The sequence below is a fragment of the Triticum aestivum genome, chromosome 5B (assembly GCF_018294505.1).
Source record: "Triticum aestivum cultivar Chinese Spring chromosome 5B, IWGSC CS RefSeq v2.1, whole genome shotgun sequence".
NCBI classification, from domain to species: Eukaryota; Viridiplantae; Streptophyta; class Magnoliopsida; order Poales; family Poaceae; genus Triticum; species Triticum aestivum.
The window spans coordinates 3795312-3939490 of NC_057807.1; positions in this window are offsets into that span (position 1 = coordinate 3795312).

Consider the following 144179-nt stretch of genomic DNA (forward strand, 5'->3'; position numbering starts at 1 on the left):
GCATGTAAGCACACCTCGGGCTTCAACAATCATACAAACCGCTCTGGGACCCCAAAATGGTGAGTTATAGTCCACGAGACGGGCCAAAATCGGCCAAAATAGCGAGTGTTAATAACCTACACGTAAGAGCACCTCGGGGTTCAGTAATCATGGAAATTGCTCCTTACCCCAAAATGATAAGTAACAGTCTATGTAACGGGTCAGAATCGTCAAAACAGTGAGTGTCGTGGAATTGTCACGTCAGATGTCCCATCGCAACTAGGAAGCTTAAAGGGGTTAAACGGGACAAAGGACACGAGGTTTATATTGGTTCGGCCCCTTGCAGTGAAGGTAAAAGCCTACGTTCCAGTGTTGAGTGGGATTGCTTATGACTCCTTAACCAGGAAGCGAATCGCTTGACCTAGCACTCGAGTTGATGTTACTTGCCCTGAACTGCCGTCGGGTCGTCCCTTTATATATAGAGGTCAACGCCCAGTGGCTCACGGAGTCCCGGTCGGCTCATAAATAGTGTTTGACTCGGTCTCTTAACTATTCTTACTTTACAATACAAGTCGCATACATATGGCGGTTTATTACTATGGGCCTTAAGTCGCCTCTGTGCTTTGGGCCCTTTCTTGAACCGCCATATCCATCCTAGGTATTGGGCTTCAAGAATACCTACAAGTATAACCCGACCCCTCCTGGGCGGGTTATACCAATAATTATATCCCCAACAGTGAGTGTTGATGAACGATACGTAAGCGAACCTTGGGGTTTAGCAACCATAAAAATCGCTCTGGGACCCCAAAATGGTGAGTAATAGTCCACGAAACGGAACAGAATCGGCCAAAATGGGGAGTTTTAATGTCATGCACGTAAGCGCACCTTGGGGGTCCATAAACCAAGAAAATCGCTTCGGGACCCTAAAACGGTGAGTAATATTCCATGAAATGGGCCAGAATCGGTGAAACCTGTGAGTGTTGATGAACGATAGGTAAATGCACCCCGAGGTTCATTAATTGTCGAAATCGCTCCAAGACATCAAAATGGTGAGTAATAGTCCACGAAATGCGCCAAAATTGGCCAAAACTACTAGTGTTGATGACCTACACGTAAACGCACCTCGGGGATCATTAATCGTGGAAACCTCTCCTAGACCTCAAAAATGTGAGCAATAGCCCATGAGATGGGCCGAATCAGCCGAAACGGCGAGAGTCGATGACCTGCACATAATAGCACCTTGGAGTCCAACAACCAAGGAAATCGCACAGGGACACCAAAACGGTGAGTAATAGCCCATGAAACAAGCTAGAATCGAGCAAAACGGAGAGTGTTGAGGAACGACACATAAGCACATCTTGGCGTGATGACCTGCAAGTATACGGGATAATTGTAGTCTCTTTCGATAAGTAAGGGTGTCAAACCCAACGAGGAGCTAAAGGTAGAACAAATACTATCTCAAGCCCTATCTGCCACTCATACGACTCTACGCACGCTTAGTGTTTGCTTTACCTAGAACAAGATGAAACTAGAAGTACTTTGTAGGTGTGATAGGATAGGTTTGCAAGATAATAAAGAACACGTAAATATAAACTAGGGGTTGTTTAGATAAAGAAGCGATAAAGTAAATATAGCGAGTGTGGAAAAGTGGTGGTAGGAGTTGTGGAATTGTCCCTCATCATTTGGCTATCTTACTAGACAGGTAATCACTATTGCAGTTCTATTTGAGGGAGAGGCATAAGCTAACATACTTTTTCTTCTGGGATCATATGCACTTATGATTGGAACTCTACCAAGCATCCGCAACTACTAATGATAATTAATGTAAAACTTAACCATAGCATTAAAGTATCAACTCCCCTTTATCCCATACGCAAACAACCTACTTACTCGGGTCTGTGCTTCTGTCACTCACGCCACCCACCATAAGCAAATCATGAACATATTGCAAACCCTATAGTAGGGATCCCTCACGCTTGCGCGACATGGAGAGCACTATAGGATAGCACCAATAATAAAACATGCAACTCAAACCAATCATAGCAATTCATCAATCACGGATAGGACAACGAAAATCTACTCAGACATCATAGGATGGCAACACATCATTGCTTAATAATATGAATCATAAAGCACCATGTTCAAGTAGAGGGTACAACGGGATGCGGGAGAGGTGACCGCTGAATATACATAGGGGAAGGTGATGGACATGTTGGTGAAGACGGTGGAGGTGTTGGTGTAGATCGCGGTGATGATGATCTACGCCAACACCTCCACCAGAAGCAAGGAGGCTCCACCAGAAGCCCCCCTTCTTCTTCTTCTTCCTTGACCTTCTCCCTAGACGGGAGAAGTGTTTCCCCTTTGGTCCTTGGCTCCCATGGCGTGGGAGGGGCGAGAGCCCCTCCGAGATTGGATCTATCTCTCTATCTCTCTCTGTTTCTGCGTTCTGGAATTCTGCCCTGGCACCATTTCTTTTAGATCCGGAGATCTGTAACTCTGATTGGATTGAAACCTTCACCCAGATCTTTTTCCAAAAAATAGCTTTCTTGCGGCCAAAGAAGGGCATCGACCGCCTTACGAGGGGCCCAGGAGGGTGGGGGGCGCGCCCACCTGGAGTGGGTGTGGGCCCCTGTCTCGTGGCCACCTCGGGCACCGTCTCTTGTTGATTTTACTTCCCAAAAATCACAAATATTCGAAAATAATTCTCCGTCCGTTTTTATACCGTTTGGACTCCGTTTGATATGGGGTTTCTGCGAAACATAAAACATGCAACAGACATGAACTGACATTGGGCACTGGATCAATATGTTAGTCCAAAAAAATTGCCAAAAGTATATGAAAGTTGTAGAATATTGTCATGGAACAATAAAAAATTATAGATACGACGGAGACGTATTAGCATCCCCAAGCTTAATTCCAGCTCGTCCTCGAGTAGGCAAATGATAAAAAAGGTAATTTTTGATGTGGAATGCCACCTAGCATAATCTTGATGATATATCTAATCATGGCATGAATATTAAGACACGAGTGATTCAAAGCAACAGTCTATCATTTGACATAAAAAAATAGTACTTAGGGCATCCCAACAAACAATCATGTCTTTCAAAATATCAATGCTTCCAGAATGTTATCCCTACAAAATCATATAGTCTTGTATGCCCTTTTCTTAAAACAAGGTACCCCTCATGCCTATCCTGGTGTCAGCCAAGCAATTGTTTCATACTTTAGTATTCTCAAACTTTTTCAACCTTCATGCAATACATGAGCGTGAGCCATGGATATAACACTATGGCTGGAATAGAATATGATGATGGAGGTTATGTGGAGAAGACAAAAAGGGAGAAAGTCTCACATCGACACGGCTAATCAACGGGCTATGGAGATGCCCATCAATTGATGTCAGTGCGAGGAGTAGGGATTGCCATGCAAAAGATGCACTAGAGCTATAAGTGTATGAAAGCTCAAACTGAAAACTAAGTGGGTGTGCATCCAACTTGCTTGCTCATGAAGACCTACGACATTTGAGGAAGCCCATCGTTGGAATATACAAGCCAAGTTCTATAATGAAAATTCCCACTAGTATATGAAAGTGACAATATAGGAGACTCTCTATATGAAGAACATGGTGCTACTTTGAAGCACAAGTGTGGAAAAAGGATAGTAACATTGCCCCTTTTGTTTTCTTCTTTTTTTCTTCTTTTTTTCCTTTTTTTGGGTGGGCTTCTTTGGCCCCCTTTTTTATTTAGGCTTCTTTGGCCTCTCTTTTTTTTCTTTTTTTTCATAGGGCAGTGCTCTATAATGATGATCATCACATTTTTATTTACTTACAACTCAATATTACAACTCGATACTAGAACAAAGATATGACTGTATACGAATGCTTCCAGTGGTGTACCGGGATGTGCAATGATCTAGCGTAGCAATGACATCATGAAAACATCATGCTAGCTATCTTATGATCATGCAAAGCAATATGACAATGAATTCTCAAGTCATCTATATGATGATGATGGAAGTTGCATGGCAATATATCTCAGAATGGCTATGGAAATGCAATGATAAGTAGGTATGGTGGATGTTTTGAGGAAGATATATGGAGGCGTATGTGTGATAGAGCGTATCGTATCACGGGGTTTGGATGCACCGCGGAAGTTTTCACCAACTCTCGAGGTGAGAAAGGGCAATGCACGGTACCGAAGAGGCTAGCAACGATAGAAGGGTGAGAGTGCGTATAATCCATGGACTCAACATTAGTCATAAAGAACTCACATACTTATTGCAAAAATTTATTAGTCCTTGAAACAAAGTACTACGTGCATGCTCCTAGAGGGAGGTTGGTAGGAGTTAACCATCCCCACCCCCCGACCTTCACTGAAAGATAAACAATCAAAAAACAATGCGCGCCAATTTGGTTACATAGTTAGTAGACCATACGTGCATGCTTCGGGAATCACAAACCTTAACACCAACATCCTTACTAAACACAACCATCTACTAGTACCTCCCACATATTATCACCTCTATATTGCAAAACTATTGCAAGGAATCAGACATATCATATTCAGTGATCCACAAGTTTATGTAGGATTTTATGACTAACCATGTGAATGACCAATTGCTGTCATCTCTCTAAATAGATATAAGTGAAGCAAGAAAGTTCAATTCTTTCTACAAAAGATATTCCCATGCTCTAACAAATATAAGTGAAGCAAAAGAGCATTCTACAAATGGTGGTTTCTATGTGAAGAGAAACAGGCAATCCAAACTTCAAATGATATATAAATGAAGCACACGAAGCATTCTATAAAGCCATACTCAAAAGATTTAAGTGAAGTGCAATGAGCATTATATAAATCAACCAAGGACTATCTCATACCAGCATGGTGCATAAAATAAAAGTGAAAACTAAATGCAAAAGACGCTCCAAGACTTGCACATATCGCATGAACGAAACGAATACGAAAACATACCGATACTTGTTGAAGAAATAGGGGATGCCTTCCGGGGCATCCCCAAGATTAGACGCTTGAGTCTCCTTGAATATTTAGTTGGGGTGCCTCGGGCATGCCCAAGCTTGAGCTCTTTCCTCTCTTCCTTTTCCTCATATCGAGACCTTCTCGATCAAACACTTCATCCACACAAAACTTCAACAGAAAACTCGGTAAGATCTGTTAGTATAATAAAGAAAATCACTACCCTAAGTACTGTTGAAAACCAATTCATATTTTGGTTTTGCATTGTGTCTACTTTAATATAACTTCTCCATGGCTTAATCCACTCATAGGAATTGATAGTTTCATCTAAACAAGCAAACTATGCATCAAAAACAGAATCTGCCAAAAACAGAACAGTCTGTAACAATCTAAACATTCACCTTACTTCTGTTACCGCAAAACTTCTACAAAAATTAGGAAAAATAAACAATTTGTACATAAAGACAGTGCAAAAAGAATCTGAACCGTTTGACGTTCCAGTTAAAAATGTAAAATCGCGCACTACAGCCAAAGTTTCTGTCCTGCACCGTACAAACCAACAAGCATTGTAAACATCCTAAAGGCAAACCTTGGCACATTTTTTTTATAATACAATGGAATTATACAAGGGGATAATTATTTTTGATGAAAAGTTTCTGTAATCAAGATTCACAAAGATTCCATGAGAATGAACAAAGTTCAAGGCTAGCTCCCACTTCAACAATGCTTGTCTTTCTCACTTTCACTTTCCTTTTTGAAAAGTTTTTAGGTTCCCCTCTTTATTTTATTTTGTTTTTAGACTATATAAAAGCACTCAACAGAAATAAATGACTCTCTAAAACTTCTGGGTTGTCTCCCTGGCAGCGCTTTTTTTAAAGCCATTAATCTAGGCATATAGTGCTCAAGTAATGGATCCATCCGGATCCCAAGGTATACCAAAGAAAATTTTAATTAACAATGATTCGTAATTTAGTAGTGACCACAAAGTAACATATATCATGCAGCAACGAAGTCTAACTCTCTTCCTATGCATCGGCATGTCATAAAAGAACAATTTATGCACACCAAGTAAAGGCCAATGCATAGTATAAGCAGTTTCTGGCAATTCTATCGCGTTGGAAACATAAAGAGGCGGAGATGTAGTTCCTCTCTCATAATAATTGCAAGTAGGAGCAGCAAGCACATGCATATTATTTTCATCAAAATCATCATGTGCAACGGTAAAAGGCAACCCATCAATATAATCCTTGGTAAGCACAAACTTCTCCGATATAGTGTAGTTGGGAGAATTCAAAAAGATAATAGAACTATCATGCATGGGTGCAATAGCAACAATTTCATGTTTAACATAAGGAACTATAGAAAGTTCATCTCCATAAGCATAATTCATATTGGCATCTTGGCCACAAGCATAGCAAGCATCATCAAAAAGGGGTAATTCAAGGGAATCAACAAGATCATAATAATCATCATAGCAATCATCCTTCGGTAAGCACGAAGGGAAACTAAACAATGTATGAGTTGAAGAGTTACTCTCATTAGAAGGTGGGCACAGGTAGCTAATCAGCTCTTCCTCCTTTTGTTCTTCGCTCTCCTCATCATTTTTTTCATCCAATGAGCTCACAGTTTCATCAATTTCTTCTTCCATAGACTGCTGCAAAATATTAGTCTCTTCTTGGACAACAAAGACTTTCTTAATAAATACATAAATATTGTAATTGTATTCATAATTATTATAACAATATTTAAGTATATCAAAATTTTCAGGTCTATAAACTGAATCATTAAAATCATCAAACTCTTTAAACATAGATTCAATCTCATAAGCACCCATAAGAGAAAAAAATTCTTCTATTTGTTGCACATCATAGTAATCATATACACCATTAGCATAATAAGCTAAGGTTTTATTATCATTGAATTTGCATGAAAAGGGAAGGTGTGGAGCCTTCATCCTAGAGCAACAAGTATAATCATGTATCAAGGATAGTTGACGAGCATACCAACGTAATATATGAATTTGGTCCCATAATAGTTTCCCTTTTTATGTCAAGTGATAATCCCTAAAGTATTCACGTTGATCCAACGTATCTCCCATAACATAATTGAATGGGGTTTTCTCAGGATTATCAAAGTAGTACATAATATCTTGAACATAATGAGCATCGAGGGTTTTAGGAGGTTCACCATCTCCATGAGTAGCAAGTACACCAAATTCTTTTGGTATTTCATGTTCCTTATCCATAACCAAAGATAAAAAACAACTTAGAACAACAAATAAAAATTACTTAGTGATAAAGCAAACAAGCACACACGAGAATATTCACCCGACACTATGACTCCCCGGCAACAGCGCCAGAAAAAGGTCTTGATGACCTACAAGTATATGGGATAATTGTAGCCACTTTCGATAAGTAAGAGTGTCGAACCCAACGAGGAGCTAAAGGTAGAAAAAAATACTCTCTCAAGCCCTGTCTACCACTTATACGACTCTATGCATGCTTAGTGTTTGCTTTAGCTAGAACAAGTATGAAACTAGAAGTACTTTGTAGGTGTGATAGGATAGGTTTGCAAGATAATAAAGAACACGTAAATATAAACTAGGGGCTGTTTAGATAAAGAAGCAATAAAGTAAATATAGCGAGTGTGGAAAAGTGGTGGTAGGAGTTGTGGAATTGTCCCTAAGCTATGGACTATGTTACTAGACCGGTAATCACTATTGCAATTCTATTTGAGGGAGAGGCATAAGCTAACATACTTTCTCTTCTTGGATCATATGCACTTGTGATTGGCACTCTAGCAAGCATCCGCAACTGCTAAAGATCATTAAGGTAAAACCCAACCATAGCATTAAAGTATCAAGTCCCCTTTATCCCATACGCAAACAACCAACTTACTCAAGTCTGTGCTTCTATCAATCAGGCCACCCACCATAAGCAAATCATGAACATATTGCAAACCCTACAGCGGGGATCCCTCACGCTAGCGCGACACGGAGAGCACTATAGGACAACAACAATAATAAAACATGCAACTCAAACCAATCATAGCAATTCATCAATCACCAATAGGACAACGAAAATCTACTCACACATCATAGGAGGGCAACACATCATTGGATAATAATATGAAGAATAAAGCACCATGTTCAACTAGAGGGTACAGCGGGATGCGGGAGAGTGGACCGCTGAATATAGATGGGGGAAGGTGATGGAGATGTTGGTGAAGACGGCGGAGGTGTTGGTGTATATCGCGGTGATGATGATGGCCCCCGGCGGTGTTCCGGCTCCACCGGAAGCAAGGGGGAGAGAGCCCACCTTCTTCTTCTTCTTCCTTGACCTTCTCCCTAGACGGGAGAAGAGTTTTCCCTCTTGTCCTTGGCTCCCATGGCGTGGGAGGGGCGAGAGCCCCTTTGAGATTGGAGCTATCTCTCTGTCTCTCTCTGTTTCTGCGTTCTGGAATTCTACCCTGGCAGCGTTTCTTTTATATCCGGAGATCCGTAACTCTGATTGGATTGAAACCTTCGCCCAGATCTTTTTCCAAAAAATAGCTTTCTTGCGGACAAAGAAGGGCATCACCTGCCTTTCGAGGGGATTAGGAGGGTGGGGGCGCGCCCACCTGGAGTGGGCGTGGGCCCCTGTCTCGTGGCCACCTCGGGCACTGTTGGGGATATAACTATTGGTATAACCCGCGCAGGAGGGGCCGGGTTATACTTGTAGGTATTCTTGAAGCCCAAGACCCATGATTGATATGGCCATTCAAGAAAGGGCCGAAAGCCCAGAGGCGACTTAAGGCCCATAGTAATAAACTGCCATATGTATGAGACTTGTATTGTAAAGTAAGAATAGTTAAGAGACCGAGCCGGACACTATTTATGAGCCGGTCGGGACTCCGTGAGCCGCTGGGCGTCGACCTCTGTATATAAAGGGACGACCCGGCGTCGGTTTAGGGCAAGTAACATCAACTCGAGAGCTAGGTCAAGCGATTCGCTTCCTAGTTAACGAGTCATAAGCAATCCCACTCAAAACTAGACCGTAGGCTTTTACCTTCACCGTAAGGGGCCGAACCAGTATAAACCTCGTGTCCTTTGTCCCGTTTAACCCCTTTAAGCTTCCTAGCTGCGATGACTCCACGACTAAGTCCTTAAGCTAGGACACCTGACGTGACAATTCCACGACAATTGGCGGCCACCCTGGGGCCAGTGCACGGTGGATTTGAGTTCTTAAAGGACAGCTTCGAAGGGCTCAAGGGATATGTTGTGGGCCTGATGACCAAGGGTCGTTGCGGCAAGCTCTACATCGACAACGCATGCTAGGGCTCGATGCTGGCTCAATTGAGTATGGGTACCGGGTCCCCTTCGGCGGAATCCACGTCTTCATCGGCAAGATCGGAGAGCCGGGCCATGAGCTGGACATCTGCACTGACATCATCGAGACGGCTCAGCGTGCGAGACCCGCCCGGGCTCAACCCGCCATAAGGCGTGCCTACGTGGGATGCATCAATGGAGGAGACATTTCTGAAGGATCTGACTCCGGCGGTGAGACGGCCATCTACTCCGATGGTGAGTCATCCATAGGTGAGACGGATTCGTTGTATCAATTGCAAGACGGCGGGCTTTGGGGCTATTCTGATGGCGTTAGTATTTCGGACACCATTGAGCCGCCAAGGAGAGTCGAAATCTTCATGGCAGGTACTCAACATGTGCTAACTTCATCAACTGCGGCGGCCATGACCTCCGGGACAGCAACAGTCGGGGCTGGAGGCCCTGTGTGCTCGTCGGCTCAGGTCTTGATGGATCTCAATAATAAATTAATGACCCTATTAATCGCCATGGTCAACCCAGTGGATCAAGCTCAGCACGATGCAGAAGTGGCACAGTTGAAGCTTGATATAGCACAGGCTAAGGAAAACTTGGCGGCTGAGGATGTCAGGATGACTGCTGAGCGGGCGGCTCTGGATGTCCAAGCACAGCAGATTCAAACATAGGCTTTTCAGCTCACGATGGAGAAGAACACGTCCAATGAGGTTATGAGGAGGAGGTATCAGAAGGCTTAATCTCGTCTGCCTCCGGTTTATGATCCTAGGAACCTTTTCCAGACACCCGGAGCAGGACCCAGTAACCCGCCAGGAGCAAATCAGGTCATAACAACCGAGATCAACGCGTCGATTCAACCACAGGTTATGGGACCCCCACGTCTAAACACTGCTCCGCCCCCTTATGTTCCGACACCATCGGGTCATTACTCTAACCCGCTGGAGAACATGATCGCAGCGGCAGCACGGCTGGTGGCTCTCCCAGCTGATGGCGACTCACCGGCGGCGGTTGAAACACGAAGAGTCAAGGATCTTCTTCAGACAGCCTTGGCACAACAAGAGGCATACTCGTACAGTAGAGACATGATTCATTCTACCCCATGTTCGAGCCGGAGTAAGAGTTGTAGCAGGCATTTGGATTCGCCAGCCGTGTCAAGCAATGCCCAGCGCCATAACCAGCCACGTGGGTACGGCCCGGCTCAGGGTGGGGCTCCTAATGTGCGTGATCAGGATATAGTGCGTCAGCAGATTGAGCAGGCGGCTCAATAGGCAGCGGAAATAGCAGGTCAACAAGCGGCTCAACAGGCGGCTTATTAGCCCCTATCAGTTTATCCAGCAGTATCAGTTGGAGCAGGAATAGTCACCAGAAGCGGAGGTGTGCCTTGTTTGGTGCCGACTCTACGTAATGAGCGCTTGCCCAAGGATTTGAAGGGGCCTCGTAAGGTGCCGAATTATACGACCGATTTGCAGCCTGGAGCGTGGATTGAAAGTTATGAAATGTCCATGGAGCTGCTAGAGGTGATCGATGCTGTGATGGCCAAGTACTTCACCATGATGTTGGATGGAACGGCCCGTAATTGGTTGAAGGCGTTGCCATCTAATTCCATTAGTTCATGGGCAGAGTTAAATGAGAAGTTTATCCAGAACTTTAAAGATACGTGCAAGCATCCCATGTCGATTGTGGATCTGACTGGTTGCAAGCAACAGGAGGGTGAGTCCATGACCCATTGGGTGCACCGAGTGAAGGAAATAATACACTTTTATGATAAGATGGATGCGGAATATCTACCGCACGAGATTTATGCTATTGTTGGATCAAAAGAAGCCATAGAAGGGGAACACGAAGAACAAGGATGAACTATGCACTGTACAGAAGAACTCGCCAAACCCTAAACATCAATCTAAGATGCAAAAAGGAGAAGCTTACAGCGCTGGATCTGTTGCGGAAGGGCGCCGCTGTTCTCTGGTTGGATTGAGGTTGATGCAGCGGCCAAGGTTGACGGAGACGAGGTGCGCTACGACGGCGGCGGAGCTCGAGCAATAGTGGGGGTGCGAGAGGAAGAAGAAGACGAAGGGAGAACGAAGGGAGAGAATGAAGAAAGACCTGGTCTGGTCCATTTCTAAGGAAAGACCACCAAAAGAGCACGAAAAACGAGGAGCCAAAAAACATAAGTTATCCAACTAGAAGGACGCCTCGATTTTTGGGATGATCATTAAGATAAAGATCCGTTGGATACATTGAACAAAACATGCATTTATGGCAGGTGACGTCATGGCGGGTTACCCCTTATCCAGAGGATGACGTCATGGCGGGTTACGAAGATTTTAGGGCAAAACATTTTCTCAAGTGTCAATGATTGACATGAACCAGTTGAAATCAATCTGGGGCCTAATGTTGGGGATATAACTATTGGTATAACCCGCCCAGGAGGAGCCGGGGTATACTTGCAGGTATTCATGAAACCCATGACCTAGGATGGAGATGGCGGTTCAAGAAAGGGCCCAAAGCCCAGAGGAGACTTAAGGCCCGTAGTAATAAACCGCCATATGTATGAGACTTGTATTGTAAAGTAAGAATAGTTAAGAGACTGAGCCGGACACTGCTTATGAGCCGGCCGGGACTCCGTCAGCCACTGGGCGTCGACCTCTATATATAAAGGGACGACCCGGTAGTGGTTCAGGGCAAGTAACAACAACTCGAGTGCTAGGTAAAGCGATTCGCTTCATGGTTAACGAGTCATAAGCAATCCCACTTGAAACTAGATTGTAGGATTTTACCTTCACCGCAAGGGGCCGAACCAGTATAAACCGTGTGTCCTTTGTCCCGTTTAACCCCTTTAAGCTTCCTAGTTGCGATGGCTCCACGACTAAGTCCTTACACTATGACATCTGACGTGACAATTCCACGACAAGCACCGTCCCGCGTTGATTTTACTTCCCAAAAATCACAAATATTCCAAAATAATTCTCCGTCCGTTTTTATCCCGTTTGGACTCCGTTTGATATGGGGTTTCTGCGAAACATAAAACAAGCAACAGACAGGAACTGGCACTGGCACTGGATCAATATGTTAGTCCTGAAAAACAGTATAAAAAATTGCCAAAAGTATATGAAAGTTGTAGAATATTGGCATGGAACAATCAAAAATTATAGATACTATGGAGACGTATCATGGGGTTCAACAACCATTAAAATAGCTTCGGGACCCCAAAACGTGGAGTAATAGTCCACGAAACGGGCCAGAATCAGCCAAAACTGCGCGTGTTAATGAGCTACACCAAAGCGCACATTGGGGTTCACTAACCATAAAAATCGCTCCAGAACAACAAATCAATGAGTAATAGCCCATGAAACATGCCAGAATCGGCCAAAAAAGCAAGTGTTGATGAACGGCACGTAAGCGCACCTCGGGGTTTAGTAACCATGGAAATTGCTCTGGGACCGCAAAATGGTGAGTAATAGTCCATGAAATGGGCCAGAACCGACCACAACAACGAGTGTTAATGACCTGCAAGTAAGCGCACCTCGGAGTTCAGTAATAATGGAAATTGCTCCTTACCCCAAAATGGTGAGCAATAGTCCATGAAACGGGGCAAAATCGACCAAAACGGTGGGCGTTGATGAATGATACGTAAGCGCACCTTGGGGTTCAACAACCATAAAAAAATCGCTCCGGGACCCCAAACCGGTGAGTGCTGATGACCGAGAGTTAAATGCACCCCGAGGTTCATCAATCATAAAAATCGCCCCGAGACCCCAAAATGGTGAGTAATAGTCCACGAAACGTGCCAAAATCGGTCAAAACTGCTAGTGTTGATGACCTACACGTAAACGCACCTTGGGGATCATTAATCGTGGAAACTCTCTAGGACCTCAAAAGGTGAGCAATAGCTCATGAGACGGGCCGAATCAGCCAAAATGGCGAGTGTTGATGACCTGCACGTCATAGCACCTTGGAGTTCTACAACCATGGAAATCGCACAGGGACCCCAAAACGGTGAGTAATAGCCCAGGAAACAGGCTATAATCGGCCAAAACGGCGAGTGTTGATGAACGACGCGTAAGCACACATTGGGGTTTAGCAATCATAAAAATCACTCCAGGACTGCAAAATGGTCCACGAAACGGGCCAGAATCAGCCAAAACGGTGAGTGCTTATGACCTGCACGTAATCGCACCTTGGAGTTCAAAAACCATGGAAATCGCACAGGGACCCCAAAACGGAGAGTAATAGCCCATGAAACAGGCTAGAATCGGCCAAAATGACGAGTGTTGATGAACGATACGTAAGCACACCTTGGGGTTTAGCAATCATAAAAAATCGCTCTGAGTCTGCAAAATGGTGAGTAATAGTCCACGAAACAGGCCAAAATCTGCCAAAACGGCGAGTGTTTATGTCCTGCACGTAATTGCACCTTGGAGTTTAAAAACAATGGAAATGGCACCAGGACCCCAAAACGGTGAGTAATAGCCCATGAAACGGGCCAGAATCGGCAAAACATCGAGTGTTGATGAATGACATATAAGCGCATCTTGTGGTTCAGCAACCATTAAAATTGCTTCGGGACCCCAAAACGGTGAGTAATAGTCCCAAAAACGGGCCTGAATCTGCCAAAACAGCGAGTGTTAATGACCTGCACGTAAGCGCTAATTGGGGTTCAGTAAACATGAAAATCGCCCCGGAACCCCAAATCGACGAGTAATAGCCCATGAAACGCGCCAGAATCGGCCAAAATGGCGAGTGTTGATGAATGACATGTAAGCGCACCTCGGGCTTCAGCAATCATAAAAACCGCTCTAGGACCCTAAAATGCTGAGTTATAGTCCATGAGACGGGCCAAAATCGGCCAAAATAGCGAGTGTTAATAACCTACACGTAAGCGCACCTCGGGGTTCAGTAACCATGGAAATTGCTCCTTACCCCAAAACGGTGAGTAACAGTCTATGAAACGGTCAGAATCGTCAAAACGGTGAGTGTTGATGAACGATACATAAGCGCACCTTGGGGTTCATCAACCATAAAAATCGCTTTGGGACCCCAAAACGATGAGTAAAATAGTCCATGTAACGGGTCAGAATCGGCCAAAACGGTGGGTGTTGATGAACGATATGTAAGCGCACCTTGGGGTTCAACATCCATAAAAATCGCTCCGGGATCCCAAAACGGCAAGTGTTAATTGATAACCCACAAGTATAGGGGACCGCAACAGTTTACGAGGGTAGAGTATTCAACCCAAATTTGTTGATTTGACAGAAGGGGAGGCAAAGAATATTCTCAAGTATTAGCAATTGAGTTGTCAATTCAACCACACCTGGAAACTTAGTATCTGCAGCAAAGTGTTTAGTAGCAAAGTAATATGATAGTGGTGGTAACGGTAACAAAAGTAAAGACAACAAAAGTAATGTTTTTGGTATTTTGTAGTGATTGTAACAGTAACGACAGCAAAGTAAATAAGCGAGAACCAGTATATGGAAAACTCGTAGGCACCGGATCAATGATGGATAATTATGCCGGATGTGGTTCATCATGTAACAGTCATAACATAGGGTGACACAGAACTAGCTCCAGTTCATCAATGTAATGTAGGCATGTATTCCGAATATAGTCATACGTGCTTATGGAAAAGAACTTGCATGACATCTTTTGTCCTACCCTCCCGTGGCAGCGGGGTCATATTGGAAACTAAGGGATATTAAGGCCTCCTTTTAATAGAGAACCGGAACAAAGCATTAGCGCATAGTGAATACATGAACTCCTCAAACTATGCTCATCATCGGGAGTGGTACCGATTATTGTCACTTCGGGGTTGCCGGATCATAACACATAGTAGGTGACTATAGACTTGCAAGATAGGATCAAGAACTCACATATATTTATGAAAACATAATAGGTTCAGATCTGAAATCATGGCACTCGGGCCCTAGTGACAAGCATTAAGCATAGAAAAGTCATAGCAACATCAATCTCTGAACATAGTGGATACTAGGGATCAAACCCTAACAAAACTAGCTCGATTACATGATAAATCTCATCCAACCCATCACCGTCCAGCAAGCCTACGATGGAATTACTCACGCACGGTGGTGAGCATCATGAAATTGCTGATGGAGGATGGTTGATGATGACGACGGCAATGAATTCCCCTCTCCGGAGCCCCGAACGGACTCCAGATCAGCCCTCCCGAGAGAGATTAGGGCTTGGCAACGGCTCCGTATCGTAAAACGTGATGATTTCTTCTCTATGGTTATTTTCTCCCTGAAGGCCAATATATGGAGTTGGAGTTGGCGTTGGAGGGCCACCAGGGGGCCCACGAGGTAGGGGGGCGCGCCTAGGGGGGTCGCCCCCACCCTCGTGAGCAGGGTGTGGGCCCCCCTGGTCTTCATCTTTTGCGAGGATTTTTTTTATTTTTTCTAAGGTGTTCTGTGGAGTTTCAGGACATTCCGAGAATCTTTATTTTCTGCACAAAAACATCACCATGGCAGTTTTGCTAAAAACAACATCAGTCCGGGTTAGTTCCATTCAAATCATACAAGTTAGAGTCCAAAACAAGGGCAAAAGTGTTTGGAAAAGTAGATACGACGGAGACGTATCAACTCCCCAAGCTTAAGCCCTTGCTTGTCCTCAAGCAATTCAGTTGACAAACTAAAAGAGAAAAAGAAAAACTTTTACAAACTCTATTTGCTCTTGTTGTTGTTGTAAACATGAAAAGCCAGCATTCAAGTTTCAGCAAATATTATGAACTAACCATTCTCACAATAACACAAAGGTCTCACAATTACTCATATCAATAGCATAATCAGCTAGCAAGCTATAATAACAAAACTCGGACGAAAACACTTTCTCAAAATAATCATAGCATGATATAACAGAATGGTATCTCGCTAGCCCTTTCTGAGAGCGCAAAACATAAATGCAGAGCACCTTCAAGGATCAAGGACTGACTAAACATTGTAATTCATTGTAAAAGAGATCCAATCAAGTCATACCCAATATAAACCAATAATAATGAATGCAAACGACAATGTGCTCTCCAGCGGGTGCTTTTTAATAAGAAGGATGATGACTCAACATAAAAGCAAATAGATAGGCCCTTCGCAGAGGGAAGCAGGGATTTGTAGAGGTGCCAGAGCTCAGTTTTAAAATAGAGATTGAATAACATTTTGAGCGGCATACTTTTGCTGTCAACGCAAGAACTATGAGATGACTATATCTTCCATGCTAAACAAATTATAGGCGGTTCCGAAATAAAATGGTAAAGTTTATACTCCCCTTCCTCCACAAGCATCAATCCATGGCTTGCTCGAAACAATGAGTGCCTCCAACATTCAACGGGTCCCAAGGGAAGTTTTGTTTGCAATTATTTTGATTTAGTTTGCATAAAGCATGGGACTGGGCATCCCGGTGACCAACCATTTTCTCATGAATGAGGAGCGGAGTCCACTCCTCTTGATAATAACCACCTAACATGGAAGATAAGGGCAGCCCTAGTTGAAACATGAGCTGCTCGAGTATACAAAATAGAATTTCATTTGAAGGTTTGGAGTTTGGCACATACACATTTACTTGGAGCGGCAGGTAAATACCGTATATAGGAAGGTATAGTGGACTCATATGGAGCAACTTTGGGGTTTTAAGGAGTTTGGATGCACAAGGAGTATTCCCGCTTAGTACAAGCAAAGGCTAGCAAAAGACTGGGAAGCGACCAACTGGGAGAGCGACAACAGTCGTAAACATGCATCAAAATTAATTTACACCGAATACAGGCATGAGTAGGATATAATCTACCATGAACATAAATATCATGACGGCTATGTTGATTTGATTCAACTACATGCGTGAACATGTGCCAAGTCTAGTCACTCAATTCATAATCATTTAATCATTTAATACCATCCCCTCATACCACATCATAATCATTTAATAGCATGTTGGCATGCAAGGCAAACCATTATAACTCATAGCTAATCAAGCATGGCACAAGCAACTATAATCTCTAAATGTCATTGCAAATATGCTTACTTCATAATAGCTAACCCGGGAACGATGAATCATCATATTTACAAAAACAAGAGAGGTCAAGTTCATACCATCTTTTCTCATCCCAATAAGTCCATCATATATCATCATTATTGCCTTTCACTTGCACGACCGAATGATGTGAATAATAATAAGAGTGCACGTGCATTGGACTAAGCTGAAATCTGCAAGCATTCAACTCAAGAGAGAAGACAAGTAATATGGCTCTAAGTTAAATAATCATTCATGCATATATGAGCCACTAAGCATTTTCAATATGGTCTTCTCGACCCCCAAAGAAAGGAAAAGAAAAAACTATTTACACGGGAAAGCTCCCAACAAACAAAAGAAGAACGGGAAATATTTTTGGGTTTTCCGTTTTACTTACTACAGCAAAGAAATAAAGTACTACTAACTTTTTTGTTTTTCTTAAGGTTTATTAAACACACAAGAGGAAAGCAGGAAAAAGAAAATAAACTAGCATGGATATTAAAGTGAAAGAGTATGAACGCCGACGTCTAGCAATGAGTGTGTGAATGTAATGTCGGTGGGAAATACGTACTCCCGCAAGCTTAGGCTTTTAGCCTAAGTCGGTCTATTGCCAGGGATGGCCTGGCTGATACCCATAAGTGAAGCTGGGGTCATACTGTGACGCAGCGGCTATCGCCTCCTGAGCTGCAGTGTAGCATCTAGTTGCCTCCACTCTCCTCTCATATTCATCTGCCTCCTCTCTGGTAATAAAATATCTACCTTTTGTTTGAAAATGAAAGGAGGCAGGAGCAGGAAGAGCAATATGGACTACATGACATTTGTTAAAGGTTAGTCGATACTGGAGAGGTGGCTCTGTCCTATCAACAAACTGGTGAGAAACCATAGAATCAAAATCTAAATAAGAAGGGGGTGACTCCAAATCACCCTCACGAATGTCTATCTCAAGAAAATTAGCTAAGCGGGTTGCATAAATTCCTCCAAAGAAATCCCCGTTATGTCTGTTCTGATGCAACCTACGAGCTACGATGGCTAAGGATGGCAATGGGTCGGGTTTGGATCGGGTTGAACAATACCAAATCCATATCCATATCCATGAAGGCAGTCCCAGCCCATCCATGAAAAAATCCATGGGCGAAATTTTTTGACCATGTCCAAATAGGATGGATATCCATACCCATTGGATATCCATCGGGTCCTCTCAAGACTTATACATAAGACATAACTCATTGCATAATGTGCACTCTACATTGGTGTGCTCACTCCCTATCGTGCAGTCATAGCCCTTGCATTGTCCCACTGCTGCGGCCATGCATCAATGCGTGTATGGAAAAGCAAAGATGGAGCTGGGTTGTCGCAGGCCAGTAGTGGCTGCTGCAGCGATCCACCTTACGTGGGGGTAGCGGCTGGCAGTGGTGGCATCCTCTAGGGCTATGAGAGGAGTAACTCAAGGAGATGGCACCGATTCTCAACGACAAGTCATTTAATTAGTGTAGATAATAGGATGAGAAGGTGCGTTGGAGTATGATACTGTGGGGATTGTGTAATTTCTTTTGGATGTTTTAGATACAGGATAAAATTATATTGGAACATGTGACTATGGGGTAGGGGTAGCAGAATATTGCTCATTAAGTCAGACGATCGGGTCGGGTTTGGATATATCCATGGGTACAAGATTATGTCCATGCCCTATCCACGAGTAATTGGATCGGTTTTGGATGCTACCCATGGGCGCAAAAGCATATCCAAACCCTATCCATTCGGGTTGGATATCCATGGGTATTCATGTCCATGGATAAAATTGCCATGCTTAACGATGGCTCCCATATGATAAGATTGGTCTCCTAACACAGCACTTCTGAGAATGCTGAGATCAGGAGCACACAAGTGACATACTTCATCCTTAGCATCAATACATCTACCTATAAAGAGAACAAAATAATGTATAGCAAGAAAATGAATGCTCCCTAAAGTGGCTTGTGTTATGTCTCTAGATTCCCCCACAGTTATTTTAGCAAGAAAGTCTCTATATTCAGATTTAGGGGGATCCCTGACATTACCCCATGATGGAAGCTTGCAAGCAGAGGTGAAATCGTCTAAGTCCATGGTATAAGATTTATCATAAAGGTCAAACATGGCTGAAGGAGAATTACGCGAAGATGAAAACTCAAACCTCCTCACAAATGAACTTGTGAGATCATGATACTGGGGGCATTTGTCAGCTTCAAAGTCCTCAAGACTAGCGTTGCGCAAATATGCGCTAAATTCTTTTTTGATCCCTACTTGATTCATAAAATTTTCCGAAGGCCATTCATAGGGCCTCACAGGAGCATCTCTTGGTGGTTCCTGGTCCGCATCACGTATTGCAAGCCTGGGACCTTGCTTCCTTGAAGGGCCACCTTGGAACATCCTCCTAAACATATTGCTTCCTCTGAGAAATTTCTGAAATATTTAGTAACTTCAAATAAAAGTGAACCAACTTCAATAAAATTGATAGCAACAACTCCTGCAAGTGCCTAGAGCCTACATAAAGCATTGGTACTAATTGGAACCATATAAATTTGACATGCAAGCTCAAGAACATGGTCACCTACACAGCACAAATTTGCAATGAATAAAGCACTAGAACAAAAACTAATTGGACCAATGGAGGAGTCACATACCAAGGAACAATCTCCCTAAGCAGTTTTGCGAGAGGTGCTTTGAGCAAGGAGATCGAAAATCACAGCTACGGGGGATGGAACTCGTGCATGAGTTGGTTTTTCATGTTTGTGTGAGGCAGAGGAAGAAGATGGGTGCAGGATTAAGTGGAGGTGGGCCACCATGGGCCCATGAGGCAGCGGGGCGCGCCCAGGGGGGTAGGGCGCGCCCTCCACCCTCGTGGTCAGGTGCCAGCTCCCCCCGCGGTGATTTTTGCACAGTAATTTCGTAAATATTCCCGAAAAATCATATAAAATTGGCATGGCATTCTGAGGACTTCTATTTTCGGGATATTTTTATATTGAGCGGATAAGTCAGGAGAAAGACAGAAAAATATAAAGAGGGTACAGAAGGTTGTGCTTCTAGTTTCATCCATCTCGTGATCATCAAAATGAATCCACTAACAAGGTTGATCAAGTCTTGTTAACGAGCTCATTCCAATTAACACGGAACCGGAGAAATTTCGAATAGCACTAAGTTACCTCAACGGGGATATGAAAATCCCCAACAATAAGTATATCATACTTCTTCTTGACAGTAGGGAGAGGAAATTCAAAACCTCCAAATATAATCGATGGATTTTTTCCAATAGTGATGATACTATAAACTTGAGGTTGTTTCAAATGTATCGTGTGCTCATTGCCATTAATATGAAAAGTGACATTGCCTTTGGTGCAATACATAACGGCCCCTGCAGTATTAAGGAAAGGTCTTCCAAGGATAATAGACATACTATCATCCTCAGGAATATCAAGAATAACAAAGTCTGTTAAAATAGTAGCGTTTGCAACTAGAACAGGCACATCCTCACAAATACCGACAGGTATAGCAGTTGATTTATCAGCCATTTGCAGAGATATTTCAGTAGGTGTCAACTTATTGAAGTCAAGTTTGCGATATAAAGAGATAGGCATAACACTAACTCCGGCTCCAAGATCACACAAAGCGGTTTAAACATAATTTCTCTTAATGGAGCATGGTATAGTAGGTACTCCGGGATCTCCAAGTTTCTTTGGTATTCCACCCTTAAAAGTATAATTAGCAAGCATAGTGGAAATTTCAGCTTCAGGTATCTTTCTTTTATTAGTAATAATATCCTTCATATACTTAGAATAAGGATTTGTTTTGAGCACATCAGTTAATCGCATACGCAAAAAGATGGGTCTAATCATTTCAGCAAAGCAAAGCGCTCAAAATCCTCATCATCCTTTTTCTTGGATGGTTTCGGAGGAAAAGGCATGGGTTTCTGAACCCATGGTTCCCATTCTTTACCATGTTTCCTAGCAACAAAATCTCTTTTATCATAATGTTGATTCTTTGATTGTGGGTTATCAAGATCAACAGCAGGTTCAACTTCTACATCATTATCATTACTAGGTTGAGTATCAACATGAACATTATCATTAACATTATCACTAGGTTCATGTTCATCACCTGATTGACTGTCAGCATCAGAAATAGAAATATGATTTGGATTCTCAGGTGGCTCAGCAATAGGTTCACTAGAAGTTTGCAAAGTCCTATCATTTTTCTTTTTCTTCTTTTTAGAAGAACTAGGTACATCAATATCATTTCTCTGAGAATCTTGTTCGATTCTCTTAGGGTGGCCTTCAGGATACAAAGGTTCCTGAGTCATTATACCGGTTCTAGTAGCCACTCTAACAGCATAATCATTTTTCTTACTATTCATTTCATCAAGCGCTTCTTTTTGAGCTTTAAGTACTTGTTCTACTTGAGTGGTAACCATAGAAGCATGTTTGCTAACAAGTTTAAGTTCACCTCTAATGTCAGCCATATAATCACGCAAGCGTTTAATCATATAGGCATCTTGTTTTAATTGTCTACCAAAATAAGAATTAAAGTCATCTTGCTTAAACATAAAGTTATAAAACTCATTCAAGCACTGACTAGCAATTTTATTAGGAGGGACTTCAGCTTTATCATATCTATAGAGAGAATTTACCTTTACTACCTGTGTCGGGATATCGGGAGGTTCTTCGGTAAATAAGTAATTGAGATCATATACTTCTTCAACAGGAGGAAAATTAAGACCGTGTATTTCTTCAATAGGAGGTAAATTCTTAACATCTTCGGCTTTAATACCTTTTTCTTTCATAGATTTCTTTGCCTCTTGCATATCTTCGGGACTAAGAAATAGAACACCTCTCTTCTTCGGAGTTGGTTTAGGAATAGGATCAGTAATTGGCTCAGGAACTGGCTCAGGAGGTAGCTCGGGAGGTAACTCGGGAGGTGCCCAATTATTTTCATTAGCCAACATATTATTCAATAGAATTTCAGCATCATCCGGTGCTCTTTCCCTAAAAAGAGAACCAGCACAACTATCCAGGTAATCTCTGGAAGCATCAGTTAGTCCATTATAGAAGATATCAAATATTTCAGGTTTCTTAAAAGGATGATCAGGCAAAGCATTAAGTAACTTGAGAAGCCTCCCCCAAGCTTGTGGGAAACTTTCTTCTTCAATTTGCACAAAATTGTATATTTCCCTCAAAGCAGCTTGTTTCTTATGAGCAGTTAAATATTTAGCAGAGAAGTAATAAATCATATCCTCGGGACTTTGCACACAACCAGGATCAAGAGAATTATACCATATCTTAGCATCACCCTTTAACGAGAAAGGGAATATTTTGAGTAAATAAAGATAGCGCGATCTCTCATTATTAGTAAACAGGGCAGCTATATCATTCAACTTAGTAAGATGTGCCACAACAGTTTCCGATTCATAGCCATAAAAAGGATCAGATTCAACTAAAGTAATTATATCTGGATCAACAGAAAAATCATAATAATCCTTATCGGGAACACAAATAGGTGAAGTGGCAAAAGCAGGTTCGGGTCTCATTCTATCTCTAAGAGATTCTTTACCCCATTTAATTAGCAACCTCTTAAGTTCATATCTATCCTGGCAAGCAAAAATAGCGGCAGAAGATTCTGCATCAAAAAGATAACCTTCAGGAATAGGAGGCATATTTTCATCATCACTCTCATCATTGTATTCAGGTGCAATAATTTCTCTTTCTTTAGACCTAGCAATTTGCTCATCAAGAAATTCACCAAGAGGCACAGTAGTATCAAGCATAGAAGTGGCATCATACATAACATGCGACATATCAGAATTCAGAGCGGTAGCAGGTTTAGGCGTCGCAAGCTTACTTATAACAGAAGGAGAATCTAGTGCAGAGCTAGATGGCAGTTCCTTACCTCCCCTCGTAGTCTTAGCGTCTTTGAAGTGCAGAGCTAGAGGGGAAAATCTTGGTCTTAGCGTCTTTCAAGTTCTTCATAGTGTCCAGCAGATATAAATCCCAAGTGACTCAAAGAATAGAGCTATGCTCCCCGGCAACGGCGCTAGAAAAATGTCTTGATAACCCACAAGTATAGGGGATCGCAACAGTTTTCGAGGGTAGAGTATTCAATCCAAATTTGTTGATTCGACACAAGGGGAGCCAAAGAATATTCTCAAGTATTAGCAGCTGAGTTGTCAATTCAACCACACTTGGAAACTTAGTATCTGCAGCAAAGTGTTTAGTAGCAAAGTACTATGATAGTGGTGGTAACGGTAACAAAAGTAAAGACATCAAAAGTAATGTTTTTGGTATTTTGTAGTGATTGTAAGAGTAACAGCGCAAAAGTAAATAAGCGAGAACCAGTATATGGAAAACTTGTAGCACCGGATCAATGATGGATAATTATGCCGGATGTGGTTCATCATGTAACAGTCATAACATAGGGTGACACAGAACTAGCTCCAGTTCATCAATGTAATGTAGGCATGTATTCCGAATATAGTCATATGTGCTTATGGAAAAGAACTTGCATGACATCTTTTGTCCTACCCTCCCGTGGCAGCGGGGTCCTATTGGAAACTAAGGGATATTAAGGCCTCCTTTTAATAGAGAACCGGAACAAAGCATTAGCACATAGTGAATACATGAACTCCTCAAACTATGGTCAGCACCGGGAGTGGTCCCGATTATTGTCACTTCGGGGTTCCCGGATCATAACACATAGTAGGTGACTATAGACTTGCAAGATAGGATCAAGAACTCACATATATTTATGAAAACATAATAGGTTCAGATCTGAAATCATGGCACATGGGCCCTAGTGACAAGCATTAAGCATAGCAAAGTCATAGCAACATCAATCTCAGAACATAGTGGATACTAGGGATCAAACGCTAACAAAACTAACTCGATTACATGATAAATCTCATCCAACCCATCACCGTCTAGCAAGCCTACGATGGAATTACTCACGCACGGCGGTGAGCATCATAAAATTGGTGATGGAGGATGGTTTATGATGACGATGTCGACGAATTCCCCTCACCGGAGCCCCGAACGGACTCCAGATCAGCCCTCCCGAGAGAGATTAGGGCTTGGCGGCGGCTCCATATCGTAAAACGCGATGATTTCTTCTCTCTGGTTTTTTTCTCCCCTGAGGCCAATATATGGAGTTGGAGTTGGCGTCGGAGGGCCACCAGGGGGCCCAAGAGGTAGGGGGGCGCGCCTAGGGGGGTCGCCCCCACCCTCGTGAGCAGGGTGTGGGCCCCCCTGGTCTTCATCTTTTGCGAGGATTTTTCTTTATTTTTTCTAAGGTGTTCCGTGGAGTTTCACGACATTCCGAGAATCTTTATTTTCTGCACAAAAACAACACCATGGCAGTTCTGCTGAAAACAGTGTCAGTCCGGGTTAGTTCCATTCAAATCATACAAGTTAGAGTCCAAGACAAGGGCAAAAGTGTTTGGAAAAGTAGATACGACGGAGACGTATCATTAATGTCATGCACGTAAGTGCACCTTGGGGTTCATAAACCAAGAAAATCATTTTGGGACCACAAAACGATGAGTAATAGTCCATGAAACGGGCCAGAATCGGCCAAAACAGCGAGTCTCAATGACCTGCAAGTAAGCGCACATTGGGGTTCAGTAACCATGAAAATCGCTCCGGAACTCCAAATCGACGAGTAATAGCCCATGAAACGCGCCAGAATCGGCCAAAATGACGAGTGTTGATGAACGACATGTAAGCGCACCTCAGGCTTCAGCAATCATAAAAACTGTTCCGGGACCCCAAAATGGTGGTAATAGTCCACGAAACAGGCCAAAATCGGCTGAAATAGCGAGTGTTAATAACCTGCACGTAAGCGTACCTCGGGGTTCAGTAACCAATGAAATTGCTCCTTACCCCAAAACGGTGAGTAATAATCTATGAAACGGGTCAGAATCTTCCAAACGGTGAGTGTTGATGAACTGCACGTAATAGCACCTTGGGGTTCAGCAGCCATGAAATCGCTCCGGGACCCCAAAACGATGAGTAATAGTCCATGCAACGGCTCAGAATCGGCCAAAACTGTGGGTGTTGATGAACGATACGTAAGCGCACCTTGGGGTTCAGCATCCATAAAAATCCCTCCGCGACCCCAAAACGGCAAGTGTTAATGTCATGCACGTAAGTGCACCTTGGGGTTCAAAACCAAGAAAATCGTTTCGGGACCCCAAAACGGTGAGTAATAGTCCATGAAACGGGCCAGAATCGGCCAAAATAGCGAGTGTTAATGACCTGCAAGTAAGCGCACATTGGGGTTCAGTAACCATGAAAATCGCTCCGGAACCCCAAATCGACGAGTAATAGCCCATGATACGCGCCAGAATCGGCCAAAATGACGAGTGTTGATGAACGACATGTAAGCGCACCTCGGGCTTCAGTAATCATAAAAACTGCTCCAGGATCCCAAAATGGTGGTAATAGTCCACGAAACGGGCCAAAATCGGCCAAAATAGCGAGTGTTAATAACCTGCACGTAAGCGCACCTCGGGGTTCAGTAAGCATGGAAATTGCTCCTTACCCCAAAACGGTGAGTAATAGTCTATGAAATAGGTCAGAATCGTCCAAACGGTGAGTGTTGATGAACTGCACGTAATAGCACCTTGGGGTTCAGCAACCATAAAATTGCTCCGGGACACCAAAACGATGAGTAATAGTCCATGCAACGGGTCAGAATCGGCCAAAACTATGGGTGTTGATGAACGATATGTAAGCGCACCTTGGGGTTCAGCAACCATAAAAATCGCTCCGCGACCCCAAAACAGCAAGTGTTAATGTCATGCACGTAAGCGCACCTTGGGGTTCATAAACCAAGAAAATTGTTTCGGGACCCCAAAACGGTGAGTAATAGTCCATGAAACGGGCCAGAAACGGCCAAAACAGCGAGTGTTAATGACCTGCCCGTAAGCGCACATTGGGGTTCAGTAACCATGAAAATCGCTCCAGAACCCCAAATTGACGAGTAATAGCCCATGAAATGCGCCAGAACTGGCCAAAATGGCGAGTGTTGATGAACGACATGTAAGCGCATCTCGCGCTTCAGCAATCATAAAAACCGCTCTGGGACCCAAAAATGGTGAGTTATAGTCCACGAGACGGGCCAAAATCGGCCAAAATAGCGAGTGTTAATAACCTACACGTAAGCGCACCTCGGGTTTCAGTAACAATGGAAATTGCTCCTTACCCCAAAATGGGGAGTAACAGTCTATGAAACGGGTCAGAATTGTCAAAACGGTGAGTGTTGATGAACGATACGTAAGCGCACCTTGGGGTTCAGCAACCATAAAAATCGCTCTGGGACCCCAAAATGGTGAGTAATAGTCCATGAAACGGGCCATAATCGGCGAAAATAGCTAGTGTTAATGTCATGCACGTAAGTGCACCTGGGGGTCCATAAACCAAGAAAATCGCTTCGGGACCCCAAAACGGTGAGTAATAATCCATGAAACGGGCCATAATCGGTCAAAATGTGAGTGTTGATGACTGATAGGTAAATCCACCCCGAGGTTCAATAATCGCGGAAATCGCTCCAAGACCTCAAAATTGTGAGTAATAGTCCACGAAATGCACCAAAATCGGCCAAAACTGCTAGTGTTGATGACCTACATGTAAACGCACCTCGCGGATCATTAATCGTGGAAATCACTCCAGGACCTCAAAAAGGGGAGCAATAGCCCATGAGACGGGCCGAATCAGCCAAAACGGCGAGTGTCGATGACCTGTGCGTAATAGCACCTTGGAGCTCAACAACCAAGGAAATCGCACAGGGACCCCAAAACGGTGAGTAATAGCCCATGAAATGGGCTAGAATCTGGAAAACGGAGAGTGTTGATGAATGACACGTAAGCGCATCTTGGGGTCCAGCAACCATTAAAATCGCTTCGGGACCCCAAAACGGTGAGTAATAGGCCATGAAACGGGCCAGAATCGGCCAAAACAACGAGTGTTAATAACCTGCTCGTAAGCACACATTGGGGTTCAGTAACCATAAAAATCGCTCTGGAACCCCAAATCAATTAGTGTTGAGGAACGACACGTAAGCGCACATTGGGCTTCGGCAACCATAAAAATCGCTCCGGGACCCCAAAATGGTGAGTAATAGTCCATGAAACGGGCCAGAATCGGCCAAAACAGCGAGTGTTAGTGACCTGCACATAAGCACACCTCGGGGTTCAATAACCATGGAAATTGCTCCTTACCCCAAAACGATGAGTAATAGTCCATGAAACTGGTCAGAATCGACCAAAACGGTGGGCATTGATGAATGATACGTACGCGCACCTTGGGGTTCAGCAACCATAAAAAATCGCTCCAGCACTCCAAACCTGCGAGTGTTGATGACCGAGAGTTAAATGCACCCGAGGTTCATCAATCATAAAAATCGCTCCAAGACCCCAAAATGGTGAGTAATAGTCCATGAAACGCGCCAAAATCGGCCAAAACTGCTAGTGTTGATGACCTACACGTAAACGCACCTCGGGGATCATTAATCGTGGAAATCGCTTTAGGGCTTCAAAAGGTGAGCAATAGCCCATGAGACGGCCCGAATCAGCCAAAATAGCGAGTGTTGATGACCTGCACGTTCTAGTACCTTGGAGTTCTACAACCATGGAAATCACACAGGGACCCCAAAATGGTGAGTAATAGCCCATGAAACGGGATAGAATCGGCCAGAAGGGCGAGTGTTAATGAACGATACGTAAGCACACCTTGGGTTTAGCAATCATAAAAATCGCTCTGGGACCTCAAAATGGTCCATGAAATGGGCCAGAATCAGCCAAAACGGCGAGTGCTGATGACCTACATGTAATCGCACCTTGGAGTTCAAAAACCATGGAAATCACATAGGGACCCTAAAACGGAGAGTAATAGCCAGTCAAACGGGCTAGAATCGACCAAAATGACGAGTGTTGATGAACGATATGTAAGCACACCTTGGGGTTTAGCAATCATAAAAATCGCTCCGAGACCGCAAAATGGTGAGTAATAGTCGACGAAACGGGCCAAAATCAGCCAAAACGGTGAGTGTTGATGTCATGCACGTAATCGCACCTTGGAGTTTAAAAACCATGGAAATGGCATCGGGACCCCAAAATGGTGAGTAATAGCCCATGAAACGGGCCAGAATTGGCAAAACTGCGAGTGTTGATGAATGACATGTAAGCGCATCTTGGGGTTCAGCAACCATTAAAATCGCTTCGGGACCCCAAAACGGTGAGTAATAGTCCAAGAAATGGGCCAGAATCAGCCAAAACATCAAGTGTTAATGACCTGCACGTAAGCGCACATTGGGGTTCGATAACCATGAAAATCGCTCCGGAACACCAAATTGACGAGTAATAGCCCATGAAACGCGCCAGAATTGGCCAAAATGGCGAGTGTTGATGAACGACACGTCAGCGCACCTCAGGATTCAGCAATCACAAAAACTGCTCTGGGACCCCAAAATGGTGAGTAATAGTCCACGAAACGGGCCAAAATCGGCCAAAATAGCGAGTGTTAATAACCTGCACGTAAGCGCACGTCGGGGTTCAGTAACCACGGAAATTGCTCCTTACCCCAAAACAATGAGTAATAGTCTACGAAACGGGTCAGAATCGTCAAAACGGTGAGTGTCGATGACCTACACGTAATAGCACCTTGGGGTTTAACAACCATAAAAATCGCTCTGGGACCCAAAACGATGAGTAATAGTCCATGAAACGGGTCAGAATCAGCCAAAACTATGGGTGTTGATGAACGATACGTTAGCGCACCTTGGGGTTTAGCAACCGTAAAAATTGCTCCGGCACACCAAAACGGCAAGTGTTAATGTCATGCACGTAAGCGCACCATGGGGTTCATAAACCAAGAAAATCGCTTCAGGACCTGTCGGGGATATACCCCGCGATATGACCCGGCCGAAAGTATGACCCGGACGGACTTGGCGCTTCACAATTAACCCGCCGGAGGACTGGCGACTCACGGGTTTGGCGGCTCACTGGTCAGACGACTCACGAGCCTGACGACTCACGGATGGCCCCGACGGGTCAGATAGAAGACTGGGCCCAAGGCCCAGAAGGCCGACTTGTGTTATGGTGGGCCGTCTTAAGAGGAAAGCGTAAGGAATATTCCCTTACAAAGGAAGCAAGACTAGGACTCTACTTGTAATTGAGTAATCCTAATCCTACTATGACTAGCCATGTAACCCGCCCCTTCAACTTATATAAGGAGGGGCGGGGCACCCCAAAGAGGGACAAGCAACAAGAAACAATCTTTAGGGCTAGACACAACTAGAGGAGAGCCGGTTTACGGCGACTCCCTTGTGATCATAATGAGACCTAGCCACAAACAACATGTAGGGCTATTAACGAATGATGTTTCCTGGGGCCGAAAGCTGTCTAAACCCTTGTCTTGTGTTGCGTCTCTCAATTCCGCTCAACCCCCCTCAAGCTACCACATAGATGCGCTGGCCTCACGACTAAGTCCTCACACTAGGACATTTGTCGTGACAATTCCACGACAGTTTGTGCCACCATGGGGCCAGTGCATGGTGGATTCGAGTTTTTGAAGGGCAGCTTCGAAGGGCTCAAGGGATATGCTGTGGGCCGGATGACCAAGGGTCATCGCGGCAAGCTCTACATCAACGATGCAGTCTGGGGCCCCGACGCCGGCTCGATTGAGTACGGGTACCGGGTCCCCTTCGTCGGAATCCACGTCTTCATTGGCAAGATTGGTGAGCCGGGCCCTGAGCCAGACATCTGCACCGACCTCATCGAGACGGCTCAGCATGCAAGACCCGCCCGGGCTCCGCCGGCTGTGAATCATGCCTTCGTGGGATGCGTCCATGGAGGACCTTCTGAAGGATCTGCCTCTGGTGGTGAGACGGTCATCTACTCTGATGGTGAGTCGTCCACAGGTGAGACGGATTTGTTGTATCAACTGCAGGACGGAGGGCTTGGGGGCTATTCCAATGGCAGCAGTATTCCGAACTGCCTTGAGCCGCCGAGCAGGGTTGGGATCTTCATGGCCGGCACACAACCTGTCCAAGATTCCACAGCTGCGGCAGCCAAAACCTCCAGGTCAACAGCAGCCGAGGCAGGAGGCCATGTGCGCTCGCCGGCTCAGGTGTTGATGGATCTCACAAACAAGGTGACCACCCTGTTAACCGTCGTCGTTAACCCGACGGATCAGGCTTGTCATGATGCAGAAGTGGCACAGTTAAAATTGGATATGGCAGATGCTAAAGAAGATCTAGCAGCGCAAGATGTCAGGATCAACGTAGAGAGGGTGGGTCTGGATCTCCAGGCTCAGCAGATCCAGACACATACCTTCCGGCTCACGTAGGACCAGAACACGGCTAATGAGGTCATGAGGAGGAGGCACCAGAAGACTCAGTCTAGACTCCCCCGGTTTATGATCCTCGGAATCTTTTTCACACGCCAGTGGTAGGGCCTAGTAACCCGCCGTGGCCTTCTCCGCGTACAGGAAACCCGCCGTGGCTCTCTCCACGCGCAGGGGCAGACCATGTTGCGACACCCGGAGACGGTGCGCCAGTTCAACCACAGGTGATGGGACCCCCTCGCATAAACATGGCACCGCCTCAGTATGTACCCACACCCCCGGGTCATTTTTCTAACTCGTTGGAGAACATGATAGCGACAGCTGCAGGATTAGCGGCTCTCCCAATTGATGATGACTCTTCGGCGGCGTTTGAAACCCGTCGGGTCAGAGAACTTCTTCAGACAGCTTTGGCACAGTAGGAGGCATACTCATACAATCGGGACAGGATCCACTCGACCCCTCGTCCAAGCCGAAGCCTGACCCCTCGTCCAAGCAGACGCCGTGACCAGCCAGGTGAGCTTAACCCGGTGTGTCATGAGGCTGTTAACTTGGTGGATCAAGACAGAATACGACATGAGGCCGAGCGGGCGGCTCAGCAGGCGGTTAAACAGGCAGCTGAGCAGGCGGCCCAGGTAACAGCTTACAAGCCATATCCGAGGTATCCGACGACTTCCCTTGAGGCAGTCATAGCCACCAAGACCGGAGGAGTCCCCTGTCTGGTGCCGGCTCTACGTAACGAGCGTCTGCCCAAGGATTTTAAGGGACCTAGGAAGGTGCCGAACTACACGGCCGACTTACAGCCTGGGGCGTGGATTGAGAGTTATGAGTTGGCCATAGAGTTGTTGGAGGTTAGTGATGCTGCAATGGCTAAATACTTCACCATGATGTTGGATGGAACTGCCCGCACCTGGTTGAAAGGCCCGCCACCTAATTCAATCATCTCTTGGGTGGAGTTAAAGTCCCGGTTCATCCAGAACTTCAAAGACACGTGCAAGTAGCCCATGTCGATCATGGATCGGACGAATTGCAAGCAAGAGGAGGGCGAGTCTACAACCCTTTTGGTGCGCCGAGTTAAAGCCATAATACATTCGTCTGATAAGATAGATGTCGGCTCTGCAGTCTTAATGTTGGAGAAAAATTGTCGTTTCTTGCCTCTGAAACAAAAGCTGGGCCGGCTCAAACACGAGTGTAATGACATGGGCACGCTGATGGAGGCTCTAGTTAAGTACGTTGATTCTGATAGTACCAAAGATCCTGGGTCTGATGATGACAAGGCAGGGAAGGGAAAGAAGAACGGCAACAGCAAGGGCCCTCAGCACAACCCGGCAAATCAAGGAGGTAATAAACGTAAGGCTGACGGTAGCCTGGATTTCGGGGCTAACACCAGCACGCAGGGTAATAACCAGCGGCGCAAAGGGAGGCCACCTCCCCGATCTGGTGGGTCAGGCCCCACACTCGAGCAATTGTTGAATGAGCCCTGTCCGAGACACGGCACTCAGCAAAAGCCGGCTACCCATTTGTGGAAGGACTGTACGATCATGAAGGCATTTAAAAATTCCAACATGTTTGATGGTAACAATGGGCAGGGCGGCGGTTCAGGTGGGGGCGGGTTTCATGGCCCGGGCAGCGGGTCAAATCCCAATTTTCAAGGTTCCTAGGGCAACCAAGGTGGATATAACCAACAGTCTAGCCAGGGCGGTCAGCAACAGCAGCCAGGTGGATACCAGAGCCATCCAAGGCAGCTGAACAGTGGGCAGTATCATGTGTTTACCACCAATTTATGTAAACGGGACCAGAAGCTTCATAATAGGGCTGTGAATACAGTTGAGCTAACAATTCCTCGATATTTGAGGTGGTCTGAGCAGCCTATTATATGGAGTAGAGAGGATCACCCTCCCCGGGTTGACAATCCGGGTCAATTAGCCCTGGTGGTGTCCCTTCAAGTGGGTGGATACAAATTCACTAAAGTACTCATGGATGGAGGCAGCAACATCAATATCCTCTACAATAGACCTTTCGTCGCATGGGGTTAACTGATAAGAACCTTAAGCAGTCCAACACTGATTTCCATGGAGTTGTACCCGGTTAGTCGGTGTATCCAGTCGGCAAGACCGAATTGGATGTAGCCTTGGGGATGAATATGACTCCAAAGCTGAGAAATTGACGTTTGAAGTTGTCAAGATCAAAAGCCCGTATCATGCTCTGTTTCGGGCGGCCGGCTTACGCCAAATTCATGGCTCGGCCGTGTTATGTGTACTTGCAGCTCAGGATGCCGGGTCATAAGGGAACCATTACGGTTCATGGAAGCCAGAAGGTGGTCTTGGAGTGTGAAGAAGGTGATGCGGCTTATGCAGAGTCGGTCTGTGCAGCAGAAGAGTTAAAATACTACAAGGACAATGTCGACCCGGCAGACATGACGTCTTTGAAGAAGCCAACCACAGAGCATGAGCCGGTCATGAATTTTAAGTCGGCAGATGATACCAAGCTCGTTGATTTTGTGCCTGGTGACTCTTCCAGACAGTTCAGTATCAGTGCTAATTTGGATCCCAAATAGGAAAGCGTGCTCATCGAGTTCATCCGTGAGAACCGGGACATCTTTGCATGGAAACCTTCTGACATGCCGGGTGTACCGAGAGAACTCGTTGAGCACACTCTTAACATTGATCCTAAGTTTAAGCCGGTCAAGCAGTTTCTTCGGCGGTTTAATGAAGAGAGGCGGAAGTCCATTGGTGAAGAAGTAGCCCGGCCCTTGGCAGCAGGGTTCATCGTCGAGGTGTTTCATCCAGAGTGGTTGGCTAACCCAGTGCTTGTGCTTAAGAAAAACGGCACTTGGCGTATGTGTGTGGATTACACGAACTTAAACAAGGCTTGTCCAGCTGATCCTTTTGCTCTCCCTCGTATTGATCAAATCAGTGATGCTACCGCGCGTTGTGAGCATTTGAGTTTTTTGGATGCTTACTCTGGTTATCATCAGATTATGATGGCGGTTAAGGACTAGGAGAAGACCACATTCATTACTCCATTTGGAGCCTTCTGCTATGTTTCAATGCCTTTCGGGCTTAAGAGTGCCCATGCGACTTACCAGCGGTGTGTGCAGAATTGTCTTCATAACCAAATTGGGTGCAATGTTCATGCTTGTGTGGATGACATAGTGGTTAAATCTAAATAGAAGGAGACCTTGATTGACGAACTCAAGGAAACCTTTGACAATCTTCAGGTTTACAAGATGATGCTTAACCCGACCAAGTGTGTTTTTGGTGTGCCTGCAGGCAAGCTTTTGGGCTTTCTAGTCTCTAATAGGGGCATCGAGGCTAACCCGGAGAAGATTAAAGCCATCACTTCTCTAAGCAAACCAGCATGTATCAATGACATTCAATGTTTGGCGGGTCGTATCGCTGCCCTAAGCCGGTTCATAAGCCAGTTAGGAGAGAAGGCACTGCCATTATATCAGATGATGAAGAAAACAGATAGCTTTGTCTGGAGCAATGCTGCGAATGCTTCTTTTGAAGATCTGAAGAGGCAGTTAGCTGAGCCGCCTGTTCTTGCTCCTCCCATTGACAAGGAGACCTTATTATTACACGTAGCTGCTAACACACGTGCGGTCATCATGGCCATTGTGGTGGAGTTCAAGGAGGCTGGCAAGGAACATCCGGTTCAACGACCGGTTTACTATATCAGCGAGGTTCTGATTGAGTCCAAGCAGCGTTATCTGCATTGGCATAAGCTCGTCCATGGGGTGTTCATGGAAAGTCGGAAGCTTAAGCAATACTTCCTGGGCCACCCCATCACTATGGTTAGTTCTGCCCCTTTAGGGGATATCATTCAAAATAGGCAGGCTATAGGGCAAGTCGCCAAGTGGGCCACTGAGCTTGGGCCTCACGGCTTAAAATATGTGCCACGCACAGCTATCAAGTCCCAAGCGCTGGTTGATTTCATCAACGATTGGATAGAGCTACAGATGCCTGAAGACAAGCCGGACAACACATATTGGACAATTCATTTTGACGGGTCCAGGCAATTGGAAGGCTTGGGAGCTGGAGTTGTTTTGACTTCCCCTCGAGGTGATAGATTTCGCTATGTGCTCTGGTTGATGTTTCCTTGTACTAACAATGCAACCGAGTATGAATCCTTACTCCGTGGTCTTCGGATGGCTAAGGAGATGAATCTCAGCCGGGTATAGTGCTTCAGCGACTCAGATCTGGTGGCTCAGCAGGTATCAGGCAAGTGGTATTCTAAGGATCCTCTCATGGCGTCTTATCGCTGTGAAGTTGATGCAATTGCGGGACACTTCAAGGGTTATCAGGTGGAGCACATTGACCGACGAAAGAACGAGGCGGCTGATGCCTTAAGCCGGCTAGGCTCTCAGCGTAAACCGGTGCCGCCCAATACCTTTTTGGACGTTTTGCATAACCCTTCTGTTAAGTTACCTACAAAGGAGGACTTGGCGATTCCCGACCCGGAAGCACAATTGGAGGCGGCTCTTCATGTCATACCAGACTGGACGGTGCCATACCTGGCTTATATGACCCAGGGCGAGTTACCTGAGGATGAAACATTGGCCAGGCAGATAACCCGGCGGTCTAAGTCCATGATAATTGTCAATGTTGAGTTGCATCATTGCAGTGTTACAGGGGCGTTTCAGCGTTGCGTTTCCCCTGAAGAAGGCCAAGAAATCCTATGTGAGATCCATGAAGGGGATTGTGGTCATCACGCTGGGTCAAAATCCCTTGTGGCCAAGGCCTTTCGTCATGGGTTTTATTGGTTGACGGCTCACGCTGATGCAGAGGATCTGGTCAGTAAATGTGACGGTTGTCAGAAGTTCTCAAGATGGGCTCATATGCCAGCTCAAGAATTGAGGATGATTCCAATTACTTGGCCATTCACAGTCTGGGGGCTGGATATTGTTGGGCTTTCAAACGGTCCAAAGATAAAAAGACCCACCTCTTGGTGGCGGTTGATAAGTTCACAAAGTGGGTTGAGGCAGAGCCTGTTAGTAAGTGTGATGCATCCACGGCGGTTCAATTTATGAAGAAGGTGATATTTCACTTTGGTTTTCCACACAGCATCATAACAGACAATGGCACTAATCTGTCTAAAGGCACCATGGAGGAATTCTATCAACGTGAGCATATCCGACTTGATATTTCCTCACTGGCTCACCCTCAGTCCAATGGTCAAGCCGAAAGAGCCTATCAGGAGATCTTGAAAGGCATAAAGCCCCGGCTTTTGGTCCCACTGCAGCGGACGCCGGGGTTTCGGTTGACGAGTTACCTTCCATGTTAAGGCGCATCAACACTACTCCTAATAGGTCTATGGGTTATACACCTTTCTTCATGTTCTATGGAGCCGAGGCGGTTCTCCCTTCTGACATCCGTCATGACTCGCCTCGTGTGGCGGCTTATGTTCAAGCAGACAATGAGCAGGCACGTCAGAATGGTCTCGACCTGTTAGATAAGTAGAGAGACTTGGCAGCAGCTCGCTCGGTGATTTACCAGAAAGACTTGCGCCGCTATCACATCCGCTGTGTTAAATCCAGAACCTTTCAGGAGGGTGATTTGGTGCTACGGCTCATTCAGGATCAAACTGATGCACGCAAGTTATCACCACCTTGGGAGGGACCCTTCGTGGTTAGCAAGAACCTGAATAACGGGTCATATTACCTTATCAATGTTCGAGAGCACAAAGATTCACGTAAGTCGGAGGAGGAGACCCGGTGGCCGTGGAATATTGCTCATCTTCGGCCCTACTACACTTGAGCCGTAGGCTCCCCTGATGTACATATTTTTTCCAATGTATATATTATGATAAATAATAAATCAGGACCTTTGTCCTTATTTTTCCCTCACACCAAGGTAAATTTGTCATTATCATTTTCATTATTTCTTTCATATGATCACTTGGGGGCTGATCATGTTTGATCCGGCTTAACCCGTTTGATCCGGCTTATGATCGTATTCAAATCTAGCCGTTAAAAATTATGGTCACTAGGGGGCTTCCTATTCAAACGTAGGTCGTATTCGAACCAAAGAGAACATAATTGTCGGTACCTTTTTGATTGGCACACTACCAAGCTCACTTGGTGGATTCTTGATCGTATTCGAATCATAGCTTAACCCCTTTGAGAACTGACTTTGATCGTATTCGGATCAGAGTCGTTAACAAACTCTCAAGGTCATTAGGGGGCTTCCTGTTCAAACATAGGTCGTATTCGAACCAAAGAGAACACAGCTGTCGGTACCCTATTGATCTGCGCAATGCCAAAGCCATTGGGGGCAACATGATCGTATTCGAATCTTAGCTTAAACCCCTCTGGAACGGTTCACTGAACGTATTCGAATTAGTAGCCTTGACATTTTTTACTTCTTTTTGATTTAAGTTGTCTTTGGAAACCCCCTTGTTTGACTTGAGATCTTTGCTGAGGTTTGGAACTTTTATGTGTGATTGCTGTAGCCCGGATCAACATTAATTGATGAGTCGCTGATTCATAAAGCATCACTATACCTTTGAAATTATCAGGTATCCAAACATTTGGGTTATTACCCTTGCTCACCGGGTCACATAAACCGGTGGTGCAAATTCCAGAAGTGTGAAGCATAAGTGTGTTGAAGGCTAGCTTTCAACACATGATTAAGCATATGGTCGGCAGATGATAAGTAACACAGATAGATATAGCCTGGCGGCTTAACAACATTAAGTGTCAAAACGTGCATGATGGCACGGTCATAACAAAGTTATATCTATACTATTACAGGACTCATCGAGTCCAAATATTTCACATTGTTTTTTCCGCCCCATGTATGAGCCGCCATGACAGGTTCAGCTTCAGGATTGCTCGGAAGCGTCCTGGTTAGCCCTCTCCGCGTCTGCGGCCTGCTCCTTTTCCTGGAAGGTTGATGATGACCAGTCAATGTTGTTCAAGGCTTCAAATTCGGCTTCATCATCAACAAGACCAGCCGGGTCAACTTCAGGAGCAAAGGTATGGTTACGAGGTGGAGGAATCAGACTATTCACGTCGTATTGAGGTTTTGGAATTCTTTGATTTGCTTCATCATAGCCCGCCTGATACTTGGTAAGATCTACTTCACTTGCTACCAGAGTGGCCACGGGGCTTATCTCTTTGACACAGGTGAGAAAATCTGCATCTTCAAACGGCGTGTCATCTTCCTTCAGGCTAGGATAACCAATGGCAATGTCCACCGGGTCTAGTTCCGGCAGCCAGGCTTTAGCCCGGCTTAGAGCATTTATCGCTCCGGCTCTTGCAGCTGACCGTCTCAGTTCATTGATCCGTTGTGGAAGAACTGAAAGCTTCTTCAAGACGTGTGCTAGGAGGGTTGGCACTTCATTGGACAAAGCCACCGAAGCAAGGGTACGTTGAGACCGGGTGTACAATTGTTCCACCAAGGAATACACTGCCTTGAGCTTGGTCAGCATGTTCTGGTCTAAGTTTGAACTCCTGGGGCCTTTATAAGCATAATCAGGAGAGTTAAATTCCAGGCATATGATCTATTGCACGGCCTAGATATTTACACAATGGTAAGGCGACTTACCAAAGATGGAGGAGACCATTTCAGAAATATGGCGCTTTAAACCGGATAATTCACCAGTGATTTCCTCCAAAACCGCCTCTGCTTTCTCATCTCGGTCTATCAGCGCAGTCTTTTCATCTGCCCAGGCTTTCTTTTCAACCTCAAATTCTTTCTTCAGTTTTTCTTGTTCAGAAACACTGAATTCGAATTTGGTGTTTGCCTTTTCAAGTTCCATCTCTTGGACATTAAGGCGGCTCTTCAGATTAGACACCTCGGACTCAAGTTGACTCGTGGCGGCCTATACAAGTGCAATAATTCAAGTCAAGCAAATTGTTGAAGTAATCTTACAAGTCCCAAGCATTTTGCAAGCAATAATACTTGGCACTTGGGGGCTAATGTCCCAAAGACGTTTTCTATGGTGGTTCATCAGATGGCGGTTCATAAGAGTAAGTCTCAAGCATTTTGCGAGCAATAATATTTGGCACTTGGGGGCTAATGTGTACTGCTCTTCACAGAACCATAAAAATTTCTTTATATAGAACCGTCTCAACCATATTGGTTAAGCCGCCCCCCCCTGGGGACTACATGGTAAGCCGGAAACTTTTTCTTTTCCTTATGTTGCTAAGTTTGTTTCTAAGTCTAGCATAAGCATCATAAGCAACAGATTTAGGGGACTAATATGCTAAAGGATAATGACCAAGAGAGGAAGAGTTATACCTTGAACTTATGGTGCATATTCTTCACCATGTCAATCTCGAGGTTCCGACTGCTATGTACTAGGCTCATATAGCCATAGAAGATATCTCCAATACTCATATGAGCATAATTGGTGACATCCATCTTGACCCGGCGCTGGTCCAGAAGTTCTCCCTTGGCGAAGCATTTTGCCAGTACAGTTGGCCTACCCGGCTCAGCATAGCCGGTTCTGGTAATTTCCACATCAGCAGTGCAAGGATCGTCTGTCCGGACTGGGCTAGGAGCCTCTGGATTCTCTGATTCATCAACATCTTAATCAGTGGGCAGGTCGGCGGCAGGAGGAGTTAAGTCTTGAGCTGGTTCAGGCAGCGGCTCATGAGTGGTTGATTCTGGCACGACCGTCTCAAGACCCGGTTCAGTTGCAACTCTATCATCAGTTGACTTGTTTTTTCTAACCCTTTTGTTGGGTTTGGCTTGACCACTATTCCAGGAAAAAGATTAACACAGGTGCAAGAGAATTAAACAAATGCAAGATGAGCGGGTTAATATACCCTGGAGCCGTTTTGATGGCTGGCAGATTGAATTGCAATGACTCGCCGGAGGAAGGGGAAGTATCCTAATAATCCGAGTCAGAGGGATTAAGTGGTTGACGAAAGTGACCCACCAAGGGGTAAAACTTATTTAAAGTAGGGGTAACCTCATTTCGGCGTTTCCTTGGAGTATTTGGTAAGCCGGAGGATAGCTCCACGTCTTTGCTGGTCCGGGTCTGGCTCCGGCTTTCATGAATTTGTTGCTTCAAAAGGAATTGAGGATCGTGATGAGCTAGAGGATGAGAAAATCTTACTTTCCGGGTCACTCTACGGAGTTTCTGTCTTGGCAAAGGCTCGGAGTTGGAGGAAAGGATAGTTACCTCATCAGCCTTGCTCCGGCTTGTCCCAGTGTCCTCCTGTTGGTGATCAGTGTCAATAAGGTGATTATAAAATAAGCTAAGAGATTCAAGGGCTACCTCCAACTCAGAAGAGTCCGATAGCCGAAGCATTTCAGAAGCGGAGGCTTTCTTGCCCCTCTTTCTTACAGCTTCTTTTCTGGCGGCTTTATTTTCCTTCCTTGCTCTCTTGGCAGCTTCATGATCATATTGAACTTTCCAAAATTTATCACCCGCCTGCAAGGATCAAGCATATTTTTAAGCATGAGAGAAACTTTAAGAAAATAAGATAAACATTTCATATGGACAGTTTACCTTTGGATCCGGGTTATCCTTGCAGAAAGGGGCCAAACCCACTTTGCCACAATCCACCAGACTCTCATTGAGGAGAGATTTGGTTATGTCATCAACAACATGAGTGGGTAAGTCGACAGGGCTATGGCGCAAAGGATCATTCTTGGCACTGGTGTATTCGCACATTAAGGTGGGGCGGCGGCTCAATGGAATAACTCGCCAGGCAAGCCATACACGAACCAGGTCAATACCAGTCAACCCGTTCCCTAGTAGAGCTTTGATCTTGGCCATGGTAGGAGCAAGGGACTTGCGCTCTGCGGGAGTAATTTTGTCAGGCAGAGGGTGATTGGTGGCAAGACGGAGGGCACGGAAGCCAGGTAGAGGGTTCTCGTCAGCCAGACAAGTGTCCTTGCAGTAAAACCATGTCATGTTCCAGTCTTTGGGATGGCTTGGCGGGTTAGCATAGGGAAAAATCACATCTCTGCGGCGCTGGATTGAAACTCAGCCAAGCTCCAAGCTCTGGCCGCTGGCGCACTCCGTCTAGCGGTTCAAGTAAAACAGTTCTCTGAAGAGCAGTAAGCTGGGCTCTTCACCAAGATAGACTTCGCTGAACACTTGGAAGTTGCAGATATTAGACACGGAATTGGGTCCAATGTCTTGTGGGTGAAGGTCAAAAAACTTCAGCACGTCTCTGAAGAACTTTCAACCAGGAGGAGTAAAGCCTCGGTTCATATGATCTGTGAAAACAATGACCTCCCCTTCTTTGGGTTGAGGCACTTCTTCGTTCGGGTTAAGCGCATGATAATGCATGATTTCTTTCTTCGGCAGATAGCCAGTTGTCACGAAGTCATTCGAGGTGCTGTCAGTGACAATGGATTTCACCCAGTTGCAAGAGGTGGCTGCCTTGGGCGCCATTCTGTTTGAAAGCCTAAGATAAAACAATAAGGCCGGTTCAAATTTAAGCCGGGCAGGAAAACAGTCTTACTATGAATAGCAATATGGCGACTTATGAAGGGGCCTAATGGTATAAGGATAATTATGTCCTAGATACTTAAGCTGCCATAGGTTTTATAAGCCGTCAGCATGTTTCTATCAACAGAGGTGGTCCAGAGGATTAATTGAGTATTACTTCGTTATAAGCCGGCGATCAGAGTCGCTATGACTGGATAAATCTAACAGAGTATGGATTTTGCCAAAGTGTTGTACAAACAAGTTTCACAGTTTGCAACAGTTATTTTGGATCGAAAAAAGGTTCAGAAAAGATAAATTACTAGTCCTAACAATAGGGTGCAGAGAAGTTCATAAGCTATGATGTGGTTTTCTTACAAAGAAAGGAGATCTATTGACACTACAAAAAAAATACACTTCCGTGATGATACGTGTTTGTCACAGTAGGTCACGTTTTCTGTCATGCATGTACATCCATGACAAATTTATGACAGAATAAAGATAGTCATACCTGTGCTGTTGTAGAAGTGTTCCATGACATTACCAAAATTATCATCACGGAAGTGTCCACTTCCATGACGATAAATCGCGCGTCACAGAAGTGCTTTCGTCAAGGGTGACCGACACGTGGCATCCACCGTAACGGAACGCCGTTAAGCTATCAGGTCGGGTTTTGGATCCGATAACCCGTTAACAGCCCTGACCAATGGGGATTTTCCACGTGTAAAATTTTGATTGGCCGAAGGGAACACATGTCAGCTCGTCAGTGGGCCAGATGTCACCCGTCCATTGGAGGAGACATGCCTATGATACGTCGACACGTGGCGGGGCCCAACAGAGGTCGATATAGGTTAAAAAGGCCGGCCCAGTCAAAGGCCCGTAGTACTTAATCAGGTACTAGTGGGCCAGCCCAATAACGACCTGCTTAATAAAGGCCCATTTACGGCCCGAAGCCAGATCTGGCCGGTTAATTGTTCGGCCAAAATTTGGGCCCATTTACAGCCCGAAGCCAGATCTGGCCCGTTAATTTTTTGCCCAATGATTGGGCCCATTTGCGGCTCGAAGCCAGATCTGCCCCATTAATTGTTCGCTGAATATTTGGGCCCAACTACGGCCCATTGACTTTCCGCCTGTTAGAGGCCTGATGTAGACATGGGCCCATTTCAGCCCGGTGTGCCTTTCGGCCTGTTAGAGGCCTGATGTAGACATGGGCCCATTTCAGCCCGGTGAGACTTTCGGCCTGGGAATGTCCCGTGCTTCCCATGGGCCATATATGATCCGACGGGACATCGGGCCCACTAACGGCCCGTGCTAAAGGTGGCAACAGTTAAGCCGAACGTGACTTTGGGCCTGTTAAAGGCCTGTCGCGTAATTCGGCCCGTTGATGCATGTACTAAGCTTTCGGACTCTTAAAGGCCCATGATATCAGTGGGCCAACTAAGGCCCAAGATATGTTTCGGCCTGGTAATGGCCCGTGAGCTAAATGGGCCCAAAAAGGCCCGGTCTACATTTCAGCCTGCTGAAAGCCCGTGAACGACTAGTGAAAGTTGAGGCCCAACATGCATTTTGGCCTGCTAAAGGCGCGTGGTTTCATCTCGGCCGTAACAGGCCAGTATAATATTCAGCCTGTTAGTGGCCCAACGCTACCTGGGCCAAACTAAGCGCTGGGTCGACAAAAGGCCCAACTAAAATATAGGTTGGTGTAAGTTTTGGCCTGGCGCAATGTGTGAAGGCCCCAATCATTCGGGCCCAAGAAAGACACAGGCCGGCCCAATTGTTGCCCGCTAAAAACAAGGCCCGTTAGAGTCAAATGTTTTGGCCCGGTCGACTACATCTGATTTTTTTCAGATAGCGAATGATGGCAGCAACTAGTAGGAATTAAGAACAAACCTACCCTATACAACAAAGAAATTACGTCATAGTAACTAAGAATAAACCTACACAATACAATAAAGGATTTAAGGTATATTACATCCACTGGGCATTGAAGTTCGCCACCAATGATCGTAAAGCGCAACGAAGAAGCAGATTACAAAAACTGGGCACCATTGCAGCGTAACAAAATAATACTGAACCGAGACCACTTCCAAGACAGTTCAAGAAAGGTTAGCCTTGCCGGTGAACTGCTGCGCAAGCTGCTGAGCAAGTTTGTGAGACCGCCTAGCATGTCGGTCATAGCTTCCAGGTGTAGCTATTTAGCAATGAGGTTCTCATTGGTGTTCTCCGCAATCTTTCTTAGAGATAGGACTTCAAGTCGAAGTTGAGTTGCAGAATGCCTTTCTGCTAGAACTTGGGACTGAAGAAGTCGAACTGATTCAGACAAAGAATTCTGTTAGCATGTCTGACTGCTAGTCTCAAGTAACTTGAACACTGCATCAAGACAAGACTTTGGGGTTGTCTCGCTATCTTCAAGATGTTTTGCCTTATTTGCTGCAATATATGTTGGGTTTGTCTCACAGCCTTCAGCAGACTTGTGCATGCCATCAGGCATATCACCCTGAAACAAAGCAGAGAGATGACATGTTTTGCATGTGTATAAACAAAGATGATAACTGTGTTGTCAATTCCATCCAATTTCAAATTAGAAAATAAAGAGTAAGTTCAAAATATTAATAGCATAATTTGGCATTGTTCATAATGCGGGGAGCTTCACCACACTACTGGATTACCATGTCAACATAACAAGCATAGATGAAGGGCAAAGAAAATCATTGTATCTATTTTGGATAATGTGCATGGCATGTTGTTCATATCATCAGCTACATCAATAAGATAAAACAGGAGATGACAAGGTGCAAAGGTGGGCTGCTTCACCACACACTGGATTATAGATCCACAAAAAAGCATACATATAGGGAGTATTAAGTAATGTGCATGGTATGAATAAGGAATTTGGTTTTACAAGTAAAACTTAGAACTTACGGTTCTTGCAAACATGCATTTTGGTAGAAACAACAAACTAAACAGCAATAACGATAGGGAGTATGAGCAAATTAAACAGCAGTTGAGGATAAAGGCTTTAGAAGGACTGACTTACATTAACAGTTAACACCGGCTTTATAATGCCCTTCTCCATGTCAAAGGAAGGATAACTCAAGAATTTCAGCACAGAATCTTCTTCATAAGCATTGCCTGTACTCTACATTTTGTAGAGAGTAATTTAGATATGATAATACTAGAAGGGATAGAGGATAATGAAGATAAGATGCAGATTGATGCTACATAATCAACTACCAATCCCTGGAAGTACAAGCATTACAAGACAAAATGTACTGACAAGAGCAATGGGCTACACTTCTGCACTGGGATTGTCTGTATTCTACTTGTTGGTAAGATTAAATATAGATCTGATCTTTTTTAGTAAATGGTGGGCGGGTGAGATAAGATGCAGAATGCTACACAATGAACCAATCCCTCTTCCCATAATACAAGAGTGTTTTGAACACTGGTGTACTATACAAAACGTTCTTATATTATAGGATGGAGGGAGTAGCTGTCAATGTAACTACAGTGATAGACCACGGTCAGTCCTTACAAGAGGATTGCAGAGCTAAACCTCTTCAAAAGCATTGGGTTAATTCTAAATTTATGTAAGAGTCCATATAGATCTTATAATGTCAACTAAATGGACGATTACAAGGCTAACATGTGAAGTGATGCTACATAATCAAACAACTATGAAAGTAAGTATGGTCATACAGGGCAAGAGGTACTCACAAGAGCAATGCAGTGTGCAGTATAGTTGCGAGATTCTATGGTCCCTTGAGAACGAATGTTCTTCTTCTAACGGTTTTCGTACAAGTGAGACATTAAGGCAAATGCAGAAATGTAGTTCAAATTGTGATGTGATAGCACAGACAGTACCTTACGCTGCAGCCAAGACCAATGTGTAACAAGATTATTCCAGTCACCGTCGGATAAATGTAGCACCGGAGACTTTATAGAAATTTCGTTCAGAGGCTTGCCATGGAAGTGCGCTTGCCTCAGGTAGGAACGATACTTCATCAACGTGTGCTTGAAAAGCGCAACCAACCCTTGCTCATCTTCACAATCTAGTTTGCTCCTCACCTATTTAAAATAATGAAGTCTTGTGTCTTCTGCCAGCAGAAACATATGCAGTAATGACCATGAATAACATTAGTACATTACTTACGCGTAAGTGGCGGAGGAAGACTGTAAATTGTTCTGTGTCTGCGGTATAATCTTTCCATGAAGGAAAGATGCGCACAAAGTTCCTGACAACAACATAAGCTTCATCTTCTAAACTGGGAAGAAATGGAACAGGGGTCCTATTTGCTGCAATTGGGGCTCTCTCTGGTTCGAAAAGGGATTTGGCAACTGGATTTGGTGTACTCTTTGCTGGAATGGGGGTTTTGCGTCGTAGAGCTGGTTCTATGTCAACTGACATAATCATATTGTTTGCTGCAGTTGGGGTCTGCTGAGTTGGTGCATCAGAACTGACAAGTGTAGTAGGGCTAGAGTCTGATAGAGTTGGGGTGTTTTGTGGGTCAAGTGATATTGCAACTACACCTAATGGGCTATTTGATTTATCAGGTGCCACTACCTTTTACAAATACTTTGCTTGTGCTCCTCCACGATCAGCAATCGCCCTCTTCCTTTTGAATGTCTGATACACAATAACGTCATTTGAATGGATAAATATGGTATGATGACAGATGGAATATGTACTGACAATGGATAGGTAGGGCATATTCACATACACGATGTGTAAACTAAGCTAATGGCAGTTCAACAAAGTAGAAGCAATGCAAAGCATCAGTTGCAAGATATGTGCGAGCAATGTAACCTTGGAAAGTTAGAGCAAGTACCTTGATGGGTGAATAAGATAGGGCATCTTTCTCTGACTCCTCCACTAGGGAGCTACATTAACTTAGGTCTCCCTCTAGCTCAGAATCACTGTTAGGATCATAATCTGAGCATGAATCTGTAGGTGGAGAGCGTTTGCATTGCATTGCATCCAAACTTGATTTCAGTCCATTAATGCCAAGTTTGACAGCCATGTCATTGTTCTGCTTTATTCTTTTCATGCGCGCAAGCTCATAATCATTATGATGCTGTTCAGAATCTGAAATTCATGAAAACATAAAAAGTAGTCAGATTATCTATGGAATCCATTGCGGATTCAACTTGAAGAGTGTCTCCCGATAAACCCCTACATATGCAAAGTTTACCCCCCCAACCATGCTGACCAGACCACACACAGAAATACAAACCCCTTATGTCTCTATAACAGGCAGGCACACATTTCAAACTGAAGTAGGAACATTAGAATCATATGAAATTCGTATTTGAAGAAATAAACTAAGCAAGTATGAGTGGCATAATGTTTAGCTTCAAGGGTGGAGTGTCGGTAGTGCGACACAAAGCAAGTAGGCAGATTGTATTCCATGTAAAAGATCGAAATCTATGTAAAAGCGGGAAATGACACTTTCTTTCTATACAATGCAGTGTTCGTTGCCCACACATGATGGAAGAGATCACATAGATAAATACTATTCACTCATGTCTACGGTTCCAGTATTTACAAACAGGGTGGTCCACCCTAAAAGAATATTGACAACAAATATGACAAGGCAAGCATAAATGTAGTGAATCAATCATTTACTTGTGAGCTTACTAGGACAAGTATGCATAATTGTAACTGAAGTAAGAGACCGTCCAAAATCTGAATGAAGAAGTTTGTCTAGCACTTATTGTTTACAACTAATCGACGTGAATAATTGGATATTATATCAAATGAGTAAGAAAGAAAAGTAAAATTGTCAACAAACCTGTCTTGCAGTAGTAATCTGGGTCAATGTCACTACGACCAACAATCCGAAATGACTTGTGTCTATTCCGAGGGCGGGAATTTTGAAAACCCTGTGAACTTTAGAGGTACTAAAGATTACCGAAATACATCTGAACCACTAAGTGTAGGTAGCACTGAGCACACAACAAACCCTAATGACAGTCTTGCCTAATGAGTAATGAATCACTTAGAAAATGGGTGATGAGGAGTGGCTGCTGAGTGTTGAGTAAGTATCTCAGGATAAATTGGGTGGACAACTAAGCTTGTTTAACTTGATGGGTGGAGCAGTGTTATTATGACACAAAGCACGTATTCTGATCGTATAGTGATCATAAAAGGGGGAAACTCTAAGCATATTTTTTTAGCAAAATAGGGTTTCCCCTCCAATTTCTATTAAAGAAACCACCACGGAACCAACATGATCAATTAAACCCTAAGCATGATCAATTAAACCGTATTATGGTTGTGCCATGGCAGATTTGAAGCTGCAAACCGAAGAAATGATATTTAGCATCCATTGTTTGCTTCGAACTAAGAACTAAATTCTAAGAGCTGAAAAGAAAAGTAGAGTAACCAAGTTAATATCTATTTTCTGGTTGAGATCAAAAAGTTGAGGAGATATGAAGTACCACCTCTCTTGCGGCGCCGTGTAGGCATCCGGGGTGCGATGGCTGTCGGTGGCGTTGAAGCAGATCTGCGATGGTAGACGGGTGCATCGGGGGATAAGTCCCGTTATGGTGGAAGAGAAGGTCGTGTGAGCGGCCCCGGCAAAGAGGACGACAACGCCGATGAAGCGAGAGGACACGATGCAAGGCTATTGGTCCGTCGCCGTGGATGAGAAACGTCCATCTCTACAAGTGGATGATGCGGTCTTGGTAGGCGCTCTGGCATGGTGGAGGATGGTGGTGATGGATGTGGTGGAGGACGGCGACGCTGGATGGGGTGGCGGACGGAGGCTCGTGTGGGGATGGGGTGTTCTAGCGCGGACGGTGTATGAATCAGAAAATGGAGGGAGAGGTGCGAGGAACCATGTTTTTGGGAAGCGCCTGTCTGAAATATGGGAAAGTTACGAACTTAGCCCCCATTTAAAATTTGCACGTCTCGTCGGTTGGGGATAGGACGGTAATCTCGCATCTCGCCAATATTTGCCCAGAGCAATTTTGGGCGAGGAGAGGGTGATTGGCGCCCATGGTTGGTGAGGGAGTCCTGGATAAGGGGGTATCCAGACAGCTGGACTATGTACTTTGGCCGGACTGTTGGACTATGAAGATACAAGATATAAGACTTCGTCTCGTGTCCGGATGGGACTCTCCTTGGCGTGGAAGTCAAGCTTGGCGATCTAGATGTAGATCTCCTCCTTTGTAAACCGACCCTGTGTAACCCTAGCCCCCTCTGGTGTCTATATAAACCAGAGGGTTTAGTTCGTACGACTCATCATACAACAACCATACCATAGGCTAGCTTCTAGGGTTTAGCACTCTGATTTCGTGGTAGATCAACTCTTGTAATACTCATATCATCAAGATCAATCAAGCAGGAAGTAGGGTATTACCTCCATCGAGAGGGCCCGAACCTGGGTAAACATCGTGTCCCCAGCCTCCTATTACCATTAGCCTTAGACGCACAGTTCGGGACCCCCTACCCGAGATCCGCCGGTTTTGGCACCCACATTGGTGCTCTCATTGAGATTTCCACTGTGTCGTCGCGATAAGGCTTCATGGCTCGTCTCGTTGTCAAAGACAACATCACCTCCGGGGGAGCCCTAGTTCTAGGCCAAACTCTCCGCCTGGGCGGCTTCGTCATGACCGCCCGATCGGCTGTTGCGCCGACGATGACTTGTCAGGTCATTAAAAATAGCCTCCACGTTGATTCGGAATTTGCCGAACAGATGGACCCAATGGAGCTCTTCTCCCTCAATGAGATCTTGGATCACATCGCCGCCCTGGGCGTCGCTACGTACTATGACCAAATCGGGCTTAAACCCGACCAAAGGGAGATTCACTCTCCACCGGTCACCCATGAGATAGCCGTAGTGGAAGAGCATCATTCTAATTCTCCCTCCACGTTGAGGACGAACTATGTCCAGATTTCCGAGCTCTCCGAGCCGGACACCCGCTCCCGGGAGGACAAGACTCAGGCCCCAGAACCTGAGCCATTAAGCTCGGAAGTCTCTTTGCCCCCGGGTCCCAGATCAGGTCGGGATCTGGATTCAAATCCACCCACCCACCCAGATTTATCCAATCTTTCTGATATCAGACAAGAGCCCCAAGAAACAGTACATCACTACTGGGCCAGATTCCTCCTTGTGATAAACAGGGTCAAGGACTGTCGCGAGGCAGATGCAATCTCCCTCTTTTTGCAAAAATTGCACGGACAAAGGGATTCTCAATGCTATAAGTCGCCGTGACATAGTACACTTTGCCGACTTAGCGGCCATAGTGCAAAAGTACTACGCGATGGAAAGCTCCTGGAAAACCCAAACAAGTTTCTCGGACAATCCGGCTCTAGCCAAATCCCCTGTCCGAACTAAAAGGGTAAACTCTCGTAAGTCAACCGATTCAAGTACCAAAAAAATAAAGCCCGCCGCAAGGCGCGGAACCGTATTGGAAGAATGGCTAAACGGGCCGTGCAAGATTCACAACACACCGGATACTCCGGCAGGTAGAAAAAAGCGGCGAGGATCTCCTCGTAAAACATCCGCCGGAGACAACAATACGGTATTTACAGTCTTCGAGACTTTCGCCTCAAATAATAGGCGCAAGAGAGCTCAGCACAGCCTCGCAGAAGTTTGCCACGTGGCAACAATGAACCCATGGAACCACACGGCTATAACCTACAATGCCAGTGACGAACCCCAATTCCAGACAGTCCGAGCACCAGCCGCTTTGGTCCTTAGCCCAATCGTGTATGGCTTCAGGCTTACTAAAGTGCTCATGGATGGCGGAAGCGGACTAAACCTCATCTATGAGGAAACCCTTAACAAGATGGAAATTGACAAGAGCCACATTGAACAAAGCAGCACGACCTTCAGGGGAATCATCCCTAGTCAAGAGGCACAATGTGCGGGAAAAATCACACTGGATGTGGTATTCGGCACGCTGGAGAATTACAGGTCTGGAGAAATTACATTCCAAGTAGCCCCGTTCAGCAGCAGATACCACGCCCTCCTAGGGCGGGACACATTCACGAGTTTTCAGGCTATACCCCATTACGGGTATATGAAGCTCAAGATGCCCGGGCCCAACAGAATCATCACTCTAGCTAGTGATCCAGACGTCGCACTCTGCGCCGAAAATAAAATCGCCACCCTCGCCCTGGAGGCATTATCAGAAGCCCTCGCGGCCGAAGAACTGACAACACTGCGAGCAAAAGTGCACAGAGAGGACGTGATACTTGACAAGCGACCTAAATCCACCTCCTTCAAGCCAGCGGATGAGATAGTCAAATTCTAGGTCCACCCAATGGATACTTCGAACACAGCTTCCGTAGGGACACAGCTGAACCCCGGAATAGACGCTGCACTGCGAGACATCCTGCGTGAAAATTGGGATATTTTCGCCTGGCATCCTTCAGACATGCCGGGCATCCCAAGAAGGCTGGCCGAACATAGCCTCAATATACTGAAAGGATACAAGCCTGTCAAGCAGACTCTTAGGTGCTTCTCAGAGCCTAAGCGGCAAGCAATGGGAGAAGAGCTAGCCAAGCTACTCAATGCCGGATTCATCAGAGACATCAAACATCCGGATTGGCTAGCAAACTTGGTAATGGTACCAAAAAAGGACAAATCCTGGCGCTTGTGTGTCAATTTCAAAGACCTCAATAAAGCTTGGCCTAAGGAACCCTTCCCCCTCCCCCGCATTGATCAGATAATCGATGCCACCGCAGGACACGACTCATCATGTTTCCGCGACGCATACTCCAGATACCATCAAATAAAGATGGCGGAGTCCGACCAGGCTGCAACAGCCTTCATCACTCCGTACGGCCCCTTCTATTTCAACACCATGCCCTTTGGGCTCAAAAACGCCGGCGCAACCTATCAACGCATGATTCAGACATGCCTGGAGAAACAAATCGGCAAGACAGTAGAGGCCTACATAGATGACCTGGTCATCAAAACAAGATACGTTGAAACTTTAATAGATGACTTGAGGCTTACGTTCGATAATCTCCGAACATACGACATCAAGCTCAACCCGGAGAAGTGTGTCTTTGGAGTACCCTCCGGAAAATTGCTTGTCTTCATCATTTCCAATAGAGGAATTGAAGCCAATCCGGCAAAAATCCGAGCTCTGTCACAGTTTGCTATCCCAACAGACCTCAAGCAGATCCAGAAATTAACTGGATGCGTGGCTTCCTTAAGCCGCTTTTTCTCCCGCTTAGGAGAAAAGGCACTACCCCTGTATCGCCTTCTTCGATGCACCGAACACTTCGAGTGGAGGGATGCGGCCACGGTCGTACTGGAAGAAATAAAGGCACTCTTGGCCACACACCCAGTCCTGACCGCGCCAAACATTAGCGAACCCATGTTGTTATACATAGCCGCAACAAACCAAGTTGTGAGCGCAGTGCTCGTCATCGAATGAGAGGCAGACGAACACAAGTTCCCGTTCCAAAAAGCCGGTATATTACGTGTCCACTGTCCTCACTCAATGCAAATCTCGGTACCCACACTATCAGAAGATAGCGTACGCAGTCTTCATGGCATCCCAGAAACTACGACACTACTTTCAAGAGTGTTCGATCACGGTGGCCTCCGAAGTACCACTAAATGACATAATAAATAACCGTGACGCAACAGGCCAAATTGCTAAATGGGCTATAGAGCTCCTTCCGTTCGACATAACATACAAACCACGGCGGGCCATTAAGTCGCAAGTACTGGCTGATTTCGTCGCCGAATGGGCAGAAGCCGAACTCCCTAAAGAGTACGGCGCGTACTCAAATTGGATCATGCATTTCGACTGCTCCAAAATGCTGGCCGGATTGGGAGCGGATGTCGTCCTGACATCCCCCACCGGAGACATGGTGCAGTACGTCCTCCAAATATTATACACAGACTCGAACAATGCAGCCGAATACGAGGCTCTGTTGCATGGTCTTCGGATGGCAGTCTCCATGGGCATTCAACCCCTCGAAGTGCGCGGGGACTCGAACCTTGCAATATCTCGGGTAAATGGAAACTTTGACGCCAAGGACCTGAAAATGGCGGCCTATCGCAATGATGTCCTAAAAATGTCAGCCCAGTTCGAGGGGCTCGAATTCCACCATGTGGTGAGAGAAAATAACCAAGCGGCCGATATCCTCGCCTGCATCGGTGCTAAACGCGACCTCGTCCCACCTAATATCTTCCTAGAAAGGCTATTCAAGCCGTCCGTGACATGGGAAGGGGAGTCCGGCACTATTAGTCCAGCTCCAAACACAACCCCAGATTCTGAACCTTCTGACGTAATCGGAGGCTCTGCCACCGAAATAACATCTTCGGCCCACGAAATAACGGTTGTCATCGCCCCGTGGACTGAGCCCTTCTTTGCCTACCTTAATAGGCAAGAGCTCCCCGAGGACCAAAATGAGGCACGTTGCATTGTGCGACGCTCTAAAGCCTACAAAGTCCATGAAGGAGAGCTCTACAAGAAGAGCGCCACAGGAGTGCTCCAACGATGCATCTCCGAAGAGGAAGGGAGGCAACTCTTAGCCGAAATCCATTCCGGACTAGGCGGGCACCACACGGCAGCCCGAGCTCTCGTAAGCAAGGCCTTTCGGATAGGATTTTACTGGCCGACAGCCCGGGCGGACGCACGGGACCTTGTCCAACATTGCGTTGGTTGTCAACTATTTGCCAATCAGAGCCATATGCCCCCTACCGCTCTACAAACAATCCCCATGACTTGGCCCTTCGCAGTCTGGGGGCTGGATATGGTAGGACCCCTTAAATTGGGAAGCCATAAGAAAAACAATTTAGTGGTCATGGTGGACAAGTTCACCAAATGGATAGAAGCCAAACCAGTTAAAACGGCCGAATCCGGACCAGTGATAGACTTCATATCAGAGGTTGTACACCATTACGGTGTCCCCATAGTATCATCACTGACAATGGCTCGAATTTTATAGCCGAGGAGGTGAAAGCCTGGTGCGGCAAAATGGGCATTAAGCTCGACTACGCCTCTGTCTATCACCCCCAAACATACGGTCAGGTCGAACGTGCAAATGGTCTTATTATGAGCGGCATCAAACCCAGACTAGTGTGATCCTTGAAGGAATCAGATACGCATTGGGTCGAAGAACTCGACTCCGTACTCTGGGGGCTGCGGACCACGCCGAATCGCACAACCGGATACACACCATTTTTCATGGTGTACGGGGCAGAAGCAGTACTGCCCTGCGATATAATCCATGACTCACCTCGCGTGCGCATGTACAAAGAGAAGGAAACCGAGCTAGACCGGCATGACAACTTAGATGCTTTGGAGAAGGAGCATGATGTCACTAAAGCTCGTTCCACATTCTATCAGCAATAGGCTCGAAGGTATCAAAGCAGAGACGTAAGGGCAAAAACTTATAACATTGGCGAACTCATTCTACGCCTACTTGAGAAGAAGGACAAGCTCAAACCCAAGTGGGAGGGTCCCTTCATCATTGATAAAGTTCTCACCGGAGGAGCGTACGGTCTACACAGTGCATCTGATAACAGACTCGAGCCGAACCCATGGAACGCGGCCAGACTCCGGAGATTCTACGCCTAGCGCCGAACCCAGTGTTCGTCTCCTTCACTCCCCTCTTCAATTATGTCCTCTTTCCTCCTTTCTTGCCCCCTTTCCTTTTCTTATACAGCCTGAAAACTGTACGGATGCCCTGAGCACTCCGACCGCATTATGCGTGCACACTATACCTGGGGGCTTCCTATTTGGAAGCTAAATATAACTACTTTAATGGCTCCTTGCTAGCCATATATGCATTTTTCTTTCCATATGTGCCTTTTCTTCACCATTATATGCATCGATATGACTTAAGTTTTGGCCATGCTGGGTCGCCTGGCTCTTGTATTTATGCCCTACGTTCCCGTTTCTTCGGCAAGGGCATAAGGGGAGCACCTCTACGACTGTTACTGCCGGTTGAGCCGGATGTGTACCTCAGACTGGGTGAAGCCGAAAGCTAGCGTTCTTAAGGGAATATTCGGTCGGTGAACAAAAGATGTTCTCGTTCCTAACAACGAAAATACCCAGAAGCTTTGTTTCCTGCGCTTTTGTTCGCAGTTCGGACATGCACATCGATGCATGCGTACCTAGAGAAAGCAACCCCTAACGGAACTATTCTCTCTGGAAGATGTTTCTTACTATCCATGTAATACAACATAACTAGTTGGGTACTTTTGTGTCCAAGCACTTATGACCCCTACGCCTGGTTTCCATGCATACCCCGGTTTTTCATTACTGTGTGGGTGTTCAGACACACCCCGAACTATCGGATCCGGGGGCTGAAGCGAAAAGGTCCGCCATGACAAATGATTTTCAATCCGGCTAGGGAGTACATGAGCCCATTCAAAATTACATAATCATATAGACTGGCTGTACTCTTCCTCTATACCAGGCTGTCTAGCTTACAATCTTGCTAGGAATACCTTGGAGCTAATGCTACCTGATCATATACTAAACTAACGGATATCTCTTGTCCATTTGGCCCAGCCGGTCCGACTTCGGCCATATGGTTCGGCTCAGCCTTGGCGTATCGCGTCTTCACCATGGCCCACGCTTCTCTCGCACCTTGGCGGCAAGCTGATATCTACCATAATCAGAAGCATCGTCGTGCTCCTTTGAGCATCTCTGCATGTTTGCTCATGCCTCCTGGCAGGGAAGCGGACGGCCACAAAGCTTGGGCAATACCCAGCATCACCTTCCGAGCTTGTTCGTGTAGTTGTGAAAGCTCTTGCAGCATATAGCCTGCAGACCCGGGCATCTCCTCTTCAGGGCGTCCCGTTAACATACCTGCAGACATAACTCCGTCAATACCCCTCCTCTCCGAACTATACCACAGTTCGTTCAAAGCACTTACTATAAATGTCACGTCGAGGCCTCCGGTTCTCCTTCATGGAGTCCGCAAGATGAGCCCGAACATCTTGCAATTCGATGCTCAGTTGGAGATTCACAATGGTAGCTTATTCTTCTCCTGAATAGACTACTTCAGCACGCGTTCGCCCGCCTTCAGCTGACTCCGCAGATGCAACTCACTATTTCCCACAGTCTCCAGATTTCCTCCGAGATTGTCTGTAGAATCTTTCGTCAGATTTATAAACCATGCCGAACATACAAACTGGTAGAAGGAAATTATTACCAGAAGTAGCCTTCTTGGACTCCTCATGTTCGGCTACATTGGCCTTCATGTGGGCCTTACACTCCTCCAGCTCCTGAGACAACTGGGCATTCTTCTCTACAAGAATGTATGCATTTAATGATCCTTAAATCAGTTGTGCCAACTGTTTCAAGTCTCAGGTGCTACTACTATACATACTTATGAAATTTTCTTACCCGTATGTCCTTCACATATTGGTCCGTTGCTCTGGCAAGTCCATCTTGAGCAGCGTGGATATAAGCGTGTCCAGAATTGAAGGCATTGAACGCCTCTTCGGAAAAAATACCACCGCGAAGTACGGCCCGTCGGTGCCGGTGATTCATGGCGCTCTCCACTTCTGAATTTTTGGAGGAAAGCATATCCGTATCCTCCGCAGGCGGACAGTTTGGCACTGTCCCCATGTCCGCCTCCACCCGTGAATCCGGTCCAGGAAGCCGGCTGCTGGAGGCGTGGCCAGTAGGGTCCCCGGATATAGTCGGGCGTTTCCTGTCCGGACATAATTAAAGCCATCACGCCTCGACAAAAAAGACCAAATAAACCATGGGGCAAGTCTGATGAATACCTCTGCGCCTGCGTATCACTCCTAACTGCCTTCCGTCTAAGCCTACCTTGCCTAGGCGCCTCTTGCTGAGAGTCCCCCGCGGGTTCCGCACGACCTCCCGACTACCGTTTCTATAGAAGTACGACATGTGAGCTTAAGGTACGGCAAAACAAAGGAACTCTTCCGGAAGGTTGGAACCCCGACATTACTTATGTGCGACACGCTAAGAAGTCTGGGGTAATCCGCGATGATGGCCACTTAAGAGCCGCCACTGCTTGCTTGATAGAAGGTCCCGTCGACGAATTCCACGGATATGTCCGGATCTTCTTCAAGTCCAGGGTCGAGAGCCCGGCCGGGATCCTCTGGCTGCGGAGAGGGGTTGTTCAACTCTTTCACAGCCCTCCTTAGTTCCTGTTTTGAAATGGCAAGGTAAATAATTGTGACAAAGAAGGTGAGAATGAATAGAGTCGAGTAAAAGATGACAACTTACCTAGCTTCGGGGGTTATACATGGAAAATCCATCCCGCAGTTTGATGCGGAGGAACTCCTCTTCTTCTCCTTTCTACAATAGGGACAGTATCCTCGCCAAAGATGTGGCGGAGTCCGGACCTTTGCGACCGCAGCGGGAGGCATCGTCTTCCCCATTGAAGTGCCACATGGGTTTTCCCCTATATTGAAGTGGCTGCACTCCCCTTATTATGCATATTGACATAACTTCGGTTATTAGCAATCCTGATTTGGCCAAGGTTTGTATCCGGCTCATCACATAGAAGACTTCCCTGTTTTCTTCCTCCTGGGGGCTCCGATGGCGCCAGCTTTGGCACTTCTTCAGCGGAGTATTGGTGAACTCAGGAAGGCCCATCTGGACTGGGTCCGGAAGGGGAACGTCATCAACATAAAACCACTCTGAGGGCGAGTCTTCAGACGCCTGCTTTGGAGTACCGGATAGATATGCGGTCTGGGCGATGCGCCATATTTCGGCTCCGCCCACTTGATATATGGATCCCTCCTGGTTGCGGGGGACGAGGCAAAATAACCTCTTCCATAGCTCAAAATGAGCTTTGCAGCCCAGGAACAGCTCGCAGAGGGCGACGTAGCCCGTGATCTGCAATATGGAGGCGGGGGTAAGATTATGCAACTGGAGACTGTAGAACTCCAGGAGCCCGCGGAGGAATGGGTGTATTGTAAACCCGACACCTCATAGCAGATATGGGACAAGGCATACCCGCCCTCGCCGAGATGGGTTAGGGAATCTCTCCGCTTGTTCCCCACCATTATAGGTGGCTAGTCCGGATCGGACGGGGACCATGTATGCGGGCGGAAGGAACCCTTTGGTCTGCAGCTCTATTAGGCGGCTGTGAGAGATGGAACACTTTTTCCAATCCCCTGGCTTCAAGCTGGGGGAGCGGCAAGCAGGGCTGCGGCGACCTGTCATGATGGGATGGCCTCTCTTTGGCACGCTCTGCGGAATGCTTGCTTGGGGGAAGATGGTGTGATTGGGATCTGAAGATCCCTGTCTCCTCAAATAGACGGCTCACCTACCGGATGAGGGTGTCAAATGCAAAAACACCCCGGCCCCTCGTCTTTGGTCGACACGTGGAGGTAGCCATTATTGAAGCATAGAAGCCGAGGAGTATAACCTTACGGGGATGTCAGACACTATTCGCCACGACGGGTGCACCGGATTTGGAGAAGAACCCGCCTTGCAATGCCGAAGACAATCTGCACATCGGACTTGGCTATCTGGACACCCCCTAATCCGGAACTCCCTCAGTAGCCCCCGAACCAGGCTTCAATGACGATAAGTCCAGCATGTGTGTAGTCTTCGGCGTTGCAAGGCGGGTTCTCCTTCAAGTTCTACGTACCTGCCGAATAGTGTCCGGCTTCCTCATCAATGTTGCGCGTGTTGGCTTCCACGCCCAATAATGGCCTTCTTCCACGCACCGCGCGAATGTGAAAAGCCAGGGTGTCTTTTATGTTTTACCCCGTAGTTGTGCGAATAATCTGCCTATAAGGGAGGCAAGAATCCAGATCCAAATCACCATCTTCCTCCCGCAAATACTCATCGGAGCGCTTTCGACCAAGAATCCATTCCATCATGGACCGTCAACGCGGCTCCTCTTCTCGCGCTCCCAGCCCTTTGCCAGGAGATTGGAGGAGATGCTCTGTTCCGCACAACGAGCTGGTGATGCTCCAAGCGGGGGGATATCTCCCTCCGGCCTTTATGGTTCCGGTTCGAGCCGGGCTGGCCACCTACAAAGGTGGGAAGCAAGCGGAGGTTACCCCAAGTCCCAACAAAGGGGAGCGGGTATGCTTCGTCCCCTATCTAATAAGGGGGCTCGGATTTCCTGTACATCCATTCCTCCGCGGGCTCCTGGAGTTCTACGGACTCCAGCTTCATCACCTCACGCCCGCCTCAATCCTGCATATTGCGGGTTATGTTGCTCTTTGCGAGCTATTCCTGGGCGTCGAGCCCCATTTCGCGATGTGGAAGAGGTTGTTCTGCCTTGTACCCCGCTCTCACGAGGGGTCCATATATCAAGTGGGCGGCGGCGAAATATGGCGCATTGCCGGGACCGGATATCCATCCGGAACCCCTAAGAAGGCGTCCGAAGACTGGCCTTCGGGATGGTTTTATATAGAAGATGCTCTGCTGCCGGACCCTGTTCAGATTGGCCTCCCGGAGTTCGGCAATGCTCCTCTGAAGAAACGCCTTAGTTGGCATCCGCGGAGCCCCCAACTGGAGGAAGACAAGAGCGTCCATTATTTGATGGGCCGAATAAGGTTACTGGCCCATTCTGGGTTGACCATGATTGGAGTCATGGCAACATGCATTATGCGGGGGGTGCATCCACTACAATACAGGGGCCACCCCATGTGGGATTTCAACGGGGAGGACGATGCCACCCGTCATGGCCGCAAAGGTGTAGCTCACAATTCATTATTTAGAGCAACGTTCCTAGGAAGCGTTTGAGTGCTCATGACTTTTGTAGGGAAAAAAGCGCCCGCCGGACTGCGGGCGTGGAGGTTGCCAATCCAACCTCTACCAGCCAGGCTCCAGCACCTGGTCTGGAGGAGGAGACGAGCGCAAGGCGCGAGCCGGACGTTCCTCCGATGGAGGATGCCGACAGACTGTCCGCCACCAAGTCTGAGGTGGAGAGTGCCATGAATCACAGGCGCCGCCGGACAGTATTTTGTGACGCGTGCTTCTCCCCCGAGGCGTTGAATGCCTTTAACGCGGGGGACGCGCACCTTCGTGCTGCTCAAGATGGTTTTACCAGAGCCACGGAGCAGTATGTAAAAGACATACGGGTAAGAGAATTTAATAGTTGTATATGCCAGTAGACCCTGAGACTTAAAGTAGTTATATTAACTGATTTAAGGATCATATGAAACGTAGGATCTTACCGAGAAGAATACCCAACTGTCTCAGGAGCTGCAAGAGTGCAAGGCCCAACTTGAGGCCGCACTCTCTGGCGCAGGAGGAAACACAGGGACCTCTCCTGGTAACGCATTATTTTAGAAACATAAGTAGCATTTGGCCTTTGCGCAAGTCTAAAAAATGATGTTGCAGGTGCTGCCGGACAAGATCCGGACAGGCAAGAACTTCTGCGCCAACTAAAGGCCAGCGAGAGGGTGCTACATAAGGTGCAGCATGAAAGGAACAAGCTCCAGGATGCCCATGCCCAGCTTGGAGAAGAGCTGAAAGGCGTTCGGGCCGAGCTGTCGGGCTCCGTTAAGGAGAATCAGCGGCTTCGTCGTGGCATCTATAGTAAGTGCTTGAGCGAACTGCTTTGAAAAGAAGAGTCCGGCGAGGAAGTCAATTTGACAGAATATGTCTGCAGGTATGCTCACAGGTCACCCTGTGGAGGAGATGCCCGTATCAACGGGTGATCAACTTCCCGAATTGATGCAACTGATCGAACGAGTTCTGCAGGCAATGAGCGGCGTCATCCAGGCTTTATGGCCAGCCTTCTCCTTACCCGAGGGTCTTGGGGAGCTTGCGGAGAAGCTTCAGGGAGTGCAGCAGCGCTTCCATTTATGGAAGATTTCGGCCTGCCGCCAAGGTGCCAGGGAGGCCTGGGCCATGGTAAAGACGCGGTACTAGAAGGCGGATCCCAACCACATGGCCGAAGTTGGACCTGTGGGGACCGATGGGAAGGAGATCCCTGTGAGTTTAGTATACGGCCAAGTAGAGTTGGCCGCTAAATTTTCCCAACAGGACTGTAAATTAGACAACCTGTTAGACGGGATTGAGGAAGAATACAATCAGTCGATTTGACAATGTATTATAAAATGACATATAAAATGCCTTCTAGCCGAATTGTAGATCGTTTGTCTTTGCCGACCTTTTCGCTTCGACCTCGGGACCCTAGAGTCCGGAGTGTGTCCGAATACCTTCTCGGTTATGAAACAACTGGGGTATGCATGGAGACCAGGCGTAGGGGTCATTAGTGTTTTATCAGACAAGTGCCCAACTAGTTATGTTATATTACATGGGTAGTAAGAAACATCTTCCAGGGAGAATAGTTCCGTTAAGGGTTCCTTTCCTCTGGGGGTGGCATGCCCTAAAGTGCATGTCCGGACTGCGAAAAAAGCATAAAAACATCTGGGGGCAGATAAATAAGTGGATAAAAAATCATCTTTTAAGTCACCGACCGAATATTCCCTTAAGAACGCTAGCTTTCGGCTTCACCCAGTCCGAGGTACACATCCGGCTGACCCGGCAGTAACAATCGCAGAGGTGCTCCCTTTACCTCCTAGCCGAAAAATCGGGAACGTAGGGGTAAGCACAGGAGCCAGGCAACCTAGCTTGGCCAAAACTTAAGTCATATCAATGCATATAATGGTGAATAAAAGGTACATGTGGAGGCTTGACACATGTGCTGGGCATGAAGCCCTTATAATTAAGCTTCTCGTAAAGAAGCCCCCAGGTATAATGAGTGTGGATAGCACATCAATTGCGCGCGAACGATGCGCAAGTAGGACTTTTAAGGCTTTGATGAATAGGGTTGAGAAGAAAAAGATAAACAAAAGGCAGTTGAAGTAAAAAAAATTTGGACGGGGGGAAAGGGACGAACTCTTAGTTCGGCGCTAGGCATAGAATCTTCGGAGGCGGGCTGCGTTCCATGGGTTCGGCTCGAGTCGGTTATCCGACGTATTTTGTAGACGGTATGCTCCGCTGGTCAAGACTTTATCGATGATGAAGGGGCCTTCCCATTTGGGCTTGAGCTTGTCCTTTTTCTTATCCGGCAGGCGTAGGACCAGTTCGCCAACGTTGTAAGTCTTGGCCCGTACTTCTCTGCTTTGGTATCTTCGAGCCTGCTGCTGATAGAATGCGGAACGAGCCTTGGCGACGTCGCGTTCTTCCTCGAATGCGTCCAAGCTGTCTTGCCAATCCAACTCAGCTTCTCTTTCTTCGTACATGCGCACTCGAGGTGAGTCATGAATTATGTCGCAGGGCAAAACTGCTTCTGCGCCGTATACCATAAAAATGGTGTGAATCCGGTAGTACGGTTAGGCGTTGTCCGCAGCCCCCACAGTACGGAGTCGAGCTCCTCTACCCAGTGCGTGTCAGATTTCGTAAGGGACCGCACTAGTCTGGGTTTGATGCCGCTCATTATTAGACCATTTGCTCGTTCCACTTGACCGTTGGTTTGAGGATGATAGACTGAAGCGTAATCGAGCTTGATGCCCATAATTTTGCACCATGATTTAACCTCATCGGCCGTGAAGTTCGTGCCGTTATCGGTGATGATGCTGTGGGGGACACCATAACGGTGTACTACCCCGGATATAAAGTCTATCACTGGTCCGGACTCTGCCGTTTTAACTGGCTTGGCCTCTATCCATTTGGTGAATTTAGCCACCATGACCAATAGGTACCTTTGCTTGTGGGTTCCCCCTTTAAGTGGTCCAACCATGTGAAGCCCCCAGACCGCGAACGGCCAGGTAATGGGTATAGTTTTGAGGGCGGTGGGTGGCATGTGGCTCTGATTGGCAAAGAGCTGACAACCGACGCATCTTTGGACTAAGTCCTGAGCATCTGCCCGGGCCGTCAGCCAATAAAATCCTCTACGGAATGCCTTTCATACAAGGGCCCGGGCTGCGGCGTGGTGTCCTCCTAGTCCAGCGTGAATTTCAGCCAGAAGGTCTCCCCCTTCCTCTTCGGAGATACACCTTTGAAGGACTTCGGTTGTGCTTTTCTTATAGAGTTCTCCCTCATGGACCTTGTAGGCTTTAGATCGCTGGACTACGCAGCGGGCCTCATTATGGTCTTCGGGGAGTTCCTGCCTAAGCAAGTAGGCTAGGAATGGCTCTGTCCATGGGGCGATTACTGCCATTATGTCGTGAGCTGAGGGTGTTGTTTCGTCGCCTGAATCGCCGGTTATGTTAGATTGCTCTGCGGCTGCCTCCGGTTTGTTATTTCCGGACTCCTCTTCCCATAGTACGGATGGCTTGAACAGCCGTTCCAGGAAGATATTTGGAGGGACAGCGTCACGTTTTGTGCCGATGCGTGCCAATACGTCGGCCGCTTGGTTATTATCTCTGGCTACGTGGTGGAATTCAAGTACTTCGAACCGAGCTGACATTTTAAGGACGACGTTGCGATAGGCTGCCATTTTTGGATCCTTGGCGTCAAAGTCTCCATTTACTTGGGATATTGCGAGGTTTGAGTCCCCGCGCACCTCTAGGCGTCGGATGCCCATGGATATTGCCATCCGGAGGCCATGTAAGAAGGCCTCGTATTCGGCTGCGTTGTTGGAGTCCGTGTACATTATCTGATGTACGTACTGGACTCTGTCCCTGGTTGGGGATATTAGTACGATGCCAGCCCCCAATCTGGCCAACATTTTGGAGCCGTCGAAATGCATAATCCAATTGGAGTATGCGCCGTACTCTTTAGGGAGTTCGACTTCAGTCCACTCAGCGACAAAGTCAGCCAAAACATGCGACTTTATAGCTCGCTGAGGTTTGTAAGTTATGTAGAATGGTAAGAGCTCAATGGCCCATTTTGCAATCTTGCCCGTTGCGTCGCGGCTATTTATAATGTCATTTAGGGCTACTTCGGAGGCCACTGTTATCGAACACTCTTGAAAGTAGTGTCGGAGCTTCCGGGATGCGATGAACAACGCATACGCTATCTTTTGATAGTGCGGGTAACGAGACTTGCAGGGGGTTAAAACAGTGGATACGTAGTACACTGGTTTTTGAAGAGGGAATTTATGCCCTTCTGTCTCTCGTTCTATGACGAGCACCGCGCTTACTACTTGATGTGTTGCTGCGATGTATAACAACATAGGTTCGCCCAGGTTGGGCGCAGCCAGGACCGGATTCATTGCCAATATGGCCTTTATTTCTTCGAGTCCGGCAGTGGCAGCATCCGTCCACTCGAACTGTTCGGTGTGCCTGAGGAGGCAATAGAGGGGCAATGCCTTTTCTCCTAGGCGGGAGATAAAGCGGCTGAGAGCCGCCACGCATCCAGTCAATTTCTGGATCTGTTTGAGGTTTTTTGGAATATCCAACTGTGATAGGGCTCGGATTTTGGCCGGATTTGCTTCAATTCCTCTACCGGATACAATGAAGACCAAGAGCTTTCCGGCTGGTACGCCGAAAACGCATTTTTCCGGATTGAGCTTGATGTCATATGCTCGGAGGTTGTCGAATGTGACCCTCAAGTCGTCTACTAGAGTTTCGACGTGTTTGGTTTTGACGACTGCGTCGTCTACGTATGCCTCTACTGTTTTGCCGATCTGGGTAGCCAGAACTGTCTGAATCATGCACTGATATGTTGCGCCGGCGTTTTTAAGTCCGAAGGGCATCGTGTTGAAGCAGAATGGTCCATATGGATTAATGAACGCCATTGCGGCTTGATCCGCTTCTGCCATCTTGATTTGATGATAGCCGGAGTATGCGTCCAGGAAGCACAATGAATCGTACCTTGTAGTGGCATTGATGATTTGGTCGATGCGGGGGAGGGGGAAGGGATCCTTTGGGCAGGCTTTATTTAGGTCTTTCAAATCGACACATATGCGCCAGGATCTGTCCTTCTTTGGTACCGTTACCAGGTTTGCTAGCCAATCCGGATGTTTGATGTCTCTGATGAATCCGGCTTCCAATAGTTTGGCTAGTTCTTCTACCATTGTCTGTCTTTTGGGTTCGGAAAATCGTCGAAGAGCCTGTTTGACTGGCTTGAACGCTTTTAGGATGTTTAGGCTATGCTCTGCCAGCCTGCAAGGGATTCCTGGCATATCTGAAGGATGCCAGGCGAAAATATCCCAATTTTCCTGAAGGAATTCTCGCAGCGCGGCGTCTACATCAGGGTTCACCTGTGCCTCGATGGAGGCCGTCTTTGTCGGGTCCGTTGGGTGGACCTGGAATTTTATAATTTCGTCTGCTGGTTTAAAGGAGGTGGACTTGGATCTCTTATCGAGTATCACGTTGTCTCTGTGCACCATAGCACGCAGCGCGGTGAGTTCCTCTGCCGCTAGGGCTTCGGATAGTGCCTCCAGGGCTAATGCGGCTGTTTTGTTTTCGGCGCCGAGTGCTATGTCCGGATCACTAACGAGAGTGATTATCCCGGCATTTTGAGCTTCATGTACCCGTAATGGGGTACGGCTTGGAAAATTGTGAACGCCTCTCGTCCTAATATAGCATGGTATCCGCTGCTGAGCGGGGCCACTTGGAACCTGATTTCTTCGGACCTGTAATTGTCCGGCGAGCCGAACACCACATCGAGTGTGATTTTTCCGGGGCAGCGTGCTTCCCGGCTAGGGATTATTCCTCTGAAGGTTGTGCTGCTTCGCTCAATGCGGCTCCAGTCTATTTCCATTTTTTGAAGAGTTTCCTCGTAGATGAGGTTCAATCCGCTGCCGCCATCCATTAGTACCTTGGTAAGTCGGAAGTCGTCCACTATTGGACTGAGGACCAATGCGGCTGGTGCTCGGGCTGTTCGGAACTTAGGTTCATTGCTGGCGTTGAAGGTGATGGCCGCGTCGCTCCAAGGATTTGTTGTTGCTACTTGGTAGACTTCGGCAAGGCTGTGGATCGTTCGTTTCCGCATATTGTTTGATGCGAAAGTCTCGAAGACTGTTGATACCGTACCAGTATTGTTGGTGTGGTTTCGCGGGGCTAGAAGCTCCTCGCCACTTTTGGCCACCTGCCGTAATATCCAACATGCACGAAGGCTATGTGTTGGGGTGGCGCCCCTGGTACTGTGAATTGTACAGGGTTGGCTGAGCCATCCTTCCAGTACGGTTCCGTTCCCTTTAAGGGGCTTCTTTTTTTGGTTCTTGTACTTGGTGCCTGAGTGTAATGCACCCTTTTGTTGCGGATTGGGGCTATGTTCGGGGCCGGATTATCCCAAAACCTATCTTCGGTTTTCCGGAAACTTTCTATGGCACAGTACTTTTGCACTATGGATGCCAAGTCGGCGAAACATGTGATTTCACGATGGCTGACGGCGTTCAAGATTCCCCTGTCTGTGCAATTGTTGCAAAAGATCGAGATTGCGTTTTCCTCTCGGCAGTCCTTTATCCGGTCCATGACCAGGAGGAATCTGGCCCAGTAATGATGTACTGTTTCGGCTGGCTCTTGCCGGATTAGAGATAGATCGAATATATCTGGACGGGCGGGCCTAATTGAGTCCGGGACCCTGCCCATATCGAGGCTCAAGGGCCGAGAAGTTTCCGAATTTGGAAGCTTGGAAAGTGGAACGTTGTCCAACGAGTCCGGTCCGATGCCTGACTTTATGTTCAGTGCTTGATCGGAATCCGCTCCTCCGCGAGAATCTGGCATGGAGGGTTCGGTAGCCCGGACACGACTAGTTTACAATATGGGAGAAGGATCGTCGCGATGTTCCTCTACCACCGTGACATGGTGGGTAACCTGCGGAGAGTTAATCTCTCTCAGATCGGTTTTAAGCCCGATCTGATTGTAGTCTGTAGCGACTCCCAGGGCGGCGATCCGATCCAAGAGTTCGTTTACAGACGAGAGCTCTGCTGGATCTAACTGCTCGGCGAATTCCGAGTTGACGGGAAGATTGCTCTCGATGACACGAGAGGTCATCGTTGAAGCGGTGGCCGGACAGGCAGTCATAAGAAAACCTCCTAGCCGGATAGTTTGGCCGGCGGCCAAGGCTCCATCGGCGAAGATGCCGTCCTTGAAGATGGGAAGAGGCATCCTTCCTATCGGTGACGGCACAGAGGAACTCTCAATGAAAGCACCAATGTCGGTGTCAAAACCGGCGGATCTCGGGTAGGGGGTCCCGAACTGTGCGTCTAGGTGGATGGTAACAGGAGACAAGGGGCACGATGTTTTACCCAGGTTCGGGCCCTCTTGATGGAGGTAAAACCCTATGTCCTGCTTGATTGATATTGATATTGTGGATGTTTAGAAGAGTGGATCTACCACGAGATCAAGGAGGCTAAACTCTAGAAGCTAGCCTATGGTATGATTGTAATGGTTGTTGTTGTGTCCTACAGACTAGAGCAATCCGGTTTATATAGACACCGGAGAGGGCTAGGGTTACATAGAGTCGGTTACAATGGTAGGAGATCTATGTATCCGTATCGCCAAGCTTGCCTTCCACGCCAAGGAAAGTCCCATCCGGACACGGGACGAAGTCTTCAATCTTGTATCTTCATAGTCTTGGAGTCCGGTCGATGATGATAGTCCGGCCGATGATTGTTCGGCCGATGATGGTAGTCCGGCTATCCGGACACCCCCTAATCCAGGACTCCCTCACCGACGAAAGGGACATTAGATCCCCGCCAGCCACCCATAAGATAGCGGTAGTGGAGGAACCACACATGGGTTGCCCCTCAACTTTGAGGACGAATTATTTCCGGATCGCCGAACTAAGTGGGCCGAACACCTACTCAAAGGAATACATGACACGGGTCCCGGACTTAGAATCGGGCATTGGGCCGAAGAGATTGGGTAATACTCCGGATCCCGAACTGTCGGGCTTGGAACCTCCCGTGACCCCGAGTGTTAGATCGAATCAAAATCCGGATTCAGCCAACGACACTCACTCGGACTTAAACCGTCTCTCCCGCATCAGGCAAGAGCCCCAGGAGAGAGTACACCGTTACTGGGCCAGATTCCTCCTTGCGCTTAACAAGGCCGAGGACTACCACAAGGAGGGCGTAGTCTCACTTTTCTGCAAAAACTACACGAACAACGGACTCCTAAATGCTATAAGTCGCTGTGACATAGTACACTTTGTGGACTTGGCAACCATAGTACAGAAGTACTGTGCGATGGAAAGCGCCTGGAAGACCCAAACAGAATTTTGGGATAGTATGGCCCTCACCAAAACCTTTGTCCGAACTAAAAGGCCAAACTCTCGCAAGTCGACCAATTCAATTCCCAAGAAACCAAAACCCGCCCCAGGGCGTGGAACCATATTGGAAGAACGGCTCAATGGGCCATGTAAGCTTCACAGTACGCCGGATGCAACACCAACCCATAGCCTTAGGGCATGTTGGATACTTCGGCAGGTAGCAAAAAGTGGCCAGGATCTCCTCGAAAGCCACAAAGCAGAACAACATCCCGCCAAGGAACACAATACGGTACTAACAGTCTTCGAGACTTTCGCCTCAAACAATAGGCGCAAGCAAGCTCATCAAAGCTCCACGGAAATCTGCCATGTGGCAAAAATAAATCCGTGGAACGACACTGCTATAACTTTCAATGCCAGTGATGAACCCCAATTCCAGACCATCCGGGCACCAACCGCTTTGGTCCTTAGCCCAATAGTGGACGGCTTTCGGCTAACTAAAGTACTCATGGACGGCAGAAGCGGATTAAACTTGATCTACGAAGAAACACTCAAGAAGATGGAAAATTATAAAAGCCGCATTGAACAAAGCAGCACAACCTTCGAGGGAATTATCCCTAGTCGTGAAGCACGGTGTGCAGGGAAAATCACACTCGATGTGTTATTTGGCACCCCAGAGAATTACAGGTTCAAAGAAATCACATTCCAAGTGGCTCCTTTCAGCAGCGGATACCATGCCCTTCTAGGGCGGGACGCGTTTGCAAGCTTTCAAGCTATACCCCATTACGGGTACATGAAGCTTAAAATGCCCGGACCCAATGGAATCATCACTCTAGCTAGTGATCCAGATGTCGCACTCCGCGCTGAAAACAAAACCGCAACACTAGCCTTGGAAACATTATCTGAAGCCCTAACAGCAGAAGAATTAACAACACTGCGCGCTACCGTGGACAGGGACGATGTGATACTCGACAAGCGACCCAAGTCCACCTCATTTAAACCCGCAGATGAGATAGTCAAATTCCAAGTCCACCCAACAGACCCCACGAAGATAGCTTCCATTGGGACACAGTTGAGCCCCGCTATGGACGCCACACTGCGAGACTTCTTATGTGAGAATTGGGACATTTTCTCCTGGCACCCATCGGACATGCCGGGCATCCCGTGCGGATTGGCCGAATATAGCCTTGACATACTAGAGAGATACAAACCTGCTAAACAGACCCTAAGGCGATTTTTAGAGCCCAAACGGCAAGCCATGGTGGAAGAGCTTGCCAAGCTACTTGAGGCCGGATTCATCAAAGATATCAAACATCCAGATTGGCTGGTGAACTTGGTAGTGGTTCCAAAGAAGGACAAATCCTGGCGCCTGTGCGTCGACTTCAAAGACCTATACAAGGCTTGCCCCAAGGATCCATTTCCCCTCTCTCGCATCGATCAAATCATCGACGCCATAGCAGGACATGACTCGCTGTGTTTCCTCGATGCATACTCTCGATACCATCAAATAAAGATGGCAGAGTCCGACCAAGCTGCAACAGCTTTCATAACACCATATGGCCCTTTCTGCTTCAACACTATGCCTTTCGGGCTTAAGAATGCCGGTGCAACCTACCAACGCATGATTCGAAGATGCCTGGAAAAGCAAATCGGCAAAACAGTGGAGGCATACGTGGACAACGTAGTCATCAAAACAAGACATGTCGAAACCCTAATAGATGACTTGAGGCCTACGTTCAACAACCTCCGAACATACGACATCTAGCTGAATCCGGAGAAATGTATTTTTGGCGTCCCCTCTGGAAAACTGTTGGGCTTCATCGTCTCTAATAGAGGAATTGAAGCTAATCCGGCAAAAATCCGAGCTTTGTCGCGGTTGGCTATACCAACAGACCTCAAACACATCCAGAAACTAGCTGGATGTGTGGCTGCTTTGAGCCGCTTTATCTCCAGGTTAGGGGAAAAGGCATTACCTCTTTACCGCCTTCTTCGGCGCACCGAACACTTCGTGTGGACAGATGCAGCCGCGGCTGGACTCTATGAAATATAGACATTATTTGCCAATAACCCAGTCCTAACAGCGCCAAATATCGACGAAACTATGCTGCTGTACATAGCTGCAACACATCAAGTTGTAAGCGCAGTACTCGTCGTCGAACGAGAGGTTGACGGATACAAATTCCCGCTACAGAAGCCGGTTTATTACATATCCACGGTCCTCACCCCATGCAAATCCCGATACCCACACTATCAAAAAATAGCATACGTGGTCTTCATGGCATCCCGAAAGCTACAACACTATTTTCAAGAGTGTTCGATTATGGTGGCCTCTGAAGTACCACTAAACGATATAACAAATAACCACGATGCCACGGGCTGGATCACTAAATGGGCCATCGAGCTCCTTCCATTCGACATTACATACAAGCCTCGGCGGGCTATCAAGTCGCAAGTATTAGCTGACTTCGTCGCCGAATGGATGGAAGCCGAACTCCCTAAAGAGTACGGCGCGTACTCTAACTGGATCATGCACTTCGAGGGCTCTAAAATGCTGGCCGGATTGGGAGCAGGCGTAGTCCTGACGTCTCCCACCGGAGCCACGGTCCAATATGTCCTCCAAATATTATACACAGACTCCAACAATGCAGCCGAATATGAGGCTCTGTTGCATGGTCTTCGGATGGCAGTCTCTATGGGCATTCAATGCCTAGAGGTACACGGGGATTCAAACCTTGCTATATCACAAATAAACGGAGACTTTGATGCCAAGGATCCGAAAATGGCGGCATACTGTAATGCCGTCCTTAAAATGTCAGCTCGGTTCGAGGGGCTCGAATTCCAGCATGTGGCTCAAGAAAACAATCAAGCGGCAGATGTCCTTGCCTGCATCGGCGCTAAACGCGACCCTGTCCCACCCAACATATTCCTGGAAAGTTGTTCAAGCCATCCGTGGTATGGGAAGGGGAGTCCGGCAATACCAGCACGAATCCGAATACATCCCCAGATTTTGAACTATCAGACATAATCGGAGGCTCTACCACCAAAATAACATCGTTAGCCCACGAAATAATGGCTGTCATCGCCCCGTGGACTGAGCCATTCTTGGCCTACCTAAATAGGCAGGAGCTCCCCGAAGATCAAAATGAAGCACGTTGCATCATCCGGCGTTCTAAAGCTTACAAACTCCACGAAGGGGAACTCTACAAGAAAACTGCGATCGGAGTGCTCCAAAGGTGCATCTCTGAAGAGGAAGGGTGGCAGCTCTTGGCTGAAATCCATGTCGGACTAGGCGGGCACCATGCCGCGGCTCGAGCACTAGTCAGCAAGGCCTTCTATACAGGTTTCTATTGGCCGACGTCCCGAGCAGACGTACAGGACCTTGTCCAACACTGCGTCTGTTGCCAGCTCTTTGCCAATCAGAGTCATATGCCCCCTACCGCTCTCCAAACAATCCCCATAACTTGGCCCTTCGCGGTCTGGGGGCTGGATATGGTTGGACCCCTTAAAGGGGGAAGCCACAAGAAAAAATACTTATTGGTCATGGTAGACAAGTTCACAAAATGGATATAAGCCAAACCAGCGAAAGGGCCGAATCCGGACCAGTAATAGACTTTATATCCGGGGTCGTACACCGATACGGTGTCCCCCACAGCATCATCACCGATAATGGCTCAAATTTCATAGCCGATGAAGTGAAAGCTTGGTGCGGCAAAATGGGCATTAAGCTCGACTATGCTTTCGTCTACCATCCTCAAACAAATGGCCAGGTCGAATGGGAAAACGGTCTCATCATGAGCGGCATCAAACCGATACTAGTGCCATCCTTGACAGAGTCGGACACTCATTGGGTCAAGGAGCTCGACTCCATACTCTGGGGGCTACGGACCATGCCGAATCACACCACCGGATATACACCATTTTTTATGGTGTACGGCGCGGAAGCAGTACTACCCTGCGACATAATAAATGATTCGCCACGCATACGCATGTACGAAGAGAAGGAAGCTGAGTTATATCGGCAGGATAACTTGGATGCCCTGGAGGAGGAGCGCGACGTCGCGAAGGCCCGTTTCGTATTCGATCAGCAACAGGCTCGACGATAACTCGAGCCGAACCCATGGAACGCAGCTAGACTCCGGAGATTCTACGCCTAGCGCCGAACTCAGTGTTCGTCTCCTTACCTTCTCCTTTTTAATTGTGCTCCCTCCCTCTTCCTTTCTCAATCTTTTTCTCTTCACGCAAAGTATTTAATACAGTACAGACTCCCGGATTATTCCGGCCGCACTATGTGTGTAAGCAATACTTGGGGGCTTCCTATACAGAAGCTAAACATAACTTACTCTAAAGGGCTTTTGGCCCATCACACATGCGTTTTCCATGTGTGCCTTTTCTTCACCATTATATGCATCGATATGACTTAAGATGTGGCCAAGCTGGGTTGCCTGGCTCATGTGTTTATGTTGTACGTTCCCGTTAATTCGGCTACGGCATAAGGGGAGCACCTCTGCGATTGTTACTGCCGGTTCAGCCGGATGTGTACCTCAGACTGGGTGAAGCCGAAAGCTAGTTTCCTTAAGAGAATTTTCGGTCGGTCAACAAAAGACGTCTTCGTTTATCATAACATAATTCCCCAGAAGTTTTGTATCCTGCGCCATGGTTCGCAGTCCGGACATGTGCCTTGTCGCATGCTTTCCCAGGGAAAGGAACCCTTAATGGAACTATTCTCCCTGGAAGATGTTTCTTACTATCCATGTAATATAACATAACTAGTTGGGTACTTGTCTGTTCAAGCACCTATGACCCCTACACCTGGTTTCCACGCATACTCCGGTTTTGTATAATTGAGCGGGTATTCGGACACACCCCGGACTGTAGGATCCGGGGACTGAAGCGAAAAGGTACGCCATGACAAATGATTTCAATTCGGCTAGGGGATACTTATGTCCATCAAATTACGCAGTCACGTGGACTGACTATATTCCTCCTCTATACCATCCAACAGGCTATCTAGCTTACAATCTTGTTGAGAATACTTTGCGGCTAATGCCACCTGGTCATATACCAGACTCACGGGAATTTCTTGCCCATCTGGCGCTGCCGGTCCGACTTCGGCCATATGGTTCGGGTCCAGCTTGGTGTAGCGCGTCTTCACCATAGCCCATGTTTCTCTTGCACCTTGCCGGCAGGCTGACATCTTCCACAAACGGAAGCGCCGCCGTGCTCCTTGAATCATGTCCACAAGCTCCCCCATGCCATTCGGCAGGAAGCTTGATGGCCACAGAGCCTGCGCAATGCCCTACATCGCCTGCCGAGCTCGCTCGTGCAGTTGTGAGAGGTCTTGCAGTAAATCGCCTGCAGATGCGGGCATCTCCTCCTCAGGGCGACCCATTAGCATGCCTACAATCACAACTCTGTCAATATACTTCCTCACCGAACTATGCTAAAGTTTGTTAGGCACTTACGATAAATGCCGCGGCGAAGCCTTTTGTTCTCCTTCATGGAGTCTGCCAGCTGCGCGCGGACGTCTTTAAATTCCATGTGTAGCCGAACATTGGCATCTTTGAGAGTATTCTTCTCCTGCCAAACTTGCGTAAGAATGCGCTCGCCAGCCTTTAGTTGCCTTTTGAGATGCGACTCGTCATCTCTCCCGCCTTCCGGATTTACTCCGGGGGTATCTGCAGAATTTTCTATTAAACTCGTCATACCAGCTAGTTGCTAACTGGTACATTTTCGTCCAATCGAGATAAATGTTACCAGATGAGGCCTTCGGGGAATCCTCTTGCTTGGCAACCTCAGTTGGGTCTTGCACTCCTCTAGCTCCCGAGACAATTACTCATTCTTATCTATTAGAACCTACCCATAAATTGATCATTAAAACTGTTGTTCCAACCGTTTCAAGTCTCAGGGGCTACTACTATACATGCTTATCAAACTTTCTTACCCGTATATCTTTGGTATACTAGTTCGTTGCCCGGGCAAGCCCGCCTTGAGCAGGCCGGATGTATGCATCTCCCGAATTAAAAGCATTAAATGCCTCTTCGGAAAAGATGTTGTTGTGTATCATGGCCCGTCGACGCCGGTGATTCATGGCGCTCTCTACTTTGGAATTTGTGGCAGAGAGCATATCTGCGTCCTCTGTCGGAGGACTATACGGCATCGGCCCTACGTCCGCCTCCTCTCTCGAAGTCGGTTCTGGAGCCCGACTGGTGGAGGCGTGGTTGGCAGGATCCCCGGATATAGTCCGGATACTCCTCTTCCTGCCAGGATGTAAACGGCGTTGTTATACTTCAAATAAGAATAATTGCATGATAGGTTGTTTCCTTACCTCTGTAGAGGCGTGTCGGCCCTAACCGCCTTCCTCTTGAGCCTACCCAATCCGTACGCCTGTGGACGACGGGTCCCTAGGGGCTCGGCCCTGCACTTCGATCGTCGTCTATGCCAAAACACGACGATTCAGGGATAAGGCATGACATCAGGAAAGAGTCCTCTTCTGAGGATCGAGTCTTCGACCTCACTTACACGCGACGTAGGTAGCAGTCCGGGATAATCGGCCGTAATAGCCACTGAGGAGCCGTCACGGCTCGCCCGATAAAATATCCTGTTGACAAACTCCACAGTCATATCCAGATCTTCTTCGAGTCCTGGATCCAGGGCCCTTTCGGGGTCCTCTGATTTCGGGGAAGGGCTGGAGATTCCTTCTACGGCCTTCCTCAGTTCCTTCTCGGAGATATCGAGGCAGGTAATCTTAGCAAAAAACGCCATAATAGGTGAAGCGGGAAAGTGAACGACGACTTACCCAATTTGGGGGATTGTACATGGAAAATCCGTCCTGCGGTTTGATGTGAAGGAAGTCTTCCTCTTCTCCTTTGTATAAGTCGGACAGTATCCTTGCCAAAGCAGTGGCGGAGTCCGGACCCTTACGGCCACAACGGGTGGCATCGTCTTCCCCGTTGAAATGCCACATGGGATTGCCCCGATATTGGAGCGGTTGCACTCCCCGCATTATGCATATTGCCATGACCTCGACTATCGTCAGTCCGGATCTGGATAGTAACTTTATCCTGCTCATCAGGAAATGCATTTCCCTGATATCCTCTTCTTGGGGGCCTCGGGGGCGCCAGCTTAGATCTGCCCTCGGCGCGGCGTTACTGAACTTGGGGAGACCTGTCCGGACTGGATCCGGAAGGGGGACTTCATCAATGTAAAACCACTCTGAAGGCCAGTTCTCTGGTGCCTTTTTGGGAGTGCCGGATAGGTATCCGATCTCGGTGATACGCCATACTTTGGCACCGCCCACTTGACATAGGGACTCTCCCTGGTTGTGGGGGACAAGGCAGAACAGCTTCTTCCATAGACCGAAATGAGCCTCATAGCCTAGAAATAGCTCACAAAGGGCGACATACCCTGCTATATGTAGCACGGAAGCTGGGGTAAAATTGTGCAACTGGAGGTCGTAGAACTCCAGGAGCCCGCGAAGGAATGGATGAATAGGAAACCCTACGCCCCTTAACAGATGCGAAATGAGGTATATTTGCTCCTCTGGAGACGGATTAGGGGATCTCTCCACTTGCACCCAGCCATTATAGGTGGCTATTCCGGCTCGGATGGGGACCATGAACGCTGGTGGGAGAAACCCTTGGGTTTGTAGCTCTATCAAACGTCTATGAGGAACTAAACACTCTCCCCAGTCCCCCGACTTGGGGCAAGGGGAGCGAGTAGAAGAGCTGCGACGACCGGCCATGTTGGAATGGTTTTTCCGGGGAGCTCTGTTGGAGGCTTGCTCCGGGGGGAAGGGTGAGATTCGGATCTGGGAATCCCCGTCTCTTCAAATAGACAGCTAGCCCGAAGGATCGGGGCTGGAAAATGCAAAAATACCTTGAATCCTCGCATTCGGTCGACACATGGAAATGGTCATTATTAAGGCACTAAAGTCGAGGAGTGCAACATTGACGAGAAGCCGGATACTGTTCGTCGTAATAGGTACATTGGAGTATTCGGAGATGGAACCCGCCTTGCAATGCCGACGAGAAGATTGCGCGCCGGACTCATCATCATTGAAGCCTGGTTCAGGGGCTACTAAGGGAGTCCTGGATTAGGGGGTATCCGGAGAGCCGGACTATATACATCGTCCGGACAATTGACGCGTGGAGATACAAGACTGAAGACTCCGGCCCGTGTCCGGATGGGACTATCCTTTGCGTGGAAGACAAGCTTGGCGATCCGGATATTATATTTCCTTCCTTGTAACCGACTCCATGTAAACCCTAGCCCTCTCCGGTGTCTATATAAACCAGAGAGGTTAGTCCTTAGAAGGCCGATCACAATTACAATCATACCATCATAGGCTAGCTCTTAGGGTTTAGCGACGATCTCGTGGTAGATCTACTCTTGTACTACTCATATCTTCAGTATTAATCAAGCAGGAAGTAGGGTTTTACCTCCATCGAGAGGGCCCGAACCTGGGTAAACATTGTGTCCCTTGCTTTCTGTTACCATCAGCCTGGGACACACGGATCGGGACCCCCTACGCGAGATCTGCCGGTCTTTACACCGACAGTACGGTATTACCTCCATCGAGAGGGCCCGAACCTGGGTAAACATCATGTCCCCAGAATCCTGCTACCATTAGCCTTAGACGCACAGTTCGGGACCCCTACCCAAGATCCGCTAGTTTTGACACCGACAGTTGGGGCCCACGGTGTATGAACGGGGCTGATAGGTAGGGCGGTTGTGTCACGTCTGAGTGAAGTTACAAACCTGCCCCTATGGAAAATATTTGCCTACATTGATTTCGCCCGAGTCGAGTTTGTTTTGCCGCCCACCGTGTATGAATGGGGAATAGAGGGAGAAACAGAGGTCTTTCGGACAAGCTTGAATCAAATGTGTTTTGTCGCCCATGTTTTACGCCCACCGTGTCGGAATGGGCTCAGAGGCGGTCGTGTCACGTCAAACTGAAGTTACTAACCTACCCCTATTTAGAGCAGTGGAAATCGGGCCGATCGATTGTCCGTGTAATGGGTAGACAGTAATTTCCATCTCCCAAACACTTGGCTTCGGGCAACCGATATGGGAGTGGACATTTTGCCGCTTATTTCGAATTTTGGGACAATAAGCATCCATGTTTACCCTGGCAACTAAAGTCGAATCCATTTTGTATTGCTATATCAATCTTTATAAATCATTCTACGTGTTTTTATATATCTTCAAAAGGACGACAAAGATGTATTCCACTGTCATATATGAATATGGTTTCCCAATGCCGATACTCAAATTCAGAAGCTAGAATCCAGTTTAAGGCGAATTCGAATATTTGGAACACTTCTTGTCCAACTCAAATGTCACACGCAGCATAATGTGTACTCCAATTTAGATATGTACACAAGCGATGTATGAAGATTCAAATACCGAGTCAATCAACCAAGGATGTAAAGAACTAACAGACATATAAACACTTATAGAGTATATGGATCAATAATATCAACTAACATACATAATCCAGGCCGCTGTACTTTTTTTTGCTACAACAACATCCTTTTTTAGCCAGCATCTTGGCCCTTTCCGATGCGTGCCACTTATGGTCCATCTATACTACTACTATTGTTGAATGCACATTCAGTCGGATTGGCATATTTGTAGGTCTGGCACAACAATCCAAATGAAATGTCTCCGAGTCTTATCGATTAATACAGACTTGTGCTCAAATAAAATTACAAACCAAAAAACCAAAAAAACAATTATTACAAGATCTCTAAAACAAATGGTTTGATTGATTACATGAACAGACAACACAAAGGTTATTCAATGATGGAAAGAACATTTCACGTATGATTTACCAAGTAGGAATTTAATTTCGTTTTTTCCTTCAGGACCTTAACAATGTGGTCAGTCTCAACTTGCTTCATTTTGAAATCCACCAAATATTTAATGGTTGTCTTGACTACTACTTGTGATTGTGCTGTTTGCTTCCTTAACATGTCAACTTCATCTCTAAGTGCAGAAGCAGAATCTCTTTCTGCCACTAGTTTAGCCTCTAGAGCATCAGCAGTTGGCAATTCATAATGCACGATTGGGCCGGTGCCACTACTGTGGGATGATGCAACGTCCATGTTGACCTCGCTCTTTGATCTTGGGCTAACCTATTTTGCCATTAAAGTTCCGATTGGATTCAGAAAAGTTGAAGTTAGCAAAACATCTCAACTAGGAGTTATAACAGCAAACGTGTTAAACAAACAAGGAATTAAAGAGATTCAATTGGATGCTGAAAAGTAGTTATTAACATCATTGTAACCTGCTGTTGCAGCAGCAAAGCAGTTAGAAAAGCAAGTAGATATTTAAGTTAAGGCAAAGAGGTAATTCTTAACAGTAAGTATCAAACACATATATAGGCGCAGTCTACAATATGATTAATATGCTGTGGCACTATGTAATCAGTAGCAAACTAAATTAAGCCAAGCAACATAATTGAACAATTTTGCAATAAGTGGCTAACTAAAATTCCGAGAAGCAGGTAACTGAACTTATGCTAGTTCTTTGTACAGGCACACTACAACTTCTTTTTCGCTTACAAGGTTGTACGAAGCAGTCCATAGCGTCAATTGCTTGGATACGCAGTCCCAATACTTCTTTCTTCCCACACTCCATTGGTAAGTCGAATGGTTAATCTGGTAAGATGGTGCGTCCTTGATATGTTATATGAGGACGTGAAGTCAGACTAGTTGTAGCCACACACATCACACTTGCTTTTACCGTATATTTCATGCGATTACTTTTGGCATATTAAGATCTTAGCAATCTACAATAGGATGAAAAGACTAGCATCCTGTGGGTAAATCAAAAGCGCCACTGGAATATTTTTCACTACCTAATCATACACGCAAAAAGGGGCGATGCCACCATAGGGGCTGGTATGGGCGGCCGCCTCAGGTGGCTGGAAAGTGTGCACCTAGTTTGAGTCGTCCAGGTTGGCCCAGGCTAGTTTTATTTGTCCCAACGCACAAGCAGGCAATGTAAAAAATGAAGAAAAATATTTCAATTTGGATGAGCCAATAACATAAGTGCAAGGCAGGCCCTATAGCAGGCTCGCAGCCCAAACGAGAGCCTCCCATATTGATCGACAGCAGGAAAAATCCCAATTGATTCGCTCCAGCCTCCAGTCTGGTTTGCTCCTAACCTAGCTGCCGTGGGACAAACCGTGATGACACTTCCTCGCGCCCTCATTGGAGGGCGATCACCGGGCTTCAAGCAAACGGAAGGACAAGAAGATGAAGATCCAACCCTGGGTGTAGCCTGCGTGGGAGGCAGCGGCGGCAACACGTGCATGTCATCGAGCTTGCGCAAATGGACAGTCACAGCTTGCAAGAGTAGCATGCACAACGAGCAGGTACATCACATCCCTGATTATATCTAATTCAACTCTTCAATTTCTGGCCAATAGTTAAACCTGATGGTGTTGTAAAACTTCTTGTATGTAGGGAATCTATGAGAAAATGAAACCAATTTCTAGTTATTTTATAACTCCCCCAATCAATACAGAACTGACTGAATCTGATGTATCTAATAAAGTTTCCGATGCAAACATACAAGCTCATGTTGTTCTTGAGCCTGAAGTGTCTAATGAACAGACTGCTAATGAAGGATTTGATGCAAATATTTTACATGCTCCTGGTGATGAACATATAGTGTCTAATGAGGGATCTAATGCAAGCATTTTGCAAGCTCATTGAAGGATTTAGTGTATAATGATGATTTGCTATGTTGAGAGAGACAGAGATTTGCAGGCATTGATGACAAGCAAATTATAGTGCATTTTCATAGCTTGAGAAAACGTCGAGGCCATCTACCAGAAAGTCCCCGTATCATGACAACATAGCATAAATACTTTTCTAATCTGTTGTTTGAAACTATTGGCATACTTGTGCAGGATAGATATATTGACATGCAGTTTGCGCACTGGTTATAGGTGCAATTACACTTCGATATTTTCAGCCAGAGGCGAATAATTCAAACAGGTACAGACCATGTTTGTAGTCCTTGTACACCATGTTGCATTTTGTGTTTTTTGGTGCTTGCATCATTTAGTGTTTATAATTTGAACTACTTTGGATCATTAGCTAATTTTCAAAGTGCATGTAGCTTCATATTTCTCAAGTTATGTTGATTTCCGGAGTGCAAGTACCTTCGTATTTTTTAAGTTAAATGTTCGCCCCTGGTAACTTGAATTCATGATCCGCCACTTCACACAAATCATACACGAATGCCAGTACAAATTAAATGAAATGCAAGAACTTATGCTAACTCGTTGTACAGGATCACTGCAGCTCTGCTTGCGCTTGGGATGTTCCATGTACAAGTCCATGTTACCACTTGCTTGGATGTGCAGGCCTTGTGCTCCTTGAATCCCCCTCTGCATTTTTGACATGGTGAATGGTTGATCAAATAAGAGGAACCGACCTTGATGTTGTACCGGAGGACATATACTTACAAGGTTATACGGGTGTGCAGGATGTGTACCAGATCCCGTAGCGCCGTCATGCTTCACTAAAAAATGGATTTGCTTGTGTCAAATGATATCTCCAGAAGAAATAAAAGTTAAAGTCAGAGTTGCATAGGCATGTAAGCTAAGAGAGCATTGAAAGGATATCCAAACATCGTCAGAAAAGTGCACAAGGGAGTGATGTGTGGATACCTAGTTCGGGCATGCGTTTGGGCATGCTCGCCTAGCTAGAGTGTGGGTCACTTCAGAGCCATTGAGGGTGATGCGCTGGCGTTGGCTGGCCGTGCACGGATGTAGATCTTGAGTGGCAGCAGAGCTCTACGATGTAGTGGACGAGACCATTGGTGAATCGCCAACGGCCTCGGGGGGCGGAGGTGCGACGATGTGCTCGATGAAGTAGCACCAGTGAGCTGGGAGATGGCGTCGGCGAAGCGGACCTGATGCGGTGGAACTCGGTGTCGGTGAGGCACGTCGGTTGCGGCATCCGACGTTGTCGGTGGACCACCAGGTGTGGTGGACGAGGGCGTAGATGAGGTAGCTCCGGTTGGGTGGTGAAGTGCGACCGTCGTCTTCGTCGTCGTCGTCCGGCACAGGGGTGGGGAAAGAGATGAGAGGAGGGGTGATTCGAACTTTGCTTGGGTTGGCGGTGAATTAGGGATTTGAGCAATCTGGGCGTGGATTGGGATGATGGAGAAGAGAGATTTTGCACGGCTGGAATTGGGGCCGCTAGATATTTCAATCCGAAACGTGGAAGAGCAAACTTATTTTGTTATCGTCCTTTTTTGGGGGGGGTAGGGAGGGACGACAGAGGGAGTGGGGGAGGGAGGGACGAGGGAGGGTGTGGGTGGCTGGGTGCTACGCGTCCGTCCGGCACACGTGACCACCCCGACATGACTATGCTTCGGCACCTTAAGGCATCTGCCTTTGTGTCCATGACATGTGGGCCCAACAGGTGGCTGGCCGACATGTCAGTGACCCAAAGGTAGGTGCCTTTAAGGCACTGAAGTAGCGTCCACCCCGACACGACCCTGGTCTTCCTGGTGTGCCTACATTTGAGAATGCAAACGAGTCTTCGTTCATTTGCAAACTAATCTGTATGTATTACCATGCCCATGTTTTCCTTGCAATAATTAGTCATTCGAAACAAGATACTCCCTCCGTTCACTTTTGTAAGTCATTTCAGACGACTTAAAATGAACTGTTTTGCACATTGTCTGAAATGTCTTCAAGGTCTTATAAAAGTGAACAGAGGGAGTACTATAAATTAATTAATGAGGAGTTATTTAAAAAATCCAAACGGTATCCATGCTAACGTGGATTAGAGTGTGTGTCACATAATGAGTTATTTGAATTAGAGTGTGTGTCACGTAGCGATCTCCAATTCTAACGTGGATTTCACATTTCAGTATATCCACGCTACTTTTTAATACCAATTCATATGTATATGATGAACACCATGGTAGTGAGAAAACTTTTGGATGGATTCAAACATATGACATACAAAAAAGCACAACAAATTGAGTCAATGTCAACTTTTCGAAACTTAGTATGGCACGAATTCAAAATAATTACTTGTATGCATGGTCCTCAGTTCAAATCTTACAATGTACACCGAATTGAAACATCGATGTTAAGTCTCGTACTATGTACATTCAACCACCCCCCCCACACACACGCTACATACTTCATGTATCGGTCAATCGTCCTCTCTTACCACCTTATAAAGCTATCAGTTTCCAACACACGTTTATTCTTTCTTTCCATGTTTCGATCTCTAAGTCTCTCAACAACACAACCACTTTTTCCACTCTATTACCAAATGTATTTACCTCACACACCCGCCATTGCACCCCATGCTGAGCTCTCTCTCTCTCTCTCTCGCCCCCTCTCCCTCTCACCCTCTCGTGCTAAATACATGCATTGCCTATCTAGCCCCCCCCAACCTCTCGTGCGCACGCACACATGTTGTATATCTAGGTCACTCCCTCAAGACTGTCTCACTCTTTCTTCCGCACGGCGGGCCACACTCGCTCAATTTTGCTCTCTTTATCTGAATCTCGTTTAACCTCGTTTTTTTTCACACACAAATGATATATCTCCCTGTTCGGGCCTCGATCGACACACTCTATACTCTCTCACGCAGATTGTCTATCTAGGTCAGTCCATCCAAGCCACCGCCACTCTTTCGACCTCATGGCGGGCCACGCTCACTCAATCAATCTCTCTCTCTCTCTCTTTCTCTCTCTCTCTCTCTCTCTGTGTATGTCTTGATTGACCTCGCTCTTTCTCGAACAAAAACGATATGTCACCATGTTTGAGCCCAATTCGACCTATTCACATTGTATACTCTCTCACGCACATTGTCTATCTAGGTCACTCTCTCCAACCCGCCTCACCCTTTCGATCGCACAGCGACCGTATGTGATCGATTGACCTTGCTTCCTCCCACGCACAAAATATATCTACACGTATGTGACTAGATCATCTCTCAAGGTCTATCTTACAGCCCTCACCCTTGCCAAAAGCTCAATTGGACAATATCTCTCCAGAGCACATATATCAGTTCAATGAATGTCGGACCACACTCACTTTGTCTCTCTATCTATATGTCTCTTGATTGACCTCGCTTTCTCACACCGTATCTTCCATGCATTGAAGCTACTACCTCTCGATCCCTCGCAAAGTCGGAGCTATTTACATTGCGAGTGGCACTCCAACCTTGGATTAATTTGTGTAGGCATTTATTCCGATCGGTTTAGATTATATTTTCATATCATTCGGCCCACAACTACTCCAAACACCGTTGCAACCCCCGCAACTCCCCTAGTTGATTTCCCTCGGGCTCGGTCATCGCTTTCTCGCACGTCCTTTCTCGCCTTCAACGTCGCACCATGGTATTATTGCAAAAAACTATGTTGTTCTCTTTAATTATTATAAATAAGCTACAAAACTACACACCGATAGTCCACTTGGTATGGAACAAAATTCGACCCACAAATTAAAGTGCTACAAACTACACACCAAGGGGCCCACATGTCATAAAAAAATTTGGACCCATATACAAATTAATAAAATAAAGGACGAGGATCGAACATGCGACCAGGCCTTCAAGCCACACGTCAATAGGCAACGTACGTAGAACATCAATGTTTGTTGTACCCCCATTTGTTCACATAATGTTTTTATATTACCACAGCCTATTTATTGGATAACATGTAATATTATTTTTAGTATTATTCGCCTTCACTTACTGGTGGGTTCCATGTGTGCTCTCTCTCTCTCCTCCCCTTCTGTGTTTAGACGCACGGGCAAACACGAAGAACTCGCGGGCGATGTTGCCGTTAACCATATCTGGACGTGTTCACAAGTCACGGCACCAGTTTCACGTACTAGCAGCACTAGTCGGTGTGTACGTGCAATGCACGTAATTTGGAAGTATATTAAGTGTATGCGGATATTAAGTAGGATATTATTTGCGTGTTCTTATGTGATTAGCACTATTTTTGGCATGAAATTACCTACACGCTAAACGTGTTGAGCGCTCCACATTGAAGCAGTCTAGGTCATTGGATGACAAGGAATACATGTGGCTTGATGACGTTTTATATTCAATTTGATACGGCTCTAGCAGAACATTCAATCGATGAAACCATAGATTTCGTTCAGTCTGACTCCGACTTGAAATTATCTGACGATCGATATAAAATAAAAGGAAATGATAAACGTTCGGATTTTAAGCATGGCAATCCGAACATTTTTCATGGCAAATTTTGATTACGCAGCGGTGGCGGGGGTGTCTTGCGGTGCGAAGCGGCTCCTCTGCCGTGCTCTATGTGTTGTCGGGCCACTGACCGACGGCGACAGCGGCGTCTTGCGCCGTTGTTGGCGTACTCCTGGACGTTGGCTTAGCTTCAAGGAAGGCCAAAATGTTCTGGACTTCAGAGCGAGTCAACTGGCAGGAGGAGGCAACTGGCGTTGGTGCAAGGAAGCGGTCGACGGCGGCCATCCATGCCGCTATGGGGGGCACTGGCACCCGCGCGGGGACAGGCGCTATCAACGGCGCGGCGGAGACATTCATGTGCACGGGCACCGGCACGGGCGCGCACGTCAGTGCATGCGGAAGCGCATGCGCTGGTAGGTGCACGAGCACCGGCATGGGCATGCACGTCAGTGCATGTGCAGGCGCATGCGCTGGCAGGTGCACGGACGCGTGAAAGTCGGTGGGGACCTCGTGGAACCCCGTGGGATCGAGCTCGGCGACAATGTGCGGCTTGTAGCTCATCAATGCCACAAGGATGGGCGCTGGCGCAGTCGGGGCGACGGGAGCCGTGACGGGAGCGGGGACAGGCGCTACATCTTCCCGCAAGGCCAGTTCAAGCTCGTCCCAAAGCGCCTTATGTTCTTGAGACTCCGGCTGGGTGTCTTCCTCAGGAAACTGTAACACTAAGGGCAGACCATCATGATGCGGCATGGCATACGTTTAGGTCAGGCTAGTTGGAGGTAGACGACAGGAGAATCGGAGAGGAAGAGAGAAGATTGTAGCGATACCAAGTAGTGCGGGGTTGATTTTAAACTACGACACCGGCGCCATTAAAAGTGGGAGCAGTTGGGAAGGGCTCACCTCCCGGTGAGCCTGCACAGCGGTCTGCTCGCACGCCTCCTAGTCAGCTGGCGCATCGGTCTGCTCGCACGCCTCCCGTCTACTCATCACATGCTTGCTCGGACGACACCCGCCGATGAGAAGCGGGGACTCGTGGCACCACGAAACGCCCACGGTTTCAATAGTGAAAACGTTCGCCTTAACGTGACAGGTCTTTGTTCCAAATTACCTTGGCTCTTCATTTGTGCAACTTGTCATAAGCAGCTTGTATCAAATTGAAAAAAAAAACTTAGGAAATAATATTTGTACCATGATCAATTTCAAGAATTCATGCTCACTTTTGGATTTTCTAAAATTTAAGATCCAGGATTCAAAACAATATCATAGCCTGCATCAAGCAATAAATTTTCAAGCCATACATTTGTCCTGTTGTATTTCTTAAGAAAGGATTTGGTCAAACATTTTGCTTAGTTAGACTTCAGACAAGTTATATATGTAGAGTAAAAGGATAATCCTTCCGTACCAGTGCATTGCCTGATATATTAACTCAAGTACTAGGCAGGAACAAACGGGCTCAATTATGTGCTCATCATGGTATAGTAGTAGTAGTACTAGGCGATGCAGTTGACGAGTGACCTTGACGAGCGGCGACCGAGGGAATTGAACCGTTCTCAGCACGGTAGGTAATGTTGTCTAGTTACTAAAGCATCCCTCCGTTGTTCATCGATAGTCATTATGGACCGGGGACATGAGGAGATTTCCTAGGGCTGGAATTCTGGCCACCAGATATTTCAACTTGAAACATTGAGGCTTGACTGGTTGGGGTTGCCTAATGTGCGTACCACGCACGCCACCGAAGGACACGAGCCCGGTTTTTTTTTCGGATCAACAGGAGCCAAGGTCTGGCTGGTACGCCGTTGGGTCCTACCATTCGAGAATACGAAAGGAACCTTCTAAATTGCCGAACGAATCTATGTGTATTAAAATACCCGTATTTTCGTTGCAAATACTAATCTTAATGTGGCAATTGATTTATGACGAGTTGTTGAATTAGAGTGAGTTTGTGATATAGTGATCTCAACATGGATTTCACATTTAATGGTATCCCTAGTATGTTTTCCAATGCAAATTCAAATTTAAAAGATGAACAATATGGAGGTGAGAAAACTTTGTATCTATCAAGCATATGACCACACACACACACAGACACACACGCACGAACACAACAACAATCCAATAAGTATAGTGCATCTATTTTTCCAAACCATGCATGTATGACATGAATTCAAAAATACTCCTTCTATTCCTAGATATTAGTGTTTTAGAGAGTTCAACAAGTGACTACATACGAAGCAAAATGAGTGAATCTAGACTCTAAAATATGTCTATATACATCCTTATGTGCCATTCCATTTGAAATTTCTAAAAAATTAATATTTATAGGAACAAATGGAGTAAAATGTAAGACATGCATGGTCCTCAGTTCAATATTTAAAATTAACATGAGACTGAAACATGAATATTAAGTCTAGTACTACAATACATGCAAATGTTGTGTTTAGGCGGAGCTATGATTGTCAGGGGTCAACCCCTCGACCTTAGATAAAATTGTCGAACTCTGTTTAGGGTTGTTTAGATTATATTTGTCCCCACCCTCCCATCCACCGATTGGTTGTGCACCCCCCACCCCTCCTCCGCGGGAGAATATCATGTGCCCCCATACCTTAGATGCTATATGCCGATATGAGTTGCTTGGAGCTTGTAGATCTGAGATATAGCAGCTCACATGATGTGTCTTAATATTTTAACAGGAAACCTTGATTAGTTTGAGAATTGCACACAATTTGTACAAAACCTAATCAGATGCCCTTGAATCCCATATCCAACAACCTCGAAGCTCGTATCACCGTAGCATCTAAGATGAAGGAGGACATCATATTCTCCTATATGTAAGAATATCATGTGCTACCACACCTTAGATGCTTTGGTGATACAAGCTCTTCGGAGCCGTTGGATTTGTGACCCAACACCTCCTCGGTGGTTCGAATGGTTTTTTGCAGAAAAGCCCCAAAAGAGTTTGGCAACTGCTTACAATCACAAAGACTGCTCTGATGCCATTGGATCTCAGATCAAACGACCTCGAAGCTCGTATCACCGTAGCATCAAAGCTGCGATCGCACCTTATGTTTTCTCGCATAGCAGTATATGAGGTGCTCCCGCACCGTAGAGTTTGGGAAATGCGCAGAAAGTACAAGTACTACGCATGTGCCATCTGATCACTGATCAGAGACCTAGATGCTCATACCACCGTAGCAGGTCATTAAGCTACGGGGAGCACCTAATATGAGCAACGGGGAGCCGTTGGATTGAAGATGCAGCGGCACACACGAGGCCTGAATGTTTTATTTGAAAAAAATCTTTGAAGAGTTTGGAAATTGCGCATAATTACAAAGACTACTCCCAAGCCATTGGATCTCACTTCCAACGGTGTAAAAACTCGTATCACCATGGTATCTAAGCTGTGGGCTGGATGTGATATTCTATGCCGCTGCCATTTTTGTTCGTAAACTTGCAAAATACGTGTAACTTGAGCCGTTACTTGTCTAACCGTGCAAAGTGTTTGTTCAAAAAAAACCATCCTACACTGAAATATCGGAACAACACACGGGGGTCCCACTTGTCATTAATCAAATTTGGACCTAAAACGAACAAATCTGAAAGAGGAGATTCGAACTGGCAACCTGGACTAAAAAGCGTAAGTCAATAGCCTGAAACAACAACGGTTCTTGGCTTTGTCCCATAACTTGATTTTATACAGTATTACGTTGAGTAGAGTAGAGGGAGTGCCTCGTCAACACGTGCATGACCGTTATCTCACTTACTGGTGGGTCCCAGGTCTGTAATGTCAATCTCTCTTCTCTCCATCGTCTAACCTTTGGATGGGCACACACGAAGAGCGGCGCTAGCTTGCCATGGTGTTATTACAACAACAAAAAAAACATGGAAAATAGAAGAACCACCTAGAACAAGAGACGTTGTGGCTGGTCGAGACGGAGCTAACCACATCTATCCTCCGTGCCACGTTTGCATGATGAAGCTGTGTGGCTAGAGGGGTGTTTCGACCGACTAGCTGGGTCTCGAGGTCGAACCCTGGGTACTACTAGAGTTACTGCCGATGTCTGATACAGTACTCCCTCCGTCTAGGTAAGTAAGTCACCGTGACCAAGGAGGAGGGGAAAACGAGAGACCTTAATGTGTATTTGCTAATTAATAACATTGCATGCAATGAACTAATCAATGCATGTCGTGTTTGGTAGTCTCAAATCATTAGAAGCATGCACACCTATCATCTCTTATTGGTTGATATGTCAAGAAAAAAGAAACGAGATAAGTTAATGCACCGCGCCTAAGTGTTTTGGGATTATTTGATTTTCGTAAGATGACTTACACACCTAGACGGAGGGAGTATATTTTTACACGCACATTTTTCCTACGTGCCGAGACATGGCACACCCTACCGCGCGGTTTCGGGGTCCTCCTGGGTGGTGCACACATATATTTTTCCTGACGTCGGTCGCCCTACCGCGCGTTTTCTGTGTCCTCCTCGGTCGTAGTGCCGAAGCAAGTAAATGAGTCGTCAAATCACGAAAGACCACCTTTCCCACCGAGTACATCAGTGAAGCACGATGGCTAGCTAGTTGGGCTAGTTCGACCGATTAGCTAGGCCGCTGCCACATTTGTTTTTTCACCCCTTTTGTTATCTACTTGCCGGCAGGTAAATTTAAATATCCACCACGACATTGCTCTGGTGTTTGGGTGCGGCAGGATTTTTAATTCTTTGATTGACGGGAGCAGGCGCGGTAGGATTTTTAATTTTTTTATTGATGGGAGCAGGCGAGGCAGCAATTAGTCATGATGACTCCGCCTGTAAAACCCACTGCTCCCTGATGTGAGAAGTCGCCGACTGGTGTTTTACCGTGGTGAAAACCAAAAGATTCCCCGCTCCTCGGCTGGCTCCCTCCGCCTTCCCGTAGATTGCATTGCCTTTCAGCCGTTTCACCCCCTTTGCTTCCTCTCCCCATTGCTTCTACCTGGTGCCATGGCGGCACAGCAGATCACGGAGTCCGAGGTGAGGCGCCTGACTCAGGAGCTCCATGCCAAGGATGCGGAGCTCAGGGCCAAGGACGTGCCGCTCCGTGACCTCAAGGAGGAGAGGAGTGCCATGCTCCTCCGTTATGTGCGGGAGTTCATGGAGCTTCAAAAGCGTTAGGCTTCCACCACAAAGATGCTCGAGGCATCGGCGGTGTTGCTGCAGAAAGCGGGAGATACGGTAGGCCGTTAGGGGAGCCGTCTGGAGCGCAAGAGGGCCGATCGTGACGAGTTCCAGGATCGCCTCAGCCACTTGCTGAACCAAGTTGCCAAGCACATATTGCGGCTGCATGATGCTACCGTCGTGCCAGCGCGACGATGCCGGCCATCGGGCTAAACCCGTTTGACCACCCGGTCGACTTCAACGAGCTGCGGCTTCCTGACCTGGTCTCCTTCTTCACCTATATCTCTGAGGAGCTATGCATTCTCCGCATGATGGTGGGGGCTGAGCTCGACTAGGAGGGGTTGCAGGCTGTCGTCGCCATTGTCGGGCGAATCCTTTCAGGGCTCCGTCACCGGAATCCATTCGTGCCATTGGACGCCGTCTTTGACGAGCTGGCTCCCGTGGACCAGGAGCGGGCTCTGCGGGCGGTTGCACCCTGCATCACCAACGTCGTGCGCCTCGAGAAGCAGAGGGACTTCGGTGGTGTTTAGGCGCCCTCTGCGTGGGCATGTCCATGTCTCGGCACAACATGACCGTTGGATCAAACTCAGATGGTGCAGATCAGTCACTGTAGCACAAAGCGTGTGGGTGTGTTTGGTTGCATTCTCATCTCCATAAAGTTGTTTCCTCTTCGTGTATTTTTGTTAACCTACTAGTAAGGACTCATGCACCCTTCATGCACTATGCAAATACCCAAAAGTGGGTCAAAAGGGAACTTTTGCTCCCATCCCGTGTACCCTTCATACGGAATTCCCCTTCATACACCCTGCCTAACACTTTTCGTTCTTCATATGGTTCATGTTTCGTGCAGCACCGTACTCTCCATGCGCTATAGACCTACTTATGTTAACATTGATCTCACCGTTCATTCTCGACCGGACAGTCGAAAAAGCGGTACTATGTTACATATAGGAGTAGTTGACATGTGCACAACATCATTTGTTATCGTCATATCTTACTACACTAGCAACAAGATTGTCTAGTACTGACGTATGAACCACTGCACATGCCTAGTAGTAGGAGCACTGTGTATGTTCAAGTGGCTGCCGTGTTTCGCACTCCTCCGTCGTAAGAGTGGAAACGCTTGCTGTAATCATTTTTTCTTCAGAAAAACAGTGGACACGATCTACCGTGTGGATACTCCTCCAGCCATGCGCTAAATTACTCACTTTCGCTGACGTGTGGGACAACCAGCACCTGGGTCCACCAGCCATGCACTAAATTACTCTGTAGTAGAGTGATGGTAGACTACCCCGATTGAAGCACCACAGTAATGCCCAATGAGACGTTAAATCACAAAACCCCCTCCTTACCAGTAGTAAGTTGGACGGACGAAGCAAACATCATTTCACTCTTCTCTCTCAGCTTCCTCTCTTGAAGAAAACACCCACTCGCTTCGCTTCTCCCTCATCTCGTTCCTACTTTCACTCTTCTCTCTCAGCTTCCTCTCTTGGATGGACGCTAGAGCACCGGATGACGTGATGTCTATGGCTCTGGCCAAAACCGTCGAGGCTCATGGTATGAAGAAGCGCGAGCACCCCAGCGAGACTACCGCAGACAAGCTCAAAGCCATCGCCCTATCCAAGCCCCCCTCTCCGGGATCCCTATTTAAGCAACTCCAGGTAATGTCTGTTGTTGACGATCTTTTTCTTGATCTTGATCGTGTTTGTTCATCTAACATGCAGTACTAGTACTGGTAGTACAACTTTCTGGGTGATCTTGCATGTGATTTTAGTGTGCCAAATGACGGTTCTAAATTCCTCTTTTGACCAAAACATGCGAGAGGTTGACACTGATTTCTTATAGATTACTTTCAACTACTCTCTCTGTTCCAAATTTCTTGTCTTAGATTTGTCTAGATACGGATGTATCTAATACTAAAATGTGACTTGATACATCCATTTCTAGACAAATCTAAGACAAGAATTTTGGGACGGAGGGAGTACTTTATGAACATCAATGCTACCTTTGAAGAGGGTATATTTGCCTCAATAACTTGTGTTATGGATATTGCAAGTAATTCCCTCTGCTCTCATGCCTTTGAAGACAAGTTCTAGTGTCTTTGTTCACTCATTTCTGTGTGTATATGTAGTCATATATGGAGTATAATATTGAAATCATCTTATATTTCTGAACGGAGGTAGTAATAAAATATGGTTTCTGTTTGAATTAGAACCAGGTCCGCGGTGGAGATGAAGTTCTCAAAGTCATGTCGTGTGAACTGGAAGACCTGGGGATGAGTTCTACTGCTAAACTATCCAGCTGTTGTGTCCTTGTAGCCACGTGCCCTGAACTAGTGTTTTCCTGTAGCATTGTTGTCACGCGTGTTCTCGAGGCTGTACTTGACCACAACAATTTCCTGGCTGTGCCTTCGATTACGAAGGGTGTTGTTCTTCTAAAGCTTCCCAACAAATCTGATGCGGCTTGTGTTCATCATCATGTTTATGAGTGGAAAGACCACTCTCTTAGGTTCTCCAAGGTTGAAAAGATGGTGATGGTGCATGTAGACATCTCTCACGAAGTCCAGGGCCTAGTCAGTTATGCGGGGTTCATCCCGTAGGTCGATGGCAAGAAATAGTCTGCAGAGTTTAATTAGTGCAACTTTGCTTGTCTGTAGTAAGTACTATTATTCAGTACTTGATTTGTGTTTGTGAACCCTGTATTGTTTATTAGTACTACCACTTTTGGTGTGTGGTTAGTCCTGAGAAAGGTCTATGTTAATGTCTGTCTACTCAATTCAGTCTGTATATTTTGAAGTATCTAGATCATCTTTTTTGTGAGGACGGTTTATCAATTATGGTTACACTCCAATATCTGTATGCATTGCAGGGTTTATCGCACCGACCAGGATTTCCAGTCCCATGGATATTCGGTCCATACAATTTGTCACGACCTGCTTGTGGGAGTATGAGGGGCCCCTGCATACCAGCCGTAGTTGGACGATCAATCTTTTGTTTAGTACTTCAACATAGTGATTTCCTGGTAAGGATTCACTCGTGTCACGTCAAGTAAATCTTATTGATTTACTGTCTAAATCTTATTGATTTAATGTCATGTTTTCTTTCTTTTCCTGCAATTTTATGATGCAGGTTTTGCCATGTGAAATTCATCACAGAATAAACCGTTTGGTTTGCTCTACGATGGCTATTTTTGCAGGTTTGACTTCTTATGTCGGGTCAGTAATGAAGGCACTGTCCATCACTTATATTACTGGAAAAAATTGGATCAGTTTGTTGTCTGAGTACAAGATGAATCCCTATGATGAACTGTAGTTTGGTTTAACTAAAACGCCACAATTAGTCCTTCTCGCCTTTAGAAGAAATGAAGAAAAAACTGGATCAAGGTCACGGATCCTAGTCAAGTTTGAAAGCTGATCATAGCAGACCAGACACGATCGCCGCTGTCCCACACATCGGTACCACCTTCAGCAACGGATCAAGCATCGGCAGTTGCTCTACCACTGACAGCGGCAGAAGCTTAGTCTGATCCAGCTGAGGATTGGGCACCGACCGCGTCAGTGAATCAGTCTGATCTACCGGAGGGTCGGGCATCGACACCGGCACCTTCTCCTACACCGACAATAGCTCTACGAGGAGCACCATCTCCAGCAGCAGCAGCGGCTTCGGCACCTGCACCAACACTTGCACTTGCATCTGCTCCGGCCCGTGCAGTTGCTCCGGCAACAGACTGGGCTGCATTTCGCACTTCATATACCAAAGTCCTTACGAAAACCAACATGTCCACCTTCTTGGTAAGCATTGGCCGCCCAAGTGCTTCGTTCTTTTTTCTTTTCATGTTTTTCACGTGATTCAATGTGTTGATCTAACTGTTTGGGTATGTCTTCTTGTTTGCAAACAGAAAATTTCTAGAGCAACAAGGGAGTCATTCAACAATGCGGGCGACCGCGGCCAAGTTTCTCTTACCATGGGCAGCCTTGGTGTGAATGAACCTTCTCAATATACTGTAAGTACAAAGGATGGTCGCATGATGGTTGATGCTAAAGAATGGTCAAGGTTCAAATCTAAATCATATCTTGCGGTAGGGAATGATGTCAAAATCGAACTTTCTTGGCAAGGAGAACTGGTCCAAATCAACTTTCAAATTCTTTAGTAGCAGCACGCAACTGCCGAACTGATCTATCCTCCGAGAGATTTTGATGTAAAAATCTGGCATGGTGAAACAAGTGTCCTGTGTGCATAAGTAGTACGACGGTATTGTTTATCACATGGTATATCGTTGATAGAATTGCAACCCTAATTGTTGGTTTGGAACTGTCATTCCCTTTCATTCCAACAGCTATCGTGCATTATTCAATTTTGTGTATTCGCCTTGCGACAACATCTAAAACCAGCGCTATACCGATGGCTTGCAATATGAAAAGCGCTGAGGTAGAACACATGGGCCCCCAAACATGCAGGGTGGTCCTACGGCCCAAAGTCCAGAACCGTGAGCCTGTCTGAGTATTATATTCTCAGCTGAACCCCCATAGAAAAAGCTAAACTCCCATAATGCCCGTGCGTTGCACGTAACATCAAGATGCATTTGTATGAGTGAGGGAGTCCTAGATTAGGGGGTGTCCGGATGGTCGGACTATGACCTTTGGCCGGACTCCCTGACTATGAAGATACAAGATTGAAGACTTCGTCCCGTGTCCGGATAGGACTTTCCTTGGCGTGGAAGGCAAGCTTGGCGATTCGATATGAAGATCTCCTCCCATTGTAACCGACTCTGTGTAACCCTAGCCCTCTCCAGTGTCTATATAAACCGGAGAGTTTTAGTCCGTAGGACGAACAACAATCATAACATAGGCTAGCTTCTAGGGTTTAGCCTCTCTGATCTCGTGGTAGATCAACGCTTGTACTACCCATATCCTCAATATTAATCAAGCAGGAGTAGGGTTTTACATCCATCGAGAGGGCCCGAACCTGGGTAAAAACATCGTGTCCCTTGTCTCCTGTTACCATCTGCCTAGACGCACAGTTCAGGACCCCCTACCCGGGATCCGCCGGTTTTGACACCAACATTGGTGCTTTCATTGAGAGTTCCTCTGTGTCGTCACCGTCAGGAAGGATGCCGCACCCCGTCTTTGAAGACGGCGCTGTTGCTAAAGGAGCTTTGGCTATCGGCCAAACTCTCTGGCTAGGCAATTTTTTAATGACCGCCTGTTCGGCCACCGTGCCGACGATGACCTCTCGGGTCATCGAAAGCAATCTCCACATCAGCTCGGAACTTGCCGAGCAGTTAGATCCAATGGAGCTCTCTTCCTTAAACGGGCTCTTGGATCGCATCGCCACCCAATCTGAGAGAGATTGACTCTCCCCAGGTCACCCACCATGTTGAAGTGGTGGAGGAACAATGCGGCGAATCTTCACCCATCCTAAGGACCAGATGTGTCCAGATTCCTGATACCCCCAAGCCGGACATCTGCGGAGGGGAGGATGTCGCCCAAGCCCTGAACCTAAAGTCAGGCAGCGGGCCTGATTCATTGGATAACTTCCAAGAAAACAAGCTCCCGAGTTCGGAAATTTCTTGGCCCCTGAGTCTTAGATCGCGCTAGGATATTCCAAAAGATCTCAAGCAAATACAAAAATTGACTGGATGCGTGGCGGCTCTAAGCCGCTTCATCTCCCTCTTAGGGGAAAAGGCATTACCCCTTCACCGCCTCCTACGACGCACCGAACACTTCGAGTGGACGGATGCCGCCACGGCCGGACTCGAAGAAATAAAAGCCATACTGGCAACAAACCCTGTCCTGGCCGCGCCTTACATCGGCGAACCAATGTTGTTATACATCGCGGCAACTAACCAAGTTGTAAGCGCAGTCCTCGTCGTCGAACGAGAAGCGGACGGACACAAATTCCCTTTCCAGAAACCAGTGTACTACGTGTCCACTTTCCTCACTCCATGCAAGTCCCGGTACCCGCATTACCAAAAGATAGCATACGTAGTGTTCATGGCATCCTAGAAGCTACGACACTACTTTCAAGAGTGTTCGATAATAGTAGCCTCCAAAGTACCTCTCAATGATATCATAAACAACCGCGACGCAACGGGCCGGATTGCCAAATGGGCCATTGAGCTCCTCCCATTCAACATAACATATAAGCCACGACGAGCCATCAAGTCGCAAGCCTTGGCCGACTTTGTCGCTGAATGGACTGAAGCCAAACTCCCTAAAGAGTACGTCACATATTCCAACTAGACCATGCACTTTGACGGCTCCAAAATGCTGGCAGGTCTGGGGGCTGGCGTCGTCCTGACGTCCCCAACAGGACATATAGTCCAATATGTACTTCAGATAATGTATACGGAGTCCAACAATGCAGCCGAATACGAGGCCCTTCTACATGGCCTCCGGATGGCAGTCTCAATGGGCATTCAATGCCTAGAGGTGCGTGGGGACTCGAACCTCGCGATATCCCAAATAAACGGAGACTTTGATGCCAAAGATCCGAAAATGGCAGCTTACCGCAACGCCGTCCTAAATATGTTAGCTCGGTTTGAAGGGCTGGAATTCCACCATATAGCTCGAGAAAATAATCAGGCAGCAGACGTCCTGGCACGCATCGGCGCAAAGCACGATGCAGTCCCCCCCCCCCAACATTTTCCTGGAAAGGCTATTCAAGCCATCTGTACAGTGGGAAGGGGAATCCGGAAATAACAATCCGGACGTGGCCGCATCACCTGACCCCGAACACCCTGACACAATGGAATACTCCGTCAATGAAGTCACACCCTCATCCCATGTAATAATGGCAGTAATTGCCCCGTGGACAGAACCATTCTTATCCTACTTAACTAGGCAGGAACTTCCCGAGGACCAAAATGAGGCACGCTGCATAGTGCGGCGATCCAAAGCCTATAAAGACCACGAAGGAGAGCTTTATAAGAAAAGCACCACCGGAGTCCTTCAAAGGTGTATCTCCGAAGACGAAGGGCGGAACCTTCTAGCTGAAATTCACACCGGACTCGGCGGGCACCACGCCGCAGCCCGAGCCCTTGTGAGCAAGGCTGTCCGTACCGGATTTTATTGGCCGACGGCACGGGCAGACGCTCAGGACTTAGTCTAGTGATGCATCGGTTGCCAATTATTCGCTAATCAAAGCCACATGCCGCCTACCGCCCTCCAAACCATACCCATTACCTGGCCATTTGCGGTCTGGGGGCTTGACATGGTTGGACCCCTTAAAGGAGGAACCCACAAGCAAAATTATCTACTGGTCATGGTGGACAAATTCACAAAATGGATAGAGGCCAAGCCTGTTAAGACGGCCGAATCCGGACCGGTGATAGACTTCATATCCGAGGTTGTACACCGTTGCAGCGTCCCCCACAGCATCGTTACTGACAACGGCACAAACTTTACGGTAGATGAAGTTAAACTCTGGTGCAAAAACATGGGCATTAAGCTCGATTACGCTTCAGTCTATCACCCACAAACTAACAGTCAAGTCAAGCGAGCCAACGGCCTAATCATGAGTGGCATCAAACCCAGATTAGTGCGATCCCTCAAGGAATCTAACACGCACTGGGTAGAGGATCTCGACTCCGTACTCTGGGGGCTGCGGACCACGCCAAATCGCACTACCGGATTCACACCATTTTTTATGGTATACGGCTCAGAGGTAGTCCTGCCCTGCGACATAATTCATGACTCACCTCGCGTGCGCATGTACGAAGAAAGAGAAGCCGAGCTCGATCGTCAGGACAGCTTGGACGCATTGGAGGAGCGCGATGTGGCAAAAGCCTGTTCCGCATTCTATCAACAGCAGGCTCGAAGATATCAAAGCAGAGAAGTACGGGCCAAAACTTACAATGTTGGCGAACTAGTTCTACGCCTGCCGGACAAGAATAAGGACAAACTCAAGCCCAAATGGGAGGGTCCCTTCATAATCGACCAAGTCCTGACAGGTGGAGCGTACCGTCTGCGAAATGCATCGGACAACCGACTCGAGCCGAACCCATGGAACGCAGCACGCCTACGAAGATTCTACGCGTAGCGCCGGACTCTATGTTCGTCTCCTTCCTCTGTCACCTTTTTTTATTACAAATTAGCTGCCTGGTATTTCTCTCCTCCTCCCTCCCTTTTTCTCCCAAGCCTTTAGGGGCTTGCTTGCACGTTGTTCGCACATAATTGACATGCCACCCGCGCTCATTATACCTAGGGGCTTCTTTATCAGAAGCTTATATACACGGTCGTCATGCCCAAAACATGTGTGACACTTCTGCATGAACCTTTTATGCACCATTATATGCATCGATATGACTTAAGTTTTGGCCAAGCTGGGTTGCCTGGCTCCTGTGCTTACCCCTACGTTCTCGTTTGTTCGGCTAGGTGGTAAAGGGAGCACCTCTGTGATTGTTACTGCCGAGTCAGCCGGATGTGTACCTCAGACTGGGTGAAGCCGAAAGCTAGCGTTCTTAAGGGAATTTTCGGTCCGTGAACTAAAAGATGATTTTTCACTTGTTTATTTATCTGCCCCAGATGCTTTTCGCCTTTTTTACGCAGTCCAGACATGCACTTTAGGGCATGCCTCCCAGGGAAAGGAACACCTAACGGAACTATTCTCCCTGGAAGATGTTTCATACTAACCACGTAATATAACATAACTAGTTGGGCACTTGTCTGCTAAAGCACTTATGACCCCTACGCCTTGTCTCCATGCATGCCCCGGTTCTTACATAACCGAGAGGGTATTCGGACACACTCCGGACTATCGGGTCCAGAGGTTGAAGCGAAAAGGTCCGCAATGACAAACGATCTACAATCCGGCTAGAAGGCATTTTACATGTCATTTTAAATTACATAGTCAATTTGACTGGGTATATTCTTCTTCAATACCATCCAACAGGCTGTCTAATTTACAGTCCTGTTGGGAATACTTGGCGGCCAGCTCTACCTGGCCATACACTAAACTGACAGGGATCTCCTTCCCGTCGGGCCCCACAGGGCCGACCTCGGCCATATGGTTCGGGTCAGCCTTCGTGTACCGCGTCTTCACCATGGCCCAGGCCTCCCTTGCGCCTTGACGGCAGGCCGATATCTTCCATAATCGGAAACGCTGCCGCACTCCCTTCAGCTTCTCTGCAAGCTCTCCAAGGCCTTGGGCATGGAGAGGGATGGCCACAAAGCCTGGACAACGCCTTGCATCGCCTGCCGAACTTGTTCGTGCAGTTGCAATAGCTCGGGAAGAAGGTCCCCCCGAAGAACTGGGAATTTCCTCCGCAGGCCGACCTGTCAGCATATCTGCAGACATAGCTCTGTCAATCGACTTCCTCGCTGAACTCTGTTTCGAAGATTCGTTTAAGCACTTACTAAAAATGTCACGTCGAAGTCGCCGATTCTCCTTTACAGAATCAGACAGCTGAGCACGAACATCCTTTAGTTCCTCGCCCAGTTGGATATTGGCGTCTTGAGGCTTGTTCTTCTCTTGCCTCACCCTCTTCAGCATGCTCTCGCCGGCCTTTAATTGGCACAAGAGTTGTTGCTTGTCCGGATTCACTCCGGCCCTATCTGCACTGTTATTGTCAGAATTGCACACATGCCGCACTTCACAACATAATTATCTTTCAAAGCATATATTACCTGAGGGGGTCCCCTTGGCATTCTCTGAAGCGGCCAGTTGGGCCTTGCACTCTTCCAGCTCCTGGGATAGTTGAGTATTTTTTTTGTAAGATCCTGCATAACATATGATCCTTAAATCAGTTATCTTAACTGTTTCAAGTCTCGGGGACTACTGACATATATAACCATCAGATTTACTCACCCGTATGTCTTTCACATACTGCTCTGTGGCTCTGGCTAGACCATTTTGAGCGGCACGGAGGTACGCATCTCCCGTATTAAAGGCGTCCAATGCCTCTTGGGAAAAACATGTGTCACGAAGAACACTCCGGTGACGCCTATGGTTCAGGGCACTCTCCACCTCTGAATGGGTGGCAGATAGCCCGTCCGTGTCCTCTATCGGAGGAACGTCCAGTACGCACCCCGTGTTCGCGTCCGCTTCCGGACCCGGCTTTGAAGCCTGGCCGGTGGATATAGTTCGGTGGGCGCTCTTCTTCCTCAGGGAGCATGAGCATTAGTATGCCTTGAGGGCATAAACCCTAGGCGTTAAAGTTACACGCCGTACCATTGCACCGGCGTCTCGATCCGGTCCGCACATCTTTTTAGCCCGCCTGGCTTCAATGGCTCTTGTTGGCTACCCACCGCAGGCTCGGCCCTCCGCCTCAAGGATTTCCCCTGCAAAACGAAACACTATTGGTTTACGGCAATCAAAATAAGCATGAATGGATCCTCTTGAAAGTACCGGGACTTCGGTCTCGGGTACCTTTGAGGCTCGAAGTAGTCCGGGATAATCGGCCGTAATGGCCACTAAGGTGTTGTCCTTACTCAGTTGATGAATCACCCCATCAATTAGCTCCACACATAAGTCCAGGTCCTCTTGGGAGTCCGGGTCGAGGGACCGTTCCGGGTCCTCGGGTTGTGGAGGAGGGATGTTTATCTCCTTCACAGTCTGGCGCAGCTCCTGCGTTAAAATTGCTAGACTAAGTACTCAATTATGGGAATTTGAAAACGGGTATGCAAGTGAAAGTGTTCGCTCACCCTGCTTGGAGGACTATACATGGAGAATCATCCCCGTGGGTTGACACGGAGGAATTCTTCTTCTTCTCCCTTGTACAAAGCGGATAACATCTTCGTTAGAGTGGCGGCCGAATCCAGCCCCTTGCGACCGCACCGGGTGGCGTCGTCCTCCCCGTTGAAATCCCACATGGGGTGGCCTCTATACTGAAGCGGCTGCACCCCCCGCATAATGCATGTGGCCATGACGTCGATCATGGTCAATCCGGAATGAGCCAACAACCTTATCCGGCTCATCAGGTAAAGGACGTCCCTGTCAGTTTCCCTCTGAGGGTTCCGTGGGCGCCAGCTCAGGCGTTTCTTCAACAGAGCATTATTGAACTCAGGGAGGCCGATCCGAATTGGGTTCGGCAGGGGGACATCATCTATATAATACCATTCTGAAGGCCAGTCCTCGGACGCCTTATTTGGGGTTCCGGATAGATATCCGGTCCCGGCAATGCGCCATAGTTCGGCTCTGCCCACTTGATAAATCGACCCCTCCTGAGAACGGGGTACAAGGCAGAACAATTTCTTCCACAGCGCGAAATTGGCCTCGATGCCCAAAAACAGCTCACAGAGAGCCATGAAGCCCGCAACATGCAATATGAGGCAGGCGTGAGGTTGTGTAGCTGGAGGCCGTAGAACTCCAGTAGCCCTTGCAGAAACGGATGAATTGAAAATCCGAGTCCTCTTATTAAATGAGGGACTAGGCATACCCGCTCTCCTTGGGAGGGATTGGGGACGCTCTCCGCCGCTATAGGTGGCAATCCCGACTCGAACTGGGACCATATATGCTGGGGGGAGGAGCCCCTTGCATTGGAGCACTACTAGCTCGCTATGAGGGACGGAACACTGCTCCCAATCTCCAGGCCGAGGGCTGGAGAGGCGAGAGGAGGCGCTGCATCGACCGGCCATGGTGGAATGGATCTCTGTCGAAGGCGCTCTGATGAATGCTCACGGAGGGAAGATGGTGTGAATTGGATCTAAATCCCCATCTCTTTTATGGGCGGCTCATTTACGCAACTAGGGGGTAAATGAAAAAACTCCCTGGGTTTTCGCATTCGTCTGACACGTGGAAGATGGTCATTATTGGGCACAGAAGCTGAGGAGTGCAGCATGCACTAGAAGCCAGACACTATTCGACAGGTACATGGAATTTGGAGAAGAACCCGCCTTGCAATGCCGAAGACAAACTTGCACGCCGGACTCATCGTCATTGAAGCCTGGTTCGGGGGCTACTGAGGGAGTCCTGGATTAGGGGGTGTCCGGATGGCCGGACTATGACCTTTGGCCGGACTCCCGGGCTATGAAGATGTCAGGACCCCGACTCAATGCCACATCGATCTAGCATGTAACACCTCATATCACTTTGCGGCCTCACGCACGGTATTCCCACGGGTGTCGCCTTACCTTTGCCCGGGACCGTTTGCGCCTTTTGGCACACGTATATGACAGTGTCGCTAGCATCCATATGATAAGGAGCCCGGGCTGACATGGCTAGTCGTAAACCCAAAGTGGCACAAACTTACAGGGACAGGCATCCATGACCCAGCATCGAACGTGTCGGTCATCAGCGAGTGAATCCAGGCTGTAGCACTGGGCTAGCAGGACTCCGGTGAACCGGGCTGTAGCAGGCTAACAGGACTCCGGTATTCATCGCGTGACATTTCCCCGAAGGGACAGACACAGGAACGAAGAAGGACACATGCCGGCCAGCCTAAGTGTTCCGGAGCAGTAGCAAGCTACCATGGCTCAGTGGAAACACTAGGAGACATTTCCCGGTAAGAGAGGCTACTAAAGATAAACAACTAGATGGTCAGATCCTACACATACCAAGCATTTCAATAACATACACACAATATGCTCGATATGTGCAATACAACATGGCATCACAAAATGACTCTACGACTCAAGTAGTTTATTTAATAGGCTCCGAGGAGCGAGATATTACAAACATGGGTCTCATGACCCAACACTCAGAGCATACAAGTCAAAGCACAAGCGGAAGCTATCATGTCTGAGTACAGACAACTATAAATGAAAAAAGCTGAGAAGCCTGACTATCTATCAGATCCTGCCGAGGGCACAAGATCGTAGCTGAGGTATCAAGCTAAACGTCGAAGACCACGCGGAATTACTAGTGAGACTGAAGTCTCTCTGCAAAAACATAAAATAGGCAAACGTGAGTACAAATGTACCCAGCAAGACTTACATCAGAACTAACTACATATGCATCATTATCAACAAAGGGATGGTGGGGTTTAACTGCAGCAAGCTAGCTTTGACTCGGTGGCTATCCTGAACTACGACTGCGAGTAACTTTTTTGAGGTGGCGCACACGAGTCCACATATTCACCATATCAATACACCACTATGGATCCGCTCCCGTCTCCCTACGAGAACACCATCCATAGCACTCACGCTTATCTTGCGTATTTTAGAGTATCCACTTTCACTTGTCTATGAACTGATATAAGCAACCCAGAAGTCCTTTTCCGCGGACACGGCTATTCGAATAGATTAGGTTAACCCTGCAGGGGTGTACTTCTTCACACACGCTCTCACCACTTACCGCCGTTTACACGACATGTACTCGGCAACCTTCAAGCGGAAGCCCAACGTGGGTGTCGGCCACGGCCTGCCTAAACACTCAAGTCTCTAGTCCAGGTTTATCGCCTATTCGGGTTCCATCCATGAGGAGATCCGGCCGGAGTTTCGCTCACAGCCCCAAACGATGTGTACAGGGTTCCGTGACACCAAACGGGTGCCCGGTTTACCCGGCCACGTGCCTACCGCATCACAGCCCACCCCTACGGTCAGCGCTGTCCACGGCCTCCAGCATACTACAAACACCAGAAACTACTTGCAACTCCTGGACAGAGGACAAGGGTGATTAAGAAGCCGAGTGGGTCCATTGGTTTCGGGCCCAATGCGTGGTAGTAGCTGAATCATGGATCACAAACACAGAACTCAGTTCCTGAGGACGGCTGCAATGAGACAACCCACCATGTACTCCTACATGGCCCCTCACCGCTACCTTTACCAAAACGTGTTCACACACTTAGCTCACACACAGTAGGACATGTTCACACACCTCTGATTCATCCCCGATGAATCAGACCTGACTCAACTCTAAGCAATAGCAGGCATGACAACAAGCATGAATGAGTAGGCACATCAGGGCTCAAACAACTCCTACTCATGCTAGTGGGTTTCATCTATTTACTGTGGCAATGATAGGTCATGCAAAGGATAAAGGGGTTCAGCTACCGCAGCAAGTAACAGAAAAATCGGTGTTGTCCTAATGCATTAAAAGAGAGCAGGAGGGAGAGAGTAGGATTGTATCGGAATGAACAAAGGGGTTTTGCTTGCCTGGCACTTCTGAAGATAACATTGAGTCTTCATCAGTGTCAACGATCACATCATCGGTATCACGTCTATCGAGAGGGGACAAATACCGGCAACAAAGAAGAAATACAATCAATGCAATGCACAATATGATGCATGCTCATGACATGGCAATATGAATGTGTTTTGAGCTAATGCAACTAGCAACAGATTAAATGAAGTTGGTTTGAATATAAGATTCAAATTCAAACTCCATATGTGATTATTCAAATGCCATTTAATTGATTTGTGCTAAACAGCAGCTATAAGTTGTTCTAACATGCATGAAAATGGTACAGATGGATTCCTTGAATTTTTCTGATAATTTTTCATATATAATTTATCCAATTTGGAGTTACAGAATAAAAGTTATGAATTTTTGAAGTTTAAATAATATTCTGGAATTTCCGGATTTAAATTAAATCCAGAAATATAATTATTGCGCCAGCATGACGTCAGCATGATGTCAGTGGTCAACTGCGGCTGGCTGAGGTCAAACCTGACGTGTGGGGCCCACACGTCAGTGACAGGGGGGTTAAACAAGGTTAAATTAATCCTAATTACTAATTAGTGGCGCTGGGGCCCACTAGTCAGTGTCAGGGGGTTAACTAACAGTGGTTAGCGCTAATCCTAATTAGCTACAGGGCTGGGCCCACCTGTCAGGGACTCAGGGGGGGTTCCTGCCGTGGTCAAAGTGGGTCAAACCCACCGGCGACGTGACGCCGGCGAGGCCCGAGACGGCGGCGCGACGCGGAATCGCGCTATAGGGCACGGGAGAGGCCGTGCTTGGGCTCGTTGGAAAGCTCTTGTTCCCGCGCGTCGAACGGTGGCCGTGGCTGGGCCTGGGGTGGCCGGAGTCGACGGCGGCGAGCTCGGCTGCGGCCGCCGGAGTTCGGGTGCGGTCGGGATCGGTGTTGCAGGGGGTTTGGGGAGGCGTTAGCGCGTGCTGCGTACTCCTAGTGAGGTGTGGAGCACGATAGTGTGCTCGGTTGGGTGCTACGGTGACCGTGGCCACGGCGGCGACATCGCCGGCAGCGTGGAGCTCTCGGCCAAGGTGGGGCTAGGGCCTAGAGGTCAGGAGAGACCAGGGGAGAAGGGGGAAACGATCCGGGGGCTCACCGCGGAGCTGCAGGGATGGTTAGCGGGCTCGGGGACGTGCTGGAGACGACGAATTCGACAGCGACGATGGTCGTAGCCCGAAGAGGGGAACGGCGACGTGGCGGCGATGCAGGGCTTCCGGGGAGCTGTGGAGCGGTGGGGAGGAAGAGGGGGTCGAGGCGGAGCTCCTGGGTGCATCGGCGAGGCTAGGGGTGCACGGTGGCTGCGGCAATCGGCGTCGGTGGCGGCGGCTCCGTTCGGGCCCGAGGTGCGGAGCGAGAGGGAGAGCAGGAGAAGGGGATGAGTGAGGGGGTCCAGGGGTTCGAGGCGGCGCCGAAGAGAAGGCCCGAGGTGCGGCGGTGGCGAGGGACGCAGGCAGGCAGGGAGGTGGCGTGGCGCCACGGCGCGCGCGTGCGCTGTCTCCCTCCTTTGCCTACTAGCAGAGGTAGGGGATGACTGGCACCAGGCCAGTGGGCTGGGCTGTCCACTGGGCCAGCCAGGTAAGGGGCCAGGTAAGACTCTCTCTCTCCTTTTTCTAATTATTTCAGTTTTCTATTTTGCAGGTTTGTTTTGAATTTGGTTTTGAAACCAATTCAATTTATTTTGCTTCTGACAATATTTTTAGGAGCTAAAAGAATTAAAACAATGCTCCACAAAATATTTCAGAATTATTGGACCTATATTTATTTAATAGTAGATATAAATCCAATTCAAATAATTATTGATTTAATTCAAATGCCCAAATTAAATGTTTCTGAGACACCAAAAATATTGGTTTGGATTTTGCCTCTTGCCAATACTTCCAGAGGATAACAGGAACATTTTCTTGGACTTATTTGAAGCGATTTTATCTTGATCATTTTTTTTAAAAGGATTCTGAGGCTTTGAAAATTCCCCAATTCAAATTTTCATTTGAATTTAAACATGATGCAGCAACCAAGCTAGTCCAAGGCCAGGGTAAAGCTAGGGATGTGACAACTCACCCCCACTAAACAAAAATCTCGTCCCGAGATTCGAGCGTAGGGTAAGGTGAAAGGTAAACGCAACTAGTATAATCTTCACGATCCAGGTTGCACTTTAACTGAACGTTGATTTGTTCACCATTATTGTCTTGTCGTCTTGCTCTGAGAACTCCAGCTAATCATGACAAGAAGAGGAAAGGAAAACTCTAGAAGGATCGGTCTTCTCGAAGATCGAACAACTCACGGAATGAGACATAGGACCATCTCTCGGGTTGAGACACGAGTTACACATCAAGAGGGGTGGAAAGAGACGGATGACGAAGGTTCACTAGGTGGACAACAATTCCACACTTAAGAAGGTGGTAAACAATTGTCAACGTAGCGAGGAGTTGAGTTGCCATGATACCAGGACGAAACATCCTGGAGGAGGGTGATTCGTAGATTATTATATTAAGTGGCAAAAAGAATTACCTTTGATATAGAGATCATTGAGACTCTCTATATCAGCCTAAGGCAAATCACAGCAATCGATTGGCGGGGGTCGGTAGAATGGCATACTCGGACTTGGATGATGTGGATTACCTTGTTGAAGACAACGTAATGGATGAATTTTTGCTTATCACCGGAAATGGAAGGGACCCATGGTAGAATGGCACATTGGCGGTGCAAGCTAGGAACAAAATGCAAATGCTAGGAAAGATTCTGGTAACTGGGGAAGAACCCAACAACAGAGAGTGAATTCACTGTTTGAAGAGGTCATAGCATTGCCGAGGAAACTGAGAGGAATCCCAGTTAGTGCCGATGATAACACGTAGCGCTTGTGCGTGCTCTCAAGAACTTGAGCATTTCCATATTCATCAAGGTTTTACCAACATCCATGTCAAGGGTCCGGTAACACAACTTACTACCATGATGAATGGTGATGGAGGATGCAGATGCAAAGGAAGATAACACCTTCTCAGATTACACCTTAGTGAGGCCAAGGAAACAAAATCTGGACGATCGACCGAGAGACATTTAGCACTCCGCTTCTAATGTTCTCCTTGATGTGCTAGTGTAACCCATTCATAGATATGGTTTGATATCTAGAACATCAAGTAAAGGTCGGACTTCGGGAACACAAAGATCCATAGGGGCAACTAGGGAGTAAATCCTACGAAATCCCTATGGGGAGGTGGCCAATTCCATCAAATAAGATACTATAATAATAGGTCTACCGGATGGGTGTGTTGGCCACGACATCCACCTTACCGGTTATCGAGAGACCAATATTATAGTTCTTGGGAAATGTTCCAACCCATCATATCTGCCTAAGATTCAGATCTGGTTGGTGTCAGGATATTCCAGACTCATCGAGTCTAGGAAGAAAAATGAAAGTTTGCAACACAAATCGACGAGATGACGTTGCGAGATTCTCGGGAGACGAACTACGATAGCAAGCTCCAAAACATGAGCTGGTTCTGCTACAAACATGTGAACATGTTGTCCAAGACAAGCATGACCACAAAGTAGTCTTATAATAAAACACTACCGAATTCAGGAGGGGAACCATCATCGAGGATATCGAAGTCCTTGCATAAGGTATACTCTTAAGAAGGAACTTCTTCTCCTTGAACAATTCAATCAGTGGCTTGGTGTGCTAGGGACACATATAGATTGAAGGTTGAAAGTCTTCAAACCACAGAATTCTTCACACGTGTGCATGACTGATTTGGAATGACTCCAAGAAAACAACATTGACTTTCTCGAATCCACGGCGGCAACTTGCATCAGATGCACATGAATTAAAGGAAGTCACTACCTTCATCCAAACATATGCTTCATGAGCTAGCATGAACAAATGCTTTCAAAAATTTCCAACACTAGCTTAATGTTCAACAAAATTATGGAGGAGATAAGGATGTTGTCAATGGGCTCAACAGCAATTCATCTAGGTTTCCTTTTAAAAGGAATTCCATAGTTAAGTGAACACGGTGATAGCATTAGTCAGACCAAAGATGTAATGGTGTATGCTCGAGGGATCATCCACGAGTAAGACAACATTACGAATATCGTTGGTTCTGGTCTGATTGGATGATAGCCCATACTCCAATCAAAAGTTAGATAAAAATGATAGGTCCAACAACTGATCACAGGGACCAATCGATGAAGATATCATCTTTCGTCAACGCACACTACACAAGAATATCCCTTTGGAACGAACTAAGTCAGGCAAGCTTTTATCTTCCAACTCTCCAAGTTGTTGTCTAGCTTAACCAACTAGCTCAGGGGTATCCAACACGGATTCTTGGAGAAAGGGTGGTTTACAGGATGAACCAACTTGATCACGAGCTCAACATAACAGTCAGGTGACAACCTGGTGATACCTTCGAGAGGATATTCGAAAAATCACGAACCACCGATATGTTACTAAGCTCGAGAACAATCTTGCTTTTTGAGGCAAGACGATATGATTAATAGAGCGAAGATTTGAATAATCCTAACTCATCGATCGAGGAGTGCACCGAGAACAAGGACTAGGTAGCATGATCAACCTTAGAATGATGATTCAAAACCAGCACGCTAAGAATGAAATTATTGTCCTTTAACTACCAAGCAACGAGGTTGCTGGGAGTATTGATTTCACACATCACAATTCATTTGTCGGTATTCCGGTTGCATCAACACGAGGCCGAGGAATGACTAATGATGGTGAGAAGTATCACTACGTCAAAATTCATGAGAGTTGGTGCAGTTCTCATGACAATTCTGACATAAAGGGGGTAATACTCCAAGGTAGAACAGAACCAAAAGCTGGATTGGCATTTGATCTGCGGCATACAACTTCTTTGACTCAATCCTGGATATGGAAGAGGTACTGGAGTTTGTTTCTCCTAGTCATTCTGCGATAGAACGGCTTGACGGACCACAAGAGTAATAGGCATCGATAAACGAACGCACACATACGCTTGACTATCAATTGATAGACGAGGGTCAGTAGACAAGTAAAGAGGGACAACTCAAAGGAACATATAACTTTCTGAGTTGTGGAGGCATAGATTAGTATGTCGATCCAAGTTCAACATAATTCTTCCGGATAACCCATGCAGAAAAGTAGAACTGGCAGAGCCATAACATATAATGGAGAACTCATCAAGAATAATCCTGTTGTGATATTTTAGTTCAACGAGGAACTTCTGCCATAAGTAGTTCATGGTATTTGGAAGAAGAAGATACCACGGACTTCAAGGACTATCACAAAGGTTACTAATATCCTAAAGGCACTAGCAATTACTATCAACATGAAGTAGGTAGAGTGAATCTCGGGTTCAAAGCCCAAGGAATAGAATACCTACTAACCAAATGGCATCACGGGATGCTTTCGATAATGACGGCCAGAGTCATCACACTGGAGCATAAATCATGGCTAGACCACTAGATGATCCCCTGAGACACCTAGGGTCATAATAGTAACTCCAACATAATGTCAAGGCAATAGAATACCTCAACTCAACAATTAGTGTGATTGAGCTGGCATAAAGGAACATCAAAACCAGAGGGAAAGGATTTTGCAAATGCATCAGACTATTTAGACACCTGGGATGACTCGGACAGCATAACGGTTGTAAATGCTCAGAAAAGATTTGAGACATTCACAAAATGGTGGCATAACCACTCAGAAGCACGATATCAAGGTTTCGAGATCAACAATTAACATACGGAAGTAGTAGAAACTGAACTCAAGCTTAAATCCAACAATCTTATAAGTCTTCGGATTAGTAACACGTGATCCTGATAGAAAGAAGAGAAAGCCTAGTTCTTAATCCCCGTAGAAGAGAAGATGATGACTCAGATCAGAAGGTCATGAGGTATAAGGAGTAAAAAGAGCCTTACGTTCCATCCCACAATCAATTCCCTTATATAACTAAAGAATTTCTAGACTCAACTTCGACCAGTTTGGCTTGGTAATCCTACAGGCAGTCAAGCTCTGATACCAACGCTGTCAGGACCCCGACTCAATGCCACATCGATCTAGCATGTAACACCTCATATCACTTTGCGGCCTCACGCACGGTATTCCCACGGGTGTCGCCTTACCTTTGCCCGGGACCGTTTGCGCCTTTTGGCACACGTATATGACAGTGTCGCTAGCATCCATATGATAAGGAGCCCGGGCTGACATGGCTAGTCGTAAACCCAAAGTGGCACAAACTTACAGGGACAGGCATCCATGACCCAGCATCGAACGTGTCGGTCATCAGCGAGTGAATCCAGGCTGTAGCACTGGGCTAGCAGGACTCCGGTGAACCGGGCTGTAGTAGGCTAACAGGACTCCGGTATTCATCGCATGACATTTCCCCGAAGGGACAGACACAGGAACGAAGAAGGACACATGCCGGCCAGCCTAAGTGTTCCGGAGCAGTAGCAAGCTACCATGGCTCAGTGGAAACACTAGGAGACATTTCCCGGTAAGAGAGGCTACTAAAGATAAACAACTAGATGGCCAGATCCCACACATACCAAGCATTTCAATAACATACACACAATATGCTCGATATGTGCAATACAACATGGCATGACAAAATGACTCTACGACTCAAGTAGTTTATTTAATAGGCTCCGAGGAGCGAGATATTACAAACATGGGTCTCATGACCCAACACTCAGAGCATACAAGTCAAAGCACAAGCGGAAGCTATCATGTCTGAGTACAGACAACTATAAATGAAAAAGGCTGAGAAGCCTGACTATCTATTAGATCCTGCCGAGGGCACAAGATCGTAGCTGAGGTATCAAGCTAAACGTCGAGGACCACGCGGAATTACTAGTGAGACTGAAGTCTCTCTGCAAAAACATAAAATAGGCAAACGTGAGTACAAATGTACCCAGCAAGACTTACATCAGAACTAACTACATATGCATCATTATCAACAAAGGGATGGTGGGGTTTAACTGCAGCAAGCCAGCTTTGACTCGGTGGCTATCCTGAACTACGACTGTGAGTAACTTTTTTGAGGTGGCGCACACGAGTCCACATATTCACCATATCAATACACCACTATGGATCCGCTCCCGTCTCCCTACGAGAACACCATCCATAGCACTCACGCTTATCTTGCGTATTTTAGAGTATCCACTTTCACTTGTCTATGAACTGATATAAGCAACCCAGAAGTCCTTTTCCGCGGACACGGCTATTCGAATAGATTAGGTTAACCCTGCAGGGGTGTACTTCTTCACACACGCTCTCACCACTTACCGCCGTTTACACGACATGTACTCGGCAACCTTCAAGCGGAAGCCCAACGTGGGTGTCGGCCACGGCCTGCCTAAACACTCAAGTCTCTAGTCCAGGTTTATCGCCTATTCGGGTTCCATCCATGTGTACAGGGTTCCGTGACACCAAACGGGTGCCCGGTTTACCCGGCCACGTGCCTACCGCATCACAGCCCACCCCTACGGTCAGCGCTGTCCACGGCCTCCAGCATACTACAAACACCAGAAACTACTTGCAACTCCTGGACAGAGGACAAGGGTGATTAAGAAGCCGAGAGGGTCCATTGGTTTCGGGCCCAATGCGTGGTAGTAGCTGAATCATGGATCACAAACACAGAACTCAGTTCCTGAGGACGGCTGCAATGAGACAACCCACCATGTACTCCTACATGGCCCCTCACCGCTACCTTTACCAAAATGTGTTCACACACTTAGCTCACACACAGTAGGACATGTTCACACACCTCTGATTCATCCCCGATGAATCAGACCTGACTCAACTCTAAGCAATAGCAGGCATGACAACAAGCATGAATGAGTAGGCACATCAGGGCTCAAACAACTCCTACTCATGCTAGTGGGTTTCATCTATTTACTGTGGCAATGACAGGTCATGCAAAGGATAAAGGGGTTCAGCTACCGCAGCAAGTAACAGAAAAATCGGTGTTGTCCTAATGCATTAAAAGAGAGCAGGAGCGAGAGAGTAGGATTGTATCGGAATGAACAAACGGGTTTTGCTTGCCTGGCACTTCTGAAGATAACATTGAGTCTTCATCAGTGTCAACGATCACATCATCGGTATCACGTCTATCGAGAGGGGACAAATACCGGCAACAAAGAAGAAATACAATCAATGCAATGCACAATATGATGCATGCTCATGACATGGCAATATGAATGTGTTTTGAGCTAATGCAACTAGCAACAGATTAAATGAAGTTGGTTTGAATATAAGATTCAAATTCAAACTCCATATGTGATTATTCAAATGCCATTTAATTGATTTGTGCTAAACAGCAGCTATAAGTTGTTCTAACATGCATGAAAATGGAACAGATGGATTCCTTGAATTTTTCTGATAATTTTTCATATATAATTTATCCAATTTGGAGTTACAGAATAAAAGTTATGAATTTTTGAAGTTTAAATAATATTCTGGAATTTCCTGATTTAAATTAAATCCAGAAATATAATTATTGCGCCAGCATGACGTCAGCATGACGTCAGTGGTCAACTGCGGCTGGCTGAGGTCAAACCTGACGTGTGGGGCCCACACGTCAGTGACAGGGGGGTTAAACAGGGTTAAATTAATCCTAATTACTAATTAGTGGTGCTGGGGCCCACTAGTCAGTGTCAGGGGGTTAACTAACAGTGGTTAGCGCTAATCCTAATTAGCTACAGGGCTGGGCCCACCTGTCAGGGACTCAGGGGGGGTTCCTGCCATGGTCAAAGTGGGTCAAACCCACCGGCGACGTGACGCCGGCGAGGCCCGAGACGGCGGCGCGACGTGGAATCGCGCTATAGGGCACGGGAGAGGCCGTGCTTGGGCTCGTTGGAAAGCTCTTGCTCCCGCGCGTCGAACGGTGGCCGTGGCTGGGCCTGGGGTGGCCGGAGTCGACGGCGGCGAGCTCGGCTGCGGCCGTCGGAGTTCGGGTGCGGTCGGGATCGGTGTTGCAGGGGGTTTGGGGAGGCGTTAGCGCGTGCTGCGTACTCCTAGTGAGGTGTGGAGCACGATAGTGTGCTCGGTTGGGTGCTACGGTGACCGTGGCACCGGCGGCGACATCGCCGGCGGCGTGGAGCTCTCGGCCAAGGTGGGGCTAGGGCCTAGAGGTCGGGAGAGACCAAGGGAGAAGGGGGAAACGATCCGGGGGCTCACCGCGGAGCTGCAGGGATGGTTAGCGGGCTCGGGGACGTGCTGGAGACGACGAATTCGACGGCGACGATGGTCGGAGCCCGAAGAGGGGAACGGCGACGTGGCGGCGATGCAGGGCTTCCGGGGAGCTGTGGAGCGGTGGGGAGGAAGAGGGGGTCGAGGCGGAGCTCCTGGGTGCATCGGCGAGGCTAGGGGTGCACGGTGGCTGCGGCAATCGGCGTCGGTGGCGGCGGCTCCGTTCGGGCCCAAGGTGCGGAGCGAGAGGGAGAGCAGGAGAAGGGGATGAGTGAGGGGGTCCAGGGGTTCGAGGCGGCGCCGAAGAGAAGGCCCGAGGTGCGGCGGTGGCGAGGGACGCAGGCAGGCAGGGAGGTGGCGTGGCGCCACGGCGCGCGCGTGCGCTGTCTCCCTCCTCTGCCTACTGGCAGAGGTAGAGGACGACTGGCACCAGGCCAGTGGGCTGGGCTGTCCACTGGGCCAGCCAGGTAAGGGGCCAGGTAAGACTCTCTCTCTCCTTTTTCTAATTATTTCAGTTTTCTATTTTGCAAGTTTGTTTTGAATTTGGTTTTGAAACCAATTCAATTTATTTTGCTTCTGACAATATTTTTAGGAGCTAAAAGAATTAAAACAATGCTCCACAAAATATTTCAGAATTATTGGACCTATATTTATTTAATAGTAGATATAAATCCAATTCAAATAATTATTGATTTAATTCAAATGCCCAAATTAAATGTTTCTGAGACACCAAAAATATTGGTTTGGATTTTGCCTCTTGCCAATACTTCCAGAGGATAACAGGAACATTTTCTTGGACTTATTTGAAGCGATTTTATCTTGATCATTTTTTTAAAAGGATTCTGAGGCTTTGAAAATTCCCCAATTCAAATTTTCATTTGAATTTAAACATGATGCAGCAACCAAGCTAGTCCAAGGCCAGGGTAAAGCTAGGGATGTGACAGAAGATAAAAGATTGAAGACTTCGTCCCGTGTCTGGATAGGACTTTTCTTGGCGTGGAAGGCAAGCTTGGCGATTCGATATGAAGATCTCCTCCCATTTGTAACCGACTCTGTGTAACCCTAGCCCTCTCCGGTGTCTATATAAACCAGAGAGTTTTAGTCCGTAGGATGAAGAACAATCATACCATAGGCTAGCTTCTAGGGTTTAGCCTCTCTGATCTCGTGGTAGATCAACTCTTGTACTACCCATATCATCAATATTAATCAAGCAGGAGTAGGGTTTTACCTCCATCGAGAGGGCCCGAACCTGGGTAAAACCATCGTGTCTCTTGTCTCCTATTACCATCCACCTAGACGCACAGTTCGGGACCCCCTACCTGAGATCCGTCGGTTTTGACACCGACAATGAGTATTTTATCTTGTGAGAGAAAAGGATGAACGAGGGAAGGCCTTATTTGCAAATGTGGAGAGGTGTGTGGGTACCTTTTTGCAAAATTGCCATAGTATCCTTCCTATCCGTCAGATATAAAACAGAAGGCCTATATTGCAGGATGGCAGGCACACCGTCATCACCAACTCGTCTATACTGTGTTAAAAAACAACCCTGTTTTTATAATTACTAGCAAGATGCCCATGCGTTGCACGGAACATCAAGATGCATTTGTATGAGTAGTTTATCTTGTGGGAGAAAAGGATAAACGAGCGAAGGCCTTATTTGCAAATGTTGAGTCGGTGTGGGTATCTTTTTGCAAAATTTCCATTTTTCCTTCCTATCCGTCAGATATAAATCGGACGGCTTATATTGCAGGATGGCAAGCACACCATCATCACCAACTTTGTTTTTTATAAGAGTAGAGATATATGTTATATATATTCCCCTTGATTTGTCTTATGTATAAAGTTGTGATATAAAAGATTTGTATATTTCTTTACTGAGGGAGTATCTCTCTGTCAAAAAATATATCTATGTGCAACTAGTTACTCCAGTCTTTCTACTTCCTTTCACTGATATGTGGGGCAACCGGCAACGGGGTCCACGTGCCATATGCACAAATTAGAGTGCACAACTACATGGTGGACATACCCCGGTCGTAGCACCGCAGTAATGCCCTGTGAGCCGTCAAATCACAACCCCCCCCCCTTTCCGGCTTTAGCAGTAAGCTGGACGGACAAAACGGAAATATTTCACTGGGCTTGAATCCCCTTCTCCCTCGTCTGCTTCTTTAGAGAAAACCCCCTCTCGGCGATTGCATAGGGTTTTCTCATGGAGAACCAGGTATGAATTCTTCATCCATCCCCGATAAATCCAAGTCCCTTGGTCGCAGGTAATCCTAGGATGGCAGCCGCCGCCGTTGATGCATTTTTCTTCCTACGGAATCTAGTATGTTTCATTTGCAGTGCCCAAAGTGCGAGGATCCTACAGGTTTCTGCGCCCTCGGCGAGACGCCACATGTGTTCCTTCTCATCCTAACACAGGATTTTGAAACGTGCATAGTATGTTCCTAGAATCCTCTTTTCTATCCGGGAGGGTGGGGTTTTCTGAAACATGATGTGTTCTCATATTATTTTTCCTGCAGTGTATTATTTGCTCTACCAAAACACATGTACTCAAGATGCTCGGCCTTGCCATAACTGAATACACTAGTTTAATGGTCACAGTGAAGAGAAGCCATGGATATAAGTTCCGAGTTGGGTTCATGAACCAAGAAGATCGCTGCTTTTTTTATGGCCGAACTGGGATAAACTTTCTCAAGTGTTACAGACTGAAATTTGGCGCACGAATGTTGATGGAAATAGCAGAACCTGGTCTCATCTTCACTGCGATCTTCCACCCTGACGTCGTTCCAATTTTTCATCCATGTTAGTTTTGTATCTAGTTCTTGCTTGTTGCCTCGATTACTTCTTAATCCACCTATTCTGTCTAACTAATCACAATTTAACTTTAGAAGTAGCAACAAATCTCTCACGAAGATGCTAGTTCTAACTAATATTTTCTTATAATTGGTGGCACGTGTAGGTTTTTTCAGAGTTAAGCAGTCTGCTCGTTTGTTACTCTGTAATAACTCGGCTGTTACAGATGGCACTGAAGTTGACTGGATCGACATCCACAAATTCCTACACTTTATTGATCATCTTGAGGTCCTTGTGGGGCGTTTCAATGGTGGAAGGCCACGTGTGATATGTGTGCCACTTCTGCACTCGTTGAACAGGTCCAACTTTGTCGAGAAACTTATTGTACGAGTTGTTTTCTGTTATGTATGTTGTTCATAAACTATTGCTTATACACAGTTTTACAGTTGTGATCTTCTTGAAATAGGAACTGCCCAGTTCTATTCTTCCTATATAGATGCCTGACCATGGTCGGGTTAGACTTGCGCTTGGTCACAACATGATGTTTATGTCGACCTACTAAATTCCCCTTGGAGGTGAAAAGATACTTATTCATGGGTGGTCTCAAATAATGAAGGCCCGTCCATCTTGGAGAATAGGACAGAAGATTATGTTCATGCTTTTCCATGGATCTAAAGCGAATATCCTGTTTATTGACCACAATGCGAGATGAAGCCGCTTTCAGAAGGTTGTGGATGCGCGGGGTGGCGGTCCTGGGGCTTGCCGGCCTCACACTTGGTTAACTGTAGGAAAAGTAGCACTGTTCGAGGCGTGCTTTGTACGGTTGAACCTGTATAAGTACTCATACTGCTTTCAGCTTTAGTTGTTAAGTGCCCCTTCTGGTTTCAGTTAAGGTTGTTAAGTACTCCTGCTGCTTTTACAGTCTGTCGTGTTTCTTCAGTCCTGTCTTCCTCCAGCCGCCAAAACTAAACCAGCACCGGCGGGGCCGCCTGCTTCCACCTCCCACTGCTGGCTGCGCCTCAGCGCATGCATCGCCGCCCCACCATCTCCTAAATCGTTAACGCTGATGTGCTCCGCGCGGTTTGGTGCGCTCGCTGTGGCGCCACCCTCTCGTGTTGTCAACATGAGCAACAAACAACAAGAATTGGCCGAAGTACATGGATAGGATGACAGTAGGGGCCCATCACGCCAGCATATGGAAAAATAAAATGCTTCCTCCTAGTGTATTCCTGACATCTGGGACCCACGTCATTGTGAGCGTATATAGTCAATAGACAAGAGAACAACACAAGATCGGCTGACACCTGGGACATAGCTGCTCGAGCACTATTTTTTTGTTATTGTTCTGAAGGAGCAGGGTTTGAACTTGGCTGTGGCCCATGTAGCCCAGGCTTATATTTTATGTTCTCCATGTGACCAGCCCAGCTATTTTTTCTTTGTAAAAATGAGCCCAGATTATTTTTTCTGGAGAATACCCAATCCAGGCCTACTTATTTTTCTACGCCCTGATGGGCTGCAACTCTTTCAAGACGCCTGCAGATCTTGAAAGTAATATGAAATGGGTTGTAAATATAAAAACAGATGACAAATTGGCAATTACTTTATAATTTTTTTTCACATTTTCAGATTCCTATTTCACGGGGCATTAACCTAATTTAAGTATATCTTCAAAGTACTTTAAATCTGGCTCGACATTTAGGTATTAAAAATAGATTGGAACCCACAGAAATATGCGAAATTGGCCCTGGCCAACCAAAAAAAACGACTGCTATAAATCGCATAAGAAGTTGCCATGAGCTATATATAAATTATTAAAAAAAGGAGTGGTCTCACTTGTGGGCCTGTTTAGTGGACGCATATGCAAGATTTTTTAAGTTATTATATACGTCAACAAACGATTCTAGCAGACGTAACCGTTGGATGTCAATCCAACAGCCGTCGTGTTTCTTCAATCACTGATCTTCTTGCTCCAGCCGCCAAAGCAGCGCCGGCGGGACCGCCTGCTCCCGCCTCCCGTGGCCGGCTGTGCTGCCGCGCAGGCCTCAGCGACCCCTACTACTCCCACCGCTGGCCAGGGCATCCCTCTACTCACCCACACCCCTGTTATTCTGCGGCGACGGCAGCCTCACACCGCAACCGAACTGGTGAACCCTCGTACTCCTCTCCGCGTGGGCTTCCACTGCCGCGTCTTCCCCAGCTCCACATCATCCCCTTCATAGGCCTCACCGTCGTACACCGCCCTGGTGCTCTCGGCGCGGCGTGGTCAACGTGGTCAAGGAACGACTTCCATCGGACGTGGACTGTACGTGCAGAGGCTGACAGCTGGGTCCACGACCGCGGCAAGGAAGTACCTCCTTATTACACGGAAAATATTTATTCCTCCACCTGACAGCAGGGACCCACCGGACGGGCCACCGTATTTTGCAAAAAAACTTTCCCCCCCCTGACTGCTGGGACCCACCAGCTACATCTTCACATGCAAGGAAGTGCGTCCGGGCAAAAAAAAATGATTCTCCCCCCTCACTGCTGGGACCCACCAGCTACATCTTTGCACGCAAGGAAGTGCGTCCGAAAAAAACGATTCGCCCCCCTGACTGCTGGGACCCACTAGCTACATCTTCGCACGCAAGGAAGTGCCTGACAGTCAGGACCCACCTGGTCGAAGCGTACGTTGTCATTCTAGTCGCGAACATGTACGTACATATATACTAGTTGATGTAGAGGCGCACACGTATCGTAGTAGAGGCGCGCACGTAGCATGTATACGTACGTACAGCGGCTAGTCTGCAAGAAAGAAAATACGGCCACGTATGTGTACATACGGGCGGGGTCTCGAACGCCTACTCGCGCATACGTACGGCCAGAGCTCGTGTACATGGCTTGGTCGGAACGGAGAAACAGCGTCGTCGTCGTGTTCATGGGGAGCCAACTGGCTGGGTTGGAACGGAATGTATCATTGTGTTCATCGGGAGGGATTGGAAGGAACATGCGATGGAAACGAGGCCTGGCGTACCGCAGAACGGAGGAAACGGCCTTGTGTTCGACAGGCCACGTTCAAAACGGGATCCTGTTCATCGGGAGGGGTCTGGCGTACCGCAAAACGGAGGAAACGGACCTCCTACTGTCGAAATGGGGGTCCTGATGATCAGGAGGGGTGTGGCGTACCGCAAAACAGACGAAACTGACCTCCTACGGTCGAAACGAGGGTCCTATTGATCGGGAGGGGTGTGGCGTATCGCAAAACGGACGAAACGGACTTGTGTTGGAGCGGTACGTTCGAAATGGGGGTCCTGTTCATCGGGAGGGGTGTGGCATACCACAAAACAGGATTCCACTGGATACTGTTCATCTCCACCGTCGACCTCCTCCAGCCTCCACGGGCTACTGTTCATCCACCGTCGACCTCCTCCAGCCTCCACCTGCGATTGTTCATCCACGGGCTCCTTTTCATCCAGCCTCCACCGCGCGCTACTCCACCGGCTACTATTCAACCACCCCTCTCCACAGGCTCCTGTTCAACCACCCCTCCATGGGCTACTGTTCATCCACCCATCCACCGTCTACTATTCATCCAGCCCTCCACGGGGTCATCCTGTTCATCCAGCCCTCCACGGGGTCCTGTTCATCCAGCCCCAACTGGCTCGATCGATCAGGGTCCTGTTCATCTAGAGGCAACGCCACGGGTCCTGTTCATCCACTCCAACGACTCACTGTTCATCCAAACCCCCCTGCAATGCTCACTGTTCATCCAGAGCGGTAGCATCGATCAGCTTCAATTAGCAGCAATAGCGAAGGATCGATCGCTCGGGTTCAGTAACGCGTAGATGATACGTCTCCAACGTATCTATAATTTTTGATTGTTCCATGATATTTTATTATCTGTTTTGAATGATTATCGGTTTTATTATACACTTTTATATTACTTTTGGGACTAACCTATTAACCGGAGGCCCAACCCATATTGCTGTTTTATTGCCTGCTTCAGTATTTCGAAGAAAAGGAATATCAAATGGAGTCCAAACGGAATGAAATCTTCGGCATCGTGATTTTTTTGGAAGATTATCATCCTGGAGGCTTGGAGATGAAGTCACAAGATCCTCGAGGAGCCCAGGAGATAGAGGGTGCCCCCCCCCCCTACAGGGCGCGCCCCCTACATGTAATCGCACCTTGGAGTTCAAAAACCATGGAAATCGCACAGGGACCACAAAACAGAGAGTAATAACCAATGAAACGGGCTAGAATCGACCAAAATGACGAGTGTTGAGGAACGATACGTAAGCACACCTTGGGGTTTAGCAATAATAAAAATAGCTCCGAGACCGACAAAATGGTGAGTAATAGTCCATGAAACGGGCCAAAATCAGCCAAAACAGCGAGTGTTGATGTCATGCACGTAATCACACCTTTGAGTTTAAAAACCATGGAAATGGCTCCAGGACCCCAAAACGGTGAGTAATAGCCCATGAAACGGGTCAGAATTGGCAAAATAGCGAGTGTCGATGAATGACATGTAAGCGCATCTTGGGGTTCAACAACCATTAAAATCGCTTCGGGACCCCAAAACGGTGAGTAATAGTCCAAGAAATGGGCCAGAATCAACCAAAACTGCGAGTGTTAATGACCTACACGTAAGCGCACATTGGGGTTCAGTAACCATAAAAATCGCTCTGGGACCCGAAAACGGTGAGTAATTGTCCATGAAACGGGTCAGAATCAGCCAAAACTGTGGGTGTTGATGAACGATACGTAAGCGCACCTTGGGGTTCAGCAACCATAAAAATCGCTCCGGGACCCCAGAACGGCAAGTGTTTATGTCATGCACGTAAGCGCACCTTGGGGTTCCTAAACCAAGAAAATCCCTTTAGGACCCCAAAACGGTGAATAATCGTCCACGAAACGGGCCAGAATCGGCCAAACCTGTGAGTGTTGATGCTCGAGAGTTAAATGCACCCGAGTTTCATCAATTATAAAAATTGCTCTGAGACCCCAAACTGGTGAGTAATAGTCCATGAAACATGCCAAAATCGGCCAGAACTACTAGTGTTGATGACTTACATGTAAATGCACCTCGGGGATCATTAATCGTGGAAATCGCTCCAGGACCTCAAAAGGTGAGCAATAGCCCATGAGACGGGCCGAATCAGCCAAAATGGCGAGTGTTGATGACCTGCACGTAATAGCACCTTGGAGCTCTACAACCATGGAAATCGCACAGGGACCCCAAAACGGTGAGTAATAGCCCATGAAACGGGCTAGAATCGGCCAAAATGGCGAGTGTTAATGAACAATACGTAAGCCCACCTTGGGGTTTAGCAATTATAAAAATCGCTCCGGGACCCCAAAATGGTCCATGAAATGGGCGACAATCAGCCAAAACAGCGAGCGTTGATGACCTACATGTAATCGCACCTTGGAGTTCAAAAACCATGGAAATCGCACAGGGACCCCAAAACGGAGAGTAATAGCCAATGAAACGGGCTAGGATCTACCAAAATGACGAGTGTTGATGAAGGATACGTAAGCACACCTTGGGGTTTAGCAATCATAAAAATCACTCCCAGACCGCAAAATGGTGAGTAATAGTCCACGAAAAGGGCCAAAATCAGCCAAAACGGCGACTGTTGATGTCATGCACGTAATCGCACCTTGGAGTTTAAAAATCATGGAAATGGCTCTGGGACCCCAAAATGGTGAGTAATAGCCCATGAAACGGGCCAAAATTGGCAAAACAGCGAGTGTTGATGAATGACATGTAAGCACATCTTGGGGTTCAACAACCATTAAAATTTGCTTCGGGGCCCCAAAACGGTGAGTAATAGTCCATGAAACGGGCCAGAATCAGCCAAAACTGCGAGTGTTAATGACCTACACGTAAGCGCACATTGCGGTTCAGTAACCATAAAAATCGCTCTGGGAGCCGAAAACGGTGAGTAATTATCCATGAAACGGGTCAGAATCAGCCAAAACTGTGGGTGTTGATGAACGATACGAAATCGCACCTTCGGGTTCAGCAACCATAAAAATCGCTCCGGGACCGCAAAATGGTGAGTAATAGTCCACGAAACGGGCCAAAATTGGCCAAAATAGCGAGTGTTAATAACTTGCACATAAGCGCACCTCGGGGTTGAGTAATCATGGAAATTGCTCCTTACCCCAAAATGGTGAATAATAGTCTATGAAACGGGTCAGAATCATCAAAATGGTGAGTGTACATGACCTGCACGTAATAGCACCTTGGTGTTCAGCAACCATAAAAATCGCTCTGGGACCCCAAAACGATGAGTAATAGTCCATGAAACGGGTCAGGATCGGCCAAACTATGGGTGTTGATGAATGATATGTAAGCGCACCTTGGGGTTCAACAACCATAAAAATCACTCCGGGACCCCAAAGCGGCAAGCGTTAATGTCATGCACGTAAGCGCACCTTGGGGTTCATAAACCAAGAAAATCGCTTCAGGACCCCAAAATGGTGAGTAATCGTCCACGAAACAGGCCAGAATCGGCCAAACCTGTGAGTGTTGATGGCCGAGAGTTAAATGCACCCGAGTTTCATCAATTATATAAATCGCTCCGAGACCCCAAACTGGTGAGTAATAGTCCATGAAACATGCCAAAATCGGCCAAAACTGCTAGTGTTGATGACCTACACGTAAACGCACCTCGGGGATCATTAATCATGGAAATCGCTCCACGACCTCAAAAGGTGAGCAATAGCCCATGAGACGGGCCGAATCAGCCAAAATGGCGAGTGTTGCTGACCTGCACGTAATAGCACCTTAGAGTTCTACAACCATGGAAATCGCACAGGGACCCCAAAACGGTGAGTAATAGCCCATGAAACAGGCTAGAATCGGTCAAAATGGCGAGTGTTAATGAATGATACGTAAGCACACCTTAGGGTTTAGCAATTATAAAAATTGCTCCGGGACCCCAAAATGGTCCATGAAATGGGCCAGAATCGGCCAAAACCGCGAGTGCTAATGACCTACATGTAATCACACCTTGGAGTTCAAAAACCATGGAAATCGCACAGGGACCCCAAAACAGAGAGTAATAGCCAATGAACCGGGCTAGCAATAATAAAAATAGCTCCGAGACCGACAAAATGGTGAGTAATAGTCCATGAAACGGGCCAAAATCAGCCAAAACAGCGAGTGTTGATGTCATGCACGTAATCACACCTTTGAGTTTAAAAACCGTGGAAATGGCTCCAGGACCCCAAAACGGTGAGTAATAGCCCATGAAACGGGTCAGAATTGGCAAAATAGCGAGTGTTGATGAATGACATGTAAGCGCATCTTGGGGTTCAACAACCATTAAAATCGCTTCGGGACCCCAAAATGGTGAGTAATAGTCCAAGAAATGGGCCAGAATCAACCAAAACTGCGAGTGTTAATGACCTACACGTAAGCGCACATTGGGGTTCAGTAACCATAAAAATCACTGTGGGACCCGAAAACGGTGAGTAATAGTCCATGAAACGGGCCAGAATCAGCGAAAACTGTGGGTGTTGATGAACGATACGTAAGCGCACCTTGGGGTTCAGCAACCATAAAAATCGCTCCGGGACCGCAAAACGGCTAGTGTTTATGTCATGCACGTAAGCGCACCTTGGGGTTCATAAACCACGAAAATCGCTTCAGGACCCCAAAACGGTGAGTAATCGTCCACGAAATGGGCCAGAATCGGCCAAACCTGTGAGTGTTGATGCCTGAGAGTTAAATGCACCCGAGTTTCATCAATTATAAAAATCGCTCCGAGACCCCAAACTGCTGAGTAATATTCCATGAAACATGCCAAATTCGGCCAAAACTGCTAGTGTTGATGACCTACACGTAAACGCACCTCGGGGGATCATTAATCGTGGAAATCGCTCCAGGACCTCAAAAGGTGAGCAATAGCCCATGAGACGGGCCGAATCAGCCAAAATGGCGAGTGTTAATGACCTGCACGTAATAGCACCTTGGAGTTCTACAACCATGGAAATCGCACAGGGACCCCAAAACGGTGAGTAATAGCCCATGAAACGGGCTAGAATCAGCCAAAATTGCGAGTGTTAATGAACGATACGTAAGCACACCTTGGGGTCTAGCAATTATAAAAATTGCTCCGGGACCCCAAAATGGTCCATGAAATGGGCCAGAATCGGCCAAAACGGCGAGTGCTGATGACCTACATGTAATCGCTCGTTGGAGTTCAAAAACCATGGAAATCGCACAGGGACCCCAAAACGGAGAGTAGTCGCCAATGAAACGGGCTATAATCGACCAAAATGACTCCGAGACCGCAAAATGGTGAGTAATAGTCCATGAAACGGGCCAAAATTAGCCAAAACGGCAAGTGGTGATGTCATGCACGTAATTGCACCTTTGAGTTTAAAAACCATGGAAATGGCTCCGGGACCCCAAAACGGTGAGTAGTAGCCCATGAAACGGGCCAGAATTGGCAAAATAGTGAGTGTTGATGAATGACATGTAAGCGCATCTTGGGGTTGAACAATCATTAAAATTGCTTCGGGACCCCAAAACGGTGAGTAGTAGTCCAAGAAACGGGCTAGAATCAACAAAAACTGCGAGTGTTAATGACCTACATGTAAGCGCACATTGGGGTTCAGTAACCATAAAAATCGCTCAAGGACCCGAAAACGGTGAGTAATTGTCCATGAAACGGGTCAGAATCATCCAAAACTGTGGGTGTTGATGAACCATACGTAAGCGCACCTTGGGGTTCAGCAACCATAAAAATCGCTCCGGGGCCCCAAAACGGCAAGTGTTTATGTCATGCACGTAAGCGCACCTTGGGGTTCATAAACCAAGAAAATCCCTTCAGGACCCCAAAACGGTGAGTAATCGTCCACGAAACGGGCCAGAATCGGCCAAACCTGTGAGTGTTGATACCAGAGAGTTAAATGCACCCGAGTTTCATCAATTATAAAAATCGCTCCGAGACCCCAAACTGTTGAGTAATAGTCCATGAAACATGCCAAAATCGGCCAAAAATGCTAATGTTGATGACCTACACGTAAACGCACCACGGGGATCATTAATCGTGGAAATCGCTCCAGGACCTCAAAAGGTGAGCAATAGCCCATGAGACGGGCCGAATCAGCCAAAATGGCGAGTGTTGATGACCTGCACGTAATAGCACCTTGGAGTTCTACAACCATGGAAATCGCACAGGGACCCCAAAACGGTGAGTAATAGCCCATGAAACGGGCTAGAATCGGCCAAAATGGTGAGTGTTAATGAACGATACGTAAGCACACCTTAGTGTTTAGCAATTATAAAAATTGCTCCGGGACCCCAAAATGGTCCATGAAATGGCCCAGAATCGGCCAAAACCGCGAGTGCTGATGACCTACATGTAATCGCACCTTGGAGTTCAAAAACCATGGAAATCGCACAGGGACTCCAAAACGGAGAGTAATAGATAATGAAATGGGCTAGAATCGACCAAAATGACGAGAGTTGAGGAACGATACGTAAGCACACCTTGGGGTTTAGCAATAATAAAAATAGCTCCGAGACCGCAAAATGGTGAGTAATAGTCCATGAAACGGGCCAAAATCAGCCAAAACGGCGAGTGTTGATGACCTACACGTAATAGCTCCTTGGAGTTCAACAACCATGGAAATGGCTCCGGGACCCCAAAACGGTGAGTAGTAGCCCATGAAACGGGCCAGAATTGGCAAAATAGCGAGTGTTGATGAATGACATGTAAGCGCATCTTGGGGTTGAACAATCATTAAAATCGCTTCGGGACCCCAAAACGGTGAGTAGTAGTCCAAGAAACGGACCAGAATCAACCAAAACTACGAGTGTTAATGACCTACACGTAAGCGCACATTGGGGTTCAATAACCATAAAAATCACTGTGGGATCCGAAAATGGTGAGTAATAGTCCATGAAACGGGTCAGACTCAGCCAAAACTGTGGGTGTTGATGAACGATACATAAGCGCACCTTGGGGTTCAGAAACCATAAAAATCGCTCCGGGACCCCAAAACGGCAAGTGTTTAGGTCATGCACGTAAGCGCACCTTGGGGTTCATAAACCAAGAAAATCGCTTCAGGACCTCAAAACGGTGAGTAATCGTCCACGAAACGGGCCAGAATCGGCCAAACCTGTGAGTGTTGATGCCCGAGAGTTAAATGCACCCGAGTTTCATCAATTATAAAAATCGCTCCAAGACCCCAAACTGGTGAGTAATAGTCCATGAAACATGAAAAAATCGGCCAAAACTGCTAGTGTTGATGACCTACACATAAGCGCACCTCGGGTATCATTAATCGTGGAAATCACTCCAGGACCTCAAAAGGTGAGAAATAGCCCATGAGACGGGCCGAATCAGCCAAAATGGCGAGTGTTGATGACCTGCATGTAATAGCACCTTGGAGTTCTACAACCACGGAAATCGCACAGAGACCCCAAAACGGTTAGTAATAGCCCATGAAATGGGCTAGAATCGGCCAAAATGGCGAGTGTTAATGAACGATACGTAAGCACACCTTGGGGTTTAGCAATTATAAAAATTGCTCCGGGACCCCAAAATGGTCCATGAAATGGGCCAGAATCGGCCAAAACGGCGAGTGCTGATGACCTACATGTAATCGCATCTTGGAGTTTAAAAAGCATGGAAATCACAGAGGGACCCCAAAACGGAGAGTAATAGCCAATGAAACGGGCTAGAATCGACCAAAATGACGAGTGTTGAGGAACGATACGTAAGCACACCTTGGGGTTTAGCAATAATAAAAATCGCTCCGAGACCGCAAAATGGTGAGTAATAGTCCACGAAACGGGCCAAAATCAGCCAAAACGGCGAGTGTTGATGTCATGCACGTAATCGCACCTTTGAGTTTAAAAACCATGGAAATGGCTCCGGGACCCCAAAACGGTGAGTAATAGCCCGTGAAACGGGCCAGAATTGGCAAAATAGCGAGTGTTGATGAATGACATGTAAGCGCATCTTGGGGTTCAACAACCATTAAAATCGCTTCGGGACCCCAAAACGGTGAGTAATAGTCCAAGAAACGGGCCAGAATCAACCAAAACTGCGAGTGTTAATGACCTACACGTAAGCGCACATTGGGGTTCAGTAACCATAAAAATCGCTCTGGGACCCGAAAACGGTGAGTAATTGTCCATGAAACGGGTCAGAATCAGCCAAAACTGTGGGTGTTGATGAACGATACATAAGCGCACCTTGGGGTTCAGCAACCATAAAAATCGCTCTGGGACCCCAAAACGGCAAGTGTTAATGTCATGCACGTAAGCGCAACTTGGGGTTCATTAACCAAAAAAATCGCTTCGGGACCCCAAAATGGTGAGAAATAGTCCACGAAACGGGCCAGAATTGGCCAAACCTCCGAGTGTTGATGACCGAGAGGTAAATGCACCCCGCGGTTCATCAATCATAAAAATCGCTCTGACACCCCAAAATGGTGAGTAATAGTCGACAAAACGCGCCAAAATCGGCCAAAACTGCTAGTGTCGATGACCTACACGTAAATGCACCTTAGGGATCATTAATCGTGGAAATCGCTCCAGGACCTCAAAAAGGTGACAATAGCCCATGAGACGGGCTGAATCAGCCAAAACCGTGAGTGTCGATGACCTGCACGTAATAGCAACTTGGGGTTCAACAACCAACGAAATTGCACAGGGACCCCAAAATGGTAAGTAATAGCCCATGAAACGGGCCAGAATTGGGCAAAACGGAGAGTGTTGATGAATGACACGTAAGGGCATCTTGGGGTTCAGCAACCATTAAAATCGCTTTGGGACCCCAAAACGGTGCGCAATAGTCCACGAAACGGGTCAGAATCAGCCAAAACTGTGAGTGTTAATGACCTACACGTAAGCGCACATTGGGGTTCAGTAACCATAAAAATCGCTCTGGGACCCGAAAACGGTGAGTAATAGTCGATGAAACGGGTCAGAATCAGCCAAAATTGTGGGTGTTGATGAACGATACGTAAGCGCACCTTGGGGTTCAGCAACCATAAAAATCGCTCCGGGACCCGAAAACGGCAAGTGTTAATGTCATGCACGTAAGCGCACCTTGGGGTTCATAAACCAAGAAAATCGCTTCGGGACCCCAAAACAGTGATTAATAGTCCACGAAACGGGCCAGAATCAGCCAAACCTGCGAGTGTTGATGCCCCAGAGTTAAATGCACCCGAGGTTCATCAATCATAAAAATCGCTCTGAGACCCCAAAATGGTGAGTAATAGTCCATGAAACACGCCAAAATCGGCCAAAACTGCTAGTGTTGATGACCTACATGTAAACGCACCTCGGGGATCATTAATCATGGAAATCGCTGCAGGACCTCAAAAGGTGAGCAATAGCCCATGAGACGGGCCAAATCAGCCAAAATGAGAGTGTTGATGACCTGCACGTAATAGCACCTTGGACCTCTACAACCATGGAAATCGCATAGGGACCCCAAAACGGTGAGTAATAGCCCATGAAACGGGCTAGAATCGGCCAAAACGGCGAGTGTTAATGAACGATACGTAAGCATACCTTGGGTTTAGCAATTATAAAAATCGCTCCGGGACCCCAAAATGGTCCATGAAATGGGCGACAATCAGCCAAAACAGCGAGTGCTGATGACCTACATGTAATCGCACCTTGGAGTTCAAAAACCATGGAAATCGCATAGGGACCCCAAAACGGAGAGTAATAGCCAATGAACCGGGCTAGGATCGACCAAAATGACGAGTGTTGATGAAGGATACGTAAGCACACCTTGGGGTTTAGCAATCATAAAAATCACTCCGAGACCGCAAAATGGTGAGTAATAGTCCACGAAAAGGGCCAAAATCAGCCAAAACGGCGACTGTTGATGTCATGCACGTAATCGCACCTTGGAGTTTAAAAACCATGGAAATGGCTCCGGGACCCCAAAACGGTGAGTAATAGCCCATAAAACGGGCCAAAATTGGCAAAATAGCGAGTGTTGATGAATGACATGTAAGCGCATACAACAACCATTAAAATCGCTTCGGGGCCCCAAAATGGTGAGTAATAGTCCAAGAAACGGGCCAGAATCAGCCAAAACTGCGAGTGTTAACGACCTACACGTAAGCACACATTGCGGTTCAGTAACCATAAAAATCGCTCTAGGAGCCGAAAATGGTGAGTAATTATCCATGAAACGGGTCAGAATCAGCCAAAACTATGGGTGTTGATGAACGATACGTAATCGCACCTTGGGGTTCAGCAACCATAAAAATCGCTCCGGGACCCCAAAACGGCTAGTGTTTATGTCATGCACGTAAGCGCACCTTGGGGTTCATAAACCACGAAAATCGCTTCAGGACCCCAAAACGGTGAGTAATCGTCCACGAAATGGGCCAGAATCGGCCAAACCTGTGAGTGTTGATGCCCGAGAGTTAAATGCACCCGAGTTTCATCAATTATAAAAATCGCTCCGAGACCCCAAACTGCTGAGTAATAGTCCATGAAACATGCCAAATTCGGCCAAAACTGCTAGTGTCGATGACGTACACGTAAACGCACCTCGGGGGATCATTAATCGTGGAAATCGCTCCAGGACCGCAAAAGGTGAGCAATGGCCCATGAGACGGGCCGAATTAGCCAAAATGGGGAGTGTTAATGACCTGCACGTAATAGCACCATGGAGTTCTACAACCATGGAAATCGCACAGGGACCCCAAAACGGTGAGTAATAGCCCATGAAACGGGCTAGAATCGTCCAAAATTGCGAGTGTTAATGAACGATACGTAAGCACACCTTGGGGTTTAGCAATTATAAAAATTGCTCCGGGACCCCAAAATGGTCCATGAAATGGGCCAGAATCGGCCAAAACGGCGAGTGCTGATGTCCTACATGTAGTCGCTCGTTGGAGTTCAAAAACCATGGAAATCACACAGGGACCCCAAAACGGAGAGTAGTCGCCAATGAAACGGGCTATAATCGACCAAAATGAAGAGTTTGAGGAACGATACGTAAGCACACCTTGGGGTTTAGCAATAATAAAAATAGCTCCGAGACCGCAAAATGGTGAGTAATAGTCCATGAAACGGGCCAAAATTAGCCAAAACGGCAAGTGGTGATGTCATGCACGTAATCGCACCTTTGAGTTTAAAAACCATGGAAATGGCTCCGGGACCCCAAAACGGTGAGTAGTAGCCCATGAAACGGGCCAGAATTGGCCAAAATGGTGAGTGTTAATGAACGATACGTAAGCACACCTTAGGGTTTAGCAATTATAAAAATTGCTCTGGGACCCCAAAATGGTCCATGAAATGGCCCAGAATCGGCCAAAACCGCGAGTGCTGATGACCTACATGTAATCGCACCTTGGAGTTCAAAAACCATGGAAATCGCACAGGGACTCCAAAACGGAGAGTAATAGCTAATGAAACGGGCTAGAATCGACCAAAATGACGAGAGTTGAGGAACGATACGTAAGCACACCTTGGGGTTTAGCAATAATAAAAATAGCTCCGAGACCGCAAAATGGTGAGTAATAGTCCATGAAACGGGCCAAAATCAGCCAAAACGGCGAGTGTTGATGACCTGCATGTAATAGCTCCTTGGAGTTCAACAACCATGAAAATGGCTTCGGGACCCCAAAACGGTGAGTAGTAGCCCATGAAACGTGCCAGAATTGGCAAAATAGCGAGTGTTGATGAATGACATCTAAGCGCATCTTGGGGTATAGCTTCGGGACCCCAAAACGGTGAGTAGTAGTCCAAGAAACGGGCCAGAATCAACCAAAACTACAAGTGTTAATGACCTACACGTAAGCGCACATTGGGGTTCAATAACCATAAAAATCACTGTGGGACCCGAAAATGGTGAGTAATAGTCCATGAAACGGGTCAGACTCAGCCAAAACTGTGGGTGTTGATGAACGATACGTAAGCGCACCTTGGGGTTCAGCAACCATAAAAATCGCTCCGGGACCCCGAAACGGCAAGTGTTTATGTCATGCACGTAAGCGCACCTTGGGGTTCATAAACCAAGAAAATCGCTTCAGGACCCCAAAACGGTGAGTAATCGTCCACGAAACGGGCCAGAATCGGCCAAACCTGTGAGTGTTGATGCCCGAGAGATAAATGCACCCGAGTTTCATCAATTATAAAAATTGCTCCAAGACCCCAAACTGGTGAGTAATAGTCCATGAAACATGAAAAAATCGGCCAAAACTGCTAGTGTTGATGACCTACACGTAAACGCACCTCAGGTATCATTAATCGTGGAAATCACTCCAGGACCTCAAAAGGTGAGAAATAGCCCATGAGACGGGCCGAATCAGCCAAAATGGCGAGTGTTGATGACCTGCATGTAATAGCACCTTGGAGTTCTACAACCATGGAAATCGCACAGGGACCCCAAAACGGTTAGTAATAGCCCATGAAATGGGCTAGAATCGACCAAAATGGCGAGTGTTAATGAACGATACGTAAGCACACCTTGGGGTTTAGCAATTATAAGAATTGCTATGGGACCCCAAAATGGTCCATGAAATGGGCCAGAATCGGCCAAAACGGCGAGTGTTGATGACCTACATGTAATCGCATCTTGGAGTTTAAAAACCATGGAAATCGCAGAGGGACCCCAAAACGGAGAGTAATAGCCAATGAAACGGGCTAGAATCGACCAAAATGAGGAGTGTTGAGGAACGATACGTAAGCACACCTTGGGGTTTAGCAATAATAAAAATCGCTCCGAGACCGCAAAATGGTGAGTAATAGTCCATGAAACGGGCCAAAATCAGCCAAAACGGCGAGTGTTGATGTCATGCACGTAATCGCACCTTTGTGTTTAAAAACCATGGAAATGGCTCCGGGACCCCAAAACGGTGAGTAATAGCCCGTGAAACGGGCCAGAATTGGAAAAATAGCGAGTGTTGATGAATGACATGTAAGCGCATCTTGGGGTTCAACAACCATTAAAATCGCTTCGGGACCCCAAAACGGTGAGTAATAGTCCAAGAAACGGGCCAGAATCAACCAAAACTGCGAGTGTTAATGACCTACACGTAAGCGCACATTGGGGTTCAGTAACCATAAAAATCGCTCTGGGACCCAAAAACGGTGAGTAATTGTCCATGAAACGGGTCAGAATCAGCCAAAACTGTGGCTGTTGATGAACGATACATAAGCGCACCTTGGGGTTCAGCAACCATAAAAATCGCTCTGGGACCCCAAAACGGCAAGTGTTAATGTCATGCACGTAAGCGCACCTTGGGGTTCATTAACCAAAAAAATCACTTCGGGACCCCAAAACAGTGAGAAATTGTCCACGAAACGGGCCAGAATCGGGCAAAGCTGCGAGTGTTGATGCCCCAGAGTTAAATGCACCCGAGGTTCATCAATCATAAAAATCGCTCTAAGACCCCAAAATGGTGAGTAATAGTCCATGAAACACGCCAAAATCGGCCAAAACTGCTATTGTTGATGACCTACACGTAAACGCACCTCGGGGATCATTAATCGTGGAAATCGCTGCAGGACCTCAAAAGGTGAGCAATAGCCCATGAGACGGGCCAAATCAGCCAAAATGAGAGTGTTGATGACCTGCACGTAATAGCACATTGGACCTCTACAACCATGGAAATCGCACAGGGACACCAAAACGGTGAGTAATAGCCCATGAAACGGGCTAGAATCGGCCAAAACGGCGAGTGTTAATGAACGATACGTAAGCATACCTTGGGGTTTAGCAATTATAAAAATCGCTTAGGGACCCCAAAATGGTCCATGAAATGGGCGACAATCAGCCAAAACAGCGAGTGCTGATGACCTACATGTAATCGCACCTTGGAGTTCAAAAACCATGGAAATTGTATAGGGACCCCAAAACGGAGAGTAATAGCCAATGAATCGGGCTAGGATCGACCAAAATGACGAGTGTTGATGAGGGATACGTATGCACACCTTGGGGTTTAGCAATCATAAAAATCACTCTGAGACCGCAAAATGGTGAGTAATAGTCCACGAAAAGGGCCAAAATCAGCCAAAACGGCGACTCTTGATGTCATGCACGTAATCGCACCTTGGAGTTTAAAAACCATGGAAATGGCTCCGGGACCCCAAAACGGTGAGTAATAGCCCATGAAACGGGCCAAAATTGGCAAAATAGCGAGTGTTGATGAATGACATGTAAGCACATCTTGGGGTTCAACAACCATTAAAATCGCTTCGGGGCCCCAAAACGGTGAGTAATAGTCCAAGAAACGGGCCAGAATCAGCCAAAACTGCGAGTGTTAACGACCTACACGTAAGCACACATTGCGGTTCAGTAACCATAAAAATCGCTCTAGGAGCCGAAAACGTTGAGTAATTATCCATGAAACGGGTCAGAATCAGCCAAAACTGTGGGTGTTGATGAACGATACGTAATCGCACCTTGGGGTTCAGCAACCATTAAAATCGCTCCGGGACCCCAAAATGGTGAGTAATAGTCCACGAAACGGGCCAAAATTGGCCAAAATAGCGAGTGTTAATAACCTGCACGTAAGCGCACCTCGGGGTTGAGTAATCATGGAAATTGCTCCTTACCCCAAAACGGTGAATAATAGTCTATGAAACGGGTCAGAATCATCAAAATGGTGAGTGTCGATGACCTGCACGTAATAGCACCTTGGTGTTCAGTAACCATAAAAATCGCTCTGGGACCCCAAAACAATGAGTAATAGTCCATGAAACGGGTTAGGATCGGCCAAACTATGGGTGTTGATGAACAATACGTAAGCGCACCTTGGGGTTCAGCAACAATAAAAATCGCTCTGGGACCCCAAAACGGCAAGCGTTAATGTCATGCACGTAAGCGCACTTTGGGGTTCATAAACCAAGAAAATTGCTTCAGGACCCCAAAACGTTGAGTAACTTTGAGTGTTGATGACCGAGAGGTAAATGCACCCCGAGGTTCATCAATCATAAAAATCGCTCCGAGAGCCCAAAATGGTGAGTAATAGTCTACGGAACACGCCAAAATCAGCCAAAACTGCTAGTGTTGGTTACCTACACGTAAACGCACCTCGGGGCTCATTAATCGTGGAAATCGCTCCAGGACCTCAAAAAGGTGAGCAATAGCCCATGAGATGGGCCGAATCAGCCAAAACGGCGAGTGTCAATGACCTGCATCTAATAGCACTTTGAGTTCAACAACCAAGGAAATTGCACGGGGACCCCAAAACGGTAAGTAATAGCCCATGAAACGGGCCAGAATCGGGCAAAACGGACAGTGTTGATGAATGACACGTAAGCGCATCTTGGGGTTCGGTAACCATTAAAACTACTCGGGGACCCGAAAACGGTGACTAATAGTCCATGAAATGGGCCAGAATCAGCCAAAACTGAGAGTGTTAATGACCTACACGTAAGCGCACATTGGGGATCAAAAACCATAAAAATCGCTCTCGGACCCCAAAACAGTGAGTAATAGTCCATGAAACGGGTCAGAATCAGCCAAAACTGTGGGTGTTGATGAACGATACATAAGCACACCTTGGGGTTCAGCAACCATAAAAATTGCTCCGGGACCCCAAAACGGCAAGTGTTAATGTCATGCACATAAGCGCACCTTGGGTTCATAAACCAAGAAAATCGCTTCGAGGCCCTAAAATGGTGAGTAATATTCCACGAAACGGGCCAGAATCGGCCAAACCTGCGAGTGTTGATGACCGAGAGGTAAATGCACCCCGAGGTTCATCAATCATAAAAATCACCCCGAGACCCCAAAATGGCGAGTAATAGTGCACGAGACGCGCCAAAATCGGCCAAAACTACTAGTGTTGAGGACCTACACGTAAACGCACCTGGGGAATCATTAATAGGGGAAATCGCTCCAGGACCTCAAAAAGGTTAGCAATAGCCCACGAGACGGCCCGAATTAGCCAAAACGGCGAGTGTCGATGACCTGCACGTAATAGCACCTTGGAGTTCAACAACCAAGGAAATCGCACAGGGACCCCAAAATGGTAAGTAATAGCCCATGAAACGGGCCAGAATCGGCCAAAACGGAGAGTGTTGATGAATGACATGTAGGTGCATCTTGGGGTTCAACAACCATTAAAATCGCTTCGGGACCCCAAAACGGTGAGTAATAGTCCACGAAACGGGCCAGAATTAGCCAAAACTGCGAGTTTAATGACCTACATGTAAGCGCACATTAGGGTTCAGTAACAATAAAAATCGCTCTGGGACCCGAAAACGGTGAGTAATAGTCCATGAAACGGGTCAGAATCAGCCAAAACTGTGGGTGTTGATGAATGATACGTAAGCGCACCTTGGGGTTCAGCAACCATAAAAATTGCTCCGGGACCCCAAAACGGCAAGTGTTAATGTCATGCACGTAAGCGCACCTTGGGGTTCATAAACGAAGAAAATCGCTTCGGGACCCCAAAACAGTGAGTACTAGTCCACGAAACAGGCCAGAATCGGCCAAACCTGTGATTGTTTATGACCGAGAGGTAAATGCACCCTGAGGTTCATCAATCATAAAAATCCCTCCGAGAGCCCAAAATGGTGAGTAATAGTCTACGAAACACGCCAAAATCGGCCAAAACTGCTAGTGTTGGTTACCTACACGTAAATGCACCTCGGGACTCATTAATCATGGAAATCACTCTAGGACCTCAAAAAGGTGAGCAATAGCCCATGAGATGGGCCGAATCAGCCAAAACGGCGAGTGTCGATGACCTGCACATAATAGCACCTTGGAGTTCAACAACCAATGAAATTGCACATGGACCCCAAAACGGTAAGTAATAGCCCATGAAATGGGCCAGAATCGGCCAAAACGATGAGTGTTGATGAATGACACGTAAGCGCATCTTGGGGTTCAGCAACCATTAAGATCTCTTCGGGGCCCCAAAACGGTGAGTAATAGACCACGAAACGGGCCAGAATCAGCCAAAATTGCGAGTGCTAATGACCTACACGTAAGCGCACATTGGGGTTTAGTAACCATAAAAATCGCTCCGGAACCCAAATCAATAAGTAATAGCCCATGAAACGCACCAGAATCGGCCAAAATGACGAGTGTTGATGAACCACATATAAGCGCACCTCGGGCTTCAGCAATCATAAAAACCGCTCCGGGGCCCCAAAATGGTGAGTAATAGTCCATGATACGGGCCAAAATCGGCCAAAATAGCGAGTGTTAATAACCTACACGTAAGCGCCCCTCGGGGTTCAGTAACCATGGAAATTGCTCCTTACCCCAAAACGGTGAGTAATAGTCCATGAAACGGGCCAGAATCAGCCAAACCTGCGATGTTGGTGACCGAGAGTTAAATGCACCTCGAGGTCAATCAATCATAAAAATCGCTCCGAGGCCGCAAAATGGTGATTAATAATCCACGAAACGCGCCAAAATCGGCCAAAACCGCTAGTCTTGATGACCTACACGTAAACGCACCTCGGGGTTCATTAATCGTGGAAATCGCTCCAGGACCTCAAAAGGTGAGCAATAGCCCATGAGACAGGTCGAATCAGCCAAAATGGCGAGTGTTGATAACCTGCACGTAATAGCACCTTTGAGTTCTACATCCATGGAAATCGCACAGGGACCCCAAAATGGTGAGTAATAGCCCATGAAACGGGCTAGAATCGGCCAAAATGGCAAGTGTTAATGAACGATTTGTAAGCAGACCTTGGGGTTTAGCAATCATAAAAATAGCTCCGGGACCCCAAAATGGTCCATGAAATGGGCCAGAATTAGCCAAAGCAGCGAGTGCTGATGACCTACATGTAATCGCACCTTGGAGTTCAAAATCCATGGAAATCGCACAGGGACCCCAAAACGGAGAGTAATAGCCAATGAAACGGGCTAGAATTGACCAAATGACGAGTGTTGATGAACGATACGTAAGCACACCTTGGGGTTTAGCAATCATAAAATTCGCTCCGTGACCGCAAAGTGGTGAGTAATAGTCCACGAAACGGGCCAAAATCAGCCAAAACGCCGGGTGTTGATGTCATGCACGTAATCGCACGTTGGAGTTTAAAAACCATGGAAATGGCACCCCAAAACGGTGAGTAATTGCCCATGAAACGGGCCAGAATCGGCAAAACAGAGAGTGTTGATGAATGACATGTAAGCGCATCTTGGGGTTCAGCAACCATTAAAATCACTTCGGAACCCAAAATAGTGAGTAATAGTCCAAGAAACGAGCCAGAATCGGCCAAAATGGTGAGTGTTAATGACCTGCATGTAAGGGGTTCAATAACCATGAAAATCGCTCCGAAAGCCCAAAACGACGAGTAATAACCCATGAAGCGCGCCATAATCGGCCAAAATGGTGATTGTTGATGAATGACACGTAAGCGCACCTTGGGCTTCAGCAATCATAAAAACCACTCCGGGACCCCTAAATGGTGAGTAATAGTCCACGAAACGGGCCAAAATTGGCCAAAATAGCAAGTGTTAATAACCTGCACGTAAGCGCCCCTCGGGGTTCAATAACCATGGAAATTGCTCCTTACCCCAAAACGGTGAGTAATAGTCCATGAAACGAGCCAGAATCAGCCAAACCTGCGATGTTGGTGACCGAGAGTTAAATGCACCTCGAGGTCAATCAATCATAAAAATCGCTCCGAGGCCCCAAAATGGTGATTAATAATCCACGAAACGCGCCAAAATCGGCCAAAACTGCTAGTCTTGATGACCTACACGTAAACGCACCTCGGGGATCATTAATCGTGGAAATCGCTCCAGGACCTCAAAAGGTGAGCAATAGCCCATGAGACAGGTCGAATCAGCCAAAATGGCGAGTGTTGATAACCTGCACGTAATAGCACCTTTGAGTTCTACATCCATGGAAATCGCACAGGGACCCCAAAATGGTGAGTAATAGCCCGTGAAACGGGCTAGAATCGGCCAAAATGGCGAGTGTTAATGAACGATTTGTAAGCAGACCTTGGGGTTTAGCAATCATAAAAATAGCTCCGGGACCCCAAAATGGTCCATGAAATGGGCCAGAATTAGCCAAAACAGCGAGTGCTGATGACCTACATGTAACCGCACCTTGGAGTTCAAAAACCATGGAAATCGCACAGGGACCCCAAAACGGAGAGTAATAGCCAATGAAACGGGCTAGAATGGACCAAATGACGAGTGTTGATGAACAATACGTAAGCACACCTTGGGGTTTAGCAATCATAAAATTCGCTCCGTGACCGCAAAGTGGTGAGTAATAGTCCACGAAACGGGCCAAAATCAGCCAAAACGCCGAGTGTTGATGTCATGCACATAATCGCACGTTGGAGTTTAAAAACCATGGAAATGGCCCCGGGACCCCAAAACGGTGAGTAATTGCCCATGAAACGGGCCAGAATCGGCAAAACAGAGAGTGTTGATGAATGACATGTAAGCGCATCTTGGGGTTCAGCAACCATTAAAATCACTTCGGAACCCAAAATAGTGAGTAATAGTCCAAGAAACGGGCCAGAATCGGCCAAAATGGTGAGTGTTAATGACCTGCATGTAAGGGGTTCAATAACCATGAAAATCGCTCCGAAAGCCCAAAACGACGAGTAATAACCCATGAAGCGCGCCAGAATCGGCCAAAATGGTGATTGTTGATGAATGACACGTAAGCGCACCTTGGGCTTCAGCAATCATAAAAACCGCTCCGGGACCCCTAAATGGTGAGTAATAGTCCACGAAACGGGCCAAAATTGGCCAAAATAGCAAGTGTTAATAACCTGCACGTAAGCGCCCCTCGGGGTTCAGTAACCATGGAAATTGCTCCTTACCCCAAAACGGTGAGTAATAGTCCATGAAACGAGCCAGAATCAGCCAAACCTACGATGTTGATGACTAATAGTTAAATGCACCCCGAGGTCAATCAATCATAAAAATCGGTCCGAGACCCCAAAATGGAGATTAATAGTCCACGAAACGCGCCAAAATCGGCCAAAACTGCTAGTGTTGATGACCTACATGTAAACGCACCTCGGGGATCATTAATCATGGAAATCGCTCCAGGACCTCAAAAGGTGAGCAATAGCCCATGACACAGGTCGAATCAGCCAAAATGGCGAGTGTTGATGACCTGCACGTAATAGCACCTTGTAGTTCTACAACTATGGAAATCGCACAGGGACCCCAAAATGGTGAGTAATAGCCCATGAAACGGGCTAGAATCGGCCAAAACGGTAAGTGTTAATTAACGATACGTAAGCACATGTTGGGCTTTAGCAATCATAAAAATAGCTCCGGGACCCCAACATGGTCCATGAAATGGGCCAGAATCAGCCAAAACGGCGAGTGCTGATGACCTACATGTAATCGCACGTTGGAGTTCAAAAACCATGGAAATCGCACAAGGACCCCAAAACGGAGAGTAACAGCCAATGAAACGGGCTAGAATCGACCAAAATGACGAGTGTTGATGAATGATACGTAAGCACACCTTGGGGTTTAGGAACCATAAAAATCGCTCCGAGACTGCAAAATGGTGAGTAACAGAACATGAAACGGGCCAAAAGCAGCCAAAAGGCCGAGTGTTGATGTCATGCATGTAATCGCATGTTGGAGTTTAAAAACCATGGAAATGGCATCGGGACACCAAAACGGTGAGTAATAGCCCATGAAACGGGCCAGAATCGGCCAAAATGGCGAGTGTTGATGAACGACACGTAAGCGCATCTTGGGGTTCAGCAACCATTAAAATCACTTCGGGACCCAAAATGGTGAGTAATTGTCGAAGAAATGGGCCAGAATCGGCCAAAATGGTGAGTGTTAATGACCTGCACGTAAGGGGTTCAGTAACCATAAAATTCGCTCCGGAACCCCAAATCAATAAGTAATAGCCCATGAAACGCGCCAGAATCGGCCAAAATGGCGAGTGTTGATGAATGACACGTAAGCGCACCTCGGGCTTCAGCAATCATAAAAACCGCTCCGGGACCCCTAAATGGTGAGTAATAGTCCACGAAACGGGCCAAAATCGGCCAAAATAGCGAGTGTTAATAACCTCCACGTAAGCGCACCTCGGGGTTCAGTAACCATGAAAACTTCTCCTTACCCCAAAATGGTGAGTAATAGTCTATGAAACGGGTCAGAATCGTCAAAACATTGAGTGCTGATCGACGATACGTAAGCGCACCTTGGGGTTCAGCAACAATAAAAATCGCTCTGGGACCCCAAAACGATGAGTAATAGTCCATGAAACGTTCAGAATCGGCCAAAACTGTGGGTGTTGATGAACAATACGTAAGTGCACCTTGGGGTTCAGCAACCATAAAAATCGCTCTGGGAACCCAAAACGGCAAGTGTTAATGTCATGCACGTAAGTGCACCTTAGGGTTCATAAACCAAGAAAATCGCTTTGGGACCCCAAAATGGTGAGTAATAATCCACAAAACGGGCCAGAATCGGGCAAACCTGCGAGTGTCGATGACAGAGAGGTAAATGCACCCCGAGGTTCATCAATCATAAAAATCGCTCCGAGACCCCAAAATGGTGAGTAATAGTCCACGAAACGCGCCAAAATCGGCCAAAACTGCTAGTGTTGATGACCTACACGTAAACGCACCTCGGGGATCATTAATCGTGGAAATCGCTCCAGGACCTCAAAAAGGTGAGCAATAGCCCACGAGATGGTCCGAACCAGACAAAACGAGTACCCCAAAACGAGATAGCCCACGAGTGTCGATGACCTGCACGTAATAGCACCTTGGAGTTCAATAACCAAGGAAATCACACAGGGACCCCAAAACGGTAAGTAATGGCCCATTAGACGAGCCATAATCGGCCAAAATGGAGAGTGTTGATGAATGACACGTAAGCGCATCTTGGGGTTCAACAACCATTAAAATCTCTTCGGGACCCCAAAACGGTAAGTAATAGTCCATTAAACGGGCCAAAATCAGCAAAAACTGCGAGTGTTAATGACCTACACGTAAACGCACATTGGGGTTCAGTAACCATAAAAATCGCTCCAGAACCCCAAATCAATAAGTAATAGCCCATGAAACGCGCCAGAATCCGCCAAAATGGCGAGTGTTGATGAACAACATGTAAGCGCACCTCCGGCTTCAGCAATCATAAAAACCGCTCTGGGACCCCAAAATGGTGAGTAATAGTCCACGAAATGGGCCAAAATCAGCCAAAATGGCGAGTGTTGATGTCATGCACGTAATCGCACCTTGGAGTTTGAAAACCATGGAAATTGCAACGGGGCCCCAAAACGGTGAGTAATAGCCCATGAAACGGGCAAAAATCGGTAAAACAGCGAGAGTTGATGAATGCCATGTAAGCACATCTTGGGGTTCTGCAACCATTAAATTCGCTTCGGGACCCCGAAACGGTGAGTAATAGTCCAAGAAACGGGCCAGAATCAGCCAAAATAGCGGGTGTTAATGACCTGCACGTAAGCGCACATTGGGGTACAGAAACCATGAAAATCGCTTCGGAATCCCAAATCGACGAGTAATAGCCCATGAAATGCGCCCTAATTGGCCAAAATGGCGAGTGTTGATGAACAACATGTAAGCGCACCTCGGGCTTCAGCAATTATAAAAACCGCTCCAGGACCCGAAAATGGTGAGTAATAGTCCACGAAACGGGACAAAATCGGCCAAAATAGGTAGTGTTAATAACCTGAACGTAAGCCCACCTCGGGGTTCAGTAACCATGGAAATTGCTCCTTTCCCCAAAATGGTAAGTAATAGTCTATGAAACGAGTCAAAGTAGTCAAAATGGTGAGCGTCGATGACCTGCACGTAATAGCACCCTGGGGTTCAGCAACCATAAAAATCGCTCTGCGACCCCACAACGGCAGGTGTTAATGTCACGCACGTAAGCGCACCTTGGGGTTCATAAACCAAGAAAATTGATTCGGGACCCCAAAATGGTGAGTAATAGCCCGTGAAACGGGCCAGAATCGGCAAAACAGCGAGTGTTGATGAATGAAATGTAAGCGCATCTTGGGGTTCAGCAACCATTAAAATCGCTTCGGTACCCAAAACGGTGAGTAATACTCCAAGAAACGGGCCAGAATCGGCCAAAATGGTGAGTGTTAATGACCTACACATAAGGGGTTCAGTAACCATGAAAATCGCTCCGGAACCCCAAAACGACGAGTAATAGCCCATGAAACGCTCCAGAATCGGCCAAAATGGCGAGTGTTGATGAACGACACGTTAGCGCACCTCGGGCTTTAGCAATCATAAGAACCGCTCTGGGACCCCAAAATGGTGAGTAATAGTCCACGAAACGGGCAAAAATCGGCCGAAATAGTGAGTGTTAATAACCTGCACGTAAGAGCACCTCAGGGTTCAGTAACCATGGAAATTGCTCCTTACCCCAAAATGGTGAGTAATAGTCTATGAAATGGGTCAGAATCATCAAAACAGTGAGTGTTGATGAACGATATGTAAGCACACCTTGGGGTTCAGCAACCAAAAAAATCGCTCTGGGACCCCAAAACGGTGAGTAATAGTCCACGAAACGGGTCAAAATCGGCCAAACCTGTGAGTGTTGATGACCGAGAGGTAAATGCACCCCGAGGTTCATCAATCATAAAAATCACTCCAAGACCCCAAAATTGTGAGTAATAGTCCATGAAACGCGCCAAAATCGGCCAAAACTGCTAGTGTTGATGACCTACACGTAAACACACCTCGGGGATCATTAATCGTGGAAATCGCTCCAGGACCTCAAAAAGGTGAGAAATAGCCCACGAGACGGGCCGAATCAGCCAAAACGGCGAGTGTCGATGACCTGCACGTAATAGCACCTTGGAGTTCAACAACCTAGGAAATCGCATAGGGACCCCAAAACGGTAAGTAATAGCCCAAGAAACGGGCTATTATCGGCCAAAACGGAGAGTGTTGATGCATGACACGTAGGCGCATCTTGGGGTTCAGCAACCATTAAATTCTCGTTGGGACCCCAAAACGGTGAGTAGTAATCCATAAAACGGGCCAGAATCAGCCAAAACTGCGAGTGTTAATGACCTACACGTAAGCGCACATTGGAGTTCAGTAACCATAAATTCGCTCCGGAACCCCAAATCAATAAGTAATAGCCCATGAAACGCGCCAGAATCGACAAAAATGGCGAGTGTTGCTCAATGACACGTAATCGCACCTCGGGCTTCAGCAATCATAAAAAACCGCTTCGGGACGACAAAATGGTGAGTAATAGTCCATGAAACGGGCCAAAATCGGCCAAAATAGCAAGTGTTAATAACCTGCACGTAAGCGCACCTCGGGGTTCAGTAACAATGGAAATTGCTCCTTACCCAAAAAACGGTGAGTTATAGTCTATGAAACGGGTCAGAATCATCAAAACGGTGAGCGTCGATGACCTGCACGTAATAGCACCTTGGGGTTCAGCAACCATAAAAATCGCTCCGGGACCCCAAAACAGCAAGTGTTAATGTCATGCACGTAAGCGCACCTTGGGGTTCATAAACGAAGAAAATTGCTTCAGGACCCCAAAACGGTGAGTAATAGTCCACGAAATGGGCCAGAATCGGCCACACCTGCGAGTGTTGATGACCGGGAGGTAAATGCACCCCGAGTTTCATCAATCATAAAAATCGCTCCGAGACCCCAAAATGGTGAGTAATAGTCCACGGAACGCGCCAAAATCAGCCAAAACTGCTAATGTTGATGACCTACACGTAAACGCACCTCGGGGATCATTAATCGTGGAAATCGCTCCAGGACCTCAAAAGGTGAGCAATAGCCCATGAGACGGGCCGAATCAGCCATGGAGTTCTACAACCATGGAAATCGCACAGGGACCCCAAAATAGTGAGTAATAGCCCATGAAACGGGCTAGAATCGGCCAAAACGGCGAGTGGTAATGAACGATACATAAGCACACCTTGGGGTTTAGCAATCATAAAATAGCTCCGGGACCCGAAAATGGTCCATGAAATGGGCCAGAATAAGCCAAAACGGCGAATGCTGATGACCTACATCTAATCACGCCTTGGAGTTCAAGAACCATGGAAATCGCACAGGGACCCCAAAACGGAGAGTAATAGCCAATGAAACGGGCTAGAATCGACCAAAATGAAGAGTGTTGATGAACGATACGTAAGGACACCTTGGGGTTAATCATAAAAATCGCTCCGAGACCGCAAAATGGTGAGTTATAGTCCACGAAACAGGCCAAAATCAGCCAAAACGGCGAGTGTTGATGTCATGCACATAATCGCACCTTAGGTTTAAAAACCATGGAAATGGTACCGGGACCCCAAAATGGTGAGTAATAGCCCATGAAACGGGACAGAATCGGCAAAACAGCAAGTGTTGATGAATGACATGTAAGCGCATCTTGGGGTTCAGCAACCATAAAAATCGCTTCGGGACCCAAACCGGTGAGTAATAGTCCAAGAAATGGGCCAGAATCGGCCAAAATGGTGAGTGTTAATGACCTGCATGTAAGGGGTTCAGTAACCATGAAAATCGCTCCGGAACCCTAAAACGACGAGTAATAACCCATGAAACATGCCAGAATCGACCAAAATGGAGAGTGTTGATGAACGACACGTAAGCGCACCTCGGGCTTCAGCCATCATAAGAAACACTCCGGGACCCCAAAATGGTCAGTAATAGTCCACAAAGTGGGTCAAAATAGGCCAAAATAGCGAGTGTTAATAACCTTCATGTAAGCACACCTCGGGGTTCAGTAACCATGGAAATTGCTCCTTACCCCAAAATGGTGAGTAATAATCTATGAAACGGGTCAGAATCGTCCAAACGGTGAGTGTTAATGAACGATACATATGCGCACCTTGGGGTTCAGCAACCATAAAAATCGCTTTGGGACCCCAAAACGCTGACTAATAGTCCATGAAACGGGTCAGAATCGACCAAAACTGTGGGCGTTGATTAACAATACGTAAGCGCACCTTGGGGTTCAGCAACCATAAAAATCGCTCTGTGACTTGAAAACGGCAAGTGTTAATGTCACGCACGTAAGCACACCTTGGGGTTCATAAACCAAGAAAATTGATTCGGGACCCCAAAATGGTGAGTAATATTCCACGAAATGGGCCAGAATCGGCCAAACCTGCAAGTGTTGATGACCGAGGGGTAAATGCACCCCGAGGTTCATCAATCATAGAAATCGCTCTGAGACCCCGAAATGGTGTGTAATAGTCGACGAAACGCGCCAAAATTGGCCAAAACTGCTAGTGTTGATGACCTACACGTAAACGCACCTCCGGGATCATTAATCGTGGAAATCACTCCAGGACCGCAAAAAGGTGAGCAATAGCCCATGAGACGGGCCGAATCAGCCAAAACGGCGAGTGTCGATGACCTGCACGTAATAGCACCTTGGAGTTCAACAACCAAGGAAATCGCACAGGGACCCCAAAACGGTAAGGAATAGCCCGTGAAACGGGCCAGAATCGGCCAAAACCGAGAGTGTTGATGAATGACACATAAGTGCATCTTGCGGTTCAGCAACCATTAAAATCTCTTTGGGACCCCAAAACTGCGAGTGTTAATGACCTACACGTAAGATTGGGGTTCAGTAACCATAAAAATTGCTTTGAAACCCCAAATCAATAAGTAATAGACCATGAAACGGGCCAGAATCAGCCAAAATGGCTAGTGTTGATTAACGACATGTAAGCACACTTTGGGCTTCGGCAACCATAAAAATCGCTCCGGGACCCCAAAATGGTGAGTAATAGTCCATGAAACGGGCGAGATGATGATGATATTAACCTAGGGTAGGGTTATAGGCCTAACCCATATACCCTAACCAAGGTCACTGCCCTATAAGCAAAGAAGA